The sequence below is a fragment of the Rhinopithecus roxellana genome, chromosome 7, assembly GCF_007565055.1.
Source record: "Rhinopithecus roxellana isolate Shanxi Qingling chromosome 7, ASM756505v1, whole genome shotgun sequence".
Taxonomy (NCBI): Eukaryota; Metazoa; Chordata; class Mammalia; order Primates; family Cercopithecidae; genus Rhinopithecus; species Rhinopithecus roxellana.
The window spans coordinates 59956595-60098888 of NC_044555.1; the positions used below are offsets into that span (position 1 = coordinate 59956595).

Consider the following 142294-nt stretch of genomic DNA (forward strand, 5'->3'; position numbering starts at 1 on the left):
GAGTGGTGGTGGGCACCTGTAATCTCAGATACTCGGGAGGCTGAGGCACGAGAATTGCTTGAAATTGGGAGGCGGAGGTTGCAGTCAGCCGAGATGGCGCCACTGCACTCCAGCCTGGGCCACGGAGTGACACTCAGTCTCAAAAATAAATAAAAATAAATAAATAAATAAATAAATAATTTCCAGGTTACTTATAATGCCTAATAAAGTGTAAATGCTATGTATATAGTTGTTATACTGTATTCTTTAGGGGAATAATGTCAAGAAAAAAGTATGTACATGTTCAGTGCAGATACAATTTTTTTCCTGAATATTTTCCATCTGAGGTTGGTTGAATTCACGGATGTGGACCGCCCCCCCTTGGGAGAGCTAATTATATTTTACTGTTGTTTGTCGCAGTATTCTATGCAGATGTTAGGATACTTTTTTTAAATGCAGAGTTTTAAGGCTATACTCACTGAGTCCTCTGCCCCAGGGCCTGGAATCTGTATCTGTAATAAGTTCCCCACATATTTCCTCCGCAGTACCCACGGATCCGGAAACCATGGCCCCACACGTCCTTCAGGTCTGGTGTCCTTTGATTGAAGTGAGTGACTCTGGTGGTGTCATTGATCGCTCTGACAGATTTTTCTTTTGCTCTAGTCTTGCTGCCAGGTCTGCGGAAAAGAGAATCCTGTGTTCTCAGGCTCGGCTGGCGTCTCATTCTGCCTGGGCCGAGCTACAGAGGGATTGGGCCGTCGGGACGTCACGTGGACCGGGGCCGGATAATGGCGGGCGCTGCAGAAGATGCGCGAGCTCTTTTCCGGGCTGGGGTCTGCGCGGCCCTGGAGGCCTGGCCGGCCTTGCAGGTCAGTGGGGCCGGGGCAAGGTCAAGGTTAGGGCCAGGGGCAGAACAGGAGTTGGTTGGGCTAGGTGCCTGAGGCTTGGCTAGGCGGCGTAAGAGGAGTTGGCTGGGCGGCGTAAGCGGCCTCCAGGCAACTCCAAGTCTGCTCCCAAGTTGACGTGATGGGCTTGGACCTGTGTTTACAGATCGCTGTGGAGAATGGCTTCGGGGGTGTGCACAGCCAGGAGAAGGCGAAGTGGCTGGGGGGTGCAGTGGAGGATTACTTCATGCGCAATGGTGAGTGAATGTGAGGCGCTGCGACCCGCCTGTGTGGGGGTGTGGAGAGGAGCCCCATCCCGCAGAGCCTGCATTTCCTCTCAAGCAGTTGTACATTGGTACCTAAAGGCGAGGTGGAATGAATTCAGTTTTTGGAGTCAGAATCCTGGATTCCAGTGCTTTACGGGCTGTGCCACTGACTCGTGGGATTACTCTGGACAAGGCAATTTACCTCCCTGAGACTCAGTTTCCTAGTTCCTAAAATGCGTATAAAAGTATCCACCACAGCGCTGTACAGTAGAAATATTATGCTAGTCACGTGTAATTTAAATTTTTTAGTAGCCACTTTAATAAAGCAAAAAGCAGATGAAATCAATGTTAGTAAACTCATTGTATACGAAATATTTCAACATGTAATCAGTATAAAACATTGAGATATTTTACATTTTTTAGTATTAAGTTTTCAAAATCTGGTATTTTACAGTTTTAGCACATTTCGATTTGGCCTAGCCATATTTCAAGCCCTCAGTAACCACCTGTGGCTGTTTGGACAGCAAAGATCTTCACTGTAGGCTTGTCTTGAGGGATATACAAGAACAAGAGGCCCAGTAGAGGGCCTGTTACATAGTATGGTTTTAAAAAAAGCCTTCATTCAATTTCTAGCTTTGGAGATGACATTAGGCACAGTCATCTCTCTCAAGAAAGTATACTATCCAGTGAGGATCCACATACGTAAATAGTTACAACATTGATAGATTTTCTGATAAAGAGGAGCTCAGTGTGCATGGGGTAACAGGCTGGGGAGACAGGTTCTCAGTGGAGGTGGTGAATTGGGCTGGGTCTTAATGAGAAGGAGTTAACTAGGTGGGGGAAGCAGAGAGACAGCAATACTCAAGTTCTGTGGCATGAGGGTATAATGTGTTATATTTGGAAAGTAGCAGGGAGCTCAGTATTGGAGTATGGGTGTGTGTGCATGGGGGGGTGTGTGGAGGAGTGGTAGAGAATGAAGCTGGGGTATGGGAAGCCCCCCTGAAAAGCATAAGACCTGGAAGCCCTTATGTGCCTTTGATTTTATCATTTAGGCCAGTGTTTGCCAAAATTCATGCTAACTAGTCCTGTTAGATGTTCAGTGAAGAAGCTTCTCCAGTCACATTATGTAAGAAAAACTCTTTTCTTCTGCTCACTGAAAAGTCTCAACACTCATGAACATATTAAAAGCTTGGGTAAGAATAAGAACCACTAAAAAACCTGTTTGCTTTTGTTTCTCATTAGCTTTCTATGGATAGTGTCCCTTAAGACCCAGCAGAACAGATATTTCTCAAAGGCAAACTATGAAACACTGCAGTAGGTGGTAAAAATTCGTGGGCAGGTTCTAAGGTGAGAAATAGGATGGGATTTGCTGGCTAGAAAGTTCAGGAAGTAATCAGTATGAAGCATAGCCTGGAGAGGGAAAGACTGATGAGAATGCTGTTTTTGTCTAGACACTGATGAGGCCTGAAGTAGGACAGTGGCAACAGGCATGGAAAAGAAAGGGTGGAATAGGGCCTTGGAGATTGGTTGGCTGTAGACAGGGAGGGAAAAAGAGGCAAGTTCCTGGTTTGAGTTGATGGGTGGATTAGGTGTCTTTTCACGGAGTAGAGGAACCCTGGAGGATGCGAAGCAGGTTCAAAGAGTAAGGTGATGAGTCTGGCTTTGGATATGGAGGATTTGTGGCATCTGTGAAATGTCCAGGCACAGAGTAGTCTCAGTTGGAGATAAATTTGGGGGATATTAAGTTTGAGTGGTAGGCAAAACCAAGAGTGTGGATGAGCTCTCCCAGGGAAAACACATAGAGGGGAGAGGGCTAGGAGCTTTGTGGAAGACTTTCTTGAGATACTCTCTAATTCAGAAAAAGTAGAGCATAGGCCCATAGGTAACTGAAGCCCAGAGAGGAAGGTGGCTCGGTCAGAGTCACACAGTAGGATGTCAATGTCAAGGCTATGATGATTTCATCATTGGAATTACTATGTCCATTTCTTCTTAACTATCCCATTGGTCTGTGGCTTCTTTTATCAGTGGAACCACAGTTGTGAAGGTTCTCTACACTTCAAAAACTTCAGCTTTTACATGATAGAAATTAACATGGATTATGGATCTTCACTGTGCTAGGCATTGTGTTGGATGGTTCCTCCTAACAGACCTTTGAGGAGGCCACCATTAGCCCCACTTTACAGATGAGAAAACTGAGGCTCAGAAGGAAGTAGCTTGCTCAAGGTCTCATAGAGGGGAGGCTAGTTAGAATAGGCCAGATGAAAGAGGGTGAGTGTAGGGCTAGGAGTTGTGGGAAGAGGCCTTGGTAGGAAGAGATGGGAAATGAGGTATTAATATTTAGTGGTTCTTTAAAAAATTATGTTAAAACTTGGAATGCAGAACACTTTAGCAGATAAAAGGCTTACTGTGCCTTTACCCACCCAGTTGCAGATCCACCAAGTAGATATTGAAGAGCAGTGGGCAGGGGTGATGAAGTTCGCTGGTCTTTGACCCAAGGGCCCTGTCCTTTTCTACTTAGCTGACTTGGAGCTAGATGAGGTGGAAGACTTCCTTGGAGAGCTGTTGACCAATGAGTTTGATACAGTCGTGGAAGATGGGAGTCTGCCGCAGGTGAGCTTACCATGGGCACAACTGCAGTCTCCCTACCTGCAGTCTTTCTTCTCCCCAACTGTCTGTTTTGGGCCAAAACTCTTGACTGTGACTCTCTGTTGCCTAGAGGAACAAGTGTGGCCTTTCCAAACCCTACCTTCTTTTCTTTCTTTCTATACATCATTCCCATCCAGGCCTGTTCCTCACCCCCATCCCAAGGGCAAGTCAGGCCAGTCCAGATCCATTTTGGCTCCCCAATAAGATTACCTGCCCTTTTACATCTTCTTTCTTTCAAAGCCCAGTTCTAGAGCCTTCCCTGCTAGTTAAGCCCTCTTTTGCTGCTTTAGGCCCTCATGTCATGCGTTAGGCCCTCATTTGAGCCCTTCATATGTGGTTGCTTCATTGGTTAATTCCTTGGGGAGGAAACAGCCCTCTTCTCTTCTGGAAATATCCAACCTACTCCCGACTGTTGCCTCAAAATGGGCTGTTTGTATAGTAGATTCTCTGGAAAACCCAAACTGGTTGAATATTTTCTTGGTAGGTGAGCCAGCAACTGCAGACCATGTTCCACCACTTCCAGAGGGGTGACGGGGCTGCTCTGAGGGAGATGGCCTCTCGCATCACTCAAAGAAAATGCAAGGTCACAGCCACTGCACTTAAGACAGCTAAAGAGACTGATGAGGATGAAGATGATGTGGACAGTGTGGAAGAGATGGAGGTGAAGTGGGTGCCCCCTGGGTTGGGGGATACAGATGTTTTCAATTTTCTGGGAGAGCAGCTAGATTCACAGAGAAGTGATAAGGGGATGGTGGTGGTTGGTGATAGTAGTGGTATCCAAAGAGGGCAGGGAAGATTCCTAAAGTTACACAGCCAATCCTGGAAAAACTGGAGCAGAGCCTGGGTCTCCAGTGGTCAGTATATTCAGCTCTCTTTTAAATCTCCCCTCCAGGTCACAGCTACGAATGATGGGGCTGCTACAGATGGGGTCTGCTCCCAGCCTGAACCCTCTGATCCAGACGCTCAGACTATTAAGGAAGAGGATATAGTGGAAGATGGCTGGACCATTGTCCGGAGAAAAAAATGAGTGGGGATGGTTGGAAATGGCTTTGGGCCCTTATTTGCTAGTTCTGAGAGTTGTCTGTAGGGTTTTTTTTTTTTTTTTTGAGGATTGTAGACCTGTGGACTGGTTACCCCATCTCTACCCTCTCCCCTGTTCCCCTGTCTAGCTCCCTCCAGGGCAAGGAAACGCTAGGGTCCTTGGTCTTGGGGGTGGGGGGACCTTGTCCAGCACATTCCCTTGGGCCTTTAGTTAACATCTGAATGACGAAGCCGGGTTCCCCAGTACAGTGTCTTTTGGGTGCAGTCATTGTGAGGAAGGGGATGAGTGAGTGTGGGTGTGGCTGGAGGAGGATCTAGATGCCAGTGGACAGTGGGCACGTGGATTTGGGGAGGAGAGGACCAGCAGCAGCAGCAGTACTCAGTGATAGGGGGCTGGCTGGGTCAGGAATGGTGAGATGAACATGCAAGTGGAAGGGAGAATAGGTGAAGATGTGAACGAAAGTAGCTCTGGAGCCTTTCCCTTACCCCACCCCCCACACATGCAACAGCTCTGTACCCCTGCCCAGAACTTGGAACCTCCCAGGAATGCTGCCTTCCTGCAGCCCAGCCTCCAGCCCTGGGTTCCCTCAGGAATTCGAAGACCTTGGCTAGGTGGTGAGCTTGGAAGAGTTGGGCTTTGTTTTCTGTCTCCTGTAACCTCTTTCCTTGCTCCTTATCCCATCCCATTTGAGTTCAGGGGTGAGGCTTAAGATCTTAATAAATAATACCTTACTGCTTAACCTGTGGCTTGACCTGTGAGGAGTAGCCTTCGAATCCGCCTTCTGGGAGCTGAGCTTCAGAGTTTACAAGGGAGTGGTTTTCTGAGCCCACCCTAGCAGCCTGGTACTTTGGACAACCAAACAGACGGACGAACGGAGCACAGCAGTGCTATGAAAGTTACTGTAAGCCTGAAATAAACTGTATTTTTCTTTAAAAAAAAACAAACAAAAAAAAACGAGTATCCATTGTCTTCCCCCCGTTCCCCTGTCCTGCCCGGTGGCCCTGCCATGGGTCTGGACGATAAAATACTGGGTAGCCTTGGGGCCGGGTAGAAGCTGTAAGCCATGGGAGAGGCAGGAGAGGTCTAGTTGCCACCCCACGTGGAGTTGTACATGTGAAGACACTGGCTGAGGAGGCAGGGGTGGGTCGGGGCCCCAGGGTCAGTGGCAGAGCTGGTAGTTGAATCCAGGTCTCCTACCTCTGGTGCTTTGTGGGGAATTGGGTGGAGGCAGGATCTGTGGTAGGGTATTGAGGGATGAGGGAGAAAAACGACCTAATTCAGGTGGGTCTAGCAATGGCTCCCACCCTCTCTGGGGACAGGGATTAATAAAAATTAACATCACTGTAGGAATATATTTTTTAAAAGCCCACGTTTTGTGAAAAGATGAATTAAAAAACCCAAGACCCAGCATTCGGGATTGAAAGTGCCCGTGATGGGAGTTCAAGTATTGACTGAGCTGGGAGGGAAGGGGCTAGAGCCCCCAATCAGACATGGGCAGCTAGAGTGTGGGGTGGGGGCTCCCAGTTTGCCCCAAACCCTCTAGGTCTTGTCTCGGGTCTGGGGGGATTCGGGGGGTTCAGCAGTGGCTCCTAAAGCAGCCACCGGTGCCTCCTCCATCTCCCTGTCCTCAGACAGTGTGGGCCCCGGGCAGAACGTGTCCCCTCGGCCCGCCCGGCCAAGCACAGCCATCCAGCGTCGCTGTAGTTCCTCTGTCTCAGGGCTGAAGTACCAGCTGAGGTGGCTCTGGGTAATCTTGAAGACATGCCTTCTGTCAGGCCGTTCCCCTGCCTCGGGTGGTCCCACCTCGAAGCCAATGAGAGGCAGGCTGCGCTGGGCTTTCACATCCTGGGGGGAGGAGGGACAGAGTTGGGGCCACCTTTGGGTTAGACCTTTCCCCCTGGCCCAGCTTCTAACTGGTTTTGCATATGCTCTTGTCTTCTTCCCCTACTCAGGAACCTTCCGTGGCTCCAGTGTTATCAACAGGAACATGTCAGAACGGGCTAAAATGCAGGCTGGTTTAAATACCTGTCTCCCCCCGCCCCTGCCTCTTCCCACAAAACTGCTGGGCTAATCTCTTTAGCATACCAAATAATGTTTTCAGGCCTTTGTCTATGCTATTGCCCCTATCTGCATACTTTTTATTTTTACTTTTTTGAGACTCTTGCCCTGTTGCATAGGCTGGAGTGCAGTGGCATGAACTTGGCTCACTGCAACCTCCACCTCCCGGGTTCGAGCAATTCTCCTGCCTCAGTTTCCTGAGTAGCTGGGACTACAGGCACACGTCACCATGCCAGGCTAAGTTTTGTATTTTTAGTACATTTCACCATGTTGGCCAGGCTGTTCTTGAACTCCTGATCCCAGGTGATCCACCTGCCTCAGCCTCTCACAGTGCTGGGATTATAGGCGTGAGCCACCGCGCTTGGCCCCATCTGCATACTCTTACCCACTCCAAATTGGACCTAGCAGTTTCCCATCTCTACTCCTTCCAGGAAGCCAGGCCCACAACTCAACCTGTTTTTCCCTACATACCACAACCACTCTTTGTCTCTAGCCAGTCATTGTCTCTCAAGGGTTGGGGTTCTGATTTCCTCTTAGAGATAGTCTCACCTTATCTTCCAAAGCCAAGGAGAGGTCAATGACTGGAGGTAAGGGGGTATCCTGGCTTTGCCAGGAGGCTGAAAGGACCCAAAGGAGTAGGATGCATACCTGAGGGGCTCCATAGATATACAGCACCAAAGGTTCATTTTCAGGGACCACGAACCATGCCTTGTGCCATCCTTTGCCACCCTTCTCCATGTAGTGCAGGAAGCTGCAGATGACGCTGTTCTCCGCAGCCACCGAGGCCTGTTTCTGTGGTCAGAGACACGGGACATCAATGTTGACAGAAGGCCTAGCCTGGCTCCTCCTGGCTTTAACGCCTCCTCAGTGTAGGGACTGCTATTCCCATCTCAGATGAAGACGCTCAAGCTCAGGTGGCAGGAGTGATTTGTCCAGTGCCACCCAGTGAATCAGCTAGAGCTAAGATTCAAAGCTAGGTTTGTCTGCCTCATTTGGGCAACGGCTGGTGCCTCTACTGGCCAGTGGAAGGAGTGTGTAGATCTCAGTCAGGCATTCTTTCTTCAGTCAGGGCATTCATTCCTCAAGCCATTCACACATTTAGGCCTCACGTTTTCTTCTTTCATCACTCATCCATTTTCTACACTCAGTGAGAGGTAATCTAGCATTGTGGTTTTAAGGGGGTATGTGGGTGGTTAATGAAGTCTGGCTTAGAATCCCAGCTCTAGATGAAAATGTATTGACTTGGAAGGAGAGCAAAGAGGGCTGATGTGAGAATTAAATGAATTAATATATGCAAAGTGCTTAGAATAGTTCCTGGCACAGGGTAAGTACTCTTATAAGTGTTAAATAAATACCTAGATTTATTTTTAAAAAACCTCCAAAATGTGTATTTGTGCATATATGCCTAGAAAGATAGGATAAGCCCTAAGAGTGGTTAACTTTTGGGTAGAAGGGATATGGTATTTTATTATTTTTTGTTTATATTGTTTTACTTATCCTACTTTGTAGTAACAGAAGACAATTTTTAATTTCTTTTTTTTTTTTTTTTTTTTTTGAGACGGAGTTTCGCTCTTGTTGCCCAGGCTGGAGTACAATGGCGCGATCTTGGCTCACTGCAACCTCCGCTTCCCAGGTTCAAGTGATTCGCCTGCCTCAGCCTTCCCGAGTAGCTGGGATTACAGGCATGTGCCACCTTGCCTGGCTAGTTTTGTGTTTTTAGTAGAGACGGGGTTTCTCCATGTTGGTCAGGCTGTTCCTGGACTCCCAACCTCAGATGATCCGCCTGCCTCAGCCTCCCAAAGTTCTGGGATTACAGGCATGAGCCACCGCGCCTGGCCAATTTTTTAATTAAAAAAAAACATCCAGTGCTGCCACTTATTTGCTGTGTAATTTGGGCAAATGCCCCCTCTGGGCCTCAGTTTCCTCGTTTATAAAAGAGAACAATAGCATGGGCAGATTAGTTACTGTGGGGATTAAATGTCTTAGTGCTTAAAGATGACTGTCTTTCATTCGCTCTTGTCCTCATTTTACTCACTCCAAGCCTGGGTCCCTTGATCACTACTGTTTCCCAGCTACTCGGACCTCCTCAGTCTCACTGGGTAGAGTTGGAGCCCATTTGCCCACTGTGGGAGACTTAGTCAGGGGCCTGGCTCTTACCTCCAGGATGGACCTCCGGCGCTGGGGTGTATGCTGGCTGCAGGCTGGACTGCTCCCAGGCACCCCGTGCAAGGCCACATAGCAATCAGTGCACACACGGTTGGAGCGGTTGTTGTCATAGACGAGGCGGGCCCGGAACTCGGAGCACTTCCCACAAACCACCTGGGGTGGCAAGTGGGCAAGAGCAGCCTGATTCCAGCGGGTCTTCCCTTCAGCATACCAACTCCCACAGCAGACTTGCGGCCTCCCACCACTTGGCGAGTACCCACTCTGCAGTGGGCCTTTGGGCTGCCAGGCTGTCCCCTCCCTAGCTCTGCCCACCTCCCAACACTCACATGCCCACAGGCCTTGCAGTGGTGCCTGCGTTTGGTGATAGAATTGAAGGGCTCCTGGCAGCGCATGCACATGGTGACTTCCTTTTCCCGGATGGGTGTAGGTGCCCGCTTCCCAAGATCCACGTTCTGTGGGGAGGGCCAGGTCTCAGGTCAGAGACAGCTACTCCCCAACCCAGTCCAGCCAGCCTTTGTTCCTCCTCCAAGGCTTGGATTATCATGGGGTGGGGATGGGCTGGGGGTAGGGGGAGCAGCCACATTCAGAAGACCTGCCTTTAAGTCCTGGCTCTGCTCCTAGCTACTGTGCTACTGAAGACAAGTCATTTCTATTATACTTTCTGGGCCTCAGTTTCCCCAATGATTTCTCTGTGGCCCTACCAATGGAAGACTGCTTCTGAGGTCATGCATTGCCTCTCTGGTCATTACCCTCTGGGAAGGGGAGAGGTCTAAAGGTCAGGTGGGGATTTGAAAGTCTAGAAGGGGTCCCAGTGCAGGGGAAAGAGGGCAGGGACTCTTACTGGAGAGTTGGGCGGGGTGTCTTCATCTTCCCTGTTTGTTGAGTTCAACAGTTTGAAGGTCTCCAGCGTCTGTTCATGCTTCAGGAGGGTGGAGTTGATAGCCTGGGGAGGAGGTTTAAGAAATGAGAAGTCAGATCACCCCACAAACCACCCATTTCTACCTTCACCTTACCTTCCTATACCCTAGCCTGAACTTAGAAAAGCTGGGTTTCAGACCCAGCTCTGTTGCTGGTAGGTGGATGACTGAACAAATCCCCTCCCAAATCCAGGTCTCAGTGTTACAAGTGTAAAATGGGGGAGGGGGAGTGGTGGCTGAAAAACCTCAGGTGGTTTTCTTGGCCACCTTCTGGGCTTAAGAGTTTACAGAGCTTGACACCCTCACCTTACACACCCTCAGAGAAATCAGCTTCCTAAAAGAAGAGTTTGTGAGTTTCTGCTCAACCTCTGCACCTCAGTTTGCTTATCTGTAAAATGGGGATAGTAAAGTTTGTTGAAAGACAGATGTCTGGGACCATTCTGGTTAGATGTGAGTTTTGAGGGAGAATCCATCAACCCCTAGGAGATTGTTAATAGTCTTCTAGCCCCCTACCACAGAGCCTTGGATGTTACCTGGACCCAGTCTTTCTTCTCCTCCTCAGTCCTTGGGGTGGGGAATAAAAAAGAAAGATGTTTGGTTAGGCAGGCCCACAAAAAGCAATTGGAGTGGAAGAGCAGGTGTTTTGGAGTCAGAAAGACCTGGGTTTGACCCTCCTCTTCTTCACCTATTACTTATATGACCTTGGGCAAGTCACATAATCTGCCTGGGTTTATTTATTCAACGATTAGTAATACTTTCCAGACCCTGTGCTAAGAACTTGAGCTTCAGAGAGGACTCTGCCCTCAAGGAGCTCATGGTCCAGTAGAGGAAATAGACAGGGACAATACAGGGAGATGATGGTGAAAATAAGGCCAAGAGCCCAGAGGAGGGGACATGCCCCAGTCTGAAGTTTGGGTGAGGACTTTTCAAGTAGGTGCCAGGCCTCAGGTAGAGGGGTAAGGGTGAAATGTATGGGAGAGAATATAGAACATAAAAGAAACCATGTCAATAATTATCAGTTGGCCAGGTGTGGGTGGCTCACGCCTGTAATCCCAGCACTTTGGGAGGTCAAGGCGGGTGGATCACTTGAGGTCAGGAGTTGGAGACCAGCCTGGCGAAATTCTGTCTCTACTAAAAATATAGAAATTAGCTGGGCAGGTTGGGCACGGTGGCTCAAGCCTGTAATCCCAGCACTTTGGGAGGCCGAGACGGGCGGATCACAAGGTCAGGAGATCGAGACCATCCTGGCTAACACGGTGAAACCCCGTCTCTACTAAAAAATACAAAAAACTAGCCGGGCGAGGTGGCGGGCGCCTGTAGTCCCAGCTACTCGGGAGGCTGAGGCAGGAGAATGGCGTAAACCCGGGAGGCGGAGCTTGCAGTGAGCTGAGATCCGGCCACTGCACTCCAGCCCTGGCGACAGAGTGAGACTCCGTCTCAAAAAAAAAAAAAAAAAAAAAAGAAATTAGCTGGGCATGATGGCTCATGCCTGTAGTCCCAGCTACTTGGGAGGCTGAGGCAGGAGAATCGCTTGAGCCCAGGAGGCGGAGGTTGCAGTGAGCGGAGATCGTCCCACTGCACTCCAGCCTGGGCGACAGAGTGAGACTGTCTCAAAAAAGAAAAAAAATTATCTGTTGCTGGGATGTCAAGTTTGAGAAAAGAGGGTAGTTTTTTTTTTTTTCATTTGTAAAATGGAGATAATGATTATCACTCTCTGGGTTCTGAGCAGTAACTGAGGTAACGTGTACAGTGCTCAGCACAATGTCTGGCACATTCGATGCTCAATCAGTGTGAGTTCCCCTTCCCTTTGTCTTCCTTCCCTGACTCTTCTATCTGCTCTGCACTGCACTGCAATCACCTTATTCTGATTGTATTCTTTTTTTTTTTTTTTTTGAGACGGAGTCTCGCTCTGTCACTCAGGCTGGAGTGCGGTGGCACGATCTCGGCTCACTGCAACCTCTGCCTTCCAGATTCAAGCCATTCTCTGGCCTCAGTCTCCCAAGTAGCTGGGATTACAGGTGTGCGCCACCACGCCTGGCTAATTTTTGTATTTTCAGTAGAGACGGGGTTTTGCCATGTTGGCCAGGCTTGTCTTGAAACTCCTGACCTCAGGCGATCCTCTCTCCTCAGCCTCCCAAAGTGTAGGGATTATAGGCATGAGCTACCGTGCCTGCCCTATTCTGATCGTATTCTTTTAAAAAATCATTTTATTGGCCAGGTGCGGTGGCTTACGCCTATAATCCCAGCACTTTGGGAGGCCGAGGCAGGTGGATCACCTGAGGTCAGCCTAGCCAACATGACATGGCGAAACCCCGTCTCTACTGAAGATACAAAAATTGGCTGGGTGTGGTGGCGAGAGCCTATAATCCCAGTTACTTGGGAGGCTGAGGCAAGAGAATCACTTGAACCTGGGAGGCAGAGCTTGCAGTGAGCCAAGATGGCGCTACTGCTGCCACTCCAGCCTGGGCAACGAGAGAGAAACTGTGACTCAAATAAAAATTTTATTTATCTGTATTTTCTAATTTATAATTGCTTAGAAATGAACAAGTGTTGCTTTTTATTTTTAAGAGCACAATAGGCCAGGAGTGGTGGCTCATACCTGTTGTCTCAGCACTTTGGAAGGCTGAAGCGGGAGGATCGCTTGAGGCCAGGAGTTCAAGAACAGCCTGGGCAACATAGTGAGACCTCATCTCTACAAAAAATACAAAAATTAGCTGGGCATGGTGGCATATGCTTGCATTCCCAGCTACTTGGGAGGCTGAGGCAGGAGGATCACTTGAACCCAGGAGTTTGAGGCTGCAGGAAGCCATGATCATGCCACTGCACTCTAGCCTGGATGACAGGGAGAGACCCTATCTCAAAAAAAAAAAAAAAAGAACTACAGTAGTGTTTTTTTTGGCTATTCATGCTGAAGTGTATAGGGGTGAAGTGTCCTAATATTTGTAATTTACTTTAAAATGGTTCAGCAAAAGACATTTAATGTCAATAGTTGTTGACTCTTAAATAAGTGGTTGTACACCCTGATACACACATTAATATCATCTGGGGACCAGGTGTGGCGGCTCATGCCTGTAATCCCAGCACTTTGGGAGGCCGAGCCGGGCAGATCACGAGGTCAGGAGTTCGAGACCAGCCTGGTCAACATGGCGAAACCCTGTCTCTACTGAAAATACAAAAAGTAGCCGGGTGCGGTGGCATGCACCTGTAGTCCCAGCTACTCAGGAGGCTAAGGCAGGAGAATCGCTTGAACCCGGGAGGCGGAGGTTGCAGTGAGCCGAGATCGCACCACTGCACTCTGGCCTGGGTGACAGAGCGAGACTCCATCTCAAAAATAAATAAATAAAAATTAAAAACTAAAATAAAATCAACTGGGGAGCTTTTAGAGCTCTCCATGTTCAGGCTATCCCCCAAGCCAATTAAATCAGAATCTCCGCAGATGGGTCCCAGGCATCCGTAATTTTTAAAAGCTCCCCAGCTGATTCTAATGGTTGCCAAAGTTGAGAAGCAGCTGTCTAAGTTGTGGGCATCTGGGTGCTTGTACTTATATTTTTCTGGATATTTGAAAATTTACATTAAATTTCTTTTTTCTTTTAAGGGCAGTAAAAGTGACTGCAAAGCAAAGCAAACCCTCCATGCCTTCCTGCTGCCACTAGGAGGAAATCCTACACTGCTTGGCTGCCCCTTCTGGACCCAGTGTCCCACTGCAGTCCCTTTCCTCTCTGCAGATGATGAGTACCTGTCACGTGGCTTGTCACTCCCCTGGATGTGCAGGGCATGTGCTTTGCTCTCACTTTCCCTGCTGCAGGCCTCCTTGAGGCTCTCAATCTCCCCAAGCTTCAAGACTCACTTCATCCCCCAGGAGGACACCCTCTATCTCACATTCATCTCTCTCTCCCACCTCCTCACAGTCACAGCCAGTCATTTCTCACTCTCACAGCCTGTCAGAAACAGGCCATCTACTGACATGAATCCATCCTCTGGCCCTCACCATGACCCTGATACCCTTTCACCTGGGCCCTCAGAAAGCAGCATAGACACTGGTTAGGAACGTGGACTCCAGGGCTGGATGACCTGAGCTCCAGTCTCAGCTCTGCTCCTTTCTTGCTCTGGGATCTTGGGCAAGTACATAAATATTCTTTTTCTTTCTTTCTTTCTTCTTTCTTTCTTTTTTTTTTTTTTTTAAGAGGCGAGGTCTCGTTATGTTGCTCAGGCTGGTCTCAAACTCCTGGCCTCAAGTGATCCTCCTACCTTGGCCTCCCAAAGTGCTGGGATTACAGGTGTGAGCCAGTGTGCCCTGCATGCAGAACTGTCCTACACCTAAGCTTCCCCATTTGTAAAGTAGATTTATGGTAACAGTAGCTACTTCTAGGGCTCTTGTAAGCTTTTGACTAGTCAACTTAGACTTAAAATTTTAAGTTAACATTCACTCAAAACAGTACCTGGCAAAAAACTAAGTCTTCAGGAAATATGAGCTATGATTATAATCATCCAAGTAGAAAATGGATATGAAAGGCCCCTCTGTTAAATGGCTGGCCATTATCCCATGCTATTATTTAAAAATGTTTGTTATAAAAAACTTCAAGCATACAAAAAAGTAAACAGGATAGCACAATACATATCTATATACCCTCTATAGAGATGCAAAATTTTTTTTATATTTTGCCATATTTACTTCATATATATGTACATACAGTCACACGTCACTTAACCACGGGGATGTGTTCTGAGAAAGGTGTCATTAGACCATTTCATTGTTGTGCGAATATCAGAGAGTGTACTGACACTAGTTCACTAGATGGTCTAGCCTATGACACACCTAGGCTATAAGGTACAGCCTATGGCTCTTAGGCTACAAACCTGTAAAGCATGTTACAGTTGTACTGAATATTGTAGCAATTTATAGCACACTAATTATTTGGGTATGTAAACATATCTAAACCTAGAAAAGGTATAGTAAAGCCAGGCGCGGTGACTCATGCCTGTAATCTCAGCACTTTGGGAGGCCACGGCAGGCAGATCACTCGAGATCAGGAATTTGAGACCAGCCCGGACAACATGGCGAAACCCTGTCTCTATTAAAAATACAAAAATTAGATGGGCGTGGTGGCATGCACCTGTAATCCCACTTACTCAGGAGGCTGAGGCAGGAGAATTGCTTGAACCTGGGAGGCGGAGGTTGCAGTGAGCTGAGATCACGCCACCGCACTCCTGGGTGACAGAGTGAGACTTTGTCTCAAAAAAAGAAAAGAAAAGAAAAGGTATAGTAAAATATAGTACTTTAATCTTATGGGGCCACTGTGTATATATGCTCTGTCATTGACCAAAATGTTGTTATACGGTGCATGACTGTGTATGTGTATGTATGTATATGTGTGCAAATGTGTATGTATGGTTACATATGTACTTTTTGGGTGCTGAACCATTTTTAAGTAATTAACAGACACTGTGATACTAAGCCCTCAGCATGCACTGCTGCAAAACAAGGCCATTCTCCTGCATAACCACCATACCATTATTACACCTAAGACAGCAATAATTTCTCAATATCTAACGTTCACTTTACATCCAAATTTTCTCTTATTGTCCCACAAATGTCTTTTAGGGCTCTTTTTCCCAAACCAGTCTTCTGTCATGGACCAAGTACTGCATTTGATTGTTATGTCTCTTAGATCTCTGAATCTACAATAAACTGTTTGTGGTGGTATTATTCATGTTGGGTTTCGCATCCCATTCTTCTCTCTCCTCTAACAAAATCCACCAGAAGAAATTCTTGCTTTAATTAGGGAGAGCTTATTCATTTTCCAAAAGGTTCCCCTGGCAGGAGTGCCACATTTCCCCACATCGTGAAGTACTCACCCTGAATCTAAATGGCGTCTAACCCTTAGGGATCACCCCCACCGCTGAAGAGCAAGCCTGCATCTTTGGGGAAAGGTGCCCATTCTGTCTCTGGAACAATCTCTGGGCCTGGAATGCCTCAGCATATCTGAAGAAAAGGGAGGTAGGCGCTGGAGGAAAGGCATAGGCAAGGACAAGTACCTGGCCTGGAGCTCCAGGGAGCGCTGCTTTCCTGACACCAGGAAGGTTCGAGGCAGATTGAGGTTGGAGCTCTCCTTTAGCTGAATGGAGGGAGAAAGGGGCATGGTGAGGCCACTGAACTCCACAGGGCCCTAGCCCTCTGCACACATACACACACAGACTCGGGGTCAAAGCCAGTATCTTTGTTCCTCCCAACACCAATGCCCCACTCCAGGTTCCCATTTCCCACCTCCTGGATGCTCACCTCCATGCCATCTACATCGATGCGTGCCCGCACGCTAAACTTCTGGCCAAGGAGCCGCAGCCTGGGCACGCAGTAAAGGAGGCGGTCGTTGAACTAGGAAGGAAAAAGTTTGGGATGTATGTGTGGAGGGCCTAGTGGGGATGTGGCCCAGCTCCTTGCCCTGAAGCTTTACTGCTGAGGATTGTAGGCAATAGATGGAGAAAAGACAGCCCAAATTGGGCACATGGGTCACAAGGAAAGAGCCTAGGCGTGGAAGACACTCCCTAGTGGGGAACCTCGGGCAAGTCACTTCTCTGCAAAGCTTAGTTACTTCATCTGTAAAGTGGAGAAAAAAAAATCCTAGCTAGGTAGTGAAAATACAATTCATTACTAGAGGAGAGAATGGCTAGCAGGAGGTCTAGTCTTTGTTTTTCATTATTTTCCTCTTTCAGGAATGAAAGGAGGTATAGTCTTGAGTGAGTACCAGGTCACTATGTGTGTGTGTGTGTGTGTTGGGAGGGGCATGACCCACCCACAATTCCGTGCCTGGCACTTACTAGTATGAGGTATCGGTCTTGAGTGGTCCCATTCTTTGCTGACAGCTTAAGGATGTGGCCTTCTTTTATGAGCTCTTTGGTGGGGCTGACAATGTCCTCCTCGCCCCCTAACAGCTCATATACCTTCAGCAGCTTATGCATTCGCTCCTGGCAGAAGACAGGGAACAAAAGGCACGGTTGGGGTGCCAGCCTCCTGTCAGATGCTCACAAGTCATGACACCCCCACCCCAGGATGGAGATACCACAGGTGGGTGGCCAAGGAAGGGCAGGGGCTAGAAGGGCCACTCACCATTTTGCGGATGGCAGCATTCGAGTGCTCTGCTGCTGTGGCTATCAGCTCCAGAGACTCTACAGGCATAGAGAGGTGAGGTCAGATGGGGGACTAGCAGAGAAGAGCCTTTCCGGGGCTCCTTTTTTTTTTTTCTTTTGAGACGGAGTCTCGCTCTGTTGCCTAGGCTGGATTGCAGTGGCATGATCTCGGCTCACCACAACCTCTGCCTCCTGGGTTCAAGCGATTCTCCTGCCTCAGCCTCCCAAGTAGCTGGGACTACAGGCGTGTGCCACCATGCCCGGCTAATTTTTTATTTTTAGTAGAAATGGGGGTTTCACTATGTTGGCCAGGCTGGTCTCAAACTCCTGACCTTGTGATCTGCCCAACGCAGCCTCCCAAAGTGCTGGGATGACAGGCGTGAACCACCGCACCCGGCCTCGGGGTTTCTTTCCTCCCTGAATACCTCCTCCTGGCTTGATCACACCCTCCTATCTCAGAAAGCTTCACCCTCAAAGAGGTCCACAGCAACATCATTTAAAATCAGAAGTTCAATGTCACAATGCCAGAATCACAATAGATGGAATAGTTGGCAGCCAATAAAAAAATGCAAGCTTGCCAAGATTATTATTACTATTAATAATAACAATAAGAGCTACATATGTAACCAGAAGGAAGCATACCCATGTTGTCTCTGGACGGTGGGACTATGGGTGGTTTTTATTATCTTCTTTAGGTTTTTCTGTATTTTCCATATTTTTGACAAAGAACATGTATTACTTTTATAATCAGAAAAAGCCATATAAAGAAACAATGAGATGATCCTGTTCTTTGTCTCAATGATTCTGATTCTGGGTATCTATGCTAGGAAAATACACATTCTATACACAAACACACTTTCATCATATTGTTATTTACAACAGTTCCAAGTGGGAAACAAAAATGTCCATCTGTGGGGGAGCACACCCACCTGTACCTCTTCCCTGCCAAAAAAAAAAAAAAAAAAAAAAAAAGAGGCCGTGCCTCTTCCCTGCCAAAACAAATGGCCACCTGTAGGGGTTCAGTTAAATACATTATGCCGGCCGGGCGCGGTGGCTCAAGCCTGTAATCCCAGCACTTTGGGAGGCCGAGGCGGGTGGATCACGAGGTCAGGAGATCGAGACCCTCCTGGCTAACACGGTGAAACCCCGTCTCTACTAAAAATACAAAAAACTAGCCGGGCGCGGTGGCGGGCGCCTGTAGTCCCAGCTACTCGGAGGCTGAGGCGGGAGAATGGCGGGAACCCGGGAGGCGGAGCTTGCAGTGAGCCGAGATCGCGCCACTGCACTCCAGCCTGGGCGACACAGCGAGACTCTGTCTCAAAAAAATAAATAAATAAATAAATAAATAAAATTAAAAAAATAAAAAAAATACATTATGCCGTCTTCATATAATGGAATATTAAACAACCTTTACAAATGATCCTCATGTAGGGCTTTTAATAATCTGGGAAATGCTCAGGGTGTTTTAAAAAAAGGATACAAACATGTTTATATAGAATGATCTCACTTTTACAAGTATACATGTCTAAAAAACACCAGGAAGAATTTATGTCACAATGTTCATTGTGCTTATTCTCTGGGGGCTCAGATCACAGGTGATTTTTTCCCTATTTCATCTTTTCCTGTAATTTCCATATTTCCTATAGTGACCAGGTACTGTCAGAAAAAAAAAAAAAAAAAAAAAAAAGCTGAAATGAGTCCCTGTACATCTCCACCCACTAATAAATCCCACCCATGCTTAAGGCCTGGCCACAGTCTCCGTGTACCCCGTTCTGTATGTGCTGGATCTCCCCACTCAGATCAGCCTGTGCTGGAGGAGCAGAGGTGCTTCTGAAGAAGGTCCATATGGCTGGCCAACCAAGTCTTGTTTTCCTAAGAGGCTCTCTCTTCATGACCAAGTTTTGGTGCTCAAGGAGATCTATGGCCCCTGTCCCAGCTCAGGCGTCCACATGCCTTTCAGGGGCCGGGGTCTAATCTTCAACCCTTCTTCCATCCTGGCTGCCAGAAGGAACTTTCTCACACAGTTTACTGTCACTCTTCTGCTCAAATCTGTCAGTGGCTCCCCTGTGCCTGCAGGGTAAAGACCTAGCCCTTTAGCCTGACATTCAAAGCCCTTGGTGAGGCCGGGCGTGGTGGCTTACGCCTGTAATCCCAATACTTTAGGAGGCCGAGGGGGGCAGATCACCTGACTTCAAGACCAGCCTAGCCAACATGGCAAAACCCCGTCTCTACTAAAATTACAAAACTTCGCCAGGCATGGTGGCACGTGCCCATAATCCCAGCTACTTGGGAGGCTGAGGCAGGACAATCACTTGAACCCTGGAGGTGGAGCTTGCAGTGAGCTGAGATCATGCCACTGCACTCCAGCTTGGGCGACAGAGCGAGACTCCGTCTCAAAAAAAAAAAAAAAAAAAAAAGAAAGACTCAAAGCCCTTGGTGATGTGGCTTCTGCTGACCACTCCAGCTTCCTGCACCTCCCTAAACATGTCCCGTCTTACTTCATCTGGCCAACTGTCACTCTGTCTTCTGGATCCAGCTCACCTCCTCCAGTGAGCCTGCCCAGAGTTGCCGGGCTGGGTTAGGACCCTGTCTGGGTTCTCATATTCTCCTTTGCTCCCTTCTGTCCCACTAGTCACAGTGCTCATCGTGTATTTATACATCTGCATCCATATTCCTCAGTAGACTAGGAGCTCCCTAGGACAGGGCCAAGGTCCCAATGGCCTCTCCAGGCAGGTGCTTTGGATAAATTAGCTCCTTCAACCCTCACAACAACCCTGTAACATAGGTGATTGTGCCCCATTTATCTAATGAGGAAATCAAGACCCAGGAAGAAGAAGGTGGCCACCCTAGGTTGCCTACCTGGGTGGCAGAGTTGGCATCAGAGCTGGGAATGATCTCCCAGCTGCCTCTTTTCCTACACATCCTACATCTCCCCCACCCCAGGACGGGGGCAGGCTGAGTGGTAGAGGTAGGAGGCACCCAGGGAAGGGGATAGGAAGAAGACTCTGGCAAGTTGTGGGCACACAAGCTCAGGCCTGTGTAGGCTGATGGGCTCTGACTGGAGGCTTTGTTACAACGAGCTCTGTCTGGAGATGTCTCATGTGCAGTACAGACCGGCATTTCCAAGGATCCAGGGTGTACAGTCCTTATCTGGGGCCTTAGTGTGGGGATTTCAGTCTAGAATTTCACTTAGGGGTTCAGGCTAGGGACTGCAATCTGGGGGGCCTGATGTAGGGGCTTGGTTTGGAAGCTTTAGTGGGGCCTGGTCTGGGCTTGGCAGTCTAGGATCTTGGTTTGGAGTTTAGTCTTGGGCCCAGTGTAGGCAACAGAGGCCAGGAGTTCCAGATGGCCTGGTATGGGGAGATTGGTCTAGGGTCCAGGCTCTAGAGTGCAGTCTGGAAAGTAGAAAGTGGGCAAGTCAGTTTGGGGAACCAGACATATGATTCTGTGAGGCTCAGCCTGGGGAATTTAGTCTGAGGGGTAAAAATTTGGGAGCTCAGCTTAGGATCTTGGGCTGAGACTCTTAGTATGCATATCTCAGGTGGGCTCTCATTCAGAGATTCTCATTCTGAACAGCTCAGAAAACCAGAAAACCAGACCGGGAAATTGTTTCCGGGGACAAAGTTTCATCTCTGGACTTGATGTGGGGAGTTCAATCTGGGAGGCTCCATTAGGGAAGATCAGATGGCCAAGCTCAAGCTCTGAGGTTCATGCTGGGGCCTCAGATAGGGTTGGGATTGATACAAAACAGGAAACTCAATTTCTTCAACTCAGGCTGCTCTGCCTATGGAGTAGGCATTCTTTATTTCTTTACTTCTTAATAAACTTGCTTTCACTTAAAATAACAATAATAATAATAATAAAAGGCCGGGCGCGGTGGCTCACGCCTGTAATCCCAGCACTTTGGGAGGCCGAGGTGGGCAGATCATGAGGTCAGGAGATCGAGACCATGCTGGCCAACATGGTGAAACCCCATCTCTACTAAAATACAAAACTTAGCCAGGCGCAGTGGTGCGTGCCTGTAGTCCCAGCTACTCGGGAGGCTGAGGCAGGGGAATTGCTTGAACCCAGGAGGCAGAGATAGAAGTGAGCCGAGATTGTGCCATTGCACTCCAGCCTGGCAAAAGAGAGAGACTCAGTCTCAAATAAAATAAAAATAAAAATAGGCTGGGTGTGGTGGCACATGGCTGTAATCGCAGCACTTTGGGAGACCAAGGTGGGCAGATCACGAGGTCAAGAGATCAAGACCATCCTGGCCAACATGGTGAAACCCTGTCTCTACCCAAAATACAAAATTTAGCCAGGCGTGGTGGTGGGCGCCTGTAATCCCAGCTACTTGGGAGGCTGAGGCAGGAGAATTGCTTGAACTTGGGAGGCGGAGGTTGCAATGAGCCAAGATTGTACCACTGCACTCCAGCCTGGGTGACAGAGTGAGACTCCCTCTCAAATAAATAAATAAATAAATAAAATAATAAATAAATAAAAATAAATAAAAAATAAATTTCTCATATTCAACCTGGGGCCAATTTTAGAGGGATGGGCATTAGCCAGCGCATTTAGTAATAAAAGCAGCTAACATATATTGAGCCTTTACCATGTACCAGGCATTGTGCTAGGAGCTTTACCCAGGTTATCTCATTACTTCTCAAAACAACCATATGAGGTAGGTATCACTGTCATCCCCATTCTACATGTGAGAAAACTTAGGCTGAGAGGCTGAGCAGCTTGCCCAAGGATACACAGTTGAGAAAATGGACTCTATCTGGAGCCCACTCTAGGTCGTTTTCATTGGTGGCTCACTTTGGGTCTAGTGCAGGGAGCTTATTTGGAGAATTTTCACCTGGGGATGTGCTGGGGATCCAGTGTGAAAATAAAATTGCAGAACTGAGTCCTGGGAGCTCAATGTGGGCCTGGGACTAGGCACTTAGCCTGAGTGGCTTAATTTGGGGGACAGTCTCATAATCTAGGTCGTTAGTCCTGGAGCTCATCATGGGACTCTCCATCTGGTAAATGAAAAATAGGGGTCGTTGGCCGGGCATGGTGGCTCATGCCTGTAATCCCAGCACTTCTGGAGGCCGAGGCAGGTGGATCACGAGGTCAGGAGTTCGAGACCAGCTTGGCCAAGATGGTGAAACCCCGTCTCTACTAAAAATACAAAAATTAGCCGGGCGCAGTGGTGGGTGCCTGTAATCCCAGCTACTCGGGAGGCTGAGGCTGCAGAATCGCTAGAACCAGGAAGGCAGAGGTTGCAGTGAGCCGAGATCACGCCACTGCACTCTAGCCTGGGCAATGGAGCAAGACTCTGTCTCAAAAAAAAAAAAAAAAAAAAAAAGAAAAGAAAAGAAAAAGAAAAAAGAAAAATAGGGGTCATCAGTCTAGGGGACTTGGGCTGGGGAGAACACAGCCTGGAATCTCTGTCTGGAGCTCAGTCTGGGCTGCTGAATTTCAGGGTTCCCTCTGGGGGACTCAAGGAATCCAGTCTGGGGGCACAGTGGGGCTTCAGTCTGTAGGACAGACCTGGAGAGTCAGTCTTTTAAGTTCAGGCTGAAAGTTTCAGTCTGAGGGATATGAAATAGGAGAATTAATCTAGGGTGCTCAGTTGGCAATACTTGTCTATAGAATGGTGGCCAAGGAGATCAGACTGGGAAGCTCTTTTGGGGACTTCAGGCTGAAGGCTCTCACTGGGACCCCACTCTCAGGACTCAGGGTGGGAAGAGTATTCCAGGTGGGAAGAGGCCCAGTCTGGGGATCTTAGTTTGAGAAACCAGTGTTGGGATCTATAACTGGGACCTCAGACTGGGCTTAGTATGAAGGTTCAGTTTGGAGATGTCAGTCCATGGGGCCCATCCCAGGGAATCAGTCTGGAAGGCCCTTTCTAGAAGTTCAGGCTGGCACATCAGTGAGGGTTCTTTTTCAGCAGGAGGAATGAGGTACTTACTTATGCTGCAGATATCTGCTTGTAGAGCTTAGCTATTAAACTTTCTAGAGGCCTAGTTCTTTCTAGGGGTCCAGGCTTGTTAGTGAAGTGCCCCATCTGGCGGGGTAGAGGAGGCTTAGTATGGGAAGCGGACACAGCAGTGGACACAACTGTCCACTCCCCATTCTTTTTTTTTTTGAGATGGGAGTCTCACTCTGCGGCCCAGTTGGAGTGCAGTGGCACGATCTTGGCTCACTGCAGCCTCAGCCTCCCAGGTTCCAGTGATTCTCTTGCCTCAGCCTCCAGGGTAGCTGGGATTATAGGCACGGCCACCACGCCTGGCTAATTTTTGTATTTCTAGTAGAGACGGGGTTTCACCATCTTGGCCAAACTCCGGACCTCCTTTTTATTCAGGCTGGTCTCAAACTCCAGACCTCAGGTGATCTGCCTGCCTCGGCCTCCCAAATTGCTAGGATTACAGGTGTGACCCACCACACCCGGCCTCAACCCCCATTCTTACGGCTTTTAGGACCCCACGCTTTCTTTGTTTTCTTCCTACCTTTAGGGCTCCTCCTTTTTTTTTTTTTTTTTTTTTTTTGAGATGGGGTCTCACTCTGTCACCCAGGTTGGAGTGCAGTGGCGCCACCTCGGCTCACTGCAACTTCTGCCTCCCGGGTTCAAGTGGTTCTACTGCCTCAGCCTCCTGACTAGCTGGGATTACAGGCGTGCACCACCATACCTGGCTAATTTTTGAATTTTCAGTACAGACGGGGTTTCACCATGTTGGCCAGGCTGGTCTCAAACTCCTGACTTCGTGATCCACCTGCCTCGGCCTCCAAAAGTGCTGGGATTACAAGTGTGAGCCACCGCACCCAACCTAGGACTGCTCCTTCTAAGTCTCCTTTGCTGATTCCACTTCCCTGAGGTTTGTCCTTGGCCCTCTTTCCCCTCCTTTTACACTCACTCCCTTTGGTGATCTCGGCTAGCCCTATGGCTTTGGAATACTATCTATGTGCAAATGACATCCAAATCTCTCCCTGGAATTCTAGATTCATCTAACTGCCCGACTAGCAGCTCACTTTGAACATGTCCAAAAACAGACTCCTAAGATCATCTTAGAAACCATCACCACCAGCCAAAAACCTACAAGTCATTCCTGACTCTTTCTCTCAAGCCCTGCATCCACTCCACCCTAGTCCTCTCAGTGCTGCTTCTGAAAAGAATATATCCTGAATCCAACCATTTCTCACCGATTCTACTGCTACTGTCCTCATTCAAGCCAACTTTTCTCACTTGGATTATTGCAAAAGCCTTCTAACTGATCTCTCAGCTCTCTCTTTTGCTCCCCAAGTGATCAACATCGAAACCTTCCCATGGCTACCCACCACACTCAGAATAAAATCCATCTCCTTATCTTGGCCTTCAGTCTTTGCTCCTCTCTCCAACCCCATTTCTACCATTCTACTCTCACTTGTCACGTTCAGAGATATGCAACCTGTCCAGCACCCCACCTCCTCTAATATCTCCCCTTGCCTTGGACACTATACTTGCTGTTGCCTCTGCCTGGAACATGTTCCACTCCAACAGGCATGTGCTTACCTTCTTTTTATTCAGGTTTTGACTCACTGTCTTCTAGTCAGACAGGCCACCCAATCTCAAGTAGGCTCTCCAGCCACTGTCATGCCACCCTCTTCTAATTCTCAGAATTACACTCAGCACCTATCTAATATTCTACTGTGTATTTATTTACTTATTTGTTTATTCTTGAGATGGAGTCTCACTCTATCACCCAGGCTGGAGTGCAGTGGCTCGATCACAGCTCAACGCAACCTCTGCCTCCTGAGTTCGAGTGATTCTCCTGCACCGGCATCCCGAGTAGCTGGAATTACAGGCACCCACCACCACACCCAGCTATCTTTTTTTTTTTTTTGAAATGGAGTCTTGGTCTGTTGCCCAGGCTGAAGTGTAGTGACGCAATCTCGGCTCACTGCAACTTCTGCCTCCTGGGTTCAAGCAATTCTCCTGCCTCAGCCTCCCGAATAGCTGGGATTACAGGTGCCCGCCACTACACCCAGCTAATGTTTGTATTTTTAGTAGAGACAGGGTTTCACCATGTTGGCCAGGCTGGTCTCAAACTTCTGACCTCAGGCGATCCCCTGGTCTCAGCCTCTCAAAGTGCTGGGATTACAGGTGTGAGCCACTGCGCCTGGCCTCTACTTTGTGTTTATTATTTTTGTTTACTGTGTCTCTTGCTGACTAGAATATATGCCCCCTGAGATCAAGGACCTTGTCTGTTTTGTTCACCTCTATATCCCCAGTACCTAGAACAATGCACAAAAACATGGAGGTGCTCAGTAAGTAGCTGTTAAGTGAATGAATGAATGAATGAATGAATGAAAATAACAATCTGGGGAAGAGAAAGTGAGGTAGGCTGTGGGGAGCTCTATCTGGGGTATGGGGTTCAGGCTGATACTGGAGGAATCAGGATAGAAGACTTTTCTAGTGGTTCAAGGATTTTCTAGTGGTTAAGGATTCAGTCTGGGGAGGAGGTATCTCAGCCTAGAGATCCAAATTTGAGAGGTGGAAAATTTGGGGTCCAGTCTAGGGTACTCAATTTGGAGGTTCTTTTGGGAGGTTCATTCTGGGTAGTGGCTGATGGACACGGAGGAAAGCTCTAAATCTGGAGGATGGAAAATTGATGAGCCACGGCTCTCTCTGGGGAGCTCAGCTGTGGAGATTCTGTGATGTGGGTTTGGCCTGAGGGGTCAGTCTGGCCTCTCAGCATGGTGGCTCAGTCCCTGAAGTTTCAGGCTCAGTTTCCTTTCTCATTTGGTAAAATTTCATTTGAGGGTGAGTCTAGGGGTCAGCCTTGGGGTCTCGATCTAGGAAATGGATGAGTTCCTTTAGGGGATCATAATAGGCATGCTCTGGGCTTCCAGTTGGGAAGTTCAGGTTGGGGGTCTCCTTCTGAATGTTCTCTTCAGGTATTCAGGCAGGGGTCTCAACTTGGAGGGCCCTGCCTGAATACCCAAAGAGAACATTCAGAAGGAGGATCTCATCCTGGGGTCTCACTTCAGAACCTCAACGTGGGCCTTTCAGTTTGGAGATCCTCCTCTGGGATCTCAATCATGAGGCAATGGAAGGCTGACCCTGTGAATTAAGTCTTGGGGTCCTGCCTCAGAGGTCTGGCCTAGAGCTATTAGTGTGGAGGAGTAGGAAGGGGCCTGGGTGCACACACTCACTTTGGGCATCCTTGCTGTCCGGGGAGCCATGGGGCAGCTTTAACAGATAGTCCTTGAGAAGAAGCTCATAGCGGGGGATGCGCTGCACAGGCTCTAGCATGTGGTGCTGCAATGTCAGGTTGCCACAGGCTTCCTCCTTCTGTGACAGGCAGAAGCAGAGGGGTTCAGATCTGGCTGCAGATCCCCGACCACGTCCCTGCAGACCTCTCCTCCCCCAGTCTGCTCCCTCCAGCTTGACCACTTACCTGCACCTCATGGACGATGACTTTAAACTGGGTGGAACGCTCTGTCCAGGTGTTGACCAGCTCCACAGCCCGGTCAAAGTTCTTCACATACTCACCATACATCTTGAGGAAGGGGGCCAGTTTCTGCAGGATGTCTCCAATGCGTGGGTAGCGGTCCCTGGGGTGGAATTAGGGGCTGATGTGGTCCTGCTGCTCTTTGCCCCTCAGAATCTTCCCCCACAGGTCTCCAGATACCTTTCATCTCAGTTCTAGAAACCTACTTCTCAGCTAGTCTGCTCCTTCAGAAATGCTGCTTACATTACAGGCCAATGAGGCCAAGAGGCTCGGCTTGACTTCAGACCACAGCCTGGGATGCCACCTGCCTCAATTCTGCCCTGCCCGAGTGCTGGTTGGAGTACCCACCCTGAGACCTTACTGCCAGGACCACTTCATATACTGATTATCATTTGTGTGCTGGGTGATGCTGGGGACACAGAAATGAGTCACACCCATTTGAGCCCTGAGAGGGTCACCATCTGGTAGGTAAGACAAAGAGACCAGGCCTGGTCCTACTCCTCATTGGTCAGTCTGGTGCAGGAGCAAAGCAAACCAGACCTGGTCCCAGCCCTCAGGGTTCACAGACTCGTGGGGAAATATAGGAACCAGGCTTTATGCTGGCCCTCTGTGGTCACAGTCTGGTGAGGGGGACACACTTGACTCTGTAGGTGTGGAGAATCTGTAGGTATGGGGAATGTGGACATGATTTTAAGCAGGGAGAGACACGGTCTGACTGTTGTTTAGAAAGACCATTCTGGCAAATGGTGTGGACTCTAAAGGCTGGATTGGAAGAAGGCCTGGAGCCTGGGAGGCTGCCTGTAAATCTTGCCCTTCTACCTGAGGACTCAGCTTAGGCATCACCTTCTCCCTGAATCCTTCTGTAATCTCCAAGCTAGGCTTGGTCCATTTGTCTGGCTTCCCACAGCCTCCCATTCTCTGCTCTATCATAGCACTGTAAAAATAAAAAAGGCTCACGTCCATTGAGCACTTATTGTATACACCTGGTACTGTTTTTTTGTTTGTTTGCTTTCTGTTTTTTGTTTTTTGTTTTTTTTTTTTGAGACGGAGTCTTGCTCTGTTGCCCAGGCTGGAGTGCAGTGGCATGATCTCAGCTCACTGCAAGCTCCACCTCCCGGGTTCACACCATTCTCCTGCCTCAGCCTCCCCAGTAGCTGGGACTACAGGCGCCTGCCACCACGCCCGGCTAATTTTTTGTATTTTTAGTAGAGACTGGGTTTCACCGTGTTAGCCAGGATGGTCTCGATCTCTTGACCTCGTGATCCGCCTGCCTCGGCCTCCCAAAGTGCTGGGATTACAGGCATGAGCCACCATGCCTGGCCTATACTGGTACTGTTCTAAGGTCTTTTACGTATTAAGTTATTTAATCCTTAAAACAACCCTACAAGGTAGGCCGTTATTATTTTCCCCCATTTTATAGATGAGGAAACTGAGGCACAGCAACTTAAGAAACTTGCTCAAAGTTAGCAAGTGGCACAGCTGGAATTTGAACTCAGTCAATTTGGCTCCTAACCTGATACTCCTATAGGCTATGCTATTCTGTTGTAATTTTCTGAGTTCTGGTCTCTGTTCCACATCAGACTGGGAAGTCCTGGAAGGCAGAGTTTGGGCCTGATTCTTTTTTCTTTTTCTTTTTTTTTTTTTAAGAGTCTAGCTCTATCACCTAGGCTGGAGTGCAATGGTGCAATTTTGGGTCACCACACCTCTGCCTCCCGGGTTCAAGTGATTCTTGTGCCTCAGCCTCCCGAGTAGCTGGGACTACAGGCACGTGCCATCACGCCAGGGTAATTTTTAATATTTTTAGTAGAGACAGGGTTTTGCCATGTTGGCCAGGCTGTTCTCGAACTCCTGACCTCAGGTGATTCACCTGCCTCAGCTTCCCAAAGTGCTGGGATGACACCGTGCCCGGCTCTGATTCTTTTTTCAAAAGTCACTAAGAGGAAGAGCAAGCAGAAATGAAGTCTTGTGTACACTTCTGGGTCTGGGCTCAGCAGGCAGGTGGACAGGGGAGTGGGCAGTCTAGGTCTAGGGCCCCTCACCATTCCTCCATGCGCTTCTCTAGCTCAGGTAGCAGGAACTGCTGGTGGAAGCAATAGATGGAGCAGATGTTAGAGAAGATGCCGTGGACAACGTCGGCCGGGAAGGAACTGCGGTTCCGAGCTTCTTCCAGCAGCCGGGCACAGAACACCTGTGGGGCAGGGCAGAAGCACTCAGCCCAGCTGGGCCTGGGGCTTGGCTGGTGAAGGGGCAGCTTATGGGTGAGGGCAGTATTTGTGGGGAGGCTTGTGGAGCTTTGGGATCAGCATTGGTCTTGAGACTGAGGAGACAGAGAATGGGGTTAGGGTTATATATTGGGGAGATGGATTTCAGGTTATTCCAGCAGTCCCTGGCTTTGGTCCCCACACTTGTGCTTGATCCTGGCAGAGCAAGTATTCTGGCTGAGATCTAACTCAAGTGCGAGGGTGCCTTCTGAAGAAATGTCAGGCTGCCCAGGCACAGAAAGGGGTCCCTGCTGCCAAGAGTTAGGCTTTGGAACAATTAGAAGTCAGGATCAAGGTCAGGCTTAGAATTAGATTCAGGGTCAGAGAGAAAGTTGGAATTAGATCCGTTTATTTAATGAATATTTTTGAGTGTCTGCTGTGTGCGAGGCACTGTCATAGAGGGTAAGATAGAGCAGTGAACAAAGATAAAAATCTCTACTCTCAGGGATTCTAGTGGATTTGGGATCTGGAATAGGGCTAGGGTTAGAATGAAGTTCACAGCTAGGGATAAATTCAGGATCTGGGTCCGAGTCAGTACTAGTGTCAGGTCGCAGTCAGGGCTGGTATACCTGCCCAGCATTAGGAGTGAGGGTTGGTATCAGGATCAAGCTTGGGGCATAATCAGAGTTGGCTTCAGGGACAAGTTGACTTCAAGGTCAGAGAGGAGTCTTACCGCCTCTAAATTCTGGCCACAATGGTGGGATTGAACTCAGGCCCTATCACTTCCTCCTTGAAATGCACCTACAAGGTCCTGGGGCCCTGGTACCTGCAAGGGGTCACTCACCTGATCCAGGAGATGAAGCCTGGAAACGTAGGCCTTCTCAGTTTGCAGGAGCTCATTGGCAATGTGAAACACCTTTTGCTGCACAGTCAACTGGAAAGGAGAAACAGTAACCCCTGATCCATCATCCTCTATCCTAACCCTCACCCAAGCCCCCAGAATTCTTAAAACAGTTCCCATGCCACTCTAAGCCTAATACCACCCTAAGATAACCTTGACCCCCATATCCAGATCTGTAAGTCCTTCAGCTTCATCCCTGACTCCCCAGTCTACCATAAAGCCTACCCCTCCATTCTGATGACATGCAATCCCTCACTCAACGACTCATTCACCCACTCTCTCTATTCTGACTCAGCAGAGTGTAGTGGTTAAGCATGTGGGATGGTAAGTCAGACTTCCTGGGTTCAAATCCTAAGCTCTGCCATTCACTAGCTTGCATAAGTTCTTTAACAGCACTGTATTTAGGACGCCTCACCCATAAATACAGATAATAATAGGATCTATTTAACATAGAGGCTGGCGAGAAACAGAAACAAAATAATAATAGGACCGAAGTCTATTGATAATGGAGACAATTAGATAATTTAATATAAATAAAACACAGCAGACTACAGATTAAATGGTGTATAAATGTTAATTAATCATTTATTCACCTATGCAGTACACTATCAGCAAGGGCTTGCTGAGTACCTGGGGTGTGAGAAAAGCACAAAAGTATAAGAACGTATAAAACTCATTGCTTGTTGGCCCAGTTGCCTATTCGTTAGATATATTTGTTGACTACCTGCCATGCTGGCAGTCCCTGGCTTTGGCCCCCACACTTCAGCTTGGTCCTAGCAGAGCAAGTATTCTGGCTGAGATCTAACTCAAGTGCAAGGGTGCTTTCTGAAGAAATGTTAGGCTGCCCAGGCACAGAAAGGGGTCCTTGCTGCCAAGAGCCTTCATCTGCACAGCCTCAGGCCCCTGCAGGGCTCTAGCTCTTGTGCCCCTCCTCCAGCTGTTGAAAAGTCTCTATGGATGTAAGAGACTTTCCGTTTTACAAATAAGGAAACTGAGGCTTATGGTAGGGGAGCGGAGGGGGAAAAGACTTGCCCAGTGTCACAGAGCTTGGAAACAAGGTCTTATTTCAAGAAATACTGAGCTAGGGGAAGAATCAAGCATAAAAGGCTCCCAGGTTCTCCACATGGTCCTGCCTCTCAGTGAACACAGGTCAGTACCTCCACAGACTCCTGTCTCTCCATCAGGGGCACTGGGATTTCTCTGTCCTTCTCTTCCTCCTCCTCCTCGTCGTCCTCCTCCTCCAGGTCACTGTCAACCTCTTGGGAGCCAGGCCGGTGGGGGTCGGCCAAGGCAACAGGCACACTAGCCAGGGCAGCAGGCCCAGGGCAGAGGCTGTGGCTGGGGGGCCCGTCATCACTGACGAAGCAGGTCTCCTCGCTGTTGGATGGCGAGCTGATGCTATCAATGCCGCTGTCCCGGTTGGGCACCTTCTCGCCGTCCCGGGGCCCAGGAGCCAGCAGGAACAGGCAGCGGGAGGCCTCACCCTCCAGGAGCTGGGGCACTGGTGGCTGCGAGGGTGGCTGTGGCAACATGGCTGGCTCTGGGGGACCTGGGCTGGGGCCAGGGGCTGGCCTATCCAAGGCGACAATCACAGGCTCTCTGAGGTGGGTGGTGGACACACACGGAGGCAGGGTATGAGCTTGACTGAGAGGCCTCTCCTGACTATACTTTCCTGTCCCAGGCTCCCCGTTTCTCCTAGAGGGTGCCCTAGGGACCAGACTCACCTTTCAAACTTCTCAATCAGTGAGGATACTGCTGCAGAACTGGGGCTGGCCTCTGCTCTGGGGGCCAGGCCTTTGGCCACTCGGGGGTCGGCAGGCAGTGGGCGTGATGGTGGAGGGGGGATGGGCTCCAGTGGGGGTGGCATCCGGGGCATCTGCAGGTAGCTGGGCTTTGGGGGCACTGGAGAGATGAATGGGAAAGAGAGAAGGGAGACATCAGTGAGCTGGATTTGAGCCTGGCTAACATGGTGAAACCCCATCTCTACTAAAAATACAAAAATTAGCTGGGCATGGTGGCGCGTGCCTATAGTCCCAGCTACTTGGGAGGCTGAGGCAGGAGAATTGCTTGAACTCAGGAGGCAGAGGCTGCAGTGAGCCAAGATCATGCCACTGCACTCCAGCCTGGGTGACAGAGTGAGATTCTGTCTCAAAAAAAAAAAAGCTGGATTTGGAGGTGGCTGGCTGTCATGGCCAGGCCACAACCCCCTCCACAAACCACAATCTGCTCCTTTGTCTGAGGTAGACACAAAGGGGCTGAGGTGAGATCACAGTATGCACACATTAGCCTCAGGCCACAGCCCTCTGTGCACTAGGTAGGTAGCACTGCCCCCGGAGCACGGTGCCTCCCTATCCTTCTAACAAACCCTCTTCTCTGCCACTGGCTAACTTCTCCCCTCCTCTGTCCCCTCCCCTGGGCCACTTCTCTGCTCTTTTCCGGGACCACTTACCCTGTGGCTTTGGGCCCGGTGCCCGCTTCAGTGGTGAAGGACGCTGGCTAGGGGTTTCGGTGGGGGGGCCTGGGTCTGAGCGAAGCCTCTGGGGACCTTCTGGATGAGGCTCTAGGCTCTGGCCAGGGTCAAGGGACAAACTTTTAACCAGGATCCGGTTTCCCTGGTGCAGCCCTGCAGGAAGAGAGAAAATGGGTGTGAAGTAACTGACTGTAACCCAAAGGGGAATGGGGTTAAAGTTAAGACTGGCATGTCTTAGCAGCTATCTGGGGTATTGGGTTTCTCTGAGCCCCTTTCCTGGCCACAGTGTTTTTCTGGGAAGCCCCTATCCTAGCCCTCAGATGGAGAGCCAGACCCAGGGCTGGGGCTGGCTGTTTTCATCAACAGATAAGAATTCTTTGTGACTAGTGCATTGATTCCATGTATGTCAGCAGGCAGTATTACTAGTGAGTTTAACCAGGCTGGGGGTGGCTGTGAGCACCCTGAACTTTATATATGCGTTTGCGGCCCTTGTTTATACAGCCACATAGGTATGCTGAGTATAAACCATTCTTCAACATTTTTGTTAAGGCTCTGACAATATCTAGACTTTCTTGTTTACAATTTTGTGCAGCTAAGTATGCTTAAAAATGATGAAATTGTGTTTCATGAGCAAGTTTTGCTTCTTGAAATCCCAACTTCTGGCTGGGCACAGTGGCTCATGCCTGTAATCCCAGCACTTTGGGAAGCCAAGAAGGGAGGATTGCTTGAGCTCAGGAATTTGAGATGAGTTTGGGCAACAAAGTGAGACTCTGTCTCTACAAAAAATATAGAAGTTAGCTGGGCATGGTGGTGTGCACCTGTATTCCCAGCTACTTGGGAGGCTGAGGTGGGAGGATCAGTTGAGCCTGGGAGGTGGAGGTTCCAGGGAGCTGAGATCACCCCACTGCACTCCAGCCTGGACAAAAGAGCAAGATGCCACCTCAAGAAAAAAAAAAAAAAAAAAGAAGAAGAAGAAGAAGAAAAATGAAAACAAAATCCCAACTTCTCAGCAATCTGTATTACCCTCCTCAACTTCCACACCTACACAGACCCACACACATCTTCCACCCCTGCCACACACACACGTGCAGCATCCAGAGTTCAGATCACAGAAATAACTTTAAATCAAGCAGCCAGTTCGGAAAAAGGGGAGGCCTTTTTGTACTGTCCCTCTTCCCTCATTGTATGTCCCCTAAAGCCACCTCTATCTTTGGCTCTAGAGGAGATGATGGTCATGCTTAGGAGAGAGGATTTGGTCTGGGAGGCAGTGAGGGATCCCCCACCCCAGGGATGGCATGCCCCAAAGAAAGGAATGTGGGGCTCATGTGATCCTGGCTGGGCGGGGGGCTGTGGGAGTGCCTCAAATGATAGAGAAGTCAGGTGGGGTCAGAGAGGAGTGGGAAAGGCCTTTGATGCTAGGCTGACATCCATCCTGTAGCAGAAGGGAGCCACAAAAACCCCTTACAGAGGGAGAGATGGAGGCAAACAGGTGTGAGGACAAGAGAGTAGTAGTCAAGAGCTCCCGGAGGTACCACCATCACATGGTGTAGGTTATGCTGCGTCACAGCCACATGGCCTCCCACTCACAGCCACAGAGGGTCTGTTAGCCTATATCACACACAATCTCATAAATGACTAGTCACAAATGGGCCCACTCAGTCACAGAAACACTTGGTGTTATTTACACCATTTCACCCAACTGTAGGTGATCGCCCTCCTGAAAGCCTAGTTACACACAGTCACAAAGACCTGCGGTCACAACCTCACATACGATCACACAGCCTCGCAGCATCACATACACCTGCAAACATGGTCATGCAATCACAAAGACACACAGTCACACAATGGCAATTCGACCATCTCACACACAGCCTCATACAACTGCCCAACCACATACAATCATATACCCAGCTAGACATTCTTCAAACATGGTTTCACTGAGTCACAAAGATGTACATTGTCATTTACACTGTGTCTCACAATTGCAGGGCCATGGAGTGTCATACACACCATAATGTCACACCTGCAAACATGGTTACACACAAACACTATAGGCACACAGAGTCAATTATACCATGTCAGACACAATCACATACAGTGGCAAAACAGCATAAAGTCACATGATACCACACACTCAGAATCACAAACTCACAATCACAGACATGTGGCATACAGGTGGCCCTCCATATCCATTGGTTTTGCATCCTCGGCCTCTGCATGGAGGCTGATTGATCGAAAATGTTTGGGAAAAAAAACAAAAAATAGCAATACAACAATAAAAATTATATAAATAAAACCCAATACAGTATAGCAACTATTTACATGGCATTTACATTGTATTAGGTATTCTAATTAATCTGGCGATGATTTAAAGTATACAGGAAGGGTCAGGTGCGGTGGCTCATACCTGTAATCCCAGCACTTTGGGAGGCCGAGGCGGGCGGTTCACTTGAGGTCAGGAGTTCAAGACCAGCCTGACCAACATGGCAAAACTCTGTCTCTACAAAAATACAAAAATTAGCTGGGCGTGGTGGTGGATGCCTGTAATCCCAGCTACTCGGGAGGCTGAGGCAGGAGAATCGCTAGAACCAGGGAGGTGGAGGTTGCAGTGAGCCGAGATCACGCCACTGCACTCCAGCCTGGGTGATAGAGACTCCATCTCAAAAAAAGAAAAAAAAAAGTATACAGGAAGATACACAGTTTATATGCAAATAACATGCCATTTTATATAAGGGACTTGAGTGTTGGTGACTTTGGTATCTTCAGGCCGTCCTGGAACCAATTCCCCATGGAGACCAAGGGACAAATGTCATTTACTATGTCATACTCATGTAACAAACACATCCACAGTGTCCTTGGGTCTTAGCCTTCCTTAGGCCCAGGAATACACACACCTGTGGGACACTTGCCACCTCCTAAACAGTCACTATGTCACATGCAAACTCTGTTGTGAACACACACACACACACACACACACACACACACACACACAAAGACCTCTGCACCCTCCCTTCCAGGGTCACACAGGCAGAAAGAGTCACAGGGGATTTTAGGTCTCCCAGTCCCGGAGGGAAGAAATAGCCCAACCCACAGGGTTCCTTCCAGCAGCTTCCCTAGGCCCCTGACCTTACCCCTGGCTACATCCCAGCCAGGTCCACCCCAGGGGATTCAGATCAGGGTCCTTTCCCAGCACTGAGGAAACAGGGTGCCCCAGGCCCCAGGCCGAGCGCCCCTCCCCAACTCTGTACCTTGCTTTGGGTGTCGTTCCTCACTTCCTTCCCCACCTAAGCTGGCAGGGCCTGGCCAGAATGGAGGAGGCGCTCCTCTCCGCTCAGCTGTGCCGCTTACCCTGCCCTGCTCAGCACATCCTGGCCTGGTCTTGCCCTGCCCTCCCCCTAGGCGTGGGGGTGAGGAAGATGAATCACCTGGAGGGTGGCACAGGCAGAGACGTGGTTAGAGAGACACATGGCCAGAGCAAGGGAGAGAGATAGAGAGAAGCTGACAGGGCCAGAGATGCAGTGAGTAAAGCCAGGTACCCTGCCATGCAGAGACCCCTCCTCAGACATATACACATATAGGTGCCAGGGTCCCTGGTGGCCCTTGTCTGCCTCCTTGGGCCTGGAGGAGCCCACCTGTCTCCACACCTCAACGCAGGCAGGCCTCTCTGGGCAAGCCCTCCTACCCTATCTGTAGCAAAGCAGCAGGGCCCCTGGATAAGGCTGCTCTCCTCCTGCTCCAGTGCTGGTCCTCGGGATGGAGTAACCATACATGCCACTCTCCATGGCCCTGCCCTAGCCCACCCACTGCTCCCTCCTCACCCATCTCACCTGAGAGCCCACAGACTGGCCTGCCTCTCCATTCTCTCTGCCTCCTTGCAGGCAGCCCTGCAGGAAGAGGAGGCCAAATGAAATGCAAAGATTCCCTGGAGTCCCAGGTGAGAGGAACAGAGATTGTCAGTCCAGTTTTTAGTAAGGAGATGGGGTCAGAGAGAGAGGCAGTGACTTGCCCAAGGTTGCAGAGCAAATCAATGAATGGCACACTTTCTGGCAGACTGGTCGTGGACTGGATTCCTTCTTATTAACCCCACTCTCCAAGGTGAAGCTGGAAAAGAGGGGAACCAGGAGGGGCAGGGTGGACCCAAGGGCTTCAGAAAGTCACAAGCTGCAGTGTAGCTAGTGAGAGGGACACCCCTCAACCCTGTCCACAGGGAATTGAACAGGGGTCCAGTTTAGGAGCCTAGGCCTGACCAAGAACCAGGCTAGGTTTCACTGAGCGGGGGAAGGTTCAAGATCCCTTCCTCTTGTTTCAGAACTCCCTCTCCCTTGTCTCTCTGCCTACATTTCCCTGTCTCCTGTTTTCCCTCAGTGGCCTCCTTGGCTCCAAGTCTTGCTCCCTCCAGGTGGCTGAATGAACTTTCTTACAGTCCAGCTCAGATCATGCCACTTACCTGCACAAGAACCTTCTGTAACTCTCCACTGTCCATGGGAAAATAGAAACTTCTCAGCTAGGCCGGGCGCGGTGGCTCATGCCTTTATTCCAACACTTTGGGAAGCTGAGGTGGGTGGATCACCTGAGGTCGGGAGTTCGAGACCAGCCTGACCAACATGGAGAAATCCAATCTCTACTAAAAATACAAAATTAGCTGGGCGTGGTGGCGCATGCCTGTAATACCAGCTACTCAGGAGGCTGAGGCAGGAGAATTGCTTGAACCTGGGAGGCAGAGATTGTGGTGAGCTGAGATCACACCATTGCACTCCAGCCTGGGCAACAAGAGCGAAACTCTGCCTCAAAAAAAAAAAAAAAAAAACTTCTCAGCTAGCCCTCAGTGGCCCCTCATGACCATGCTGAACTCTATGGCTTTCCTTGGCTGAGTTTGGTCTCCAGAATATTTTTGAACCTAGCAGACCCTGTGCTTGGGGATGAGAAAATCCCATCCCTGCCCTTGGGGAGCTCCCAGGGTAGGCCCCCCTCTTCCTTCCTAGAAACCACAGCCCTTCACACTGCCCCATCCTGTCCCTACCCAGCAAGGTCCTGGATTCATTTTCTCCAGCCCATTTTTTTTTTTTTTTTTTTTGTTACAGGGTATCTCTCTGTTGCTTAGGGTTAAGTACGGTAGTGTGATCAGGTCACTGTAACCTCAAATTCCTGGGCTCAAGTGATCCTCCCATCTCAGCGTCCCAAGTGGCTGGGACTCCAGGTACTCACCACCATGCCTGGCTATTTTTTTTTTTTTTTTTTTTTTGGTAGAGATGGGGACCTTCTTTGTTGCTCAGGCTGGTCTCAAACTCCTGGCTTCAAGAGATCCTCTTGCCTCTGCCTCCAAAAGTGCTGAGATTACAGGCATGAGCCAGTATGTGCCTGATTCCTGCCTATTTTTCTTGTGGTTGATAATCCACAACATTATCACACCTACACCCACACCTCCACACCTGACAAGATCCTCCACCAGCACTGCCCCTTCCATCAATGGATTTACAATTCCCCAGTGCCCAGTAGAGCAGAGATCACCAAAGAGCCCCCCTCACACACATTTGGTCACACCACCAAATCTTTTTTATTTTTTACTTTTGAGGTGAGGTCTTACTATGTTGCCCAGGCTGGTCTCGAATTCCTGGGCTCGAGCAATCCTCCTGTCTCAGCCTCCCAAGTAGCTGGGACTACAGGTATGTACCACCACACCCAGCCACCACCAAATCTGGTAACACTTTGTGGAAATGTACTCAGCCACACACCAACTGGGCACATCCCTCAAAGACCCAGAGAGAGAACCACAGAGCTACTTGTGTCTGTGCACCGTGCTCGGCACAACTGCACACACACAGCCACCACTGCCACTCGGACATCTCTTGTCACCTACGGAAAGCATACTCTAGGCACCCCAGGAGTGCCACTGCACTGTGCCAGCTCCGCTATGGGGATGGGGGTGAGGTGTGCACCCTTCCTCCCCCACTCTCAAACCCCTGTCCCCCAGGCATTCATCAGGCCAGAAGGGCAATCTTGACCCTTACCCTCAGGGAGCTCCCAATCTCAAAGACAAAAGACTCTAACTCAGGAAAGGTAAGGAGGGTCAGCCTGTAGGGACTGGGGAAGCTCAGGGGAGGGGAACGGATAGGGTGGCCAGACAAACTACAGGACACTCACTCAGTTAATTTTTTGTTTTGTTTTGAGACGGAGTTTCGCTCTTGTTACCCAGGCTGGAGTGCAATGGCGCGACCTCGGCTCACTGCAACCTCCGACTCCGGGGTTCAAGCGATTCTCCTGCCTCAGCTTCCCCAGTAGCTGGGATTACAGGTGCCTGCCACCACACCTAGTTAATTTTTGTATTTTTGTAGAGATGGGGTTTCACCATGTTGGCCAGGCTGGTCTCGATCTCCTGACCTCAGGTGATCCACCTGCCTCAGCCTCCCAAGGTGCTGTGATTACAGGCGTGAGCCACCACACCTGGTCACTCAGTTAAATTTGAATTTCAGATAAACAAGGAATGTTTTAGTATAATATGTCTCATGAATACTTATACTAAAAATTTCTTAAGCTATACTTAAAAAATGACTTGTTGGGGTGGGCGTGGTGCCTTATGCCTGTAATCCCAGCACTTTAGGAGGCTGAGGCAGGTAGATCACGAGATCAGGAGTTCAAGACCAGCCTGGCCAACATGGCGAAACCCCGTCTCTACTAAAAATACAAAAATTAGCTGGGCGTGGTGGCAGGCGCCTGTAATCCCAGCTACTCGGGATGCTGAGGCAGGAGAATGGCTTGAACCCGAGAGGCGGAGGCTGCAGTGAGCCGAGATCACGCCACTGCACTCCAGCCTGGGTGACAGAGTGACACCCTGTCTAAAAAAAAAAAAAAATGACTTATTGTATATCTGAAATTCAAATCTAATTGTATTAAATAGTTTTTGAAGGCTAATTCTGGCAACCCTAGTCAGGGAAAGCTTCCAAATAAATGTGGCAGAGCCAGGCCTTCAAGACAGCATCTGGTAGCCAGAGTTTCCCCGGACTCTTGTCCACTTAAGCCTCAAGCAGGCTAGGGACTCTACCCAATTTTTTCTGCAATGGGCATCTGAATGCTCACGACAGTGCCGTTATTTCAGGGATGGCCTTGAATCTGGTCTTTTTATTTTTTAAGTCACTAATTTAAAAAGCCATGATACTTGACTATTCCCAACAAGGGTGGTGTCATCATGGTCACTGCCTGGACTGCATGGATTGAACACTGCTGCAGCACTTGTATTAGGAACAGCTAGCTTAGGACTTGCACAGACCTCAGTTTAGATTCCAACACTACCTTTTACTAGCTGTGTGGCCCTGGGCAAGTCTCCCCATCTACCTGAGCCTCAGTTTCTTTATCTGGAAAAAAGGACTATAATAGCAGTTCCTTGGTTTGGGGGAGCCTATGGGACAACGAAGGGAAAGAGCACAGTGACCCACCCCGCCACACACACACACAGAGCGATATGGGTTAAACTTGAAAACCAACAGAATCACACATCACAAAGCCACAAAACTACACACATAGATACATAAGCCCACGGGCTGTCGGCTGCAACCCAACGTAAAACTGTGGATACACTGAGAAACACAAGCAAACTCAGCCAGAGATAGACACAGAACCCAGCTCCGCTCACCAGGACAGCTCTGCAGATCAGGGCAGGATTCCTATGAGAGGTGGTAGGGCAGTGAAGACGATGGTGCCCTGTCCTCCCCATTCAAATTCAATTCAAAATACAAACCAGAAAAAAAATTGTAAAATAAGTGTCAAGAAGTGTAGCTGAGGTTTGAATTTTCCCATGACAACTTATTGTTGTTGAAATAGGAAAATCCTTCCAAAAATTGTTTCTGGTTGCTGCATGCCCCTGCGTGGCAGGTGTCCTGAGCACATGCTTCTGGGTTTACTGGCAGATAAAGTCCAGCATCTAGCTAAGTTTGAGGACAAGGGCTCCTTTTGCCCATTCCCACTGGAACTGGACCCTGCATCTCCCTCAGCCCTTCCTGGGAATTTCAGCTGCCAACTTTCCCCCTCCTCAGCTAGTAGCAATCCCTCTCGCTTCTCCCAGCTACTGTAGCGTTGGCTTACTCTCAAGACAGCTATTAGGGCCCCTGTCTGGACCCTGGTCATTAACTCCCTGGTGTCCTGGGGCAAGTGGTTTCAAAGCTCTGGGCCCCAATTTCCCCATTTGGGGCCCAGAGCTATGAAGGATAGCTCTGCAGAGATGCTAAAATGGGGAGAAATGTGTTCTGCTTGTTGTGAACAATCGGCGACGAGATCCTAGGGTAAGCAGAAGCTGGCCCCTAGCACACAGGCCTCCTGACAGCCCAGGCAAACTTCTCCCTACAGCCCTCAAATCTCTTCCTTTCCAGGCTGAGAGGTAGGCTCCAGGGACAGCTGGAATTCCTGGGGGTGGGGTGGGGAAAGGGAACAGAGGGAGTGGAGAACAGCAGAAAGGAAAATGCCTTTTGGGAAGCCAATTCTGTGGGGCGAAGGGGCATCTCTCCGCTTGACAAAAAAAAAAAAAAAAAAAGAAAACCAGCGATAACTGCCCCACCTCTTCCCAACTGCCCCTTGAATGTGAGCTGCAGGCCAGCTGCCCCACTCCAACTTCAAGGCCAGACTGCATCCAGGCCTTGCCTGACCTAGCAGATGTTGTCTCTGAAAGTTCAAACACAAAGCTCGGTCAAGTGTGAAATGTGCAGAAGGAGCTGTTTACAGGAACCCTGTAGGTAGCTCAGGGGTTCCTTCTCTGAAGTCCACTGTTCTTCTGAACATAAGGACTCTGCAGAAAAATGGAGGCACTTTCTATAGCGGGAAGACACTTTCAAGAAGTGGGGGCCATTCTGGCAAGGAGCTTCCTAACTCTTTCGAGTTTCCTAAAGAGCATTCTATCCTTCAAAATGGAGACACTTTCTGTGAAATGGAGGTCTCTTTAATAAACAGAAGGCCCTTCTGTAAAGGGAGGAAGTTTTTCCAAAAAGAGGAGCCTTCTTCAAAGTGGAGGGACATTCTGTAAAGTGAGGAGAGTTCTCTAAAGGCTCTTTTGTAAAATGGATGGCCTGTTTGTAACCAAAGAACTCTTAAGGATCATGACAAAACAGAAGACTGTTAAATAGGGGAACCCCTTTCTGTAAAGTGAGGCCCCTTCTTTAAAGAGAAGGATGTTTCTGTAAAGTGCAGACCCTAGTATAAAGTGAGGAACTTTCTGCAGAGTGGGATTAGTCTAAGGCCATAGGGAATGGTGGGGACTGGGTTAAAATGGAAAGCACATGCCTAACCTGAAGTAGAAACAGCAGCTTCTCCCCTCCACGCAGGTGTCACCTTGCAGTAGTGCGGCCCTGTATTGTCAGGTCTTCCAATATTTCAAGGGAATTCAGAAATCCAGATTTTTCTTCTTCTTCTTCTTTTTTTTTTTTTTAGACAGAGTCTCACTCTGTCACCCAGGTTGGAGTACAGTGGCGCGATCTCGGCTCAGTGCTACCTCTGTCTCCTGGGTTCAAGCGATTCTCCAGCCTCAGCCTCCTGAGTAGTTGGGATTACAGGTGCATGCCACTATATCTGCCTGATTTTTGTATTTTTAGTAGAGACGGGGTTTCACCACGTTGGCTAGGCTGGTCTTGAACTCCTGATCTCAGGTGATTCACCTACCTCGGCCTCCCAAAGTGCTGGGATTACAGGCATGAGCCACTGTGGCCGGCCAGGAAATCCAGGTTTTTCATGTGAAATCCCTTAATTTTAAAAACTGTGGGCAGGCCAAATGAAACTTGTGAGTCAAATTTAACTTGTGGGCCATCACGTTGCACTGTCTGAGTTAGATGATCCTGAAGGCTCATTCTACCCCTGCTGTTTATGCCTTGCCCTATCTCCCATGCTCTTGCCCTTGAGTAGAAGCCTTGCAGGTCCCATCTCCCACTCCCTGGAAGGGCCCAGTCTCCTCTGTGTCTGAGCAGGCTCAGGGAGCTGGCCCATGCATTACTTGTCAGAAGTTCCCTGAACTGGAATCTGCCTTTTGTTCTGTCTGACCCGGTTTACCTTCTGCCCTGTGCAGGATGCCTAAAGAAGAGAGAGCAGGAGATTGTAAGAACATGCAGAAATCTCTGGAACTCAAGCTGTTCACTTTTTAGTAGAGGATATAAGATATGAGGATTCAACTGCTGAACACCTACTCTGGGCCAGATGTTGTGTTGATGCTCTCATATGGCACCCTCCTAATGATCCGGTGAGCTATTACCCATTTTACAGATGAGGAAACTGACGCACAGAGAGGCAAAATAATTTGCCTGAGGACAGCTAAAAGTGGTTGAGCTGGGACCAGATCCCAAGTGTGTCTGTGTCCAGAGTCACAGGGCACATCTTCAGTGACTGCTGAGTTGGGAAAGAAATCACATTTGGAGCGGGGAGAAGAGAAGACTTCCTAAAGGAGGTGGTTTTTAGTTGCGCCATCCAGGCTGGGATGTGTTTTTTTAGGTATAGATGGACTGAGAATGGTTCTGCAGACAAGGGAAGAAGAGTGGGCAAAAGTGTGGATACTGGGTGGGGAGGTAGGAGTGAAGCATATATTTGGAGCACGTAATGTCCTGGGTTTGCAAGAAGTCTCCACAGCAGGAAGAAGGATTAGGAAAGGCCAAAAGATAAAAGCAAGCAGATACCCCCTTCCCTACACCACAACCACCACCATACACCTATGGGGGCATGCAGAGACAGACGCAGGTACGGGAACAGACACAGGTATAGAAACAGACAGACACATCCACAAGATCTAAGGAGACCCACATGCAGAAACATCTAGAAACTCCCACATGCTTAGTGCCAAGGTGACATATAACCAGGCACAGAGGAGCACGTAACACATACAGACCCAGAGACACACATGGATCTATATACAAACACACAGATGGCCATACAGAAACAGAACATTAAGACACACACACAAAATAGAACCACGGGGACAAAGAAGGCCAGGCACATGCACGCGCGCGCGCGCGCGTGTGCACACACACACACACACACACACACACACACAGAAACCAAGCAGCCACATGAGAGCACAAGTAGCCCATCCCTCTTCCAGTTGCTTGATTACTGTGAGGGCCCAGCCACCTCCTCCCTTCTTCTCTAGACTAGAGGCCAGAGAAGGATAGGGGGCGGTAGCTCCACCCCCCACTCCTCCCCACCGGCCCTCGCCCCGGGAGGAGTTGGGGACTTCAGAGGACAGGAACGGAAGGGAGTGGAGCTGCAGCTGGGAGCACTGGGAGCAGTAATTACCCGATGCTGGGGCTGCCACGCTGGCTGAGATTCCCCTTCCCGTGAGGCAAAGCCGCTAGGGGGATGGTCCTCTGACCCTTGCCTCAACCCCAGGGACCCCAACACCCACCCATCTCCCTTCCCATTCACCAGAGGCCTGACCAAATCTGAGAGTTGGAGACACAGACGGATTACGAGGGGAAAAGACAGATGATAAGAGAAAGACACTGGGACAAACACAAGGAGGGAGAGGACAGGAAAACCACAGAGACCCAGAGATGGACATAGAGGGAGATGGACAAAAGGGACAAGTCAGAAGAGAGACAAAAGACAGAAAGGTCCACACAGGGCATGGCAGTCAGCGAGGGATACAGGCCCAGGCAGAGGGGCAGGGACAAAAAGGGCAGGCCAGGGCCATCTGTTGAACATGGTGACAATGTGCCATGCCAAGGGCTGTGGGATAGATCTGTGGCATTGAATCCTTACAACAACCCTAGAAGGTGGGAATGACAACCCCATTTTCCAGTTGAGAAAACCGAGGCTCAGAGGGGTGAGGTGACTTGCCCAAGGTCACATGACACTTTACAAAGTGGCAGACCTGGGTGTGGGGGGCTCTCTCTGCTGCCCGCCCCTGCCAGAGACAGGGAGGCCCAAACAGAGATCCCTGAGGGAATTCTCCAGACAGAGAAGCAGTCATCGAGCCTGGGAGATGCTCCCTAAGAGATGCGGTGAAAGCGACCCCAGCCTTCCCTGCCCCTCCCACACCCGCGCGGTGTCTACACCTGGAATGCATTAGGTAGGGGGGCCCCCGGCCTAGGGGAGCAGGGAATGAGCTGGAGGGGGAGCAGGGAAGGCAAAGGCGAAGGCAAAGGCGAAGGCAAAGGCGGTGGTGTGGGCAGTGGCGGCCCAGGCCTAGCAGGCCCCGGCGGGCGGGCGGAAGGGCTTCTATGCCAGCTGCAGCTCCCAGAGGCCAGCCCTGCCAGTCCCGCCTTTCCCGCTTTCCACAGGCGTCTTCCCTCCACGATTTAACCCTTTCCCTGCAGGAGCCATGGGGAAGCGCCAAGGAGGGCTCTTCCCTCTTAGTCTCAGCTACATAATTGTGCCCCTCACCCACCTGTCCTTACTCTGGGACCCAGATAGGCATGTCTGATGCCAACTGGGTGCTGTCACCTAGATGTCCTGTCTTCAGGCTCCTCAGCCTCAGCACATCGTGAACGACACTCCTACCCCAGCCCCGGTCTGCTTCTCCTCCTGCCTTCCCCATCGCAGGAAGGACAACTCCATCCACCCAGCTGCCCAAGTCCTAGGCTTCTCCCTCTCCCTCAACCCACATGTCCAGCCAGGCCCCAAGTCCTTTAGCTGCACTGTCCTCAGTTGCTCTAGAATCCCTATGCTTCATTCCCCATCCAGCCTCCTAACTGGTTTCCCTCCCATCTTCCGGGCCTCTACAAGGCATTCTCTACACCACTGCCAGCTTTTGGAAAACACAGTCCCCTGCAATCCCTTCAGCCTTGTGAAGGGCTCCCTTTGCCTTCGGGGGTGAGACTCCTGAGCACAGGGACAAGGAAGGCCTAGCTCAGGAACATTTCCCCACCCCGCGCCCCACGCTCCAGCCACAATGGCCGTTTGTCTGTTCCTCGAAAGTGCTCTCTTCCGCCTAGGGCTTTGGCACATGTTGTTCCCATGACCCGAACTGCTAGTCTGCTTCTCCCTACCTCTGGACTCCTATTTATCCTTCAGGTCTCAACTCAAATATCTTCTTTGCCCTGTCCGCCCACTCCCCCCATCCTCATGTGTTCTTGCAGCATCTGCACTTGGAATTGCTTGTAGTGTGTCTTTCCTGCTAGATATCAGCTCCACGAGGACAGGGATAGTGACTGTCTTGTTGCCTACCTGGCACCTAGCACAGGGCCTAGCACATAGTAGGCACTCAACAGGTACATGTTAAATAAAGAAATGCCCCCCTTGCTCCCCTCGTTCACTTTCCCTTCCCCTGTCCCCTGTTTGCTCACCAAGTATTATTTACTGATGCCACAATGAACAGGTCTGGGATATTACAAATAGGGAAACTAAGACCCTGAGAGGGGAAGGGAGGCCTGGAGGAACAGTGAACCAATAGCAGAGCCAGGAGTGCTGAGGCTCCCTCGGCTACTGCCCTGCAGCCTTGTCTCCGGAGCTGTGTGTGTTTTCAGACACTGTTTGGAGGTGTCACACCTTCCAGGTCCAAGGAACTGGGCACCAGAGCCCAGAGAGGCTGGACTCATTGCTCCAAAGATGTTTGCTCTCTCCAGATGAGGGAACTGAACTCCGTGGTGCTAGCCAATGGCAGACTGCATTTCCTGCCCTCATTCCAGACAGGTCCTAGCCCCACCCAGCCAGCGTCTGGCCAGCGCCACATCTGCCTAAGGCATTTAGCTAACTGGCCCCCAGAAGGCCATGGCTTGGGTTTGTCTGGGGCATTGTTAGCTGCCACTCCACTCTCCCTTGAGGAAGCAGGCAGCCCCACCTGGCCCTCCCCCAGGGACCGAGGGGCCTGAAACGGCCAAGAGCGGACTGCCAACCATCTGCAATTTGGAAGCTTCTATTCTTTTAGTCTTGTCTGGAGAAGTCCTTTTCCCAGCTACCCAGAGTCTTTACATTTTGTTGTGTTCGTTTGGAAGGCCCTAGTGGACTAGGAACCAAATCTGGTTATTTCCCCAGACTCTCCCTTGGAATCTCAAACTACTGCTCTCCAAAACTCCCCAGCAGACCCCACTACCTCCTCCTGTCCCAAGCCCTCTCTTCTCCTTTCCATAAGCAAACCCCCTCACTGCCCTCTCAGGATGCCCGCAACAGACAGAACACCGAGGGAAACCACATAAATTTACTTTACCAATGTTTGATTTGCTTTTCAGAAGTACTCCTCCCTCAATACTTTGCAATAGCCAGCTACCCTGGGTACATGAAATGGGTCTCAGCTTCATGCAAATATGCTTATCTATTAATTATTTTTGTCACCCAGTCTGGAGTGCAGTGGCACAGTCATACTCCACTGCAGCCTCGAACTCCTGGGCGCAAGTGATCCTTCCACCTCAGCCTCTCGTGTAGCTGTGACTACAGGCATACACCACCATGCCCTGCTAATTTAAAAATATTTTTTGTACAGATGGGGTCTCACTATGTAGCTCAGGCTGGTCATGAACTCCTGCCCTCAAGCAATCCTCCCCCATTGGCCTCCGAAAGTGCTGGGATTACAGGTGTGAGGCATCATGCCTGGCCTCAAATATGCTTTTTTTTTGAGACGGAGTCTCGCTCTGTTGCCAGGCTGGCGTGCAGTGGCAAGATCTCGGCTCACTGCAACCTCCGCCTCCCAGGTTCAAGCAATTCTCCCGCCTCAGTCTCCTGAGTAGCTGGGACCATGCCAGCTAATTTTTGTATTTTTAGTAGAGACAGGGTTTCACCATGTTGCCAGGATGGTCTCAATCTCTTGACCTCATGATCCACCCACCTCGGCCTCCCAAAGTGCTGGGACTACAGGTGTGAGCCATCGTGCCTGGCAAATATGCTTTATTTTATTTTATTTTTTGTGAGACAGAGTCTCGCTCTGTCACCCAGGCTGGAGTGCAGTGGCACAATCTCGACTCACAGCAACCTCTGCCTCCTGCGTTCAAGCAATTCTCCTGCCTCAGCCTCCTGAGTAGCTGGGATTACAGCCATGTGCCACCATACCTGGATGATTTTTTTTTTTTCTTTGAGACGGAGTCTCGCTCTGTCGCCAGGCTGGAGTGCAGTGGCACGATCTCAGCTCACGGCAACCTCCGCATCCCAGATTAAAGTGATTCTCCTGCCTCAGCCTCCCGAGTAGCTAGCTGGGACTACACCACGCCTGGCTGATTTCTGTATTTTTAGTAGAGAAAACATTATGCCATGTTGGCCACGCTGGTTTCAAACTGCTGGCCTCAAGTGATCCACCCGCCTCGGCCTCCCAAAGTGCTAGGATTACTGGCATGAGCCACCGTGTCCGGTCGATTTTGTTTTTTAAGACACAGTCTTGGCCGGGCACAGTGGCTCATGCCTGTAATCCCAGCACTTTGGGAGGCCAAGGTGGGTGGATCACAAGGTCAGGAGTTCAAGACCAGCCTGGCCAACATGGTGAAACCCTGTCTCTACTAAAAATACAAAAATTAGCTGGGCATGGTGGCTTGTGCCAGTAATCCCAGCTACTGGGGAGGCTGACGCAGGAGAATTGCTTGAACGGGGACCCGGGAGGTGGAGGTTGCAGTGAGACGAGACTGCCACTACACTCCAGCCTGAGCGAGAGAGCAAGACTTTGTCTCAAAAACAACACAACACAAAACAAAACAAAGAAAACAACAACAACAAAAACACAGTCTTGCTCTGTCACCCAGGCTGGAGTGCAGCGGTGTGATCTCGGCTCACTGCAACCTCTGCCTCCCGGGGTCAGGTGATTCTCGTGCCTCAGCCTCCCGAGTAGCTGAGATTACAGGTGTGAGCCACCGTGCCCAGTCCTCAAATATGCTTTAAAAACGGCTGGGTCTCAGCTTCATGAAAATATACTTTAAAAACTGCTTTCCCCCGAAAAAAGGCATTTCTATGGCAAAGTTCCAGCAGGTACTGAATAATTCATCTGAGTGTCACCCTGCCAACCTTACTGTCTGTCTTCAAGGATGGGACTGGCTCCCAGATCTATACATGGTATGCGTTGGTGGTGAAAACTCCCAAACATCACTGGCCCAGGCCTCTTGCCTGAGTTTTCCAATCTTACATCCAAATGTCTGCTTGCGAGATGACACAAACAAATGGGAAAACATTCCATGCTCATGGACTGGAAAAATCAATATTGCTCAAATGGCCATACTGCCCAAAGCAATTTACAGATTCAATGCTATTCCTATCAAACTACCAATGACATTCTTCACAGAATTTTAAAAAACTATTTAAAAATTAATATAGAAACAAAAGTGTCCAAATAGCCAAGGCAATCCGAAATAAAGAGAACAAAGCCAGTTGGGCATGGTGGCTCAAGCTTGTAATCCCAGCACTTTGGGTGGCCAAGGCAGGCGGATCACCTGAGGTCAGGAGTTCAAGACCAGTCTGGCCAACATGGAGAGACCATATCTCTACTAAAAATACAAAAATTAGCCAGGCATGGTGGTGGGCACCTGTAATCCCAGCTACTCAGGAGGCTGAGGCAGGAGAATCACTTGAGTCCCGGAGGCAGAGTTTGCAGTGAGCTGAGATCATGCCACTGCACTCCAGCCTAGGCGACAGAGTGACACTCCATCTAAAAACAAAAACAAAACAAAACAAAAACAAAACAAAAAACCCACGGTGGCTCACACCTGTAATCCCCAGCACTTTGGGAGGCCGAGGCAGGCAGATCACGAGGTCAGGAGTTCAAGACCAGCCTGGCCAACGTGGCGAAATCCCGTCTCTACTAAAAATACAAAAATTAGCTGGGCGTGGTGGTGTGTGCCTGTAATCCCAGCTACTTGGGAGGCTGAGGCAGGAGAACTGCTTGAACTGGGACCCGGGAGGAGGAGGTTGCAGTGAGCTGAGATCACGCCACTGCACTTCAGCCTGGGTTACGGAGTGAGACTCAGTCTCAAAAAAAAGAAAAAAAAAAAAGTCTGGGCGCTGTGGCTCACGCCTGTAATCCCAGCACTTTGGACAAAGGCCAAGGCAGGTGGATCACGAGGTCAGGAGATTAAGACCATCCTGGCTAACACGGTGAAACCTGTCTCAACTAAAAATACAAAAAATTAGCTGGGCGTGGTGGTGGGCACCTGTAGTCCCAGCTACTCGGGAGGCTGAGGCAGGAGAATGGCGTGAACCTGGGAGGCGGAGCTTGTAGTGAGCTGAGATCGCACCACTGCACTCCAGCCTGGGCGACAGAGCGAGACTCTGTCTCGACAGCAAGAACAAAACAACAACAACAACAAAAAACAACCAGAGGCATCACACTACCGACTTTATATTTACAGGGCTACAGTAACCAAAACAGCATGGTACTGGACAAAAACAGATACACAGACCAACGGAACAGAATAGAGAGCCCAGAAATAAGGCCACACACCTACAACCATCTAACCTTTGACAGAATTGACAAAAGCAGCAATGGGGAAAGGACTCCCTAGTCAATAAATGGTGCTAGGATAACTGGCTAGCCACATGCAGAAGACTGAAACTGGATCCCTTCCTTACACCATATACTAAAATCAACTCAAGATGGATTAAAGACTTAAATGTAAAACCTAAAACTATAAAAACCCTGGAAGACAACCTAGGAAATACCATTTTGGACACAGGACCTGGCAAATATTTCATAATGAAGGCACTAAAAGCAATTGCAACAAAAACAAAAATTGACAAATGGGACCTGATTAAATGAAAGAGCTTCTGCACAGCAAAAGAAACTATCAACAGAGTAAACAACCTACAGAAATGGGAGAAAATATTTGCAAACTATGCATCTGACAAAGGTCCAATATCCAGAATCCGTAAGGAACTTAAATCAACAAGCAATAAACAACCCCATTAAAAAGTGGGCAAAGGACATGAACAGATACTTTTCAAAAGAACACATACATGTGGCCAATAAGCATATGAAAAAAATGTTCAACATCGGCCGGGCGTGGTGGCTCGCCTGTAATCCTAGCACTTTGGGAGGCCAAGGCGGTTGGATCACGTGAGGTCAGGAGTTCGGGACCAGCCTGGCCAACATGGCGAAACCCCGTCTCTACTAAAAATACAAAAATTAGCTGGGTGTGGTGCCAAGCACCTGTAATCTCGCTACTTGGGAGGCTGAGGTGGGAGAATTGCTTCAACCTGGGAGGCGGAGGTTGAAGTGAGCTGAGACAGAGCCACTGCACTCCAGCCTGAGTGACAGAGAAAAAAAAAAAAAGAAAAAATGCTCAACATCACTAATCATTAGAGAAATGCAAATTAAAACTACAATGAGATACCATTTCACACCAGTCGGAATGGCTATTACTAAAAAGTCAAAAAATAACATGCCAGGTTGTAGAGAAAAGGAAATGCTTATACACTGCTGGTGGGAATGTAAATTAGTTCAGTCATTATGGAAAGCAGTTTGGTGATTTCTCAAATAACTCAAGCAGAATTACCATTCAACTCAGTAATCTCACTATTGGGTATATACTCAAAGGAGTATAAATCGTTCTACCATAAAGACACATGCATATGTATGTTCATCACAGTGCTATTCACAATAGCAAAGACATGGAATTAACCCAAATGCCCATCAATAGTGGACTGGATAAAGAAAATGTGTTATGTATACACCATGGAATACTATGCAGCCATAAAAAAGAATGAGATCATGTCCTTTGTAGGAACATAGATGGAGCTAGAGGCCATTATCCTTAGCAAACTAAGGCAGGAACAGAAAACCAAATACCGCATGTTCTCACTTATAAATGGGAGCTAAACATTGAGTACATATGGACACAAAGAAACAAAAAGCAGACACCGGGGCCTATTTGAGGGTGGAGGGAAGGAGGAGGGTAAGGACTGAAAAACTACCTATCAGGTACCATGCTTATTACCTGGGTGATGAAATAATCTGTATACCAAATCCCCCTGACATGCAGTTTACCCGTATAACAAACTTGCACATGTACCCCTGAACCTAAAATAAAAGTTTAAAAAAAGATTATGGTAAATTCATACAATGGCATATTATTATGCAGTCATTAAAACGTTCAAAAAAAGTTCATGAAGAGTTTTTAATGATGTTGGAAAAATACATTAAATGAAAAAGCATGATATAAAATTGAACATATAGTATGATTTCAATTATGTAAAATACACATCAATATGTAGAAAAAGATCTAGCAGAAAACAGACCACAATATTAAAAGTGATCATCCTGGGTAGTAAAAAACAAAAATGAACCAAACCCACAAATGCCTGCTGGCCATCTTCACCTGCATGTACCCGCAGGCGTTTCAAATTCAACTTGTCTCAAACACAATTTACTATCTTCCCTCAAACCTCCTCCCTCTCTTGTATATAGATGGCCCCACCAACATCCACCAGGTCACTGCAGTTGGTTTCAGAAAACAACATGGAGCAATCTGGACTTTGCCTTTTGTCTCAGCCTCTACATCCAAGCTACTACCAAGGCCTGTCCATGCTAGCATCTAAATATCTCTCAGATCTTACCCTCCTTACCTGCCATCACTCTAACCCAAGCTACTATCACCTCTCTCTGGGAAGACTGCAACACTCACCTGCCTGTCTCCCTGCTTCCACTCTTGCACCCCTTCCATCCATTCTCCCCATGCAGCTAGGGAGAGCTTCCAAACACTCCCATCTGAGCACATCATTCCTGTTAATAAACCCTTTGATGGTTTCTCTTCGTCCTCAGAAGAAAGTTCCTTCTCAGCCTTGTCACTCCACTCCTCCCAATACTAGCCCTATTCCCCAGTGCCCCATGTCTCGCTGCCTTTGCTCCCACTGAATCTCTTACCTGAATTGTCCTCCATGTTCTTCTCTAGCTCTACAACCCTTTCTTGACACCCCTCTAGAGCCCTTCCTTAGGGCCAGACCCTGCACTGAGCACTGATGATGCCAGGGTTTCCTCTGCCTAGAGTCCCAGAATGGCAACTGCCTTCCAATTTGAACTGCCAAAAGGCAGCCATTCACAAGAGCTGAGAATAAGGGGTAAACTGAGGCAGCCAGTGTTTGTGTGTATGAGGGTGAGAGGTTGACTCTCCCTTTGTATTTAATCCCGTGCCTCTGTTTGGGGTTAGGAGTGAGTTAACAGAAGCCCACATGGGTCCCTGGGGAAAGGGCCTTAGAGGGGTAGGCCGATGTATTCTCCTGGCCCTAATGATGCTGACTCACTGTAGGACCATGGCTAAAAAAAATCACTACCTCTCTGAGCCTCCACTGCCCCATCTGGAAAACGGACTTAACTAGTGGTTCCCACTTTAGGCTGTGCATCACAATCACCTAAGGAGCTTTTGAAAATAGATTCCTTGGTTGTCAACCCCAAGATTCTGGAGCGCTGAGGTGGAGTGTGAAATCACATTTCTTTTTAAGGTCAACAAGAGATTCTGATGCTCACTCAGTTCGGGAAACCCAGAATGAGACAGTATCTAGGGTCTTTTCTAACTCCAATTTTTACTCTTGGAGACTCTGAAGATGCCTCAGGATCCAAATGAGAGTTAGCCCCTCCTCTTGCCCCCCTCAACTGGCTCAGTTCCCCCATTACCCACAAAACGGCTCTAACATCAGGTACAACTCCTTTGACTTAGCTAGGGTCAGACACCAATATCTCCACAATGCCCGCATCTGGAAGGACATTCTAGGCCTCAACCCTGAGGAACAGAACCGCCATCTCTGCAAACCCCTGCAAGCAAACCACTTTCTGACTCTCTCAAACCCCTCTCTGGCATTTCACCGGGTTTTCCCAGTGACCCTTCGGTTTAATCAACCTGGAAAATGGGCATAGTAACAACTGTCCCTTTCCCCACCAAGAAGCAGACAGGATCACTAAAAGAGAAAGCACTTTGAAGCAATTCAAGGCTGTTCACATGGATAAGATACAATTATTATTTTTAAAAGCCTCCCCCCACCCCCAGGATGAGCCACTGAGCCCTGAAGATGGTGATTCAATAAAGGTCTCAGCAGTGTTAGGGAGGAAGTCAGTAGGCACACGGAAATCTTAACATGTGGACCAGAATGTTTCAACCCTTTAATTGAAGTTCAGGAAACTCTCTCTCTCTCTCTCTCTCTCATACACACACACCCTACAACCACTAACCCTGCCCTCTTAGAGCCAATTATAGGCGAGTCCCGTGGAGAGAGAAGTCAAGTCTCTTGTGCCTATCCCTGGGCCAGCTGGGCAGTGGGGGAGGCAGGCCTCTCACAACCCATGCTGCAGTGAATCACATGGCCCGGGGCCCACCTAGTCAGGGCCTGAGTAATTCCTCCGCCTCTTCTTCAGAAGGTTTTTCTCTTATTTTTTTAACTTAATTTTATTTTTTTTAAACTCCTGGTTGCTGAGGATTTATACCATGCTGCAGGCTTTATAACCATTAACTCATAGACTCCTCATTGCATTCTCTAGATGAAGAAACTGAGGTTCAGAGAAGGGAAGTCACCCATCCAGGGTCACAAAGTGAATTAGTTAGAATAGGAGGCCAGGTCCTTCCCTGACACTTGTCTTATTCGCAATCCCCATCTTGAATTTAAAAAAAAAAAAAAAAAAAAAAAAAAAGACACCCACTACGCAATTACAGAGGCAGGGACTTTGTTGGGGAAAAGGATCCTGGGAACTCTGTGTTGCCTTTTTGGGGAGGAGGAGAGTGGTTTAGGAAGGGTATTATGATTTGTGATTTGAATGAATTGGTGGATTGGGAAGGCATACTCAGAATCATCACCATGTATTGATTACAGAGGCCAGAGACTAGGGGTCTAGACATTGCCCAGCTACTGACTTTCAGATCAAGAGTATCCAGAGGGCAGGAATTTGGTGTCCTTTTTTTTTTTTTTTTTTTTTTTTTTTTGAGACGGAGTCTCGCTCTGTCTCCTAGGCTGGAGTGCAGTGGCACAATTTTGGCTCACTGCAAGCTCCACCTCCCGGGTTCACGCCATTCTCCTGCCTCAGTCTCCTGAGTAGCTGGGACTACAGGCGTCCACCACCATGCCCGGCTAATTTTTTTGTATTTTTAGTAGAGAGGGGTTTCACTGTGTTAGCCAGGATGATCTTGAACTCCTGACCTCGTGATCCACCCGCCTTGGCCTTCCAAAGTGCTGGGATTACAGGCGTGAGCCACCGCGCCTGGCCTGGTGTCCTTCTTTCAGACAGTAGTTACTGCGGGGCCTACTATGTGCTTCTTTAGTATCTGTTTAGGCATTTATTTAATGAGGATTTATTGAGCAACTACTGTGTGTTAGGCACTGTGCTAGTTGCTGGGGATACAACAGTGAGCAAAAGAGATATAGTCGCCTTGCCCCCATGGAGCTCACATTCTAGTGAAGGAAGACAGGCAATAAACGAGTACACACATACAATAAGATAATTTCAGATTGTACTAAGCGCAAGGATGGAAGCACACTCACAGTCTCTGATGGAGGCTCACAAGTGGCCCTACCTAAAGTGGTCAGGGATGGTCTCTTGGAAGAGGTGACATTTGACCTGAGACATGCAAGACGACGAGCAAGCCAGGTAGAGAGGGCTAGGGGAAGAGCTTCCAGCCAGAAGGAAAACCCAATGCAAAGTCCTGGGGCGGGAGTGCTTATGGCCTGTTTTGGCATCTGAAAAAAGGCACTGACTTTACACAGTGTCAAGGGGAGTTTGGAAAGCCAGCAGAAGTAACATGCAGGCCAGGGCGTTAAGGGCCTGTTGCCAGTTGGTTATCTTCAGCCCACACGGAAGGAGTCCCCTGAAATCTCCCAGAGGTTCCATGACTAGCCCAAGGTCATGACGGCAGCAAAAGGTACATCCTGCCCATGCTTTATACTTCACTACTGCTACCTGGTGCAAGGCCATGGTCCCAGAGATCTGTGGAACCTGAGGTGTGAACCCGGGAGCCCCCAAAGGCTTAACAACTCCTTCAGTCCCAGTGGAAGGCAGGGCAGATGTGCTGTGCTCTTCTGTGGCTCCTGGGCTCAGGCCCATATGAGAATGTCCCCATATGGGGGAGGTCCTGCTGGGCTCCTCAGACACTTAGGCCTGTGTAGCACAAAGGCAGTGGTCTGTGGCCTCGGCCTGACCTAGAGCTGCTCCACCTTTTCGAACCCGAGAAACCATCCTGATTTCACATCACAACCAACCTCGTGGCCCTGCAGCTCTCCAGCTCCTGCTACAACTGGCTTCTGCCTCTGTTGGCTTTTCTGCTGTCTCCCTACCTATCAGCCCCTCCAGCCTTCTCCTCTAGCCTGACTCCCAAGCCCCACCTCTTCCACCTTTCTCTCTCATCAGCACCGTCTATTCCTTCCTTCCCTTGCTCTCCCGCCACACACACCTGGCAAAATCCCAACCTTGGATCAATCCACCATCCTTCTTTTTTTTTTTTCTGCTCATACTCCAGGGCTGCTGAATAGTACAGGAGAAAATCACATAAGCAGAAGGCTTGGCATTACTTTCATGGTCTCCAGCCTCAGTTTGGGGAAGCAGAAAGACCACAGACTTTGGACACAAATAGATCTGGTTCAAATCTTGGCTCCCTACTAGCTGTGTGACCTTGGGCAAGTAGCTTAACTTCTCTGAGCTTCAGTTTCCTTCCCTACAAAATGGGACTAATAGTATCTACTTCATGAGGGTTCCTGAAGCTGAAATGAAAATCTATGTAAAGCACCCAGTCCAGTGCCTGGTACAATGTAGGCGCTTGGCAAATGGAAGACTCCTTTTTTTTCTTCTGTTCTCCAAACTAAACCCTGGTTTCCCCAACCAAATATCCGTTGCTGCCTTGCAATCCTCCCTCTTTTTCTCGCGAGTGCTCCCTCTCCCATTAGCCTCAGCGGACAGACAAGAAGGGGGTTGGAGTGGTTGCGGGGCACAAGGGACAGAGAGAGGAGATGGGAACAGAGGTTGAAAGGACTGGACACAAGGCCAAGGGACGTGGGGAGGGGGAGGGGGTTGAGGGGACCCAAAGGGCCGAGGTAGGGGAGCCTGTCCCGAGGTAAGGGAGCCTGTCCCGAGGTGGGGCTTAGAGGACTCGAGAACAAGAATCCGCTCCCAGTACCAGGCCCGTGGCCCGGGCTCCCATGCTCTCTCGGTCACTCACTCACCAGGCCGAGGCTGCGAGCCCTCCAGGTGGTAAGAGAAGCGCAGGGCCCGGTGGTGCTGTGGACTGGGACCGCAGGGCAAGACCCGGTGGCCTGGAGCAGTGCCCAGGCTGGTGTCCGAGGGTCCGACAAACTGGGGATCCAGTGGGCCGCCAAGAGCCGAACCTGAGCCCCTGAGCGCCAGCAGTCCGGGTTCCGAGGCTCCAGGGTCCGAGTCGGCACAGGCCGGCGGAGCGGCGCCCGGCGGGTTCGCTGCCGGGTGTTCGGGATCCGAAGGCCCGGCGCCCCCCGGGGCTCGGTGGCCATGCATGGTCCGGGCCTGGGCGCGGGGCCCGAGCTCCCCGCTTGGCTCCAGCTCCTGGGGCGGAGGCGCGGGCGGAGGAGGCCCGGCGCCCGGCAGAGCAGCGGCCTCAGGATCGGGGGGCGGGGCTGCGGGCTCAGCCCCACTGCGGAGACTCAAGCCCCCAGCCCGGGCCCGGGCCAGCAGCCGTGGCAGCGGTGGCAGTAGCAGGAACAGCCGCGGCCACCGCCGCTGCCGTGCCAGGCATCGCCGGCCCCGGCCCCGGCCCCGCGCGGGGAGTGGGCTCGACGGGGCCGGGGGCCCGCTGGGGAGCGCTGTCTATGCGGCTGCGGTTGGGCGAGGGTTGAAGGGCTACGCTCGGCGGGGACTCTCTCGTGGACTGCGAGCCACTTCCGTGGCCCCGGGCCGAGAAGTCGGTCGGATCCAAGTGCGGGGTCTCTTCTTTCTCCCCGTATGGGAATAGATCTGGGCTCTCCTGGCTGGTTGGAAAGCGTTCTTCCTCCCGCCGCAGCCGAGGCCGGGGGCGGAGGAGAGGGGAGGGGAGAAGAGGGGAGGGAAGAGAACGGCGGTGTCCGGGGGCGCGCGTGTGCGCCGCGCTTAGGCTGCGGGGCTCGCCTTCAGCCAGTCGTCCCAGACGATGCTCCAGCCCCTGGGGCAGGAGAACTGCCTGGGCCGGGCTCCAGTGTCCTCCCCAGCTTCAGCCTGGGGCTCGGCGGCGGCGGGCGGGAAGGAGCCCTGGGAAAGGGGGTGGGGAGGCGGGAGCCTAGCAGAGGCAGCCGCAGCCACAGCGGCGCTGGGACCCAGTTACCGGGGCCCCGCCCCCTCGCCCGGGATTTGCGCCTGACCACGCCCCCTCGCTCGGGTCCGCCTCACTTCTCGCTGCGACCGCTTTCAAGGCCCTCCTGCCCCTTAAAAAATTTCCCCTCAGCCTGCTTTCCCCACAGGCAAGTCTCCGGGCTCAACCCCCCTTCCCCCATATCTGCCCTTCCATCCCATCTCAGGTCTTCCCCCCTCTGCTTGCCTTTCACTCTCTTTTCCAAAAGCCTTTCCGCATGTTCCCGAGTGTTCCTAGGGCTGAGCTCATAGAGGACCTGTCTCTGATTCTCCTTCACTCTGCTCAGACCAGATATCATGGTCCCTTACTTAGTCACTTTCTTAAATACCCTCAGTTCCCTGATTTGTCTCATCCGTCTGGCAACATCCCAATCTTGAATCAGTCCAACTGTCCGCCTTTTTCGTGCCTGCGCCCAGGCAGCTAAACATTGCTGGAGAAAACTATTCAACTTCACAGATTTGTGCCACTATAAACCCATGGTTCCCAGCTTCTACCAGGCCCTCAGTTTTGACCCACAACCCTACTAGTCAGCTCTCCCTCCCGTTCTCCACAGTGGCCATTTCAAACCTTCTCCTTTCCCCTCAAACTCCCAACTTCTCCATCTGCCCCGTAACCCTCAGCAAATAACCTGACCTACTGCAGAGAGTAAACAGAAGCCACCGTAGAGGAAGCTCTTGACTTTTTGCTACAAAGCCTAGGAATTTGTCCTTGTTCCTTCCCAACAGCATCTAAACATACTCAGGCCTCTTCCATCTAAAAACAAATAAACAATTACCAAGAATTCTCCCTCTCCAACCACCTCCTTCTCTTCTCTTCCACAAACTTCTCAAAAGAGTTGCCTACACCCAACTGTCTTCATTTTCCCACCTCCCACTTATCTTTCAACCCACTCCAATCTGCCTCCACTACTTGCTTGAAACTGCTCTCTCTCATCAGGGTCTGCCATGAAGCATCTCACTAAATCCCATAGAATCTTTTCTTTTCTTTTTCTTTTTCTTTTTTTTTTTTTTTTTTTTTTTGAGACAGAGTCTCACTCTGTCACCCAGGCTGGAATGCAGTGGCACGATCTCGGCTCACTACAATCTCCGCTTCCTAGGTTCAAGCGATTCTCCTGCCTCAGCCTCCCGAGTTGCTGGGATTACAGGCGCCTGCCACTCCGCCCAGCTAATTTTTTGTATTTTTAGTAGAGATGAGGTTTCACCATATTGGCCAGGCTTGTCTCGAACTCCTAACTTTGTGATTCGCCCGCCCTATTATAGGCGTGAGTCACCGCGCCCAGCCCCCACAGAATCTTTTCAGAGGTTATCCTATTTGGTTTCTTGATAGCATTTGGCACTGTTGACCACTCCTTCCTCCTCAAACCACTTCCATGACACTGCACTTTCCTTGTTTTTCTTCTGCTTTCTTAGTAATTCTTTTTTTACTTTCCAGGCTCCTCTTTGTCCAACGCTTTATGCTGGTGCTCTTTAGGGCTTTGGCCTGAGCTCTCTCATCCTCTCTCTATATATGCTTTTTTTTTTTTCTTTCTTTCTTTCTGAGACAGAGTCTTGCTCTGTCGCCCAGGCTGGAGTGCAGTGGCGCAATCTAGGCTCACTGCAACTTCTGCCTCCCGGGTTCAAGCTATTCTCCTGCCTCAGCCTCCCAAGTAGCTGGTATTACAGGCACGAGCCACCACGCCCGAATAACTTTTGTATTTTTAGTAGAGACGGGGTTTCGCCATGTTGGCCAGGCAGGTCTCCAACTACTGACCTCAAGTGATCCACCTGAGGAAACAGCAGCCTCGGATTGCAGGCCGCTCTTTTCTTTATCTCATTTGCTCCCATGGCTTCAATGATCATATCTTTGCTGATGACTCCCAAATTGATACCTCAAAACCAGATATTTCTCCTGACCCATGCATTCAACTCGTTATTAGGCAGCTCTACCTGAATATACCAGAGACACCTAAAACCTCTGCTTCTTCCCAACTCAAGGCATCCTCCTTCCAACCTGTTTGTCCTTCTTTGTGTCTTACCTTAGTGAATGACACCAGTCAAAGCAGAAACCTGGGTTACACCCTTAATTCTTTTTTCTCCTCCATCCCCCATTCAGTCACCAAGTCCCATCATTTTGACCTCCTACCAAATCTATTTATGTAATCTCTACATTTCTGCTGCCACTACCCTGGTTTAGACCAGAACCATTTCTAACTTGCAATACTGTCACAGCCTCCCTATTTCAGTCTTGTTCTCTGGATTCTATTCTGTACACTATAGGCAGTGTATATATTTTGAAAACATAAATAAGGCCAGGTGCAGTGGCTCACGCCTGTAATCCCAGCACTTTGGGAGGCCAAGGCGGGCGGATCACTTTAGGTCAGGAGTTCGAGATCAGCCTGGCCAAGATGGCGAAACCCTACTTCTACTAAAAATACAAAAATTAGCCGGGCGTGGGGGCGGATGCCTGTAATCCCAGCTACTCGGGAGGCTGAGGCAGAGAATTGCTTGAACCCGGGAGGTGGTGGTTATAGTGAGCCAAGATCGTGCCGCTGCACTCCAGCCTGGGTGACAGAGCAAGACGTGTCTCAAAAAAATAATAATAATAAATATAAATAAATTAATTAAATAAAAGTTAAATCAAATTATATCACTCCCATGTTTAAGACGCTTCATTGAGGGTCTCTACTGGCTCAAAAGGAAACCCACCTTCCTTAACAGGAAAGGTTAAGCTGGACCCTTCATGATCTGTGCCCCTGCCAGCCTTTCCATGCTGAAATTCTTAAACTATTCCTTAGTCTCTCAAGCCTCCAAGTTTTTTGCATATGCTGTTCTCCCTGAGTGAAACGTTCTCCACATCTCCCCAATTCCACTTCATTTGTTCTTCAGATCTCAGCTCATTCAATGAATATCTTTTGAACACAAACTATGGGCCAGGCACCATGTGATGCACTAGCTGTGCAGCAGTGAATAAGACAGACATGAACAAGACAATGGTGAAAAAACTGTCCTCAGAGTTCACTGGCTGGTACTGGAGAGGATGTGAAATAAACACATAATTACAACACATAAACACACATAATTACAAATTGTGATAAGGCTATAAAGGGACAGAACAGGGTGATAGGAAAGAGAATAACGGGTAAGTGTGTGCAGGGGGAGTGATTTAGCCTGAGGGGTCAGGCGAGGGCTGCTATCTAAGCTGACCCCTGAAGGAGTGGGAGTTGGCAGATGAGGAATAGAGACAAAAGTGCTCCAGGCAAAAGATACAGCAAGTGGGAAGGCCCTGGGGGGAAGATAAATGGCCTATTTAGGAGCTAGAGAAGGCTAATATGGCTAAAGCACAGTGTTTGGAAGGCAAGAGGGGTGGGATATGAGATCCAAAAGGTAGGCAGGAGCTAGATTATGCAGTGCTTTTTAGGCCATGTTAAGAATAATGGGTTTTATTCTACAAGCAATGAAAAGGTATTGAAGCAGTGCTTTCAAATGTGGGTCAAACTGGAGAAGGTAATGAAATCAATTTAAGAATAGAAAATATAAGAATGGGCTGGGCGTGGTGGCTCACGCCTGCAATCCAAGTACTTTGGGAGGTCGAGGTGGGTGGATCACCTGAGGTCAGGAGTCTGAGGCCAGCCTGACCAATATGGTGAAATCCCGTCTACTAAAAACACAAAAATTAGCCGGGTGAGGTGGAGCGTGCCTGTAATCCCAGCTACTAAGGTGGCTGAGGCAGGAGAATGGCTTGAACCCAGGAGACGGAGGTTGCAGTGAGGCGAGATCGCGCTACTGCACTCCAGCCTGGGCAACAAAGAGACTCCGTCTCACATACACACACACACAAAATTAATTAATTAATTAATAAAAAGAGTGTATCATAGGATCATGTAGGAAGGATAAGTATGTTTCATGAAACGCTTCAGTTTGTATCATATGTGAACTGGATCCGGAGGAAATAGTATCTGTTTTGCAGATACCTCACATCCCCAAAATGCTGAAATACACATTGAAAGGTTTTAAGCTTGAGGTTCACAGGGTATATTTAACATTTTACGAAGATGACTTTGGTTGCTCTAGATTGAATTGCAGGTGGACAAGATTAGAACCTACTGCAGCCAGAGATGATGGTGAGCTGACTAAGGAGGTGGCAGTGCAGATGGAGAGAGGCAGACCGATTTGAGAGAGATTTAGAATTGAGAAGGCTTGGTGTGAAGGCTTGGGAGAGGGAGGGGGAAGGGAGAATCAAGGATGACTCCAAGGGATCTGGTAATGGTAGGCCAGTCACTCATTGAGATGAAGAAGACAGAAAGAGGAACAGATTTTCAGGGGAAGATCAAGAGTTCAGTTTTGGATATGCTAAACTGGACATGCCCTTGAGATATCCAAGTGGAGAAGTCAAGTAGATAGTGGTATATACATCCCAGGGGAGAAGTCTGTTTCAGATATAAGTGAGAGTTGTCAGCATAAAGATGGCGTTAAAAGCCAACAGTAGAAAAAATCACCCTGAAACAGTAAAGACTGAGAAAGGAAGAGGATCCATGACTGAGCTTTGAGGAACTTCAACTTTACAGGTTGAGTGAAGGAGCAGGAGTTGGCAGAGACTGAAAAAGAAGTAAAGAGCTCTGGGAGCCGTGGCTCACGCCTGTAATCCTAGCACTTTGGGAGGCCGAGGCAGGCGGGTCACAAGGTCAGGAGATCGAGACCATCCTGGCTAACACGGTGAAACCCTGTCTCAACTAAAAATACAAAAAATTAGCTGGGCATGGTGGTGGGTGCCTGTAGTCCCAGCTACTCAGGAGGCTGAGGCAGGAGAATGGCATGAATGCAGGAGGCGGAGCTTGCAGTGAGCCGAGATGGCACCACTGCAGTCCAGCCTGGATGACAGAGCGAGACTCCGTCTCAAAAGAAATCTTAAAAACAACAACAACAGAAAGAGGCAGGGACATAACCAGGAGTGTGTCAAGGATGTTCCAAGAGTGCTGAGAAGATGAGGATTTAAAAGGGTCCATTGGCTATGGCAACATTGATATCATTCATGACCTTGGTAATAGTGGTTTTGGAAGAGTGGGGGTGAACACCAGAATGGATGAAGAGTGAATGGATACCATTGGTGGGAGAGTAAATTGATACAACCATTCTAGAAAAACTTGGGCATTTTCTACTAAAGCTGAATGATGCACATACTCTGTGACCTGGCAATTCTAAGTTTATACCCCAGAGCAGCAGTTCTCACAGTGTGATCTGGGGATCCTGTGGAGGAGGGTAGTGGGGAGAACCAAAACCATAATATAGTAAGATGTTACTTGCTTTTTCACTCTCATTCTCTCAAGAATATAGAGTGGAGTTTTCCAGAGGCTACATGACATGTGATATCACAACAGATTGAATGCAGAGGCAGATATGAGAATCCAGCTGTCTTCTATTAAGCCATAAAGAGATTTACAAAAATGTAAAACAATGCCACTCCTCACTAAATTCTTTTTGTGTTGAAAAATAGTCATTTTTCATAAAAATATATTGTGTTAATATAATTGGTTTATTGTTATTTTAATGTATTTAAACTTTTTCAGCTTTAATTTCGAATACAGCAAATATCAATTGATATAAACCACATAAATCAAAGCTCTTTGGGGTCTGCAATGCTTTTTAAGAATATAAAGGGGTCCTGAGACCAAAAAGTTTGAGAACTGCTCCTTAAAGCAACCCTTGCAACTGTATGTGTATTGGGAGTCATGTACAAGAATGTTTACGAGTCTGTTTGTAACAGCAAGAAACTGGAAACAAGAGTATAGGATAAATACACTCATACTTTTTTTTCTTTTTTGAGATGGAGTTTCACTCTTGCTGCCCAGGCTGGAGTGCAAGGGCGCGATCTTGGCTCACTGCTACCTCCGCCTCCTGGGTTCAAGCATTTCTCTGCCTCAGCCTCCCGAGTAGATGGGATTACAGGCATCTGCCACCACGCCTGGCTAACTTTTTGTATTTTTAGTAGAGACGGGGTTTCAACATGTTGGTCAGGCTGGTCTCCAACTCCTGACCTCAGGTGATCCACCCGCCTCTGCCTCTCAAAGTGCTGGGATTATAGGCGTGAACCACCACGCCCAGCCCACTCATTTACACAACAGAATACTATAAGGAAATTTAAAAAATGAATGAACTGTAGCTACATGTATCCACATGGATGAGACTCAGGAGACCTAATACTGATTTTAAAAAGTCACAGAAGAATATGTTTACATAAAGCTGAAAACCATGCAGAATTAAACAGTATGTGGATGCAGTCATATATTACAAAACAAGAAAAGCAAGGAGTGAAAAATGAAAAATTCAGGACAGCAGTTACCTGTCACAGAGGTGAAGGAGATGTGACTGGGGAGGGTCATACAAGGAGTTTTGTCATTAGTAAATGATCTCTTATTGAAGTTAGGTGATAGGGACATAGATTTTTAAAATTGTTTATTCAAATTGTACAGATACGTATATTATAAAATTTCTAATGTATATCATGATAAACAAATATATTAATAATTAATTTTAAAAAACACGACTAATTGCCTAGAGGGCTGGAGGGAGTGTAGATTGTTATAGGATCCTCACTGAGGTTAGAGGGAACACTTCCTCCCACCCCAGTGAAGTGGGGTTACGTGTGTATGCAGTTCCCTTGAGAAACATGGCTGTGAAGGGAAATAGATCCTAGGGAGATACCATGATCATAGGAAGAGGGTCAAATAATGATTTTTTTTTAAGATGAGAGATGCTGGACTATGTTTGCTTCTGGGAATGATCCAGTAGAGAGAGAGAGAGAGAGAGAGAGAGAGAGAGAGAGAGAGAGAGAGAGAGAGAGAGAGAAAGGCACTAACACAAGGGAAATGAAAGGTTGGTACCGAGCCTCAGAGGGTTCCTGGACCCTTAATTGTAACAGGAAGGAATGAGAAAAAGACAAATGCAAATACAGGTAACTTTACAGATTGAGTGGAGGGAAGATAAAGGCCCTGTAAAAAATTCTAGATGTTTGATGGCTTCTATTTTGTCACTGATGCATGAAGTAAGGTCATTTGCCATAGAGATAATAGAGGGCCAGGCGCGATGGCTAATGCCTGTAATCCCAGTACTTTGGGAGGCTGAGGCGGGAGAATGGCTGAGCCCAGGAGTTGGAGACCAACCTGGGCAACATAGTGAGACCCGTCTCTACAAAAAATTAAAAAATTAGCCAGGCATGGTGGTGCCTGCCTATAATTCCAGCTACTTAGGAGGCTGAGGCAAGAGGATCCCTTGAGCCCAGGAGGTTGAGGCTGCAGTGAGCCATGATTGTGCCACTGCACTGCAGCCTGGGTGATAGAGCAAGACCCAGTCTCAAAAAAAAAAGAAAAAATTAGTCTTTCTTATTAGCATGGTTGATAGAAATTTGTTTTTTACTATTGACAGTTTAGCAAAGTTTCATATTATGATAATATTTTATACATGTTTAGGACTGCTATCAAATTTGGGAAAACCTTTGTCTAGTTTCTTTCATGTATGAGTTATAAGATTTCAGGGCATTTTAATTTTTTTGTAGAATGACAAATCTCCAGTACTGTGATTGTTCACTGTTCTTTAAACAGGGCCTTGGAAGAGACCTGTGCAAAGGAGGGGCCCTGAAGCTTAAGCTTCATTGACTTCTATGTAAATCTACTTCTGGCCTCTTTAAATTACCTCCTCCTCCAGGAAGCTTTCTCTGATTTTCCCAGGCGGTTTTTCCCACAGGGCTTTATTTCTGCCGTTTCCCCAGTTTTTCTGAGCTTTCCCAGTCTCTCTAAGCTAGGTAGGTCTGCCTCCTCTACTAGAAGGAAGGCGCTCCAGAGGACAAGGAGTCAGGACACCCTTACCCTAGAGACCGCAGTCTTCCATTAGTCTGTCAGCAAACCTTCAGTTGAAGCAGTATGGCATGGTAGTCAAACATGTAGTCCTTGGAAGCAGGCAGACTGGAATTTGGCTTTTTATATCTTCAGTGCATGGAAAAGGATTCATCCCAATCCTTGGTTCATGATATACTCTCACCATTGGTTTGAACTGGAGCTTCACTCACTCCTAGCTCCTCTGTGTGATGTTGGGCAAGTTGTTCATTGTTTGGAGTCTCAGTTTCCCCATGTGTAAACTGTGGATGATAATAACACCTTCTACTTCAGAGCTGTGAGGTTCTGATGACATAATCCACGAAAAGGCACGCACAGGACATCGTGCCTAATGTTTAATAAATGGAGCTCTCCATGTGACTGGCACTCTATCATGAGTGTAGGATACAGTAAGGAATAACAAAGGCCTGGGCCTTGCCTTTCTGAACTCATAGTCTAGTGGGCCCCATACGGCCCAGTGCTCACCCTGATACAGCCAAGAGACTTGTGAATGATTGTCGGATCAGAAAGATTTAATCCTTTTGTCTCTATTTCTCTCTCTCTCTTTTTTTTTTTTTTTTTTTTTTTTTGAGACAGAGTCTCACTCTGTCGCCCAGGCTGGAATGCAATGGCACAGTCTCAGCTCACTGCAACCTCTGCCTCCTGGGTTCAAACAGTTCTCCTGCCTCAGCCTCCCGAGTAGCTGGGATTACAGGTGCCCACCGCCACACTTGGCTAATTTTTGTATTTTTAGTAGAGACAGGGTTTCACCATGTTGGCCAAGCTGGTCTTGAACTCCTGACCTCAGGTGATCCACCCGCCTCGGTCTTCCAAAGTGCTGGGATTACAGGCATGAGTCACCGTGCCCAGCCACTATTTCTTTCGTGTTTTTGTCTCTCTTCCTCCCGGTTAGCCATCACTGTCACCATCTCTCAGACATCCACTATCTCTATCTCTATTTTGCTTTTTCTTGTCTGTTTACAATTGTCTGGCTGTTTCTTTTTCCTGTCTCTCCTATTCTCTCTCTCAAACTCTCTCCCCTCTCACTCTTTTTCTCTCATTCTATTAGTTATGTTGCCGGCTACCCTGCCATCCTGAGTCTAACTCATGATCCTCATCTTGGTCCATGTCTCTGTCCTTATATATATGACCACATTGTTCTCCCTCATCTGTTTTTTTTTTCTGAGATGGAGTCTCACTCTGTCACCCAGGCTGGAGTGTGGTGGTGTGATCTCAGCTCACTGCAACCTCTGCCTCCCAGGTTCAAGTGATCTTCCTGCCTCAGCCTCCTGAGTAGCTGGGATCACAGGCATGCACCACCACACCCAGCTAATTTTTGTACTTTTAGTAGAGATGAGGTTTCACCATGTTGGCCAGGATGGTGTCGAACTCCTGACCTCAAGTGATCTGCCTGCCTCAGCCTACAAAAGTGCTGGGATTACAGGCATGAGGCACCGCACCCTGCCTGTTTCTAAATTTCTATGCATTCCAGAATTTCTGTCCTTTCTGTTTTCCTTTTAATTTCCATTGGTTCCTTGGCCTCTTTTATGTCTTTTCAGAAATCTCCATCACTCTGTCCCAATTTATCCTACCTCTGGCTGTCTCTCTCAGTCCTCATCTCTGTGTTGCTGCATTCATCTGTCTCTGCTCCCTGCTACCACTGTCTTTCTCTATTCTTACCTTTCTGTTCTGATCTCTGTATCTCTGTCTTCATTTTTTCCCTCTTAACATTTACATTCTTGTTTCTGTCTTTCTCTCTCTCACACACACCCCTATGTTGGTCTTCTTGCCTCCTTCTCCCTGATTCTCTCTCATCACTCTATATCCAATTTTTACCTCTATTTCTCTGTCACCATCTCTGTTGTTGGGCTGTTTTCCTCATGTGTCTGACTCTTGTCCCCATCTCTCTGTCACTAGGTGTGCTTCATCTGCTATCTTGTCCCCAGCTCCATGTCCTTCTGTCTCTACCTGTGTCACTGACAAAGTAGTCAAGAGTATGGTCTCTGGTATCTGACTATTTGGATTCCAGTCCTAGATGTGCCATTGACTTGCTGTGCCTCAGTGTCCTTATCTGTAAAATAGGGCTGATAATAGTACCTGTGCTTCATAGCCTTACTGTGAGGATAAAATGAGTTAATACACGTACACCTCTTAGAAGATGTTTCAGACAGAACAAATGCTCAAAGATGTAGACTGACATCATTGACATTTTCCTCCCCATTGTCACCACCATCTCTGTTTCCATCTTTGTTTATCTAATCCTAGTCATTTCCCCTCCATCTACCTGGCTATTACTATTGCTTTGTTTTTCTCTCTGCCCACAATTGTTTTGTTTATAATTAATTTTATTTATTTATTTATATATTTATTTATTTCTTTAGAGACGGAGCCTCATTCTATTGCCCAGGCTGGAGTGCAGTGATGCGAGCTTGGTTCATTGCAACCTCTGCCTCCTGCATTCAAGTGATTCCCCTGCCTCAGCCTCCCGGGTAGCTGGGGTTACAGACACACACCACTACGCCAGGCTAATTTTTTTTTTTTTTTTTAGTAGAGACAGGGTTTCACCATGTTGGCCAGGCTGGTCTCGAACACCTGACCTTACGCGATTTGCCCGCCTCAGCCTCCCGAAGTGCTGGGATTACAGGCGTGAGCGAAAGCACCCAGCCTAATTAATTTTATTTTAAAACAATTTTTAATTGAGGCATAACACATGTACATATTTTGGGGATACATATGATTTTTCTTTTTGAGACGGAGTTTCGATCTGTCCCCCAGGCTGGAGTGCAGTGGTGTGTTCTCCACTCACTGCAACCTCTGCCTCCCAGGTTCAAGCGATTCTCATGCCTCAGCCTCCAGAGCAGCTGGGATTACAAGCATGTCACCATGTCTGGCTAATTATGTTTTTTTTTTTGAGAGTCTTGCTCTATCACCCAGGCTGGAGTATAGTGGCACAATCTCGGCTCACTGAAACTTCTGCCTCCCTGGTTTAAGCAATTCTACTGCCTCAGCCTCCCAAGATGCTGGGATTACAGGTGACCGCCAGCACGCCCAGTGACTTTTTATATTTTTAGTAGAGACAGGGTTTTACCATGTTGGCCAGGCTGGTCTCAAACTCCTGACCTCGGTGATCCACTTGCCTCAGCTCCCAAAGTACAAGGATTACAGGCGTGAGAGCCATTGCACCCAGGCTAATTTTTTAACTGTTAGTAGAGATGGTGTTTCACCATGCTGGGCAGGCTGGTCTCGAACTCCTGACCTCAGGTGATCCATCCACCTCAGTCTCCCAAAGTGCTGGGATTACAGGTGTGAGCCACCGTGCCTGGCTGGGGTACATATGATTTTTAACATTGTTTATTATTATTATCTTTTCAGATAGGGTCTCACTCTTTTGCCCAGGCTGGAGTGTGGTGGTGTGATCTTGGCTCCTAAAGCCTCTACCTCCTAGGCTCAAACCTTCCTCCCACCTCAGTCTACCGAGTAGCTGGGACTAGAGGTAGGCACTACCATGTGGGGCTAATTTTTTGTTATTTATTGTGGAGATGGGGTCTTGCTATGTTGCCCTGGCTGGACTCCAGCAATCTACCCACCTTGGCTTCGACCTTCCAAAGTAGTGGGATTAAAGGCATGAGCCACTGTGCCCATCCACATATGATATTTTAATACATTTATATAATTTGTAAAAATCAAATCAGTGTGATTGGGACATCCATCACCTTAAATATTTGTCTTTATGCTAGAAACATTTGAATTATTCTCTTCTAGCTATTTTGAAATGTGTAATAGGTTACTGTAAACTATAGTTACCCTACTGATCTATCGAACACTAGGTCTTATTTCTTCTATCAAATAGTATATTTGCCCATTAATCTCTCCCTCATTTTTAATGTAGCTGCTTCTCTGACCCCAATCTCTGTCTCTGTCCCCATCCCTTTATCTCTCTCCCTACATTCCTGCCTCATTTCAGTCAGTTCCTCGTTCTCCACTTTGCTCACTCCATCTTTCTGTATATCTATCTCCATCCTTCTGTTTCTTCATATTTATATAAAGAAATATTTGAGACAGGGTCTTACTCTGTTGCTCAGGTGGGAGTGCAGTGGCACAATCTTGACTGACTGCAGCCTCAACCTGTCAGACTCAAGCGATCTTCCTACATCAACCTCACAAGTAGCTGGGGCTACAGGCATGTGCCACCACACCCAACTAATTTTTTCTTTATTTTTGTAGAGACCAGGTCTCACTATGTTGCCCAGGCTAGTCTTGAACTCCTGGGATCAAGTGATCTTCCCGCCTTGGCCTCCCAAAGTGCTGGGATTACAGGCGTGAGCCACTGCGCCTGGCTTATTATTATTATTATTATTTTTTGAGACGGAGTCTCGCTCTGTAGCCCAAACTGGAGTGCAGTGGCCGGATCTCAGCTCACTGCAAGCTCCGCCTTTCGGGTTCACGCCATTCTCCTGCCTCAGCCTCCCGAGTAGCTGGGACTATAGGCGCCCGCCACCTCCCCCGGCTAGTTTTTTGTATTTTTTTAGTAGAGACGGGGTTTCACTGGGTTAGCCAGGATGGTCTCGATCTCCTGACCTCGTGATCCGCCCGTCTCGGCCTCCCAGAGTGCTGGGATTACAGGCTTGAGCCACCGCGCCCGGGGAGCCTGCCTTATTTTTAAATTTTTTTTTTTTTTTTTTTTTTTTTTTTTTTAAGAAATGTGGTCTCATTATGTTGCCCAGCTTGTTCTCAAACTCTGGGCTCAAGAGATTCTCCCACCTCAGCCTTCAGCCTCCCAAAGTGCTGGGATTACAAGTGTGAGTTACAGCACCCAGCCTCCTTTTTTTTTTTTTTTTGACACAAGGTCTAACTTTGTCACCCAGGCTGGAGTGCAGTGGCGTGGTCGTGGCTCACTGCAGCCTCGACCTCCTGGGCTCAAGTGATCCTCCTGCCTCAGCCCCCTAAGTAGCTGGGACTACAGGTACACACAAACATGCCCAGCTAATTTTTTGTATTTTGTAGAAATGGCGTTTCGCCATGTTGCTGAGGCTGGTCTCGAACTCCTGGGTTCAAGTGATCTGCTCACCTTGGCTTCCCAAAATGTTGGGATTACAGGCATGAGCTACTGCACCTGGCCCTCCTTCTGTTTCTTTATCTCCATTTTTTACTGTCTGTTCTCACCCTTCAAACCCTATTTCTTGGTCTCTGTTTGTCTTTCTGTCCCTATATCTATCTTTATTTATTTACTTAATCTTATACTGTTTCTTTGTCCTCATCTCCTTGTGTTTTCCTCTGGTTGCTCTGGACAATTTAGATTGGAATTGTTCTGGTAGATAATGTGGAGCTATGAAAGGGTTCAAGAGGAAGAAGTAGGCCTGGCAAGAGGTGAGTGGCAGGGTGTGGAATTTCATGGGTCTGCCGAATCCTCCTGAAAGACGTGGCCTCTGAGGTCAAGGTTAGCATAAACCCCCTCAACTCAGTCTCTTGAAAGACAAAGAATGCTGCATTTATTGGGAGGACCAGGAAGGGGTACTTCTCTGAGTGAAATTCCATCCGGAAGCTGGAATCCAGAGCATTTCCTGTTGTAATGTTTCTTCCAGACTTGGAGAGTCTGAACTTACCACGTAGCATGTGCACTCCATGCATATGCTTCTACAGTGGAAGACAGAGATGCATACAGAATCCTCCACCCTTACAGACCCAGATGTGTGCAGAGACACAGAGACACACATAGAATCACAGACTCTCACAGATGCAGATACTCAGAGACATGGAAAAGCACACAGAATGAATCACCCACTAACAGAGATGCAGATGTACATAGGGACATTGAATGAGAGACCCATGGAATTACCCCCTCTCAGCTCAGGGACCTCTGTGAACAGATACAGAAGAATAGCTACATGGAGGATAATTTAACCAACTTCCTTTTGAAAAATTGTTCTTGCCGGGTGTGGTGGCTCACTCCTGCAATCCCAGCAGTTTGAGAGGCAGGGGTGGGCAGATCACCCAAAGTCAGGAGTTCGAGACCAGACTGACCAACATGGTGAAACCCTGTCTCTACGAAAAATAGAAAGTTAGCCGGACGTGGTGGCGCATGCCTGTAATCCCACCTATTCGGGAGGCTGAGGCAGGAGAATCTCTTGAACCCAGGAGGCAGAGGTTGCAGTGAGCCAAGATCGTGCCATTGCACTCCAGCCTGGGCAACAAGAGCAAAACTCTGTCTCAAAAAAAAAAAAAAGTTCTCTTTCAGTCTTATATTTTCATATAAACAGAAGCACAGTAGAGCATCATGTATAAACATACACATTCTAGAAGTATGCACAATCACGTACAGTCACAAATATCCAAAGTCACAGAGAATCCCATTCCTTTGCTGGAAGTGCAAGGGTAAGCAAACTCCCTCCGTTCCCCAAATGACAGGCACGCTGCTCCTCTGCTGCCCTCCTCTCTGTGAAGCCACCATCAGGCACTCAAGTCAGAAACTTGACCATTAGGAACTAGACAGGCTGGGCATGGTGTTTCATGCCTGTAATCCTAGCACTTTGGGAGGCCGAGGAGGTGGGGGGATCACTTAAGGTCAGGAGTTCAAGACCAGCCTGGCCAACACCGTGAAATCCCGTCTCTACTAAAAATACAAAAATTAGCTGGCGTGGTGGTACATGCCTGTAGTCCCAGCTACTTGGGAGGCTGAGGCAGGAGAATCGCTTGAACCCGGGAGGCGGAGGTTGCATTGAGCCGAGACTGCACCACTGCACTCCAGCCTGGGTGACAGAGCGAGACTATGTCTGAGAAAAAAAAAGAAAGAGAAAAATGTAAAATAAGAAAAATGATATCTGAAGAAATAGAGAATTTGAATAGACCACTAAGTACTAATGAAATTAAAATTGGCCAGGCATGGTGGGTCACACCTGTAATCACAGCATTTTGGGAGGCCGAGGCAGGTGGATCACCTCAGGTCAGGAGTTCGCCTGGCCAATATGACGAAACCCCATCTTTACTAAAATTACAGAAAATTAGCTGGGCGTGGTGGTGCTTGCCTGTAGTCCGAGATACTTCAGAGGCTGAGGCAGGAGAATTGCTTGAACCCGGGAGGCGGAGGCTGCAGTGAGCCGAGATTGCACCATTGCACTCCAGTCTCTGTGACAGAGCGAGACTCCCTTTCGGAAAAAAAAAAAAAAAAAAAAAAAAGAAAAGAAAAGAAATTAACATGGTAGTCAAGGATGTCCCCCCAAATTCAGGCCCAAATGGTTTACAGGTGTATTGTGCCAGATTCTCAAGAGAACCATTAATTCTCTTCTTGCAGAAATTATTCCAGAAAATAGAAAAGGAGAGAAAGCTTCCTGGCTCACTTTATTAGTCTAGTACAATCTTGAAATCTTGATTCTAAAACCCGATAAGGACGACAGAAGAAAATAAAATTTTACGCTCATTTCACCTATAAATATAGATGCACAACCCTTTTGTTTTTTTTCCCCCGATACGGAGTCTCGCTGTGTTGCCCAGGCTGGAGTGCAGTGGCGCCGTCTTGGCTCACTGCAAGCTCCGCCTCCCGGGTTCACGCCATTCTCCTGCCTCAGCCTCCCCACCAGCTGGGACTACAGACGCCCACCACCACGCCTGGCTAATTTTTGTATTTTTAGTAGAGACGAGGTTGCACCCTATTAGCCAGGATGGTCTCGATCTCCTGACCTTGTGATCCATCCGCCTTGGCCTCCTGAAGTAATGGGATTACAGGCGTGAGCCACCATGCCCGGCCAGATGCACATCTCTTAACTGCCTGGGCAACATGGTGAAACCCCACCTCTACAAAAAAAATAATAATAAGGTCAGGTACAGTGGCTCATGCCTGTAATCCCAGCACTTTGGGAGGCTGAGGCGGGCAGATCACTTGAGGTCAGGAGTTTGAGACCAGTCTGGACAACATGGTGAAACCCCATCCCTACTAAAAATATAAAAATTCTCTGGGTGTGGTAGTGGGCACTTGTAATCCCAGCTACTCAGGAGGCTGAGGCAGGAGAATCGCTTGAACCTGGGAAGCAAAGGTTTCATTGAGTTGAGATTGTGCCACTGCACTCTAGCCTGGGCAACTAAGCAAGACTCTGTCTTAAAATAATAATAATAAAATTAGCCAGGCATGGTGGTGTGTGTCTACAGTCCCAGCTACTCAGGAGGCTGAGGAGGGAGGATCATTTAAGCCCAGGAGGTCAAGGCTGCAGTGAGCCGAGGTGATGCCACTGTACTCCAACCTGGGAGACAGAGTGAGACCCTGTCTCAAAAAACAAAACAAAACCAAAAACAAACAAAAAAGAAAATACAGGCCAGGCACAGTGGCTAATGTCTGTAATCTCAGCACTTTGGGAGGCTGAAGCAGGAGGATCACTTGAGCCCACGAGTTCAAGAGCAGCCTGGGCAACAAAGTGAGACTCTGTCTCCACAGAAAAAACAAACAAACAAACAAACAAAAAAAAATTAGCTGGGCCCCTGTAGTCCCAGCTACTCTAGAGGCTGAAGTGGGAAGATTCCTTGAGCCCAGGAGGTCAAGGTTGCAGTGATTTGTGATCATGCCACTGCACTCTAGCCTGGGTGAAACCTTGTCTCAAAAAAATAAAAAAGAAAAAGGTCATTAAAAAAAGATACTTAAAATTAATCAGCAGACCAAAATACAAGCTCTTCTAAATGTCAGGATAATTACAAAAACAAGCAAACAAAACAGACTATATAGTGAAATGCTTTTAATATATAAACATAACTATGACAGGCCGGGTACAGTGGCTCACGCCTGTAATCCCAGCACTTTGGAAGGCTGAGGCGGGCAGATCACGAGGTCAGGAGTTTGAGACCAGCCTGGCCAACATGGTGCAACCCCATCTCTATTAAAAATACAAAAATTAGCGAGCTGTGGTGGCAGGCACCTGTAATCCCAGTTACTCAGGAGGCTGAGGCAGGAGAATTGCTTGAACCAGGGAGGCGGAGGTTGCAGTGAGCCAAGATCGTGCCACTGCACTCCAGCTTGTGTGAAAGAGCAAGACTCTGTCTCGAAAAAAATAAAATAAAATAAAATAATATGGCAATACTACCACTAAACATCTTTCATATATATGAATACAAATTGTCTTAGCTCAAGTGTTTAAGGAAAAATATGTTTCTATTGGATCACTGAGCAAAACTCAACTGCTATATTCAAGAGAGTCAACTAAAACAAACTGACTCAGAAAGGCTAAAAATACAAGAAAGGGCAAAGGCATACCAATAAAAGGCAAATAAAAAAAGCAAAAATGTTGCATCTTAATTTCCCATAAGTTAGGAACTCATAACAAAAAGCACTGACAAGGTCATGAGAAACAAGGGAAGACTGGGAAACTGTCACAGATTGGAGGAGATATGGTGACTAAATGCAATGTCACATCTGAATTGAAGCCTAGGATAGACAAAGGATATCTAGGTGAAAACTAGTGAAATATGAATAAAGTTTGGATTTTAGTTAATAGTAACATAACAATGTTAATCTCTCAGCTCAGATGAATGTAGTCATACAAGATGTTAATATGAGGGGCAACTAGGTAATGGTTGTATGGAAACCCTGTACTATCTTTGCAACCTTTCTGTAAATCCAAAATTAATCAAAAATAAAGTTTATTACAAAGAAGCATTAATTGAGACAAAAAGGGCCACTGATATGGTTTGGCTGTGTCCCCACCCAAATCTCAACTTAAATTGTATCTCCCAGAATACCCATGTGTTGTGGCTGGGACCCAGGGGGAGGTAATTGAATCAAGGGGGCCGGTAGTTCCAGTGCTATTCTTGTGATAGTGAATAAGTCTCACGAGATCTGATGGGTTTATCAGGGGTTTCCACTTTTCCTTCTTCCTCATTTTCTCTTGCCGCCGCCATGTAAGAAGTGCCTTTTGCCTCCTGCCGTGATTCTGAGGCCTCCCCAGCCATGTGCAACTGTAAGTCCAATTAAACCTCTTTTTCTTCCCAGTCTCAGGTATGTCTTTATCAGCAGCATGAAAATGGACTAATACAGCCACAATTCACAATGAAGATATAAAGTTACTAATATTTTTGTACCACATGAAATAGCAATTTTCACAAAGCTGAAATGATGAGATACATGGAGAAATAGATTATAAATTGAAATACACTAAGAACAGGAGAAATTAAACTTACCTTTCTCATTCCAAAACAGAGCAAAGGATCAAAAAATCTAGTAAGAACCATAAAACCTAAACAGCAAACTCAATATTAGGACAAGAAGAAAATCTCAATAAATTCCAAAAAGTAAAACTAATATAGACAATGTTCTCTGATCACAACTGGATAAAACTAGAGATCAGTGTAAAATGGATCTGAATACGTGAAAACTCTCAAACAACTCTTGGGTCAAGGGGAAACTCGAACTGGTTTCAGTGGCTCATGCCTGTAGTCCCAGCACTTTGGGAGGCTGAGATGGGGGGATCACTTGAGGCCAGGAGTTTGAGACCTGGGCAACACAGTGAGATCCCTGTCTACATAAAAAATAAAAAAGTAGCTGGGTGTCGTGATGCATGCCTTAGTCCCAGCTACTTGGGAAGTTGAGGTAGGAGGATCCCTTGAACCCAGGAGTTTGAGGCTGCAATGAGCTACAATTGCACCACTGCACTCTAGCTAGGGCAATAGAACAAGACCCTGTCTCAAAACAAACAAATCAACAAACAAAAAACAAACCAAAATTGCTGAATTTCTAGGCAATAATAGCAATAAAAACATTCCGTACCAGAATCTATGGATATAGCTAAAGCAGTGGTCAGCGGAAAGTTCATAGCCTTAAAATACTTACATTACAAACAAAAAAGCTAAATGAATAAGCATCAGATTGAAAAAGTTAGAGAAAGACAAAACAAATACAGGGAAGCAGAAGGAATGAATTAACAAAAATAAAAGTTAAAATAAAGGAGTTAGAAAATAGATAACAGTAGGACCAATAAATGAGTGGGTTGATTCTGTAAAAAAGAATTATATAAGTTATTAGATAACATAATCAGGAAAAGAAAAGGAGAAAGCACAAATATACAAAACAAATGAAAAGTTGCACATAACCAGAGTAAGAAGACACTTTAAATATCACAAAATACAACTCTATAGAAATCGTTTAAAGAACTGGAAGAAATGAATAATGTCCTAGGAAAATAAAATTTACCAAACTGACCCTAAAAGAAAAGTCCATGTAGATCAATTTTCTTTTCTTTTTTTTTCTGAGATGGCATTTCGCTCTTGTTGCCCAGGCTGGAGTGCAATGGCACGATCTCGGCTCACAGCAAACTCTGCCTCCCAGATTCAAGCGATTCTCCTGCCTCAGCTTCCCGAGCAGCTGGGATTACAGGGATGCGCCACCAGGCCTGGATAATTTTGTATTTTTCATAGAGACGGGGTTTCTCCATGTTGGTCAGGCTGGTCTCGAACTCCCGACCTCAGGTGATCCGCCCGCCTCAGCCTCCCAAAGTTTTGGGATTACAGGCATGAGCCACCGTGCCTGGCCTTGTAGATCAATTTTCACAGAAATAGAGAAAGCTATAAAGAGCCCCCCCAATTCCTCAAAGCACCAGATAGACCAAGGTCCTTTCACAAGGGGAAGTCTTTTCACACTGAAAAGCAGGTAATTCAAATACTATTCTTATTTTCCTGAGCCCAAGGAAGGAACACTTTAACAATGATTTTATCAAGTGAATAATAACACTGATACCAAGATCTGACAAAGACTCCACAAGAAAAACAAAACCATATAGACTAATTCTCACTTATGAATATCGACACAATATCCTAAATATTTACAAATAGAATCCATGACTGTGTGGGTTTTATTGCAGGAATGCAAGAATTGTTCAATATTAGGAAATCCATTAATATAATCTAACCTATTATTAGATCTAAGTAAAAAAATCCTATCATTTTATTCAGAGATACCAGAGTTGTTTGACAAAACTCAACACTCATTCTTTTATTTTTCTTCTCCTTCAGTAACTTTGGTATCAATATCCATTCTTTATAAAAACATTCAATAAAAGAGGAACATGTGGTTCCTTCCCTGATATATTTTTTATCTCATTCTCTATAGATAGATAGATCCCCCAAATCCAGCATTTCACTTAACCAGGAAATACCACCAATATTTATATGCTAAAATCAGAAACCAACTAAGGGTACCTACTCTCTCCACTACAATTTAGCATTGTATTAGAGGTTGTCTGGGCACTGTGGCTCACACCTGTAGTCCTAGCACTTTGGCAGGCCAAGGCGGGTGGACTGCTTGACGCCAGGAGTTTGAGACCAGCCTGGCCAACATGGTAAAACCCCATCTCTACTAAAGTTCCAAAAATTAGCTGGGTGTGGTAGTGCACACCTGTAATCCCAGCTACTCAGGAGGCTGGGGCATGAGAATCACTTGAGCCTGGGAAGCGGAGGTTGCAGTGAGCCAAGATCGTGCCACTGCCCTGTAGCCTGGGTGAGAGAGAGAGAGAGAGACTCTGTCTTAAAAACAAAAAACAAAAAAAAATTGTATTGGAGGTAGTAATCATTACAATTAGAAAAGAGAAATAAACTAAGTATACAATTGAAATGGAAGAAGTAAAGCTATCACCATATATAGATGATCAGATTGTATAGCCACAAAACCCAAACACACCAATAGAGAAACTACTACAAACAAGAGAATGCTGTAAGGTAGCAGGATATAAAACTAGTATATAGAAATCATTCAATTAGAAGATATGTGGAAGAGAAGGCTCCATTTATTAGAGCAACAAAAAAGATAAAATGCCCACAAACAATCTTAACAAGAAATGTTCAAAACTTTAAAGAGAAACATTCATAACACTCTGAAGGACCTAATGGAAAGGCATGCCATGTTCTCAGATGAGAAGACTTAAAATCATAAAGATGTCAAACTAATTTATACATTTAGTATAAGCCCATTATCATTTTTTGGCCGGGCATGGTGGCTCATGCCTGTAATTCCAGCACTTTAGGAGGCCGAGGTGGGCAGATCACCAGGTAAGGAGTTCGAGACCAGCCTAGCCAATATGGTGAAACCCCGTGTGTACTAAAAATACAAAAAGTAGCCGGGCATGGTGGTGGGCACCCGTAATCCCAGCTACTCGGGAGGCTGAGGCAGAAGAATCGCTTGATGCCGGCAGGCAGAGGTTGCAGCAAGCCGAGATCACGCCACTGCACTCCAGCCTGGGCGACAGAGTGAGACTCTGTTTCAAAAAAAAGCATTATCATTTTTTTCTTTTTCTGAAACTAGACAAGCTGATTCTAAGTTCATATGGAAAAATAACAAGCAAGCATAGCCAGCATATCTCAGAAAAGAAAGAATGATGATGGGGGAATATTGCCACAATAATGCTCTGTTGTAAACCAAAGTGAATAATTATGTACCAAAACTTAGACAGAGTCTATGGGTCAGCTGGGAGGTTCTATGATCTGGACTAGGCTGTGTTAATCTCAGCTGGGTTAGCTTATGTGTCTGCACCCAGTTGGTGGCTTGGCTGGAGGATGGTGGGCTGCTATAGGACACATTGGCTGGGATGACCAAGCTCATTTCTACTTGTCTCTCACATCTCTTCAGGAGGCTAATCTGAGTATGTTCTCACAGCTGTAAGAGGTGTCTAAGAGAGGAAGCAGAATATGCAAGAGCTTTTTCAAGTCTCTGCTTATATCAAGTTTGTTACTATCCCATTGATTAAAGCAAGTTGTATGGCCAAACTCAAGAGTCAGTGTGGAAAGGCACTACCTTTACCAAAGTTAGATAAAGAGACACATGAAAAACTGGGGTCATTAATGCAATCTATCACAAAACTATGACTCAGTATCTAGAATCCATGAAAGAAAACATAAATTTATTTATATAAATATAAAATTTGCAGCTGGGTGCGGTGGCTCACGCCTGCAAATTCCAGCACTTTGGGAGGCTGAGGTGGGCAGATCACCTGAGGTCAGGAGTTCGAGACCAGCCTGGCCAACATGACGAAACCCCGTCTCTACTAAAAATACAGAGGCCAGATGTGGTGGCTCACGCCTGTAACCCCTGCACTTTGGGAGGCAGAGGCGGGCGGATTGCCTGAGGTCAGGAGTTCCAGACCAGCCTGGCCAATATAGTGAAGCTCCGTCTCTACTGAAAATATAAAAAATTAGCCAGGCATGGAGGCAGGCATCTGTAATCCTAGCTACTCGGGAGGCTGAGGCAGGAGAATCGCTTGAACCCGGGAGGCGGAGGTTGCAGTGAGCCAAGACCATGCCACTGCACTCCGGCCTGGGCAAGAGAGCAAGACTCCATCTCAAAAAAAAAAAAAAAAAAAAACAGAAATTAGCTGGGCGTGGTGACAGGCACCTGAGGCACCTGTAATCCCAGCTACTCGGGAGGCTGAGGCAGGATAATCACTAGAACCCAAGAGGCAGAGGTTGCAGTGAGTTGAGATTGCACCACTGCACTCCAGCCTGGGCGACAGAGCGAGACTCCATGTCAAAAAAATAATAAAATAAAATAAAATTTGCTTTGGAAAAAAGTCCATTAGCAAAGTCTGAAGAATGATGAACTGGGAAAAAAATTGACAGCTGAGATCACTGACAAAGGTCTATCTCTCTATTTATTTAACTTTTTTTTTTTGAGACGGAGTCTTGCTCTGTCACACAGGCTGGAGTGCAGTGGCGCGATCTCGGCTCACTGCAAGCTCCGCCTCCCGGGTTCATGCCATTCTTCTGCCTCAGCCTCCCCAGTAGCTGGGATGACAGGCGCCCGCCACCACGCCTGGCTAATTTTTTATATTTGTAGTAGAGACGGGGTTTCACTGTGTTAGCCAGGATGGTCTCGATCTCCTGACCTCGTGATCTGCCCGCCTCTGCCTCCCAAAGTGCTGGGATTACAGGCATGAGCCACTGTGCCTGGCCTATTTATTTAATTTTAAGAATTTTTATTTAAAGGAGTAGAGTTTATGATCTCTCTAATTATATAACAAAGTTCTAGAAATGAATGAAAGGCCAGAGACCAAACAGAAAAAGGGACAGAGAATATAAATAGATAATTAATAGAAAAACACATAAAAAGTCCCTTAAACCTATGAAAAAATTATCATCACTCATAATAAATGAAAATCAAAACTACACTGACATACCATTTTTTTTCTTTTTTTTCCTTTTTTTTTTTGAGATGGTGCTTTACTCTTGTTTCCCAGGGTGGAGTGTAGTGGCTCTATCTCGGCTCACTGCAACTTCCGCTTCCTGGTTCAAGCAATTCTCCTGCCTCAGCCTCCCAAGTAGCTGAGATTACAGGCGTTTGCCACCACGCCCAGCTAATTTCGTATTTTTAGTAGAGACGGGGTTTTGCCATGTTGGCCAGGCTGGACTTGAACTCCCGACCTCAGGTGATCTGCCCACCTCGGCCTCCCAAAGTGCAGGGATTGTAGGCGTGAGCCACTGTACCTTGCCTGATATACCATTTCTATCCTATCACATTGTCGAAAATCCAAAAGTCTCACAATACACTCTGTTGCTTGTGAGGCTGTGGTGAAACAGATACAATCACATTTGGCTGGTAGAAATGCAAAATGATACAACACCTGTGGAGGGCAATTTTGGCAATATTCCCAAAGTTACAAATGTAATTCTTGGAATTTATCCTACAGAAATATCTGCATATGTATGAATTATCTATCCTTTGTGGCACAGTCATTAAATAAATGTGCACATAATGTATATTCACATTATCTAACACTTTGAGGTAGTAGTCCTATGTGCTTTCATACAGTGGCTTTCTACTTACCAGAAACTCTCTAATGCTCTGATAGGGAAAGACCTCCAGGATGTATTATTTAATTAATTAATTAATTTATTTATTTTGAGACGGATTCTAGCTCTGTCACCCAGGCTAGAGTGCAGTGGCGCAAACTCGGCTCACTGCAACCTCTGTCTACTGCATTAAAGTGATTCTCCTGCCTCAGCCTCCCGAGTAGCTGGGATTACAGGCATGTGCCACTCTGCCCAGCTAATTTTTGTATTTTTAGTAGAGTCTGGGTTTCACCATGTTGGCCAGGCTGGTCTCGAACTCTTGACCTCAGGTGATCCGCCCACCTTGGCCTCCCAAAGTGCTGAAATTACAGGCGTCAGCCACTGCATCTGGCCTCCAGGATGTATTACTAAGTGAAAAAAGCAATATGTGTAACAACATACATAGTATGGCACCTTCTGTGTAAGGTGGAAGGTGGAATAGGCTATACATTTATATTTGTTTGCATCTGTATAAAGAAATACTAGAAGACAAAATAAACTAACAAAACTGATACCTGTGCGGGTGCAGGGGAACTGGGTGGACTAGATGGGGATAAGAAATCTCAAAGTATAATTTTTAAATAGTTTCGGTATTCAAAATGTGTGTTTTATCTATTACAAATGACATATTCAGGCTGGGTGCGGTGGCTCATGCCTGTAACTCCAGCACTTTGGGAGGCTGAGGAGGGTGGATCACTTGAGGCCTGGAGTTCAAAACCAGACTGGCCAACATGGCGAAACCCATCTCTACTAAAAATACAAAAATCAGCTGTGCATGGTGGCACACAGCTGTAATTCCAGCTACTCAGGAGGCTGAGGCAGGAGAATCACTTCACCCCAGGAGGCAGAGGCTGCAGTGAGCTGACATTGCCTCACTGCACTCCAGCCTGTGTGACAGAGCGAGACTTGATCTAAAAAAAAAAAAAGTTCACAAAGTAACAAAACTCTAAAGCAATTAGAAATTTAAGAAATATACGATTCTTTTTAAAAACTTATTTGTTAATGTATTTTAATGCATAAGTAATGCCTGAATCCATCTGAAGGATGTTTTTGTGTGTGTTTTTTTGAGATGAAGTCTTGCTCTGTTGCCCAGGCTGAAGTACAATGACGCCATCTTGGCTCACTGCAACCTCCACCTCCTGGGTTCAAGTGATCCTCCTGCCTCAGCCTTCTGAGTAGCTGGGATTACAGGCGCCTGCCACCACGCCCAGGTAATTTTTGTATTTTTAGTAGAGATAGGGTTTCACTATGTTCGTCAGGCTGGTCTTGAACTCCTGACCTCAGATGATCCCCCCGCCTCTGCCTTCCAAAGTGCTGGGATTATAGGCATGAGCTACCACGCCCAGCCCTGGAGTATTTTATAGCAAATTCCAGACCTGAGGTAATCTCACGCATAAAAACCATGTTTCTCTAACATACTTTTTTTTTTTTAAAAAAAGCATAATTACAATAATGTTGACATACCCAACATTTTGTGTGTGTGTGTGTGAGACATTGTCTAGCTCTGTCACCCAGGCTTGAGTGCAGTGGAAAGATCTTAGCTCACTGTAAGCTCCACACCCCACCCCCCCGCGGTTCACGCCATTCTTCCGCCTCAGCCTCCCGAGTAGCTGGGACTACAGGCGCCCGCCACCTTGCCCGGCTAGTTTTTTGTATTTTTTTTTTTAGTAGAGACGGGGTTTCACCGTGTTAGCCAGGATGGTCTCGATCTCCTGACCTCGCGATCCACCCGTCTCGGCCTCCCAAAGTGCTGGGATTACAGACTTGAGCCACCGCGCCCGGCCAAAAAATATTTTTATACTTCGTTGGAATCTGGTTGTTAACAAGACCCACACATTGCATTTGTTTGCTTTATCTCTGAAATTTCCTTTCCTTTTTACTTCTTTTTAATCTTTTTTTTTTTTTTTTTGAGACGAGGTCTCGCTCTGTCCCTCAGGCTGGAGAGCAGTGGTGCGATCTCGGCTCACTGCAAACTCCACCTTCTGGGTTCAAGTGATTCTCCTGCCTCAGCCTCCCCAGTAGCTGGGATTACAGGCATGTGCCATGATGCCCGGCTAATTTTTGTATTTTTAGTAGAGATGGGGTTTCACCATGTTGGCCAGGCTGCTCGTGAACTCCTGACCTCAAGTGATCCACCCGCCTTGGCCTCCCAAAGTGCAGGGATTACAGGCATGAGCCACCACACCCAGCCTTATTTTCTTTCTAGTCTGTAATTTTCCCTCTCTTTTCTTCTTTCCACTTATTTGTTGAATATACTGGCTCATTTGTCCTGTAAAATTTCCCAAGTTCTTGCTTTGGTGTATTGTTTCTCCTGGTATCATTTAACATGTTTCTCTTCCTATATTCCCTGAATTTTTTGTAAATGAAGTTAAATAGAGATGCTTGATTAAATTGTTTCTTTTTTCCTTCTTGTTTAAAAGTATACTTCATGAATAGTACTGTATACTTCTTTTTTTTATTTATTTATTTATTTTTTTTTATTTTTTTTATTTTTATTTTTATTTTTTTATTATACTTTAAGTTCTAGGGTACATGTGCATAACGGGCAGGTTTGTTACATATGTATACTTATGCCATGTTGGTGTGCTGCACCCATCAACTCGTCAGCACCCATCAATTCATCATTTATATCTTGTATAACTCCCCAATGCAAGCCCTCCCTCCTCTCCCCTCCCCCCTCCCCATGATAGGCCCCAGTGCGTGATGTTCCCCTTCCCGAGTCCAAGTGATCTCATTGTTCAGTTCCCACCTATGAGTGAGAACATGCGGTGTTTGGTTTTCTGTTCTTGTGATAGTTTGCTAAGAATGATGGTTTCCAGCTGCATCCATGTCCCTACAAAGGACGCAAACTCATCCTTTTTTATGGCTGCATAGTATTCCATGGTGTATATGTGCCACATTTTCTTAATCCAGTCTGTCACAGATGGACATTTGGGTTGATTCCAAGTCTTTGCTATTGTGAATAGTGCCGCAATAAACATACGTGTACATGTGTGGGACAGTACTGTATACTTCTTATTGCACAACATAAGAAGGCGCATATATCTTGTTTTCTGTCTTGGATGATAAGTTTGATGAGTAGGGTCAGATGGTATCAGCCTAATTCCTCTGTTATAATTCCCCAAATGTTTTTCACCTAATGGTTTTAGCAGCTATATTTTTTCTTAAATCCATTATCTCATTAGGGTTTGAATTGTAACACTGCCATTTCTCTTGCGTTTATAAGTTGTGAGTCTTCCATAAAGAAGCTCTTTCCATAATTATGTATTTGATTAACCTGCAATATGATTCATGCGGGAAGGCAGGAATAATGCCAGATTTTTTCCATTTGTTGATTAATTATCAGCAGAATAAGCTGATGCCTTAGCAACATCCAAGGTAACCAATTCATTTTTATTTTTATTTTTATTTTTATTTTGAGACAGAGTCTCGCTGTGTCACCCAGGCTGGAGTGCAGTAGCGCAGTCGGCTCACTGCAACTTCCACATCCCGGGTTCAAGTGATTCTCCTGCCTCAGCCTCCCAAGTAGCTGGGACTACAGGAGCCCACCACCACGCCCAGCTAATTTTTGTATTTTAGTAGAGACGGGGTTTCACTATGTTGGCCAGGCTGGTCTTGAACTTCTGACCTCGTGATCCGCCCACCTCGGCCTCCAAAAGTGCTGGGATTACAGGCGTGAGCCACTGTGCCTGACCTCATTTTAATTTTTTTTTTTTCTGAGACGGAGCTCGTTCTGCAAGCTCCGCCTCCTGGGTTCACGCCATTCTCCTGCCTCAGCCTCCCAAGTAGCTGGGACTACAGGCGCCTGGCACCACGCCTAGCTAATTTTTTTGCATTTTTAGTAGAGATGGGGTTTCACCGTGTTAGCCAGGATGGTCTCGATCTCCTGACCTTGTGATCCGCCCGCCTCAGCCTCCCAAAGTGCTGGAATTACAGGTGTGAGCCACCGCGCCCGGCTCATTTTAATTTTTTTAAATGTACAATTCTTAAGAGAAAACTTTAAATTCTAACAAAGAACACAGATAGAAGAAGGTGAACTGAAGACATGAGGGTATATTCCATGTTGTTGGATGGAATGAGTAATTATTACAATGATGGCAGTTCCTCCAAATTAATCTATAAATTTAGTGTGATCCCAATCAAAATTCCAGTTGGATTTTTGAAGACCTTGATAGACTCATTTTAAAATTTATGTGGCAATAGATCTAAGATACCTAAAAAGAAGACTAAAGAGGAGGAAATGCTCCATGTGATATTTAGATACATTACAAAATACTAAAACCAAGGTGGTATTAGCCCAAGGACAGAAAAAGACGTATGTGTGTATGCATAATAACGTATGATAATGGTGGCATGGCAAATCAATGGGAAAAGGAGGAATTGTTCAGTATTTGATGGTGGGAAATCTGGCTCACCGTGTGGAGAATAATAAAACTACGTCCCCAAGTTATTACCACATATGAGGGTGGAATCTAGATGGATTAAAACCTATTCCACCTATTAGACTAGCAAAAATTAGCAAGCTTGGCCAGGCGCAGTGACTCAAGCCAGTAATCCCAGCACTTTGGGAGTCTGAGGTGGGTGGACTGCTTGAGGTCAGGAGTTTGAGACCAGCCTGGCCAACATGGTGAAATCCCGTCTCTACTAAAATACAAAAATTAGCAGGGCATGGTGGTGGGCGCCTGTAATCCCAGTTACTAGGGAGGCTGAGGCAGCAGAATTGCTTGAACCTGGGAGGTGGAAGTAGCAGTGAGCCAAGATCGCACTACTGCATTAAGACTGTCTTAATATATGTGCTGCCGAGGAGAGCACAAGAGAGACTCTGCCTTTAAGAAAAAAAAAAAAGATAGCAAGCTAGAAAATGTCAAGTGTTAGTGAAGATGTGGGGATACAGAAATCCTCACACATGGTGAAAGTGTGAACTGGTACTGCCATCCCAGAGAACCATCTACAAGTATTGGTGTTCTTAGTCAAACTAAGTATATGCACACTTTAGAATGTAATCATGTGGCTCTTGAGTGTATGTTCCAAAAGAAATCCTCACACAGATCAATAAGGGAATATGTACAAGGATGTTCACTGAAGTATTATTGAAGAGCTGGAGGCAATCTATGCAGTGAAGGTGCAGTATGGTTACCATGAGCAGATAGAAGCAATGGAGTAGGTTAGGTTGGGTGCAGTGGCTCACGCCTGTAATCCCAACACTTTGGGAAGCCGAGGTGGGTGGATCACCTGAGGCCAGGAGTTGAAGACCAGCCTGGTCAATATGGCAAAACCCCATCTCTATTAAAAATACACAGGCATGGTGGTGGGTGCTTGTAATTCCAGCTACTTGGGAGGCCGAGGCAGGAACCTGGGGGGCAGAAGTTGCAGTAAGCCCAGATAGTGCTACTGCACTCCAGCCTGGGCAACAGAGTGAGACTCTGTGTCAAAAAAAAAAAAAAAAAAAAAAAAGAAGCAATAGATTAGATGTACACACAGCAATATGGACAGACCTTAGAAACACTAGGCTGAATGAAAAACAGAATGAGGTTTTTTTTTTTTTTTTTTGAGACAGAGTCTCACTCCATCGCCCAGGCTGGAGTGCAGTGGTGTGATCTCAGCTCACTGCAACCTCTGCCTCCCGGGTTCAAGCGATTCTCGTGCCTCAGCCTCCCCAGTAGCTGGGATTACAGGTGTGCGGCACCACACCGAGCTAATTTTTGCATTTTTAGTAGAGACAGGGTTTTGCCATGTTGGCCAGGCTGGTCTTGAACTCCTGGCCTCAAGCAATCTGCCTGCTTCGGCCTCCCAAAGTGCTGGGATTACAGGCATGAGCCACCACACCTGGCCAGAATGAGATATTTATGTAAAAGAAAAACAACAAGTACAAAGTATGCTCAATAGTGAGATAATCTGATATCATGTGCCTCTTGAGGTCGAGTCAAAACAAAATAAAGGATATCCCCTACGTACTGTTCTTGCTAAAAATATTTATTCTGAATCTATTCATGTGAAAAGAACAAATGAACACAGAATATGGGACATATTACAAGACAATTGGTCTGGACTCTTCAAAAACATAAATGTCATTTGAAACACAAAAAATATAGGGGTATTATTCTAGATTAAAAGAGGTTAAAGGGATATAACAACAAAATGTAACATATAAATGTCAGGCGTGGTGGCTCATGCCTGTAATCCCCGAACTTCGGGAGGCCAAGGTGGCTGGATCACTTAAGGTCAGGAGTTTGAGACCAGCCTGGCCAACGTGCAGAAACCCTGTCTCTACTAAAAATACAAAAATTAGCCGGGCATGATGGCAGGCGCCTGTAGTCCCAGCTACTCGGGAGGTGGAGACAGGAGAATTGCTTGAACCCAGGAGGTAGAGGTTGCAGTGAGCCGAGATCACACCATTGCACTCTATCCTGGGCAACAGAGCGAGACTCCATCTCAAAAAAAAAAAAAAAAAAAAGAAATGTAATACATAAAACTTGATTAGATCGTGGGATCAAAAAATGAAAGCTGCATTTTGGGGATAACTGGGGGGAAATGTGAATATGGGTTATACATGATGGCATTATTGAATTATAGTTAAATCTTCTTAGGTGTGATAATGGTATTGTGGTTATGTAGGATGATATTTGGTGAAGTATAAGGGTATATGGCTTTCATTATACCACTCTTTCAACTGCTCTGAATTTGGAAACAATATAGAATAAACATTTGGCTGGGTGCAGTGACTCACACCCATAATCCCATCACTTTAGGGAGCAGAGGCAAGCAGAGTGCTTGAGCCCCAGGAGTTCGAGACCAGTAAAAAATCTTTTTTTTTTCATGCTTAAAAGCCTTTTTAATTTATTTTTTATTTTATTTTTTTACAGGTAAAAATGTACCTTTTTAAACCCCTGTAGTGTCTCATTCTCTCACCTTAGAAACAATAATTATCATGAATTTAGAGTGTACTCTACTGATTCAGTTTTTTTTTTTATTATACTTTAAGTTCTAGGGTACGTGTGCACAACGTGCAGGTTTGTTACATATGTATACATGTGCCATGTTGGTGTGCTGCACCCATTAACTCGTCAAAAAAATCTCTTTTTTTGAGAGAAGTCTCACGCTTGTCCCCCAGGTTTGAGTGCAATGGCTTGATCTCGGCTCACTGCAACCTCTGCCTCCCAGGTTCAAACGATTCTCCTGCCTCTGCCTCTCAAGTAGCTGGGATTAAGGCACCTGCCACCACGCCCAGCTAATTTTTTGTATTTTTTTTTTTTTTTTAGTAGAAATGGGGTTTTACCATGTTGGCCAGACTGGTCTCGAACTCCTGACCTCAGGTGATCTGCCCGCCTCGGCCTCCCAAAGTGCTGGGATTACAGGTGTGAGCCACTGTGCCCGGCCGAGACCAGTAAAAACATCTTTAAAAATTAGCTGGGCAGGCCGGGCACGGTGGCTCAAGCCTGTAATCCCAGCACTTTGGGAGGCTGAGACGGGTGGATCACGAGGTCAGGAGATTCAGACCATCCTGGCTAACACGGTGAAACCCCATCTCTACTAAAAAATACAAAAAAAACTAGCCGGGCGAGGTGGTCGGCGCCTGTAGTCCCAGCTACTTGGGAGGCTGAGGCAGGAGAATGGCGTAAACCCGGGAGGCGGAGCTTGCAGTGAGCTGAGATCCGGCCACTGCACTCCAGCCTGGACAACAGAGTGAGACTCTGTCTCACAAAAAAAAAAAAAAAAAATTAGCTGGGCATGGTGATATGCACCTGTAGTCCCCTAGCTACTCGGGAGGGTGAGGTAGGAGGATCCCTTGACCCCAGGAGGCGGAGGTTGCAGTGAGTGGAGGTCATGACACTGTACTCCAGCCTGGGGGACAGAGCAAGACACTGGCTTTAAAAGAAAAGAAAAGAAAAGAAAAGAAAAGGAGGAAATACACACAAAGCAATAATACATATTTTGCAAGAATGCATATATGCAAAAAAATGCATAAAACACCTTAGAATGGCTGCCTATAGGAGGGAAATGAAAGTGGGAAGTAGAGATGAAAGAGATTTTAAAAAATAACACAATCTCTCACTAAAGTAATAAATATTCATCAAATACATGGAAAACACAGAAAAGTACAAGGAAGAAAATTAAATTCACTGATAATATCACTTTGACTTGTTAGAAATGCAAATCCGCAGCCCTAAACCAGACTTACTGAATCAAAACTCCGGGCATGAGGCCCAGTAATTGGTGTTCTAACAAGCCCTCCCAGTGATTCTGATGCTGGGGAAAGTTAGAGAACCACTAATCTAGATTTAACTATTATTAACATTTTGTTTCAGATCCTTGTAGTCTTTTAAAAAATATGAAATATTTCTGACATACGAATAAGTATAGAGAATATAACAAAAACCCACGTACCTACCACTTAGCTTAGAAAGCAAAATATTAGACAAACAGTTGAAGTTCCCTGTGTATCTCTCTCTCATTCTGTTCTTTTGTTTTCTTCCCCAGAGGTAATCAGTATTCTGGATTTGGTATTTCTCCTTAAAAATTATTGTTGGCTGGGGGCGGTGGCTCACACCTGTAATCCCAGCACCTTGGGAGGCCAAGATGTGGTTGGGTCACTTGAGCTCAGGAATTTGAGATTAGCCTGGGCAACGTGGCGAAACCCTGTCTCTACAAAAAATACAAAAATTAGCCAGGTGTGGTGGTACAAGCCTGTAGTCCCAGGTACTCAGGAGGCTGAGGTGGGAGGATGGCTTGAGTCAGGGAGGTGGAGGCTGCAGTGAGAGGAAATCAAGCCAGTATTGCAGCCTGGACGACAGAGCAAGACCTGGTCTCAAAAAAAAATTGTTTATATATCTATTTAATCTATAAGCAACATTGTTTGCTGTTTTCTAGATTTTAGAACTTTATATAAATGGTTTCACACTTTATGTATCCTTCTGCAATTTGTATTTTATCTCAGTATTGTGTTTTTGAAATTTAGCCGGGTCAATGCAATGCATTTCTCATTGTAGTATTCTGCATAGTATTCTGTCATATGGCTATACCATAATTTACTTATTCATTCTCCTGTTGGTGGAATTTTGGGTTGTTCACATTTTTTTCTCTATTACAAACAGTTCTGCAATGAACATTCTCTCACATACTCATTGAGCAAATGTATAAGAATTTCTCTAGGAGTTAAAGTTTAGGGGTGATCTCCATCTATCTATCTACCTATCTATTATTCAATCATCTCCAATACTAGAATTGCTGGGTCCCAGGGTCATCTTCAGCTATTCTGGATACTTCCTAATTGTTTTCCAAAGTCATAATAGTTTCCACAAGATTTCATTGTATTTTTTCCCTTATATCTTGTGCATTTGGGATTTTAAAAAGTCCTTCCCCAGTCAACAAATCACAAAGATATTCTCCTGCATATATTAACTTCATAGTTTTACCTTTCACATTCACAGTTTACCCTCTTAGGTGGAAAAATAGGGATCCAGTTTTAAATTTCTTTTCCTGGAGAGCCAAATTTCCCAATGCCATCTGCTAAACAGCCCATTTCCCATTGGTTTGTGGTGCAGGCCTGTAAACTCACCCATTTAACAAACATTTGTTGAAGCCTGCCTCGTACGTTTTGTGCTGGGTGTTGTTGAAGGCTTGAAGTTACACGGCCCCTGCTCTCAGGGAGTTCACCCTCCTGTGGAGACACAGCCACATAAACAACTACAATATTGTGGTAAGTGCTAGCTTAGCTGTACAGGTAAGGTGCTCTGGGTTTCTGACTCATCTGGGAAAGTCAGGGAAGGTTTCATCGAAGTGACAAGTTAGGTCTTAGAGAAACAGAAAAAAATTGCAAATGCAGGGGGAAAGGTGCAAGTGATCAGGGCTGGTTTGGGGTCCAGAGGAATTTCATGTGTCTCTAGGATGAGTGGTTAGAAGCCCTCCAACAAAGTAGAGAGATAGTGAGTCCTGTTTATGCAAGGGGAAAAGGGACAGAGGGAGTCATTTTCAGCCCATCTGTGCTTGAAGTGGAGAAACAAACCCACCCTCGGAGGCACAAAGTCCCACCTACTCTGTGCCCTACTCCAGGGTTTAGGCTTGAGGAAAAGGAGGGGCTGGAATTAAACCATCAGGAAGAAAACATTTTCAGACTAATATTTACTATTTTGTGGGGGTAGACTTCACTTCCCAGCCAGCTCCTTGAGATGGCTTCAGAAACCCCTACTTGCCCCACTCCAGAGAGATAAATTCATTCCCTTCTGTAGAAGCTGCTCTGGGATTGAGGGAAGGATGGAGTAGGAGGGGAAGAAGGCAAAAGGGTGGGAGAGGCTTCTAGTTGTTCTGGTTTCTGCTCCAGCTCGGGTTGGGTCTGACCATAGATCTGAACGTATGCAGAGAGAGCTGGGAGTGCTCAGGGATTGTCTGGGGCCCAAGGACCCGGGAAGGTGGTTGGGAACAGCTAACCAATTCACTTCAGGTGGGGAATACTCGGCCAGACATGTGACCTAGGCGGCCATTTTCTCACACCCTGCTGTCGCCATCTTCCATGCAGACAAAGAGACCATCCCCCACCCTTGTCTGATTCGGGCGTGGTGACTGCGTGGTTACTGAGATTTGGAAGCACGCATATTTAACCCCAGACAGATGCCCGCAGACAACATTTTGGCTTGCAAGTAGGGTATGTAGCCGCACCAGTCAACCCGCCGCTTCTTCCCGGTCACTTGGCCGTCCTCCTTCTCCCTCCTCCGCTATTTCCTTACCTACGGGGCAGCCAGGAGGCGGGGCCAGCGTGGTCGCGAGGAAGGGACGGGCGGGCGCGAGCTGTCAGTCAGAAGCCCCGCCCCTCGCGGAGAACGCACAGTGGGCGGAGTCGGGCGCCGCCGGCCTGGGATCCGGAAGTCGGAGCCTAGCTGCGCGAGAGCATCTGCTCGCCCAACCGACTTGTCGTGTTGCCCTCGCTTCTCAGATCTCCGCCGGAAGTGTAGGTAAGAAACCACTCTCCTCTTTTCTTACCTAGACGGCCGGGCAGTTAGGATCGTGTATTGGATGTGAAACCGAAGATGCCCGCCAGCCTGGAATAGAGAGGTAAACAGCCGGATCCCTTCCAGGGTAGAAGGACCCGGAAGAGGGGCAGGGTTCGTGGCACACGTGGAAACGCGCCTAATTGCCTTTTCGCCGAGTGGAGTTTGCCGGGAGAGGGGCATTGCCCCATCCCAGCTAGAAAGGTGTAGACCCGGGACACACGGTGTAGAGAGGCACAAACTTCACTTGTGTGGTGAAGCGTTGATCGTCCTCAAGATAGTGAGGCTCCATTCTGCATTCACCCTGTATAGACAGGAGTCGACCCACCGAAGGAATGGGGGACATCAACCCCAACCGTGTAGAGACATCTCCCTCAACCCAGCTGAGCATCGCAGACTTCTCCCGACTTAAGGCACTTCCTTGGCTTGGCTCTAGACAGCCGCCTCGAGGCACCTCCTCAGGACAGACAGAGGCTTTGATGTATCTGCCCCCATACCAGTATAGAGGAGCTTAGAAACATTTAATATACAGAGGGAGGGCACCTCCTCCCCATTCACATACATAGACTTAGAGCCCTCAGTGTCCCTCCCCAACTCACCCGTTCCCAAAGTGGTTGCAGATATAGGCCTCATCCTATAGACAACTAAGCCGATTGCCCCCTCCTCCTAGGTTAGATTGAGTCCCCATTGTGGAGAATCAGACCTGATCCCTACTTCCGTAGCCCCCGTTTTACCGAATGTGTAATTTTTCGAAGCACCCAAACAGAAACAGACCTTAATCCATGAAGAGACAGGTCTGCCCCTTGAGGGGCCATGGGGGTAGAGGGGCTCAGATGTGTTCCTCTCCTTTTGAGGTAGACACAGATCATCCCCCTACCTCCCCTACCTCCCCCAAAGATTTAGAATCACTAAATGTAGCAAGGGAGATACCCCACAGGAGCAGATATGCAGATCTCCCTCCCTGTAATGTTGAGAGGGAGTGACATCGTTGATTACTCGGCAGTGCAGTGCCTACGGTCTCTCCCCTTTACCCAAGGTGGTGGAGCTCAGATCTGTTTCTCTCCACCCAGGGTAGAATCACAGACGCCCCCACCCCCAAGTATTAGGGCTGATCTCTTAATTTATAACTGCATTGCCTGCCCCTTCCACACACCACCCATGCAGAGAACCAGAGCCCCTATTTCTTTCAGTGTTAGTGTGCTGCTGACTTCAACCAGCATAAAAGATGAAAGTTGTCACAGTCCACCTCCCATAGAAGGGTCCAGAATAGCTCACTGCAGGTAAGGTGCAGACCTGCTTATTCAAAGCTGCATAGTTGCGGAATCAGGCATGTTGATCCCGCACCTCAGCCCTCTCCAGGGTAAAGAGATGCAGGACCCATTCCCACAATCTAGAGATAAACAGATCTGTGGTTCTTTTCCCATGCAGCAGAGATGCACACAGCCACTTTGTGGGTTTCCCCAGTTTCTCTGCACCCCAGAGTAGGGGGACAGATGGCAATCCTCCCAACCCAAATCACCAAGGTATAGACCCCAGGCATAGGCACAGATTTTTACCCCTTCCAAGATTTTGGACTTATCTCAGTCCATATAGACACTCAGGTAAGAATCCCTGTTCTGTGGCCGGGCACGGTGGCTCAAGCCTGTAATCCCAGCACTTTGGGAGGCCGAGGCGGGCGGATCACGAGGTCAGGAGATCGAGACCATCCTGGCTAACACGGTGAAACCCCGTGTCTACTAACAAAATACAGAAAACTAGCCGGGCGCGGTGGTGGGCGCCTGTAGTCCCAGCTACTGGGGAGGCTGAGGCAGGAGAATGGCGTAAACCCGGGAGGCGGAGCTTGCAGTGAGCTGAGATCCGGCCACTGCACTCCAGCCCGGGCCACAGAGTGAGACTCCGTCTCAAAAAAAAAAACAAAAAACAACAACAAAAAAGAATCTCTGTTCTCAGGCCCCTTTTCCCCAGGGTAGACTCCTGGGCTCTATTTACGCCCTTTCCCACCACCTCTCCAGAGGGTAGATGAGATATAGAATCCCCTACTTGGGAAAAGAGGCACTATTATCACCCCATATAGAAGTAGACCATCCTTGCGTGCCCCTTTCCCCTCAGTGTGGAGGTGTTTAGCACTAGTCTTCTACCTAGAATATAACACTACAGTGTGGAGGAGTAAGAACCAAAGACCTCATCTGATGATTTGAGCCACTGACTCCACCCGGGATGAGGTTGAGACCTATTCCTCCCTTTGGGTAATATGACACTTCCTTCTCTGTGTGGACTCAGCCATATGAGGCTCTAGCTTCAGCTTCTCCCAGTTTTCCTAATTATTACGGCTTCCTCATAATGTTCTTTAACATTTTACTTTTAGGGGACTTAGGAGGGGGCTTGTGGCATTGTGGTTCCCAGCTGTCTTCAAATTGCTTCTTCTCCCATTCTTACAGGAAGAGAACAATCAGATTTGAATCTATCTGCTTTCAAGCTGGTCATCGCGATGAAACTTAGACACAGTGAGTTTCCTTTACCACCCCTCCCAATCCTGTGCTTGTAATGAATATTCATAGAATTTCACTGCAACTTTTTGTTGTTTTGGGTTTGGTTTTTTTTTTTTTTGAGACGGAGTCTTGCTCTGTCGCCCAGGCTGGAGTGCAGTGGCCGGATCTCAGCTCACTGCAAGCTCCGCCTCCCGGGTTTACGCCATTCTCCTGCCTCAGCCTCCTGAGTAGCTGGGACTACAGGCGCCCGCCACCTCGCCCGGCTAGTTTTTTGCATTTTTTAGTAGAGACGGGGTTTCACCGTATTAGCCAGGATGGTCTCGATCTCCTGACCTTGTGATCCGCCCGTCTCGGCCTCCCAAAGTGCTGGGATTACAGGCTTGAGCCACTGCGCCCGGCTTGGGTTTTGTTTTGAGATGGAGTCTCGCTCTGTCACCCAGGCTGGAGTGCAGTGGTGCAATCTCAGTGCACTGTAACCTCCGCCTCCCGGGTTCAAGCATTTCCTGCCTCAGCCTACCGAGTAGCTGGGATTATTGATGTGTGCCACCATGCCAGGCTACTTTTTGTATTTTTAGTAGAGACGGAGTTTCACCATGTTGGCCAGGCTGGTCTCGAACTCCTGACCGCAAGTGATCTGCCCCTATTGGCCTCCCAAAGTGCTGGGATTACAGGCGTGAGCCACTGCGCCCGGCCTTCACAGCAGCTTTTAAAAACTGCTGAATATGTTTCAGATCACTCAGTCTGGGTCTTTTTCATATGGTATCATTGCTGTCTTCCTGACTTCCTTGTGAGAGAATGTTTCCCTTATGCCCCATTCTCAATTTATAGATGAGGAAACTGAGGCTTAGCAAGGTTAAGTGATTTGATCTGAGGTGAATTGCGATAAATAACATATCACACTGCCTATAACCCCAACATGTCCTAACATTTTTCTCTATCAGTTGGTACCATAAGTTGTACTAGTGGTTAAGAGCGTGCTTGTAATCCCAGCTGCTTGGGAGGCTGAGGCAGAGGAGAATTGCTTGAGCCTGGGAAGCAGAGGTTGTGGTGAGCCAAGATCATGCCACTGCACTCCAGTATGGGCAACAGACTGAGACGCTATCTCAAAAAAAAAAAAAAAAAAAAAAAGAAAGAAAAAAACAAAACAAAAAAAGAAAAGAAAATGATAACATTTGGATAGTACACTGGCACTGGGTAGGCTGGATGAGGATTGTGCAACCCAGTGGCTCTGTTTTCTGTGTAAGTGCTGGCCCTGCCAGTGGACAGCCTGGTGGGAAAAAACTTAATACATTTTTTATATAATCATAAAAATGTCATCAAGAATCATACTGTTAATACCAAAAGCAAATAATCATACTTTTTTAAAATTTTAATTTTCATGTTTTTTGGAGATGGAGTCTTGCTTTGTCACCCAGGCCAGAGAGCAGTGGTGCCATCTCAGCTCACTGCAACCTCCACCTCCTGGGCTCAAGCGATTCTCCTGCCTCAGCCTCTGGAGTAGCTGGGATTACAGGTGCCTGGCACTGCGCCTGGCTAATTTTTGTATTTTTAGTAGAGACGGGGTTTTGCCATGTTGGCCAGGTTGGTCTTGAACTCCTGACCTCAAGTGATCCGCCTGCCTTGGCCTCCCAAAGTGCTGGAATTGCAGGCGTGAACCACCATGCCTGACCAAATAATCATATTTATAAGTAACACAAGAAAGGTGGTAATTATACTTTATTTAGGAACATCTAATACTAGATGATAAAAATATTGATAGTGATGGAAAAGACAAAAATTACCTGGTTAAATAAAGTAGGATATATGCATACTTAAGAATTCTGGCTGTTTAAAAAATAAAGAAGTATTGTATAGAAAGATTGTATGTAAAAACTGTATTGTGTGGAAAGACTATTAGATGGAAAGATGTTCAGATTTGCTAACTGAAAGAAGTTGGCCCACAGGACTACAGTATGTTATCTTTTATGGAAGAAAATGGAAGGAAATAAGTATATTGGTATTTACATAAAGAAAATGATGCACAATAAACTAATAAAGTGCTTTCTTGTGGCAGTGAGGGGACTGCAATGGATAGGGACAAGCATGGGAGGGAGACCTCAAAATAACACCTTTTTTTTTTTTTTTGAGACGGAGTCTCGCTCTGCCGCCCAGGCTGGAGTGCAGTGGCCGGATCTCAGCTCACTGCAAGCTCCGCCTCCTGGGTTTACGCCATTCTCCTGCCTCAGTCTCCCGAGTAGCTGGGACTACAGGCGCCCGCCACCTCGCCCGGCTAGTTTTTTGTATTTTTTTAGTAGAGACGGGGTTTCACCTTGTTAGTAGCCAGGATGGTCTCGATCTCCTGACCTCGTGATCCGCCCGCCTCGGCCTCCCAAAGTGCTGGGATTACAGGCTTGAGCCACCGCGCCCGGCCAAAATAACACCTTTTTATTTTGGAATCATATGACTATTACCTGTTAAAAATATAGAATAATTCTACACATCTACATTAGTGAGGAAAATGGTGAAAATTTAATAGAAAAACTTCCTATTTGCACACAAAACCAAGACCTTCACTGGTAAATTGCAATTAATGATCAGACTAACTGGGGTGATTGCTGGGAAAGATGGGGGGAGGTACCATGTGGTGCAGCTGTCTGCACTCTGGCCTGGGGATATCTTGGACCCAAATGATGATGATCAAGTCTGGGAATGTTTTTGAGGAGTGCTGAAGAGTGTTCAAATGCAGTTTTACCTGTTGTGCATTCTTTTAAATTTTTTATTTTTTTTGAGACAGAGTCTCGCTCTGTCTGCCCAGGCTGGAGTACAGTGGTGTGATCTCAGCTCACTGCAACCTCCGCCTCCTGGGCTCAAGCGATTTTCCAGCCTCAGCCACCCGAGTAGCTGGGATTACAGGTGCCTGCCACCACACTTGTCTAATTTTTAAATTTTTCGTAGAGATGGGATTTCATCGTGTTGGCCAGACTGGTTTTGAACTCCTGACCTCAGATGATTATCCCGCCTTGCCTCCTAAAGTGCTGGGATTACAGGCATGAGCCACTGGGACCAGCCTATTTTTTATTTTTTATTTTTACATTAAAAAAATTTTTTTTGAGATGAAGTTTTGCTCTGTCCCCCAGGCTAGAGTATAGTGGCAGGATCGTGGCTCACTGCAAGATCTTGGCTCACTGCAACCTCCGCCTCCCGGTTCAAGCAGTTCTCCTGCCTCAGCCTCCCGAGTAGCTGGGATTATAGGCGCCTGCCACCACACCCAGCTAATTTTTATATTTTTAGTAGAGATGGGGTTTCACCATGTTGGCCAGGCTGGTCTTGAACTTGTGGTCTCAAGTGATCTGCCCACCTTGGCCTCCCAAAGTGCTGTGTTTATACGTGTGAGCCACCATGCTTGGCTTATTTTTTATTTTTTTGAGATGGAGTCTCGCTCTGTTGCCCGGGCTGGAGTACAATGGCATGGTCTCGGCTCACTGCAACCTCTGCCTCCTGGTCTCAAGCGATTTTTCTGCCTCAGCCTCCTGAGTAGCTGGGATTACAGGTGCGTACCACCACGCCCGGTTATTTTTTTTTGTATTTTTAGTAGAGATGGGGTTTCGCCATGTTGGCTAGGCTGGTCTCCAACTCTTGACCTCAAGGGATCCACCCGCCTCGGCCTCCCAAAGTGCTGGGATTACAGGCGTGAGCTACGGCGCCTGGCCACTGTTCATGTTTGAGTGGTTATTTTTTAAGGGGGGAGTGTTCTACCACTTAAAAAGTTTACAACTGGCAGGGCAAGATGGCTCACGCCTGTAATCTCAGCACTTTGGGAGGCCAAGGTGGGCAGATCACGAGGTCAGGAGTTCGAGACCAGTCTGGCCAACATAGTGAAACCACATCTCTACTAAAAATACAAAAAATTAGCCGAGTGTGGTAGTGTGTGCCTGTAATCCCAGCTACTTGGGAGGCTGAGGCAGGAGAATCACATGAACCCGGGAGGCGGAGGTTGTAGTAAGCTGAGATCGCGCCATTGAACTCCAGCCTGGGTGACAGTGCGCGACTTCATCTCAAAAAAAAAAAAAAAAATGTTTACAACTATTGGTGTTGGTGGCACAGGTGTATAATCCATGGAACTTGCCTACTTGCCTGCCTTGTCTGCCTGCTGGTTGGTTACCAAACACTGATAAAGATGTCATAGTAGGACAATGGAGGGGCAAAGGAATTGCGACTTTGTGCAGAAGTGCGATTGTAATAGACTGTGGGATGCTAGCTGGTCAGGAAGGGAAGAAGGATGGCTGACAAATAAGGAACTGAGTAGAACGTTCAGGTCTCCAAGAGGTTGTACAAATGGTCTTGAAGATAGGACAGAGGGGTGTCTGAGACTGCTTTCAGAAGTTCAAGCAGTTACAGGTGGTTCCCCCATAGGTGTAACCATAGGAATGGGTGGGTGAGTGGCTATGATTGAGTGGAGATCCTTGGAGGTGAAGATGTCAAGGAAGTGGGAAATCTAGATTGTTGGAAGGGTTGCCTGGCGATCTCCAAAGTCACCCAGGTTGTTGGTGGCAGGAGTTGGGTCAAAAGAAAAGCAATGAACCAGGTGCTTCAATAGATGAGGAAAAGTAAGTCATAGATGACAGGCATAGCAGCCTAGTTGGGGCCTCAAAAAGAGCAGGGTTTTTATCCTATCCCTCTCCACACATTTTTTGAGATGGTGTCTCACTCTGTCACCCAGGCTGGAGTGTAGTGGCGCTGTCATAGCTCATTGCAGCCTCAGCCTCCTGGGCTCAAGCGATCCTCCTGCCTCAGCCTTCTGAGTAGCTGGGACTACAGGCATTTGCCACTATGCCCCACTAATTTTTTTTTTTTTCAGTAGAGATGAGGGTTTTTCTGTGTTGTCCAGGCTGGTCTTGAACTACTGAGCTCAAACAATCCTCCCACCTTGGCTTCCCAAAGTGCTAGGATTACAGGTGTGAGCTACCACACCTGGTTTTTCTTTCTTTTTTTTTTTTTTTCTTTCTAACAAGAGGGAAAAATAGTCTCAGCTTGGCACTAGTGAGTCTGGAGGACTACGTTCTCTACCTACTGACCCCAGGATAAACATGTGCCAGTGAAAACAACCACCACCTTTTGAGAGGCCTGCAAGTGAAACATTGTCCTTGGGAGAGCCAAGTCTCAAGGCAGGAGCTTGGGGAATTGATCCCAGGGAGAGGTTGTTAGGGGAGTGTTGATCACCCAGGTGGGAGTTTCAGAGAATGTTGTGGGGAGTTTGATGCTATGGCAGAGGAAGGATGAGAGGAATGAAGTCAGTGGGTGTACAGGGACATCTGTGGGTGACAGTATGGGAGATATGGGATTAACGAATACAGAGATCTGCTTTTGAGTACTGATAAATTGGTGATTTTAGGCCTAGATGATGTTGGTGGATGCATTGAGGCTCAGAGAGGTGTTAAAAAGTTCTTCAAGGTCATATAGCTAGGTAGTTGTTGAGCCAGAGTAAGAATGTCTGCTGGTTATAAAATGGGTGGCTGTTTTCTCTCTGGAGTTGTTGAAAAATCTATGAGCAGAGGCTCCTGAGTGCTGGGAGGGATGACTGACTGTACCCCCTTCTCCTTTTTTCCTCCCCGCTTCTCTTCTCCCCTCTGAAGCACATTCTTTTTCTCTCCAAGTGATGTATTTTCTTTCATTGTGTGCTTGTATCCATTGCAGGCACTCAGTTTCCAGGGAAGTTAGGCTGATGGAAATTGTTGAGTAAAATGTCCAGACCTGGTTCATTCCAAACCTCACATTTTTTTTGTTGTTGTTGTTGTTGCAACATGAGTACTTCAGAAGAAAGGAGACTGGAGGTCTGTTTTGTGTTTATTTATACTGGTTATTTAAATTTGACCCATTCATATTTGTTATGAGACGTTTATGTCTGGTCAGATTTCTACCGTCTTATTTTTTATTTATTTATTTTTTTGAGAGGCAGTCTCGCCCTGTCACCCAGGCTGGAGTGCAATGGTGCGATCTCAGCTCACTGCAACCTCCGCCTCCTGGGTTCAAGCGATTCTCCTGCCTCAGCCTCCTGAGTAGCTGGGATTACAGGTGCCTGCCACGATATCCAGTTAATTTTTGTATTTTTAGTGCAGACAGGGTTTCACCATGTTGGCCAGGCTGGTCTCGAACTCCTGATCTCGTGACGCGCCCACCTCAGCCTTCCAAACTGCTGGGATTACAGGTGTGAGCCACCATGCATGGCCCTCTGCCATCTTATTTTATATTTATTGTTTATTTTGTTTCCTCTTATTCCCTTATTTATGCTTTGCTAACTTGATGAAGTTTTTAAACAATCCTCCATCAGTAATTAAAGTTATGTTGGTAATTGTATTCATATTTATATCAAACATAATTAATTCTGTATTTCTCTCTCACTTTACTAAAGTTGAATAATGACTATTTTGTAACCTACCCTTTCAAAACGAAACCTTTAGCATGCTTTCATGCTTTTGCTTTTCCAACCCCCATTACTTGATTTCTGGATTTTGTTGAAATCATTTGATATTTCAGTTCTGAGCTATTTCCTTATGATATGCTTCTTGGATTTTAAGAATCCTTTTTTTGTTTGTTTGGTTTTTTGAGACAGGGTCTCACTCTGTCGGCCAGGCTAGAGTGCAGTGGTGTGATCATGGCTCACTGCAACCTCTGCCTCCTGGGCTCAAGTGATCTTCCTGCCTCATCCTCCTGAGTAGCTGGGACAACAGGCATGTGCCATCACACCTGGATAATTTTTTTTTGAGACAGAGTCTTGCTCTGTCGCCCAGGCTGGAGTACAGTAGTGCGATCTTGGCTCATCGCAACCTCCACCTCCTGGGTTCACACAATTCTCCTGCCTCAGCCTCTCGAGTAGCTGGGATTACAGGCGCGTGCCAACATACCCAGCTAATTTTTGTATTTTTAGTAGAGACGAGGTTTCACCACGTTGGGCAGGCTGGTCTCAAACTCCTGACCTCAAGTGATCCATCCACCTTGGTCTCCCAAAGTGCTGGGATTACAGGCGCGAGTCACCGCGCCTGGCCCCCAGCTGATTTTTGCATTTTTTTGTAGAGACAGGGTTTCACCATGTTGCCCAGGCTGGTCTTGAACTACTGAGCTTAAATGATCCACCTACCTCGGCCTCCCAAAGTGCTGGGATTATAGGCGTGAGCCGCTGCGGCTGGCCCTTAGAATCCTTTCTTAATATATCTTCCAGTTCTTAGCCACATGAGAGCTTGGTTGTTTAGATTCAGTGATTTTCTTTTCTTTCTTTCTTTCTTTCTTTCTTTCTTTCTTTCTTTCTTTCTTTCTTTCTTTCTTTCTTTCTTTCTTTCTTTCTTTCTTTCTTTCTTTCTTTCTTTCTTTCTTTCTTTCTTTCTTTCTTTCTTTCTTTCTTTCTTTCTTCTTTCTTTCTTTCTTTCTTTCTTTCTTCTTTCTTTCTTTCTTTCTTTCTTTTCTTTCTTTCTTTCTTTCTTTCTTTCTTTCTTTCTTTCTTTCTTTCTTTCTTTCTTTCTTTCTTTCTTTCTTTCTTTCTTTCTTTCTTTCTTTCTTTCTTTCTTTCTTTCTTTCTTTCTTTCTTTCTTTCTTTCTTTCTTTTTCTTTTTTTTTTTTTTTTTTTTTTGAGGTGGAGTCTCACTGTGCTGCCCAGACTGGAGTGCAGTGACACCATCTCGGCTCATTGCAGCCTCCACCTCCCGGGTTCAAGAGATTCTCCTGCCTCAGTCTCCTGAGTCGCTGGGATTACAGGTGTGTGCCATCACGCCTGGCTAATTTTTGTATTTTTCGTAGAGATGGGTTTCACCATGTTGGCCAGACTGGTCTTGAACTTCTGACCTCAAGTGATCTACCCGCCTTGGCCTCCCAAAGTGCAGGGATTGTAGCTGTGAGCCATCACTCCTGGCCTCAGTGATAAGTTTTACTAGATTTCCTGCCCACCACTATTTGTTTCCTTTTGCTTGGGATCTTTATTCTGATTTAATTTTTATTTTGCCAGTAGTTTTATCCAAAGGGAAACACAGGGCCAGGCGTGGTGGCTCATGCCTGTAATCCGAGCACTTTGGGAGGCTGAGGCGAGCCAATGACTTGAGGCCAGGAGTTTGAGACCAGCCTGGCCAACATGGCAAAACGCCGTCTTTTGTAAAAGTACAAAAATTAGCCAGGCACAGTGGTGCACGCCTGTAATCCCAGCTACTCCGGAGGCTGAGGCAGGAGATTTCCTTGAACCCAGGAGGTGGAGGTTGTAGTGAGCTGAGGTGGCACCACTGCACTCCAGCCTGGGTGACAGAGCGAGACTCTGTCTCAAAAAAAAAAAAAAAAAAAAAAAAAAGAAAAGAAAAAAGACAGGTGGTAATCTTTGCTCACCTGAAAATGTCTTTTTGTTACCTTCACATAATAAGAGTGATCTATTGGTTAGAATTTTATCTCTTTATCTTTGGAATTCAGAAATTTCATCAGGATATGTCCAGGGTATGTCTTTTTGGTTGTTAATCTTTTTTTTTTCTGTTTTCCTTTTCTTTTTTTTTTTTGAGGCAGGGTCTCTGTTGTCCAGGCTGGAGTGCAGTGGTGCCATCGTAGCTCACTGTAACTTTGAACTCCTGGGATCAACCAGTCCTCCTGCCTCAGCTTCCTGAGAGCTAGGACTACAGGCACGTGCCACCACACTGGGCTAATTAAAAATTTTTTTTTGTATAGATGAGGTCTCACTATGTTGCCTGGATTAGTCTCAAACTCCTGGTGTCAAGCGATCCTCCCACCTCAGCCTCCCAAAATGCTGGGATGACAGGGTGAGCCATGGTGCCCAGCCTTGGTTGTTAATCTTGTTGCTGCCTGTTTCTTTCCAATCTGAAACCTCAAGCCTATGTTCAACTTAAGGAACTTTTGTCTGTTATTTCAGAAAATTATTGCTTCTCCATTTGTACCCTTTTCTCTTTCAGGAACTCCTGTTGTTTAGATTTTAGCTTTCTTGGCTCTATTGTCCATTTTTTCTTTTATATTTTTGCTCATCATTTCCATTTCTTTGAATTTTTGCTCTAAGTGAGCTCCCTCCTTTGGTCTTCTAGCGTATTAATTTGATTGTTAGTGATGTCTTTTTTGTTTTTCACTATTTCTATTGAATTTTTTTAAGAGACAGAGTCTCACTATGTTGCCTAGGCTGTTCTCGAACTCCTAGGGTCAAGTGATCCTCTTGCCTCAGCCTCCCAGCTAGCAACAGGCAGGTGCCACTGTGCCCAGCTTCAGTTTTGACTGTTAGAGCAGTCTGTGTTTGTGTATTTTTTTTGAGAAATGGGGTTTAGCTATGTTGCCCAGGCTGGATTAGAACTCCTGGGCTCAAGGGATCCTCCTACCTTAACCTCCCATGTAGCTGGGACTACAAGTATGTGCCACTGCACCCGGCTTTTGAATTTTTATTCAGTGTCAAGTTTTGGGAAATCTTTTTTTCTCACACAGTTCCTTTGAAGTATCTTCTTGATTCTCCTTAAGAATTTGCAGTAGCTCAAGACTAGCCTGGCTAACACGGCGAAACCCCGTCTCTACTAAAAATATAAAAATTCGTGTTTTTGTATATGAATTTGGGAGGCTGAGGCAGGAGAGTCGCTTGAACCTGGGAGACAGAGGTTGCAGTGAGCCCAGATCACACCACTGCACTCCATCCTGGGCAATAGAGCAAGGGTCGGTCTCAAAAAAAAAAAAAAAAAAAAAAAAGAATTTGCAGTAGAATTTAAGTTCTGTTTCCTACATTAACTCTGCAGTGGGAGTCAACTGATGTGATTGTGGAGCCTGTTCTCTGTGTGGTATTCTTGAGCTGCTCATATAATATATTTGTTTGTATATATCCTGACCTTCCAGAAACTCCTGTCTCTCTAGGAATTCCTTGAGCCCCTATGAAGGTGGTAAGAATTAAAGGGAGCCATTCTTTCCAATAGGCCAGCTGTGAACGGAATGAGAGATGGGACTTCTGATTGAAGAACGGGAGAGGCCTCATAAGTTCCTGAGCTTTGCTAAGTCATGATTGGAGAAGTGGTAGATCTCTCCTTTTTGTATCTGAGGGAGGCGGCAGCATTTTGGCTGAGTAGGTCAAGTCCCTTTGGAGGCAATGGCCTGAGCAGGGTCAGCAGGAAGGGACAGTTGTTTCCCCACATACTGAGGGCATCTGCCCAGGCTTAGTGGGCTGGGACTCCTTAGATTACCTTCTCATGGTGCCAACTCCCTCACCTCAGCCTGGCACTTAAATTGTTGAGTTGCCCCCAGTAGGAAGTTCTGGGGGAAAGAGGAGTCACAAGCACACATTCAGGTTACTCTCTGTACAGAATTCCTCTCAGAATTATTTGAGTTTGCAGTGAAATAATGTTGCAAACATTATATCCAGTACTTCCTCCGATACTATTGCTGCCATCCGCATCTCTTGTCTTGTGCTGAATCTATACAGACATGGTATCTGAGGCTTCCTAGCTAGGTTCCCAGTGTGGCCTGGCCTTGATTCAGATGTCAACAAATATCGAGTAGGTAGATGATGGCTCTTTTCTTTCTCTTTTTTCTTTTGTAGAAAATAAAAAGCCAGGTGAAGGTACCAGGGGCCACAGGAAGATAAGTTGGCTCTGCCCTCAGGTAAGGTATGCCTGTTGTTGATGGGAAGGTCAAGAGCAGGTTGCTTGTCCCAGGAGAGGCCCACTAAACCCAGTAAATATTGGGTGACTCTGGACAGAGTGCCACATTGGAGTCAGTGGATCTGGCTTTCCCTCCCTCTCTAGGTGGCCGCAGCAGAGAATCAGCAGCATTTTTCCCAAGCCATATGCAGCTTTGTGCTTGATTTACCTTGGTAGGGATTATCATTATCCCCATGTTTTAGTTGAGAAAACTGTCAGTGAGAAAGTTCCTAGGTTCAAGGTAACACAACTGGGATTTGAGACTGTCTGATTCTCAAGTCCCTGTTTCTTATGGAGAAGAGGGAGGCCAAAACATCATCTTTGGTTCCTGGATCTCCTGGTCCTGCTGGGAAAGGTGTGGGTAAGTAAGGCTTGGGAAAGAGCAATGAGAAGAAGGTATAGGCCAGAGAATGCTTGGCTTCTCACAGTTTAGCGTGGGTGAAGCTCTCAAACTTTAACCAGTCCTCTAGAATCACCTGGAGGATGGGGGAAAACATCGATTGCTGGGCCCCACCTCAGAGTTTCTGATTCAGTAGGTCTGACATGGCATCCGATGATTTGTATTTCTAGCAAGCTCCCAGGTGCTGCTGCTACTGCTGGTCTGAGGACCACTCTTTTGAGAGTCACTTGTCTGGAAAGGTTTTCCCTGGGCCTTGGGAAACCTTCCCAGCTGCCCTTCCCCTCTGAAAGGTCTCTTTGTCAGTCCCTGCCTGGCTATGGGAGAGACGAGCTCTACCAGCCAGACGGGCAGATCTTTGGGGATGGAACCCTTTTTGCCTACCTCTCCTTTCTTTGTCCCCACAACTACACTTCTCTGAGAAGCTTTAACTCCTGCTGCTCACCTTGGGAGTGGGAGGAGAGGATTGAGAGATAGAAGGGGCATTTATGAGGGGATATTGTCTTCCTTCTAGGGCTTCTTGCTGCCTTTTTGAGGTGATTTCCATGGGTTCATTACCTCTGGTTTTTTTTCTCTTATGTGGTGGCCAGACTGCAAAGCAAAATGGGAAGAAAGCAACCTCCAAAGTGCCCTCTGTACCTCATTTTGTGCATCCCAATGATCATGCCAATCGAGAGACTGAATTAAAGAAGAAGAGGGTAAGCTTTTTGCCTTGGTGGGGAGAGAGAGGGCCTGCCTTGAATGCCAGGTCTGCAGAAGTGTTGAATGGAAGGGCAAAGGCAAGAGTTGTTAGGGTTGTTGAGGCTATTTGTGGAAGCCGGGAGAGAGGGAGGTTACCATGATACTGGATTTATGTCTCCATTTGCTCACCACCCAGTCCATTGCCGTCTGGCTTATGTTTCCACTGCTCTGCTGACACTACCCCTGCTGGCCTCATCAGCGCCTTCCCTGACATCACATTCATGGATATTGTTCTTCCCTCATCTTATCAGAATGCTCAGCATTTGAGGCCATGCTTTCTCTGAAGCACGTGGACTTTCTTGTCATCTCACTCTCCTGGATGTCTTTCTTCTTCTTTGACTAGCCACTGACAGTCTCTTTTGCCACTTTTTCCTCTTTCTTATCTTTTTTTTTTGAGATAGAGTTTCACTTTGTTGCGCCGGCTGGAGTGCAATGGTGTGATCTCAGCTCACTGCAACCTCTACCACCTGGGTTCAAGCGATTCTCCTGCCTCAGCCTCCTGAGTAGCTGGGATTACTGGTGTACACCACCATGCCCGGCTAATTTTGTATTTTTAGTAGAGATGGGGTTTCACCATGTTGGTCAGGCTGGTCTTGAACTCTTGACTTCAGGTGATCCACCTGCCTCGGCCTCCCAAAGTGCTGAGATTACGGGCGTGAGCCACCCTGCCCGGCCTTCTTCCTTATCTTTAAATGATGAAGCGTCCCAAGACCTTGACTTCTTTCCATCTCTGGTCTTAAGTGGTTCCACCTGCCTAGGATACATTCTCTCTCTGCTTTTTATACTCTCTTTTTATTTTTCTCTGCCACTCTTCCCTTCATCTCTCTTTTTCTTCTTCTCAAACCCTCATCTCCTGCTGTTATATCTTCCCTCTCCCTGGACCCTGCTCCTCCCACCTCTGCCTTGTCGTGCCATTTCCTCTGTCTGTCACCCATCCGTCCCTTAGGCTGCAGACCCAGTCAGCTCCAGCCCCAATGTGTTTTCACTTGTTAGGTTGAGGAGATGAGGGAGAAGCAGCAAGCTGCCCGGGAACATGAAAGACAAAAACGCAGGACCATCGAGAGCTACTGTCAGGATGTCCTAAGACGCCAGGAGGAGTTTGAGCGTAAGGTAAGAGTGGAGTCCTTGCCCCTGGGTAGGTTTGCTCAAAGCATCTTTTGCCGTTTTTCTGTGAAAGGGAAGAAGGAAGGGTGTGAAGTTGTTGGAGGGGAACAAGGGAATCAGTGTAGAGACGATGGAAAACCGTGGGGAGGGTCAAAGGGAGGAAAGGAGGGATAGAGGGAGATAAAGGGCCATTTTGAGCCTTACCCGTGACTGGACACCCCTGGAGAGCTCCTCTCTCCCAAGGTTGAGCCTAAAGACTGGGGCTAGTGGTGGGATCGGGGGCTGGGAGAGTTACATGTGACCAGGGGATGGGGTTGGGGCAGAGGGAGCGAGAGTATGAGGAGAGGATTGAGAGACAGAGAGGAGCATATGTGAGGGAATGTTGTTTCCTTCTGGGGCTTCTTGCTGCCTTTTTGGCAGATGTTCTTGTCTCACACACAGAATACACGCTTGCCAGCTCATACTCCCTTTTCTGACATGCAGTGTGTATGCCTCCCCCATCCTATGTCCCTCATAGATTGTTTTTTTCACACCTTCCTCTTTCATCCCTCCCTTTCACACCCATGTGCACACTCAGGTCTCCACCTGGTGCTCAAGCACAGGCATACACATAGTCACACACATGAACCATGGGGTTCTGTCCATTTTTCTTCCAGTTCCCAGCTTTATTGGTTGGTCAAAGCTACTTTTTGGTGGCCTGAGACTCCCATGATTTTCTTTTTTAATTATTATTTTACTTTAAGTTCTAGGGTACATGTGCACAACATGCAGGTTTGTTAACGTATGTATCCACGTGCCGTGTTAGTGTGCTGTACCCATTAACTCGTCATTCAGGTATATCTCCTGATGCTATCCCTCCCCCCCCACCCACCCCACGACAGGCCCCAGTGTGTGATGTTCCCCTTCCTGTGTCCAAGTGTTCTCATTGTTCAATTCCCACCTATGAGTGAGAACATGCGGTGTTTGGTTTTCTGTCCTTGCGATAGTTTGCTGAGAATGATGGTTTCCAGCTTCATCCATGTCCCTACAAAGGACATGAACTCACCCTTTTTTATGGCTGCATAGTATTCCATGGTATATATGTGCCACATTTTCTTAATCCAGTCTATCATTGATGGACATTTGGGTTGGTTCCAAGTCTTTGCTATTGTGAATAGTGCTGCTGTAAACATAGGTGTGCCTGTGTCTTTATAGTAACATTATTTATAATCCTTTGGATATATACCCAGTAATGGGATGGCTGGGTCAAATGGTATTTCTAGATCTAGATCCTTGAGGAATCGCCACCCTGTCTTCCACAGTGGTTGAACTAGTTTCCAGTCCCACCAACAGTGTAAAAGTATTCCTGTTTCTCCACATCCTCTCCAGCACCTGTTGTTTCCTGACTCTTTAATGATTGCCATTCTAACTGATATGAGATGGTATCTCATTGAGGTTTTGATTTGCATTTCTCTGATGGCCAGGACTCACATGATTTTTTAAGCCTCCTATAGTTTCCAAAGCCCTGCTTCTCTTTCTCTCTCTCTCCCCCTCCTCCCCTGGACCCTTCTCTTTTTTTTCTCCTTTAGGAGGAAGTTTTGCAGGAATTAAATATGTTTCCTCAGCTGGATGACGAGGCCACAAGGAAGGCTTATTACAAGGAGTTTCGTAAGGTACAGGGTTCCATTTCTTCAGGCTTTCGGGGGAGGGTTCCAGTCCAGCCTCATTTCCTCTCCATTTCTGTTTTTTCCTGACTGAGATGGAGACTTTTTGTTTCACGGGACTGCGTCACTGCTACCATATCCTTTCCCTGCCCTTATCCCCTGGTCCTCTGCCCTGCAGGTGGTGGAATACTCTGATGTGATTCTGGAAGTCCTGGATGCCAGAGACCCATTAGGCTGCCGCTGCTTCCAAATGGAGGAGGCTGTCCTGCGAGCACAAGGCAACAAGAAGCTGGTCCTGGTCTTGAACAAGATTGGTGGGTGTTAGGCAGGATTGGGTGTGACAGGGAAGGTGGGCAGGCCATCTTTAACGTCTAGCTTGGACCAGACACTGAACCCAGCAACTCAGTGATACTCATAATAGTCATTTAAAGTAGAAATTTTTGTTCTGATTTTCAAAGCCTGTATCACAGAGTATAGTACAAGTTAGGTGTGGAGTCCAAGCCTGTCTGCCTTTCAGTCTCCTGTTCTTGCCATTTCGAGCCTTCTCTGTGATTGGACAACCTTGGAGAGTTCCTCCTCTCTCAAACTGGAACTCACAGACGGGTGGAGGAGCACATGGGCTCAGGAGTCACTCAGGTCTGGGGCTCGGCCCCTCACCTGTCCTGATTCTTTTCTCTGAGACACTAAATAAGTCATGCCACCTCCAAGAGCTCCCGTTTCTCTAGCTGTAAAATGGGCCATGAGTATCCCAACCTCACAGATTCGTTGTAAGAAGTAATGATAAAATGCTTGGTACATGGTGGTCAGTACTTCACACATGATAGCCATTCTTGTTAGGGTTATCTTTGACGTTTGGCCCAACCTAGAATGATCCAGAGAGGGGATAGGAAACAATATTTGGGAGGCCTCTGATGCTCCTGGCGCTGTTTTGGAAAGAGAACATTTGGAACCAGACAGCTAGTTTGTCCATTCCCTGAGGGAACAGAGGCCCCCTCAGGGAGGGTTAACACACCCCATAGACCAGACTGTTCTTTCTAACTCCAACCTCCGGACTGGATGGGAATGACAGGGCCAGTCGAGAGACCTGTTGATGGTAGGTGGGCCTAGCTTTGGGTATGGGTGGAGGTGTCTTTGGAGGGAACCATGGAGGTGTTGTTCTGCTTACCAGCCCCATCTGTTCCTATATTTACCCCAGACCTGGTCCCCAAGGAGGTTGTGGAGAAATGGCTGGATTACCTTCGGAATGAGTTGCCAACCGTGGCTTTCAAGGCCAGTACCCAGCATCAGGTCAAAAACCTGGTAAGCCTGGGGCTAGGGTCATCTAGCCGCTTTCAGGGTAGTTTGGGGCCAGAGTTGGAGTCGTGACTTGGACTGGAACCTCCAGCCCTTTAGTATTAGAACTGGGCCTTCAACTTTGAGCTTTTTGCTCCACCGAGAGACTTTTTTTTTTTTTTTTTTGAGACAGAGTTTCACTCTTGTTGCCCAGGTTGGAGTGCAATGGCGCGATCTTGGCTCACTGCAACCTCCACCTCGTGGGTTCAAATGATTCTCCTGCCTCAGCCTCCCAAGTAGCTGGGATTTTTTTTTTTTTTTTTTTTTTTTTGAGACGGAGTCTCGCTCTGTCGCCCAGGCTGGAGTGCAGTGGCCGGATCTCAGCTCACTGCAAGCTCCGCCTCCCGGGTTTACGCCATTCTCCTGCCTCAGCCTCCCGAGACTGGGACTACAGGCACCCGCCACCTCGCCCGGCTAGTTTTTTGTATTTTTTATTAGAGACGGGGTTTCACCTTGTTAGCCAGGATGGTCTTGATCTCCTGACCTCGTGATCTGCCCGTCTCGGCCTCCCAAAGTGCTGGGATTACAGGCTTGAGCCACCGTGCCCGGCAAGTAGCTGGGATTATAAGCGCACATCACCATGCCTTGCTAATTTTTTTATTTTTAGTAGAGAAGGGGTTTCGCCATGTTGACCAGGCTTGTCTTGAACTCCTGACTTCAGGTGATCCACCTGCCTCGGCCTCCCAATGTGCTGGGATTACAGGCATGAGCCACCATGCCTGGCTGGTGATTTCTTAATAGTAGTTTCACTTCACTTCTTCCTATATTATCACTCTTCAGGAAACATTTCTTTTTTTTCAGTTGTAAGGATAAAACATAATGTCTATGGGGAATTTGTAAAATACAGTTAACTACTTGTTTATTTATTTATTTATTTGAGACAGAGTCTCACTCTGTCACCGAGGCTGGAGTGCAATGGCGTGATCTTGGCTCACCGCAACCGCTGCCCCCACCAGGTTCAAGCAATTCTCCTGCCTTAGCCTCCCGAGTAGCTGGGACTACAGGTGTGTGCCACCATGCCCGGCTAATCTTTGTATTTTTTGTAGAGATGGGGTTTTGCCATGTTGGCCAGGCTGGTCTCAAGCTCCTGACCTCAGGTGATCCACCAGCCTTGGCCTCCCAAAGTGCTGGGCTTACAGGCATGAGCCACTGCTCCCAGTCTAACTTTATTTTTTATTTTTTGAAACAAAGTCTCACTTTGTCACCCAGGCTGGAGTGCAGTGGCGCTATCTCGGCTCACTGCAGTCTGTGCTTCCTGGGTTCAAGTGATTCTTGTGCCTCAGTCTCCAGAGTAGCTAGGATTGTGGCTAAGTTTTGTATTTTTTTTTTAGTAGAGATGGGGTTTCACCATGTTGGCCAGGCTGGTCTCGAACTCCTGACCTCAGGTGATCCACCAGCCTTGGCCTCCCAACATGCTAGGATTATAGGTGTGAGCCACTGTGCACAACCAACTACTTGTTAACTTTAAAAAATACATATACCTCCAATCATTTTTCTCTTTGAAACAAATCACAGTTCTTCCCAATTATATCATTAATAGAGAAATATGTATTCATTGCAAAATATTAATACAGAAACTGATTGCTTCTGGGAGAGAAATTGGATACTAAGGGACATTTTTTTCAATTTTGCATTGGATGTTAAACTTATTAAAAAATAAAGTAGAAAAAATAAAATTAACTACAGATAAAGCTTAAATACCTTTTCACCAGTCTCGCTAATTTTAGTCTGTTTATTCATGCCCAGAGGTAACTACCATTGACAGTTTGGTGTGTATTCTTCCAGACTTTATTTTAGATACAGGGTCTCAATTGGTCATCCAGGCCTCAGTGCAGTGGTGTGATGATAGCTCATTGAAGCCTCAAACTCCTGGACTCAAGACATCCTCCTGCCTCAGCCTCCTGAGTACCTTGGACTATAGGTGCATGCCACCATGCCAGGCTAATTTTTATCTTTTATATTTTTGTAGAGATGGGGGTCTTGCTTTGTTGACCACTCTGGTCTCAAACTCCTGGCCTCAAGTGACCCTCCCATCTCAGCCTTCCAAAGTGCAGAGATTACATGCGTTAAGCCACTGCACTCAGCCTTCTTCCAAATGTTATTCTGTGCTTTGGATATACATAGAAGTGTATATATAAAGAGGGAATACTGGTTGGAAGTATTATGTATATCATTCTGTGGCTTAGTTTTTTTTTCTCTTGGACATCTTTCTATAGACATGTGCCTTTTTGATGCTGAATACAATTAGTTTGCAGTTTTTTATCGTTATAACCTGGGCTTCCACAAATACCCTTGCACGTGTCTCCCTGGCATATGGGCAGGTGTGTGTTTGTAGGTAAGGTAGAGAAAGGGAGTGGCTGGGTCATAGCCTTTCTGCATTTTACCTTTACCTATACACTGAGGAATTGCCCTCCATGATAGCTGTACCAATTTATACTCCCACCAGTGGGGTAGATTTGCACATGTCTCCTCGTCACATGGGCAAGTGTGTGTTTGTAGGTGAGGTAGAGAAAGGGAGTGGCTGAGTCATAGCCTTTCTGCATTTTACCTTTACCTAGACACTGATGAATCGCCCTCCATCATGGCTGTACCAATTTATGCTCCCACCAGTGGGGTAGATGAATGCGTGAGAGGGCCTCTTTTCCTGCACCCTTGGCAACATCTGATAGCATTAATCTGTTAAACTTTTCAGAAACATGATACCTTATTTACATTTTCTTGGCCTTTTTAAAATTTTCACTTTAATTTTTTTTGAGATGGAGTTTCGCTCTTGTCGCCCAGGCCGGAGTGGGATGGCACGATCTCGGCTCACTGCAACTTCTGCCTCCCAGGTTCAAGCGATTCTCTTCCCTCAGCCTCCCGAGTAGCTGGGATGATAGGCATGCGCCACCACGCCTGGCTAATTTTGTATTTTTAGTAGAGACAGGGTTTCACCATGTTGGTCAGGCTGATCTTGAACTCCTGACCTCAAGTGATCCACCTGCTTCAGCTTCCCAAAGTGCTGGGATTACAGGTGTGAGCCACCATGCCCAGCTTCTTGGCCTTTTTGATGGCAAAAATAGAAGCTGTCTTTTCTTTTCTTTCTCTTTTTTTTTCTTTTTTCTTTTTTGAGGTGACATCTCACTCTATCACCCAGGCTGGTGTGCACTGGTGCAGTCTTGGGTCACTGCAACCTCTGCCTCCTGGGTTCAAGCGATTTTCCTGCCTCAGCCTCCCAAGTAGCTGGGATTACAGGCGCATGCCACCATGCCCAGCTAATTTTTGTATTTTTAGAGACGTGGTTTTGCCATGTTGGCCAGGCTGGTCTTAAACTTGTGACCTCAAGTGATCCATCTGCCTTGGCCTCCCAAAGTGCTGGATTACAGGCATGAGCCACAGCACCCGGCCAGAAGCCACCTTTTCTAACAGCTGTATTTCATTTGTATTCCACTTTTAGGATATAGCTTTTTAACCTATTTCTTATTGGTGGATATATAGGCTAATTCCAATTTTGTGATGTTGGAAACAATTCTGTGGCTGGGCGCGGTGCCTCACGCCTGTAATCCCAGCACTTTGGGAGGCCAAGGTGGGCAGACTGCTTGATACCAGGAGTTTGAGACCAGCCTGACCAACATGGCGAAACCCTGTCTCTACTAAAAATACAAAAATTAGCCAGGTGTGGTGGTGCATGCCTGTAGTCCCAGCTACTTGGGAGGTTAAGGCATGAGAATCGTTTGAACCCAGGAGGTGGACGTTGCAGTGAGCCAAGATTGCACCCCACACTCCTGCCTGGGTGACAAGAGTAAGACTCTGTCTCAAAGAAAAAAAGTAAGGGAAGAGGAGGGGGGGAATTCTGGGCAGAGGAGGTGACATCAGGAGTAAAGAGGTGGCATCAGGAGTAAAGGTTGGGATGGCCTTGTCCTGTGTGAGGAATTGAGGGAGGGTAGGCTGTGGGCCAGGCTCCCTCTCATCCCTGCGCAGGCAGGGAGGGTGGGCATCCCTGTTGTGCACACAGGGCACTGAAGCCTGGAGAAGGGAAGCAGGCTTTGCTGGACATAGGCCTGTGAGAAGTAGACCTGGAGCTCAGACCTGCCCTATCTAGAGCCAGGATGCCATCCGGCCACTGCCAAGGGAAGCAAGTGACATGGGTCGAGGCAGAGCAGGGGCAGAGAAGACTGGAGACACAAAGACAGTTGAGGGGAATGGGGAAGTGACACGTGTTCAAGATCTGTGTGAGAAGCCTTCTGTTTCAGGCTGAGGAGCTCAGTGATCATAGGGAGGCCCTGAAAGTTAAATCTGGGCTCAGACCTCATCTGCCATCTGATGTCTCTTTAATATTCATTTTTTTTTTTCCAGAATCGTTGCAGCGTACCAGTAGATCAGGCCTCTGAGTCACTGCTGAAAAGCAAAGCTTGCTTTGGAGCTGAAAACCTCATGAGGGTTCTGGGGAACTATTGCCGCCTTGGTGAAGTGCGCACCCACATTCGTGTGGGTGTTGTGGGTAAGACCTGCTGAGTGGTCATGGGTCCCAGGCTTCTTTCTTGGGCGGACACTTCACTGGGGGAAAGGATCCTGGGAGCTTCGTTGTCTTTTAGGGGAAGAGAGGAGTGGTTCAGGAAGGGTTTTGTGACTTGTAACTTGGATGGGTGGGCATCACTGTGTATTGAGTATTAAATCCATGGAGCAAATGCAGGGTGCCAGGCTTGGAGTTGGCACCATCTCATCCTATCAGAGCTGTGGGAGGGTGGGGTGACCATCTACCTTTTACAGATGAGAATTCTGAGTAAGGCCCAGAGAAGGACAAAGGGACTTTTGGAGCCCAGCCTTGTGCAAGACAAGGCAGAGCTGAGGATCAAACCTAGGCCTTTCTGGAACATAGGTTTCCTGGGGGTGTGGGTGCGAGTAGGGTTGAGAGCGAGGAATCGATCCCGGAGAGATTTGCCGTGAGCCCGACACGTGGGGCGCCTGCCACTGGAGGGTATAGGTATGCATACTGGGATAGATTAAGAAGAAGACACAGAGAACGCACTGGGAAGCCAGATGGCAGGGTTGGTGGGGAATGGAAAGAGGAGACAAATTTACATAATGGAGGCATGCAAAGAGGGAGATACAATCAGAAGCACCAAAAGGGACATAGAGACAGATATGCATACAGAGATCTGCTGAGGGAGACATAGGAAGGGCAGAGATAACCCATGTATGTAGAGAGGCAGACGTATTCCTAAAGAAAGAATGAGAGAGACAAACACACTACAGGGATAGAGACAGATTCAGAGAGAGAGATACATGGAAGCAGACTGGACAAGGCTGTAGATAGAGAGGAACACATACCCATGGCTCTTAAGTACACATACAGATCCACAAACACATACACAGACCCACGCTACAGACCCAGAGATCCAGAGGAGGCACATTTAGAGAGACAGAGCCAGAGTCAAAATGCATGCAGACCAAGCCCTTCCCCCACACACCCACCCCAGTGCTGCTCCCTCAACGCACATAGAACTACAAGGAGGGCTGGATGTGGCAGCTCATTCATGCCTGTAGCCCCAGCACTCTGGGAGGCTGAGGTGCACAGATCACTTGAGGTCAGGAGTTTGAGACCAGCATGGCCAACATGGCAAAACCCCATGTCTACTAAAAACACAAACAATTACGTGGGTGTGGTGGCGGGGCATCTGTAATATCTCATGGTACTTGGGAGGCGAGGCAGAGAAAATAGTTGGTACTGGGAGTGGAGGTTACAGTGAGTTGAGATCATGCCACTGTTGAGATCCAGCCTGGGCAACAGAACAAGACTCTGTCTCAAAGGAAAGAAGACATACATGTGCCCACATATACTTTGACCCTTGAAAATAATCACGTACCCAGAGTCACAGAGGGACACAAATACACAGACACGTCACGATGAGGCAGGTATGTGTACCTGTACAGAGAGAAATAGAGACATACAGAGAGGAGGTTAAGGAGGCGCAGACAGGGAGAGAGTAGAAGAGACACTGTGAGACACATACAGAGAGGCACCCACGAAGTGACCAGCCCACAGAGACAAGGAGCGTGGACAGAGGCTGACAGGAGTTGGCATGGAGGGAATTACAAATAGAGGCAGAATTGGTGGGGTGGAGAGAATCAGAAAAGAACAATGACCAGAATGAGAGACAGACAAATTGGCAGAGAAGAGGTACTTAGATACAGAGGCACAAGAGAAACAAAGATAAGATAGAGAAAGAGACTGAGAGGGAGAGACAAGAAAAGGAAAAGTGGTGATACTGAGAATGGGAATGACCAGAGAGAGAGAGAGACCAGAGAGAGAGAGAGAGAGAGTAGATAGAGAGAGAGAAGACACACCAGAGAGCAGAGACAACAGCGAGAGAGAGAGAGAGAGAGAGAGACACACACAGAGAGAGAGACACAGAGAGAGAGAGAGGACACAGAGAGAGAGAGACACACAGAGAGAGAGACAGAGAGAGAGAGACAGAAGAGAGAGAGAGAGAGACAGAGAGAGAAGAGAAGAAGAGATGGAGAAGTAACAGAGAGAGAGAGAGAGACAGACAGAGAGAGAGAGAGGCAGAGACTTCCATGCATGGCGATATTTAGAATGAGAATGACCTAGAGAGAGGGAGGGGGAGAGAGGTGTGCAGAGTCTTCATGCACGAGAGGTATACTTAGACATATACTTTTTTTTTCTTTAGGCAGTCAGCTTTCTCGGGTTGAAACAAGTATATGCTTGAGACAATAGTACACATGTACATTGAGCACATACAGAAAGTGGTGAGAATGAGGCCCAGTGAGGGGAAACAAAGACATCCACAGGCTGAGAATGGCTGACAGATGCCCAAACAGCAAAATACACACCTCAGGTAGACAGCTGCACAGAGAGACTGGCATCTGGAGATGACCTCCATCCCCATCCATGGAATGATACACCCAGACAGGTTGTTCTCTGTTTCTTAGACATTTCTTGATGTCCACCTTCTGTTGGATTGTGCCACTGAGGCCTTGCATTAAGGACCTCTGCCTGGCTGATTGCGGGTGGGAGGTTGGTGTCACATCTAGAGAGAGGGACATACCTATCTAGCATGCTCACAAATGGAGGGGAGAGGTAGAAAGGCCCTGTAGGGGCTTTGTCAGGGCCTGGGGTGGGAAGGGAGGAGGCCAGGCTCAATTTTTTGGTTTCCCCATGGCCTGGTTACTGCCCCTGGCTGGGCCTCCCTCACACAGGCTGGCCTGAGTGTTCCTGAGGGCCTCTTCTGCCCTGAGCCATCTGCTGCTACTTTGTAGGTCTTCCCAATGTTGGAAAGAGCAGCCTGATCAATAGCCTGAAGCGCAGCCGCGCATGCAGCGTGGGAGCTGTTCCTGGAATTACCAAGTAAGCACCTGCCTGCTCCTCCACTCCACAATTCCTTGACCCTACCATTTCCCCCCAACTGCCATGCCTTCAGCCCCTGTCCCTTTCCTTATTGTGGACCATCCCCTGATGCTTTCCCCAGGCATGGGAGTCTCATAGCCCTCATTTTCCTGACACACCCTAGGTGTGTAGGCAGGTCCCCAGATGGGTAGTTCCGATTAGCGCCTTGAAGCTTCTGAATAACCATGCAAGATTGGGCTACTAATGGGAGCTCTGTTGACTGGATGAAGCAGCTGAGGCTTGGAGAGTCAAGCTTGCCCAAGGGTCCTGCAGCTCAGTCCCCAGTGGCAGATGCTAGATTAGAAATAGCCTCAAGTCTGTAGAGCCCCAGTCACCCCTCCTCCAGCTCTATATCTCTCCACCTTCATCTCTAATAACACCTTCCCCTCACTCCTTTACACCCCCACATCCCAGACCCACCTTCGTGATTGGGGCCTCAACGATGCCAGCCACATCCAGTCTTTCTTCTTCCCTGCCCCCAGATTCATGCAGGAGGTCTACCTGGACAAGTTCATCCGCCTGCTGGATGCTCCAGGCATTGTCCCAGGGCCCAACTCAGAGGTGGGCACCATCCTGCGTAACTGCGTCCACGTGCAGAAGCTGGCAGACCCTGTGACCCCAGTGGAGACCATCCTGCAGCGCTGCAACCTGGAGGAGGTCTGCAGCAGAGCCCTGGCCGATGCCCTGCCCTACTCCAAGGGCCCTTCATTCTTCCTCATGACTTCTCTCCTTCCTCCCGTCACCAGATTTCCAACTATTATGGCGTCTCTGGGTTCCAGACTACTGAGCACTTTCTTACGGCAGTGGCCCACCGTTTGGGGAAGAAGAAGAAGGGAGGCTTATACAGTCAGGAACAGGCGGCCAAAGCTGTCCTAGCTGACTGGGTGAGGTGAGGAGGAGGTTAGGGGTAAGGGTGAGGCCCACTGGGAGCCTGGCTCCACAAAGGCTCATCTGTGCTCATTGCCGTTGGGGCAGCTTGACTTCCTGGGTCTTGGGGCAGAGGATGGCCAAGGTGCCAGGTCATGTCCTGCTCGAGACTTTATGCCCAGTGATTATCCAGCAACTCAACTCCTTGTTCAGAAGCCACTGTCTGGGTTTTCTTGTTCCCTTGCTGTTTCTGGCCTGCAAACTCATCGTCTCTTGGATTGTCATTGGTTCTCTCAGTGACAGCACCACTAATCTCCCCTATTTCCCAATGCAGCGGGAAGATTAGCTTCTATATACCACCACCACCCACTCACACTCTGCCCACCCATCTCAGTGCTGAGATTGTTAAGGAAATGACCGAGGTCTTTGATATCGAGGATACTGAGCAGGCCAATGAAGACACCATGGAATGTAAGTGTGGGCAGGGTGGGTCCACTTGGTCTTGCACTAGTGGGGCCACGCAGACCTGACAGCAAATCCCACATTTGACCTCTCGCTTCCTTGGCCCTACTTGGGCTTTGGGCAAGTTGCTTAAGCAGCTCGAGGCCTAATATCTTTTCCTGCAAGGTGGGGAATTCTAATCTGGCCCTGGCAGGGAGGGTGGGGGTAGTGGGAGGGTGGTTGCGAGCTTTTGGTAAATATGAAAGAAGGTACCTGGTACCCATTGAGGTGCTCTGGAAATGTGAGGCTCCATTCCTGTCTCTTGGGACCTGGAATGGACTGAGACGTTCTCTCAAAAACTCTAATGTTGCCTTAGGCTTTTTCACAACCATTTCAGGTCCATTTCTAGATTTTCCTTCTTACTCCCATTGGTGAATAAGGTACCCAAGTCACAGAAAGCTGATATTTGCCAAAGGATGTCAGCAGAGGTGCGTTTGACTCGGTTCTCCTGCCCTGTTGAAGACTCTTCCAGCTCAGAGGAGCTGGGTGTCTAAAAGTATAGACTGCCTGGATTCAAATCCGAGCTTTGTTTCCTTTTTACTGTGTGATGCTAAACAAATTACTTCGCTTCTTTGTCTCAATGATGTTATCTGTAAAATGGGGACAATAAGTCCACCCGGTAAGGTAGTTATGAGGATTTATTTAATATGTAAAAGACATTTAGAACAACAGTGCCTGGCATTTAGTAAATAGATGCTCAGTAAATATTAATTTTTATTAAGATGCTTATTTGCTGGGGAGCAGAGATGTGACTCTCAGAAACTCCTGAGAATGTTTGCTCTCCTCAGATATTACTCTCTGCAGCCCTGGCTTGTGGTTCCCTGCTTCATTCTCTACATTGCCTAAGGAAGGTATCCAGTGCCCTCTGGGCTTGTCTATAGACATTATGGGGTAGTTGAGGAAGCCTTGGCTAGCCTGGCTTCTAGATACTCTATTTTTTTCTCTTGAGGTCCAGTAGTTTTCCTTCTCTGATCTTGTTTGTGTCCTCTTTGTATTACCACGAGGTTTAAGATGGACTTGCCTCTTTCCTATTTATACCCATTTGGACTGTGGCAGTCATCCCCCTGTCTGAATTTGTTTCTTCTTTTTTTTTTTCTTTTTTTTTTTTTGGAGAGCTGCTTTGTTGCCCAGGCTGGAGTGCAGTGGTATGATCTGGGCTTACTGCAATCTCTGCCTCCTGGGGTCAAGTGATTCTTGTGCCTCAGCTGCCTGAGTAGCTGGGACTAGAGGTGTGCACCACCACGCCTGGCTACTTTTTAAATTTTTAGTAGAGATGGGGTTTTGCCATGTTGGCCAGGCTGGTCTTGAACTCCTGGCTTCAAGCAATCCACCTGCCTTGGCCTCCCAAAGTGCTGGGATTACAGGCATGAGCCACTGCACCTGGCCTTAGTTTCCTCCTCTGTTAAGTAGGGCAGTTGAGAAGGGTTTGAGCTTATGTTCTTATGATGATGCTTGACTCTGGCTGGATGTGAGTGCAAGAGGTGCTCCATCACTGAGAATGCATTTTGGCAAAAGATTGAGGTCTGAGAAATTGAGAAGACAGTGAGGAACAGGTTAGTGGTGAGCGTTTTCTGAAGGAGGTGGCCCTAGTGCTGGATCTTGAAGGGTGAGTAGGGATTAGAAGGCTAAGTGTAGGGAATGGGGCAAAATTATACAAGCAGGCATAAGGGTAGTGGGGCACAGGGCAGTGGGCACATCTGAGGGTTGCAGTAGAGGCCAGCTCCAGGCAAGGGACCAGAGAGAGGAGGAGAAAGTCTGGTCCTGGGGAGGGAATCCCAGTGCCTGCCATTTACAGAGCAGCATCTTGGGCCAGAGCATTACAGACATCTGCCATGTCTCACAGCAGCCCAGTGTGAAGAGGGCTTGTGGAATTCCCATTTTCCAAATGAGGAAGCTGAAGTTCTGAGTCCAGCTCCCAGCAAGTGAATGTCCTACTGCAAAACCCATGCATTTAATTCTTAGTCATGTGGCCTCTCAGCAGGAGTGAAAAGTTCCTGCACCTGACTTCCCTGGGAAGCATCTGTGTATCCTTTTCACTGAGGCCTGACCAGGGAGTCTGGCAACAGAGGGGAGCCAGGGCCCTGACAGTGGTGTTGGTTGTGTTAAAGGCTTGGCCGCTGGAGAATCTGATGAGCTGTTGGGTGACACGGACCCACTTGAAATGGAGATCAAGTTGCTCCATTCTCCGATGACGAAAATAGCAGATGCCATTGAAAATAAAACGACCGTGTATAAGGTACCTGTCATCTTTGTTCATGGCAACCCTCTTCTCTCCCCAGGGCTCTGGGAAGTGGTCAGTCCCTTTTACCTGCCTTTCGTGTGGTGAGATGTGGGTGGTTCACTTGCTCCCAGTGGGCTTCTGGATGCCTGGCCTAGTGCATCCTTTACCAAGCAATGACAGGTCCAGGAAGCAGGCATGCTCTGTAAGGCAGCTTTCCCAGCCCTGGTTCTAGCCCATAGAGTAGGTATCACTATCTAGCCACCCAGTTGTCCAACTTGCAAATGACTCTTTCTTCTCCCTAACTAGTACCAGGATTTTTTTTTTTTTTTTTTTTGAGACAGAGTCTTACTCTGTCACCCAGACTGCAGTGCAGTGCCGTGATCTCGGCTCATTGCAACCTCCTCCTCCCAGGTTCATGTGATTCTCCTGCCTGAGCCTCCCAATTAGCTGGGATTACAGGCATGCGCCACGATGCCCGGCTAATTTTTGTATTTTTAGTAGAGACAGGATTCTGCTATGTTGGCCAGGCTGGTCTCGAACCTCTGACCTCGGGTGATCTGCCTGCCTTGGCCTTCCAAAGTGCTAGGATTGCAGGCATGAGCCACCACACCTGGCCTGGGATCTTATACTCTGTCAGTCACCAAGACCTATGTCTTCTCCCTCCTAAATCTTTTGACAAGCTTTTCATCCTTTTCATCCGTACCATTCCTGTAACCCTAAACTAAACTTCCAGCCCTCACTTACTTGGACATATGTCCCAAGGTTTTTTTCTTTTCTTTTCTTTTCTTTTCTTTTCTTTCTTTCTTTTTCTTCCTCCTTCCTTCCTTCCTTCCTTCTTCCTTCCTTTTTCCTTCCTATCCTTCCTTCCTTCCTTCCTTCCTTCCTTCCTTCCTCCCTTCTTTTCTTTCTTTTTTCTTCCTTTCTTCCTCTCTTTCTTCCTTTCTTCTTTTCTTCCTTTCTCTCCTTCCTTCTTCCTTTCTTCTTTCTTCTTCCTCCTTTCTTTCTCTTTCTTTCTTCTTCTTTGCCTTGTTTCTTTCTTTCTTTCTTTCCTTTCTTTTCTTCTTTTTTTTCTTTTGTTTTTCTCTTTTTCTTTTTTTTTCTTTTTTTTTTTTTTTTTTTATTTTTTTTTTTTTTCTTTTTTTTTTTTTTTTTTTCTTAATTTTTTTCGTTTTTGTTTTTTATATTTTGGTTTTTTTGTTCTTTTTTTTTTCTTTTTATTTTATTTTTTTATTTTTTTTTGTGTTTTTTGTTTTTTTTTTTTTTTTTTTTTTTTCTTTTTTGTTTTTTTTTTTGACCCCCCCGTTTTTGTGTTTTTTTATTTTTTTTTTTTTTTTTGTTTTTTTTTTTTTATTATTTTTTTATTCTTTTTTCTTTTCTTTTTTTTCTTTTTTCTTTTTCTTTTTCTTTCTCTTTGCTTCTTCCTTTTCTTTCTTTTTCTTTCTTTCTCTTTATCTTCTTTTCTATTCTTTTCTCCTTTTCTTTTCATTTTCTTTTTTTTATCCTCTTTTTTTTTCTTTTTCTTTCTTTTTCTTCTTCTTCTTTTTCTTTCTTTTTCTTCTTTCCTTTTCCTTTCCTTTTTTTTTCTTTCCTTTCTTCTGTTTGGCTGGTGGGGTCCTGCTTTTGCGTTTTTCCTGCTTTCTGCTTCTTCGTTTCTCCCTTCCCCTTTCCCAGTCTCTCTTCTGCCCCCTCCCTCCGTCCTTTTCCTTTCCTTCTTCTTTTCTTTCCTCTTGTTCTTTCACATTCTTTTTCTTATTCTTTCTTTCCCTCCCTCTCCTCCCTCCCTGCCCTCCCGTCCCTCACTCCCTCCTTTACCTTCCCCCCTCCCCACCCCCCCCCCCTCCATCTCCCTTCCTTTCCTTCCTTTCCTTCGATCCTTTGTCCTTCCTCCTTCCCCTCCTTGCCCCCTTTTTTCCTAATTCCTTTCACCCTCCTGTTCCTTCTCCTCTTCCTCCAGCTTCCCTCCATTTCCTTCCATCCATCTGTCTTGATGGAAACTCGCTCTGCCGCCTAGGCTGAACTGCAGTGGCGTGATCTTAGCTCACTGCAACCTCCACCTCCTGGGTTCAAGCAATTCTCCTGCCTCAGCCTCCCGAGCAGCTGGGACTACAGGTGCCCGCCACCATGTCTGGCTAATTTTTTTTTTTTTTGGTAGAGATGGGGTTTCACTATGTTGGCCAGGCTGGTCTTGAACTCCTGACCTCAGGTGATCCACCCGCCTTGGACTCCCAAAGTGCTGGGATTACAGGCATGAGCCACTGCACCTGGTCGTGTCCCATGATTTCTAATGGCCCAATCTGACCATGTCACCTCCCCTGCTTAAACTCATTTCATGGCTCTCCAACACCTACATGATCAAGTCCATATGCCTGTGACCTGCTGTTCAAGATCTACAGGGCATGATATGATGACTCCTAGAAGTTTTTTCAGCCTCGTCTTCTGCCCGTCCATCCCCCATCTCTGCCCTTGAGGAGTTCATATTTTAGTGGGTTTCAGACACAGACATCTGCACTGTGATGGAGACTCATAGGGTGTGGATAGGGGTCGAAGTTGGGACAGCATGGATCCAAGGACCCTAACCTGTACTACCTGTGGGTCAAGGAAGTCTTGCTCGAGTCAAGTATTAGTCCATTTTCATACTGCTGTAAAGAACTGCCCAAGACTGGGTACTTTATAAAGGAAAGAGGTTTAATTGACTCAGTTCAGCACAGCTGGGGAGGCCTCAGGAAACTTACAATCATGGCAGAAGGTGAAGGGGAAGCAAAGCATCTTCTTTACAAGGTGGCAGGAAGGAGAATGAACACAGGAGGAACTACCAAACACATAAAACCATCAGATCTCATGAGAACCCACTATCACGATAAGAGCATGGGGGAAACCACCCCCATGATTCAATTGCCTCCAGCTGGTCTCTCCCTTGACACATAGGGATTATGGGAATTATGGGGTTTACAATTCAAGATTAGATTTTTGGGTGGGGACACAGCCAAACCCTATCAAGCCATGTCTTGAAAGCTGAGGAGTTCTCTGGGCAAGGGGGGTCAGCAGCATGTGGTCCAGGACCCAGCCATGTCGACCAGGCTGGTCTTGAACTCCTGACCCCAAGTGATCCGCCCTCCTTGGCCTCCCAAAGTGTTTGGATTACAGGTGTGACCCACTGCGCCTGGCCAGAGACAGACACCGTTTTTGGTACTCAGGTGTGCTCTATGTTTTTCTAGTGTTCAGTCAGGAATGACCCCTCCCCATCAGTAGTATGTTGACCACCACTATCATCCCTAACCTCAGTCACTCATCCTTCATGTTTCTAATGAGCAGTTACCATACTCTGATTAGTGGTATAGATTGCTGTACCTTCTTTAGCCTGGTTGTTTCCTGAAGATGGAACTGAGGCTGGGCGTGGTGGCTCATGCCTGTAATCCCAGCACTTTGGGAAGCCAAGGCGGGTGGATCACCTGAGGTCAGGAGTTCGAGGCCAGCCTGGCCAACATGGTGAAACTCCATCTCTACTAAAAATAAAAAAAATTAGGTCAGGCACGGTGGCTCAAGCCTGTAATCCCAGCACTTTGGGAGGCCGAGACGGGCGGATCACGAGGTCAGGAGATCGAGACCATCCTGGCTAACACAGTGAAACCCCGTCTCTACTAAAAAAAAATACAAAAAAACTAGGTGGGTGAGGTGGTGGGCGCCTGTAGTCCCAGCTACTCGGGAGGCTGAGGCAGGAGAATGGCGTAAACCCGGGAGGCGGAGCTTGCAGTGAGCCGAGATCTGGCCACTGCACTCCAGCCTGGGCAACAGAGAGAGACTCCATCTCAAAAAAAAAAAAAAAAAAATTAGCCAGGTGTGGTGATGCGCACCTACAATCCCAGCTACTTGGGAGGCTGAGGCAGGAGGATTGCTTGAACCCAGGAGGCATAGGCTACAGTGAGCCAAGATCATGCCACTGCACTCCAGCCTGGGCGACAGAGTGAAACTCTGTCTCAAAAAAAAAAAAAAAAAAAAGATGGGACGGAGTCACTCATTTCTCTGTTCCCAGCATTGCCCCACACAGAGCTGGACACAAAGTAGGTCTCAAAAAAAATTTTTTTTTTTTTAGACAGGGTCTTGCTCTGGCACCCAGGCTGGAGTGCAGTGGTGTGATCTTGGCTCACTGCAGCCTTGAACTCCTGGGCTCAAGCAATCCCCCCACCTCAGCCTCCTAAGTGCCTGGGATTACAGATGCAAGCCACCATGCCCAGCTAATTTTATTTTTATTTTTGAGACAGGGTCTTGCTCTGTTGCCCAGGCTGGAGTGCAGTGGTGCAGTCTTGGCTCACTGCAACCTGTACCTCCTGGGTTCAAGTGATTCTCCTGCCTTAGCCTCCCAAGTAGCTGGGATTATAGGCACTCCCCACCATGCCTGGCTAATTTTTGTATTTTCATTCGAGAAAGGGTTTCACCATGTTGGCCAGGCTGGTCTAGAACCCTGACCTCAAGTGATCTGCCTGCCTCAGCCTCCCAAGGTGCTAGGATTACAGGCTTGAGCCACCACACCCAGCCTCCCAGCTAATTTTTAACAGAATTATTTGTAGAGACGAGGGTCTCATTTTGATGCTTAGGCTGGTCTCAAACTCCTAGGCTCAAGTGATCCTCCTGCCTTGGCCTCCCAAAGTGCTAGGATTACAGGCCTAATCCTAGTGAACCACTGTGCCCACCAGAATTTTTTTTTTTTTTTTTTTGAGACAGAGTCTGTTACCAGGCTGGAGTGCAGTGGTGCGATCTTGGCTCATTGCAACCTCCGCCACCCAGGTTCAAGCGATTCTCTTGCCTCAGCGTCCCGAGTAGCTGGGACTACAGGTGTGTGCCACCACACCCAGCTAATTTTTGTATTTTTAGTAGAGACGGGGTTTCATCATGTTGGCCAGGATGGTCTCGATCTCTTGACTTCGTGATCTGCCTGTCTCGGCCTCCCAAAGTGCTGGGATTATAGGCATGAGCCACCGCGCCCGGCCTACCTTTTCGTTTTATTCTTGTAAAGGCCATGCAAACTACCCCTTATCCATCTCCTATTTGACAGATGAGGAAACTGAGGCTGAGAGTTAACTAAGCACTTGCTGGAGTGTGGTGGGGCCAGAATTGGAGCCTAGTTCCACATGGCTCCAGGGTCCTGTTCTTACCCAAGCCTGTGTTCCTACCTTTTCTGCAGAAGTCTTTGGAGGTTCTCTGGGGGTCAAGACCTCATCGTTATGTTTTCTGTCTCTCCCTAGATTGGGGATCTCACTGGGTATTGCACCAATCCGAACCGTCATCAGATGGGGTGGGCTAAACGCAATGTGGACCACTGCCCCAAGAGCAACAATATGGTGGATGTCTGCTCAGTGGACCGCCGCCCAGTGCTGCAGAGGATCATGGAGACGGACCCGCTGCAACAGGGCCAGGCTCTGGCATCTGCCCTGAAAAATAAGAAGAAGATGCAGAAACGTGCAGGTGGGAGCCTGTGACCACCCCTGTGCTCTAAAGAGGGCCCACATGGGATCTGTTTTTGTTTTTTTGTGGCTTACTGCAGCCTCTGTCCCTGGGTTCAAGCGATTCTCCTGCCTCAGCTTCCTGAGTAGCTGGGATTACAGGCACCAGCCACCATGTCTGGCTCATTTTTGTATTTTTAGTAGAGATGATGTTTTGCCATGTTGGCGAGGCTGGTCTGGAACTCCTGACCTCAGGTGATCCACCTGCCTCGGCCTTCCAAAGTGCTAGGATTACAGACGTGAGCCACCGCATGTGGCCCCACCTGGGATCTTGATTGAGGCTCCTGAATGAGTATCTCTCTGTGTTCAGCCCCAGTCTAGGGTTGGGGGCAGGGATGAGCTAGGAGGCTCAACTACTAGCACAGTGGTTCTCAAACTTCAGCTCGCATCAGGATTCCCTGGAGGGTTTGTTAAAATGCAGATTTCTGGGCCCCTCCCTCATAGTTTCTAATTGAGTAGGTCTTCTGTGGGGCCTTTTAGAATTTGTATTTCTAACAGATTCCCAGCTGATGCTATTTCTCTGGGGATCACATTGGGAGAACCACTGGCCTGCCTAGTCTATGTTTCAAATAACCATCATTTATTTATCAGGTACTCTCTATTTGTTAGGTAGCTTGCAGGCTATATATAATTTTTACTTTATCAGCAGGCACTACACTCAAAATCCTACAGGTACAAGAGGATATACAGTAAAATCTCTCCCATCCCTTAGTCATCCAGACCGCCCCCTCGTCAGCTAGTTAGTTTCTTGTGTCTTTCCCGAGATAGACACACAAGCAAATATCTATATATTCTTTGTTCTCTTTTTCCACACAGATGCCAATCTACTGGACACATGGTTTTGCCCTATCATTTTTCCACTCAGTATATCTTAGGGATATGTCTACGTTAATACACAAAAGAACTTCTTCCCCTTGTTTTAATGGTGGTACATTGTGTAGCTTGCCCATTTGAGTTTCCATGCTGTACTTATTTTCACTAACTCATTGCAAAAGTCTTACCCTTATTTGGTAAGTGAGAAAACTGAAATCCAGAGACATTAAGTGACGCACTGAAGGTAAGACAACTAGTAGTTGATGGAGCCAAAATACAGACTTCGGGTTGATTGACCACATTAGCCCTATTCTTCAAACTAGATTGTGTTCTGTAACCAAACATACACAATCAGACATTCACTCTTGGCCTGGCTCCACACTGAGTCCTGGGAATTCAGATGAATTGCCCTTGAACTCCTAGTCTTATTAGGGAGTGAGGAGGAGACAAGAAAACAGACCTTGGCAGCACGAGCACATAGTAATCACATTGAAGACCCAGCAAGCACAGTGAGAGAACCTAACCCAGCCTGGGGATGGTGGTTGGATAGGGGTGATCAGAGAAGGCCTCCTGGAGGAGGTGAAGTCTGGGGGGCATCCTGAGAAACAACAGGGTATGTCTGGGGGATAGGTGTGCGTGGTGAACATTCAGGCTTAGAGCCCCTACGGCCATGTTGCCTTTTGCTGTGAGAGCCTTCTTGTTTTGAGGGTAATGGTAGAGCGCTAAGTTTGACACAGTAAAGGAAAATTATTGCTTTGGTATTTGGACAAAAATACTTGGAGCCCAGTGAGTCTGAAACCCTGAGATAGAAGCTATGTTGGGATGATCATTTCACAGATAGAAAAATGTGTTGTCTACCTGTGAAGCTGAGCAGTGGCTTCCAGCACTCACCAGTTTTGTGGTAGTGTTTGGGGGTAAGTGAGCCAGTTCAGGAGCTTGGTGCAGACCAAGGTAGATGTAGGCCAGCATCAGCAGGCCTCCTGGTGGCAAGCCAGCCACCAAAATATTGCCTATATTTCTCCATTTGCAGGTAAAATCGCCAGCAAGCTGTCTGATTCCATGATGTCTGCTCTCGACCTCTCTGGCAATGCTGATGATGGTGTTGGTGACTAATCGACTGATCTCACTTCCCTTCCACTCCAAGCACCAGTTCCGGTGGTACGGGGGAATACCAGTGAAATAGTTTGGTTCTCCCTGAAGCATCTGCATACTGAAAGAACGCTTTCCCCACTATGTGTCTTCTCCCTTTCCTCCAGTAAAAACAGTCCCGGCTAGGTGCCGTGACTCATGCCTGTAATCCCAGCATTTTGGGAGGCCGAGGTGGGTGGATCACCTGAGGTCAGGAGTTCGAGACCAGCCTGGCCAACATGGTGAAACCTCATCTCTCCTAAAAATACAAAAAAAATTAGCCAGGCGTAGTGACAGGCGCCTGTAATCCCAGCTACTTGGGAGGCTGAGGCAGGAGAATCGCCTGAACCTGGGAGGCGGAGGTTGCAGTGAGCCTAGATGGCACCATTGCACTCCAGCCTGGGCAACAACACGAAAATCCGTCTTAAAAAAAAAAAAAAAAAAAAAGGCCGGGCGTGGTGGGTCGAGCCTGTAATCCCAGCACTTTGGGAGGCCGAGACGGGTGGATCACAAGGTCAGGAGATTGAGACCATCCTGGCTAACACGGTGAAACCCCGTCCCTACTAAAAAATACAAAAAACTAGCTGGGCGAGGTGGTGGGCGCCTGTAGTCCCAGCTACTCGGGAGACTGAGGCAGGAGAATGGCGTAAACCCGGGAGGCGGAACTTGTGGTGAGCTGAGATTCGGCCACTGCACTCCAACCTGGGCGATAGAGTGAGACTCCGTCTCAAAAAAAAAAAAAAAGTCCCAGGGGCTGCAGCTGCCAAATCCAATATCCTCTATTTAACCCCTACTGTGTTTTAGAAGAGAAATAAAAGAAGTATCAGCAGAGCTCAGGTGCTAACATCTGTTGAGGGCTGACCTCCTACAAAACTGTCTACAAAACTCTCTTAGATAGGTGAATATGCCACTAGAGGTTAGGCTGCTGGTAGACCTGGGAGTCCCTGCGGGAGGGTGAGGGTTTCTTTACCACCCCGCAGGAGATTTCAGTGGCAAGGCATGCCTGCTGTGGGCTTTGGGCCATGCATCTTCTAAGTCCATAGGTCTTCACCTGGGTGGCAGTGAGAGAAAGTAGAAAGTAATGAGCCTCCTGTGTCTCTGGAAGGTTCTAGCGATAGGGTAGAGGGAAGAAAAGAACAAACAAGCCTGGCTTGTGCTGAAGTGTGGTAGGCATACCCTGTTTGTGTGAAGAGAAAACAAAGCACCTGTTAGTAGGGAGACTTTGGGGGAAGCCCCGTCTTGGGGGCATTTCTGGGCAGATTGTGAATTGGAGGAATCTCTTTAACTGAAGTATGCTGGCTGGACCCTGCCCTTGTGTGACCATGTCTCCTATTGCACTAGCATTTGAATTCCATGGCTCAAGAGGGTTCTGCTACCATTTATTCACAGATTGTATCCTCGAGAGAGCTGCTATATATGGGAGTGTACTAGCCAACTCCTTTTCCAGTGTCTGTAAGTCACCTCATTAAAGTATAATTAGCCACCTCCTCTGGGAGATCCCACCCCATCAGACAAGGGCAGTGAGCCCAAGCAGTGCCAGAGGCCCTCAGAAAGGGACTAGGGTAGATGATTGCAGCTGAAACACAATCTTTCTTTGCCAGGGTATTTTGGGGGTTTTGCCAATGACTTCAGTTCCCAGCAATTTACTTGAGTTGACACATTTGAAGTGGGTGGGTATAGCATTACTGCAGTCTTGGATGTCTACCCCAAACTTCCACACCATCCTTCGACCCACAGCTGCGCCTTTATTCATTTATTTTGCTCTGTTGCCCAGGCTGGAGTGCAATGGCATGATCTCGGCTCACTGCAACCTCTGCCTCCCGAGTTCAAGTGATCCTCCTGCCTTAGCCTCCCGCGTAGCTGGGATTATAGGTGCCTGCTACCACGCCCGGCTAATTTTTGTATTTTTAGTTAGAGACAATGTTTCATCATGTTGGCCAGGCTGGTTTCGAACTCTTGACCTCTAGTGATCCACTCGCTTCGGCCTCCCAAAGTGCTGGGATTACAGGCGTGAGCCACTGCACCCAGCCCCACAGCTGCATCTTAAACCTTGCCTTTGCCTCTGCCTTTCAAGCTGGTACCTCCTAATTTACATCCTAAGAGTGGAACCATGTGACAAAGACTGGAGCGCCATTGGCTGTGGGCTGTTCAGGCAGGGAGGTACAGACCACTCTTGTATTCAGGGGCAACCAAAGGAGAGAATTATGTACTTGTTGAGTATAAACTGCACCAGGCCCTGGAGACCCATTACCACTTTTAACCCTCAATACAGCTCTGCTAGTAAGGGATACGTCTCCCCATATGAAAAAAAGGAGTAATCTCAGAATGTTGGCGGAGCATGGTGGCTCACATCTGTAATCCCAGTTATGCAGGAGGCTGAGGCAGGAGAATCACTTGAACTCAGGAGATGGAGGTTGCAGTGAGTCAACATCACATCACTGCACTCCAGCCTAAGGGACAGAGTGAGACTTCGTCTCAAAAAAAAAAAAAAAAGTTGACAGGATGGCCAGACCCAAGTGGGCATATTAAGTGGTGGTGCTAGGATTGGAACCCAAGCATGATTAAAACCCTATGCAGGCACTTTCCTCTATATTGTACTCCCTCCTTAACAAAGGAAGATTGATTAAGCCCCTACTTTGTGCCAGTCTCTGTTACCAAGTCCGTTAAATGCATTTTTTCTTTTTTGGTTTAAAAAACTCTTTAGTTTCTTAAACTACTAGTTTTTAGTGTCTTGCTAAAACTACACTCAGTCCTCTTGAATAGGCTACAACTTATTTCACATGATCTCACTGAACTCTCCTGGTATGTAATAGTGTTATAATGAAAAATTGCTTACCAGGACAGCTAAGTCTATTTTGCAACTATACAGCGTTTCGTAATTTAGCATTTGAAATATAGACAGTCCTTGACTTTTGGTGGTTTGATGTGGGATTTTTGGTGGAAAAGCAGTATACATTCAGAATGCACCTCTACTTATGATGGGGCTACTTCCTGGTAAACCCGTTGTAATTTTCAAATTACGGGTTTATCAGGAGGTGGCACCATCAGTAATGGAGAAGTGCTGGGAGGTAAATATTAGAAATGGAAGTATCTAAATGAGTAAGAAACAGCATGGGAGCATAATTTGGCCAAAATCAAACAAAACTAAAGTAGTCATATCGGTAAGAATTTGGGACTGCAGGCCAGGTACAATGGCTCTCAACTGTAATCCCAGCACTTTGGGAGGCCAAGGCAGGCAGATCACTTGAGGTCAGGAGTTCAAGACCAGCCTAAACAATATGGCGAAAGCTCATCTCTATCAAAAAAATACAAAAATTAGCTGAGCATGGTGTCTCATGCCTGTAGTCCCAGCTACCTGCGGGGCTGAGTCAGGAGGATCTCTTGAGCCCAGGAGGTTGATGCTGCATTGAGCTGAGATTGTGCCACTGCACTCCAACGTGGGCAACAGTGAGACTGTCTCAGGGAAAAAAAAAAAAAAAGAAAAAGAAAAAAGACGTTGGGACTGCAGTTTCTCTACCTACAGCATATCTCAAAGGTTTTTTAATCTTAACTTTTTACCTTCATTTTTCAAAACAATTAGGGTACAATTTACATATAGTAAAGTTCACTTACTCTTTATAGTTTTAGTTATGTGAGTTTGTACAAACATATACAGGAGTGAACCACCACCACAATCAAAATATAGTTGCATCACCCCCCCAAAACTCTCCAGGCCCTTTTGTAGTCAACTCCTACCCCCCAACTCTCAGATTCTGCCAACCACTGATTTGTTTTCTGCCCCTATAGTTTTGCTTTAGCATGACTGTCATATCAATAGAATCATACAATGAGTAGGCTTATTTTATGCCTTCAGGTTTTAAAAATTATAAACATTTACATTACAGTAAAATTCACTCTGCTGTACAGTTCTATAAAGCTCTGATAAATGTGTAGAATTGTGTAACCGCCAGTGCAATCAAGGTACAGAACAGTCCTCTTAGCCTCTCCCTACCAAATTCATGCCTGCTACTTTGTAGTTTTTCAAAACCAGTCCCCTACACCCAAACCCTGGCAGTCACTGGTTTTTTTCTTTGTTCTTTTTTTTTTCTTTTGAGACAGAGTCTAGCTCTGTTGTCTAGGCTGGAGTGCAGTGGCGTGATCTCGGCTCACTACAACCTCCGCCTCCAGGGTTCAAACGGTTCTCCTGCCTCAGCCTCTGGAGTAGCTGGGATTACAGCACCACGCCTAATTTTTGTATTTTTTTTTTTTTTAAGATGGAGTCTCACTTTGTTGCCCAGGCTGGAGCGCAGTGGCGTGATCTGGGCTCACTGCAAGCTCTGCCTCCCAGGTTCACGCCATTCTCCTGCCTCAGCCTCCTGAGTAGCTGGGACTACAGGTGCCCGCCACCACGCCCAGCTAATTTTTTTGTATTTTTAGTAGAGACGGGGTTTCACCATGGTCTCGATCTCCTGACCTCATGATCTGCCTGCCTCGGCCTCCCAAAGTGCTGGGATTACAGGCGTGAGCCACCACGTGCGGCCAATTTTTGTATTTTTACTAGAGATGGCCTCACTGTGTTGGCCAGGCTGGTCTCAAACTGCTGACCTTATGATACGCCTGCCTCGGCCTACCAAAGTGCTGGGATTACAAGAGTGAGCCACTGCGCCTGGCTTTTTTCTTTGTTCTTATATTTTTGTCTTTTTTTTTTTTTTTTTTTGAGACAGAGTCTCACTCTTTCACTGAGGCTGGAGTGCAGTGGCGTGATCTTGACTCACTGCAACCTCCACCTCCCGGGTTCAAGCGATTCTCCTGCCTTAGCCTCCCAAGTAGTAGGGACTACAGGTGCCCACCACCATGCTGGGCTAATTTTTGTATTTTTAGTAGAGGTGAGGTTTCACCACATTGGCCAGGCTGGTCTTGAACTTCTGACCTCAAATGATCCACCCACCTCAGCTTCCCAAAGTGCTGGCGTGAGCCACCGTGTCCGGCCATGTATTTTTGTCTTTTGAAGAATGTTATATAAGTGAAATTATATGGTATGTAGCATTTTGAGAGTGACGTCGTTTGCTATGAGTAATGCATTTGAGATTCATCCATGTTCCTCAGTATATTAATAGTTCTTATTTCTGAGTCACTCCATTGTGTGGATTTACTACTGTTTTTTCCCAGTTGAAGGATGTTTAGGATCTTTGCAGTTTTGGACAATTACAAGTAAAGCTGCTATAAGCATTCATATGCAACTTTTTGTGTTTTCATTTATCTATAGTAACTACCTAGAGTTGGATTGCTGGGATATATGGTAAGCATATGTTTGACATTTTAAGAAACTTCTAAACTGTTTTTCAAAGTGGCTCTACTATTTCACGTTCCCATCAGTATGAAAGTTTCAGTTCCACATCCTCTCTAGTACTTGGGGGTATCAATTTATTTTTTTAATTTTTTAATTTTTAAATTATTTTTTATAACATTTAAATAGAGATGGGGTCTCACTGTGTTGACCAGGATGGTCTCGAACTGCTGGCCTCAAGTGATCCTCCCATCTCGGTCTCCCAAAGTGCTAGGATTACAGGTATGAGCCACCATGCCCGGCCAGGTTTTTTGACATTAGGTATGTAGTGGTATTTCATCGTTTTTATTTGTATCTTCTAATGATTTGAGCATATTTTATATGCTTATATGCTATCTACATATCTTCTTTGGCAGGGTGTTCACATCTCTTGCATATTTTGGGCTGTTTTATTATTTTTGAATTTTGAGGATTTTATGCTGGATACAAGGGTGTTTTTTTTTTTGGAAACAGTCCACCCAGGTTGGAGTTGCAGGTTGGTGCAATCTCGGCTCACTGCAACCTCCGCCTCCTGGGTTCAAGCAATTCTCATGCCTCAGTCTCGTGAGTAGCTGGAATGACAGGCGCACGCCACCACGCCTGGCTAACTTTTGTATTTTTACTGGAGATGAGGTTTCACCATGTTGGCCAGGCTGGTCTTGAACTCCTGACCTCAAGTGATCCACCCACCTTAGCCTCCCAAAGTTCTGGGATTACAGGCATGAGCCATTGTGCCTGGCCAGTATCTTGTCTTCTCATTCTGTGGACAGTGTCTTTTTTTCATTATGGGAAAGCTTTATTGACACATTTGTTTTTATTTTTAAAAGTTAAGGTTAGCCGGGCACGGTGGCTCAAGCCTGTAATCCCAGCACTTTGAGAGGCTGAGACGGGTGGATCACGAGGTCAGGAGATTGAGACCATCCTGGCTAACACGGTGAAACTCCGTCTCTACTAAAAATACAAAAAACTAGCCGGGCGAGGTGGTGGGCGCCTGTAGTCCCAGCTACGCAGGAGACTGAGGCAGGAGAATGGTGTAAACCCGGGAGGCGGAGCTTGCAGTGAGCTGAGATCCGGCCACTGCACTCCAGCCTGGGTGGTAGAGCGAGACTCCGTCTCAAAAAAAAAAAAAAAAAAAAAAGTTAAGGTAAAATATACAGAACATAAACGTTACCATCTGATATGGTTTGACTGTGTCCACACCCAAATCTCGAATTGTAGCTCCCATAATCCCCACACATATGTACCACATTTTCTTTATCCAGTCTGTTGTTGATAGACATTTAGGTCTATTCCATGTCTTTGGTATTGTGAATAGTGCTGCAGTGAACATATGTGTGCATGTGTCTTTATGGCAGAATGATTTATATCGTGCATAACCAAAACTTTACTTATTAAGCAATAACCTCCCAACCCCTTCTCCCCACAACCTCTGGCGGCTGCCATGCTACTTTCTGTCTCTGAATTTGAATACCCTGGTAGTCACATAGTGGAATCATTAATATTTATCTTTTTGTGACTGGCTTATTTCACTTTGCATAATGTATTCAAGGTTAATATATGTTGCAGCCTGTGTCAGAATTTCTTTTCTTTTTAATGCTGAGTATTATTCTGTTATATGTGTATACCATATTTTATTTATCCATTCATTCACTGATGGACATGTGCATTGCTTCCACCTTTTGGCTATTGTGAAAAATGCTGTTATGAAGATGGGTATGGAGATCTCTGCCCTTTTTTTGAGACAGGATCTCACTCTGTTACCCAGGCTGGGGTGCAGTGGTGTGATCATAGCTCACTGTAGCCTCGACACCTGGGCTCAAGTGAACCTCCCACCTCAGCCTCCTGAGTAGCTGGGACCACAGGCATGTGCCACCATGGCTGGCAAGTTTATCAATTTGTTCTTCTATGGATCATGCTTTTTGTGTTACATCAGAGGAGTCTTTGCTTAACATGAGATCACAAAGGTTTTCTCCCATGTTTCCTCCTAAAAGTTACAGTTTTAGGTTTTACATTTAGGTCTATGATCCATTTTAAGTCAATTTTTGTATATGGTACAAGGTATGAATCTATGCTTTTTAAAAAAATACAGTTACCCAATTTTTCTAGCAGCATGTGCTAAAACTTTGCTAAAGTCACTTAGTTCTAGTAGCTTTTTTTTTGCAGATTTCACCAGACTTTCTACATAGATAATCATATCTTCTGTGAATAAACATGGTTTTATTTCTTCATTTCTAATATTTATGTCTGCATTTTTTTTTTTTTGTCTTATTTTAGTCACTGGGACTTCCAGTACTACATTGATTAAGAGTGGTGGCTGGGTGCAGTGGCTCATGCCTGTAATCCCAGCACTTTGGGAGGCTGAGATGGGCTGATCACCTGAGGTCGGGAGTTTGAGACCAGTCTGACCAACATGGAGAAACCCCGTCTCTACTAAAAATATAAAATTAGCCGGGTGTGGTGGCACATGCCTGTAATCCTGGCAACTCAGGAGGCTGAGGCAGGAGAATCACTTGAACCCAGAAGGCAGAGGTTGCAGTGAGCCGAGATCGCGCCATTGTACTCTAGCCTGGGCAACAAGAGCAAAATTCCATCTCAAAAAAAAAAAAAAAAAAGGAATGGTAAGCACAGGCATCCCTGTCTTGTTTCTGACTTTGGGGGAAAGTATTCTTTCTGCCTTTAACCATTAAGTATGTTAGATTTTTGTATTGCCCTGTACTAGTATGAGGTGCTAAGGGTTTGTTTTAGGAATGGATGTTAGATTTTCTTAAATGTTTTTATGCATCTATTGAGATGATTACTTGGTTTTTCTTTTGTGGTTTGTTTTTAACGTAGTTTTAATAAATTATATTGATTGATTTTCTTATGATAAACCAATCCTGCATTCCTGTGATAAACCTCACTTTGTCATGATGTATTCTTTTTTTTTTTTTTCTTTTTTGTGAGATGGAGTCTCACTCTGTCACCCAGGCTGGAGTGCGGTGGCGTGGTCTTGGCTCACTGCAACCTCTGCCTCCTGGGTTCAAGTGATTCTCCTGCCTCAGCCTCCCGAGTAGCTGGGACTACAGGTGAGTGTCGCCACACCCGGCTAATTTTGTATTTTTAGTAGAGACGGGGTTTCACCATGTTGGCTAGGCTGGTCTCGAACTCCTGACCTTGTGATCCACCCTCCTTGGGCTCCCAAAGTGCTGGGATTACAGGCGTGAGCCATTGCACCCGGCCTATTCTTTTAATATACTGTTGGAAGCTATATTAGTTTCTATTGCTGGTGTAAAAACTTAGCACAGACTTCGTGGCTTAAAACAACACAAATCTATTATACTACACTTCTAGAGGTGAGAGGTCCCAAATGCGTTTCACTGGGCCAAAATTGGTGTTGTCAGGGTTACACTCTCTCCAGAGACTCTAGGGGAGAATCCATTTCCTTGCCTTTTTCAGCTTCTAGAGGCTGCTTAGATTCCTAGAATAATGGCTTCTTTCCTCATCTTCAAAATAACAATGTAGTATCCTTTTTTTTTTTTTTTTTTTTTTTTTTTTTTTTTTTTTTTTTTTTTTTTTTTTTTTTGAGACGGAGTCTCACACTGTTGCCCAGGCTGGAGTGCAGTGGCGTGATCTCCGCTCACTGCAACCTCTGCCTCCTGGGTTCTAGCAATTCTCCTGCCTCGGCCTCCCAAGTAGCTGGGATTGGAGGCATGCACCACCATGCCCGGCTAATTTTTTGTATTTTTGGTAGAGACTGGGTTTCACCATGTTGGCCAGGCTTGTCTCGAATTCCTGACCTCGTGATCCGCCTGCCTCAGCCTCCCAAAGTGCTGGGATTATAGGCGTGAGCCACCACGCCCGGCCAACAGTATAGTATCTTTACTCTTTTCTGAACCTCTCTTCCAATCCTTATATCTTCTCTGACTTTGATCTTCTGCCTCTCACTTATAAGGACTCTCGTGATTACTTTGGATGTGTTGGTATCATCTAGGATAATCTCCACATCTCAATATCCTTAAGTTAATCACATCTGGAAAGTTCCTTTAACCGTGTAAAGTAACATATTCAAAAGTTTTGGAGATTAGGACCTGTAGATCTTTGAGGATGGGAGGCATTATTCAGCCTACCGCAGATGTAATTTGATAAATTTTTGCTTAGAATTTTTGCATCTACATAAGGATATTGGTCTGAAGTTTTTTTTTGTTTAATGTCTTTATCTTTGGTATCGGGGTAATGCTGACCTCATAGAATGGGTTGAGAAGTGTTTCCTATTTTTGGAAGAGTCTGTGTACAATTGGTATCATTTCTTAAATTTTAGAATTTACCAGTAAGTTTTATTTGTGGGAAGGTTTAAGACTACAGTTTCAATTTTTAAAATATATATAGGGCTATTCATATTATATTTCTTCTTGTGTGAGGATTGGTAATTAGTATTTTAAAGAAAGTTCTTCATTTCATGTAATTTGTCAAATTAATTTTTGTAAGGTTGTTAATATCCTCTTATCATTTTGTATAAATTGTTGATTCTAAAATAAGGAAATGCATAGTAGTCAGAATGTAGTCAAAGCAACTCTGAAAAAGGAACCAAGTTGGAAGACTAACACAATATGATACTACTTTTGTCATTCCTGATATTAATAGTTTGTGCCTTTTTCCCCTTGATCATCTGGCTAAAGATTTATCAATTGTATTGATCATCTCAAAGAACCACATTTTGGTTTAATTGATTTTCTCTATTTTCTGTTTTCTAATTCATTGGTTTCTGCTTTATCTTTATTGTTTCCTTTTGCTTATTATCCAAAAAAGTTTGTGATTTTTGTGTTACTTAGAACTGTGTTATTTAAATTCCACATATTTGGACATTTCCCAGAGATCTTTCTGCTATTGACTTCTATTTTAATTACATTATGGTAAAGGAATGTTCTTTGTATGACTTGAATATGTTAAAATACATCAAAACTTGTTTCATGGTCCAGAATATGGTCTGTATTGGTAATATGTTTCATGTGCACTTGAGAAGAATAAGTTTTGCTGTTGTTGAGTACAGTCTGCTATAAATGTCAACCAAGTTAAGTTGGTTGATAGTGTTGTTCATGTCTACTATATCCAGGCTGACTTTATGCCTACTTGTTCTATCAATTATTAAGACAGGACTATTGGAGTCCCCAATGATAATTGTGGGTTTGTCTTTTATTTCTTGTAGTTCTATCAGTTTTTATTTAATTGATTTTGAACCTTTCATGCTAGGTGCATAGACCTTTAGGATTGTCATGTCCTCTTCATTAACGGACCCCACCATCATTATGAAATGAACTTCCTTATATTCTTTGTTCTGAAATGCATTTTGTCTAATATAAATATAGCTACTGCAACTTTTTTGGACTAGTTTATGGTATATCTTTTTCATCCTTTTACTTTTTATGTATTTGTGTGTTTATGTTTAAAGTGCATTTATCATAGGCAGCATATAGTTGGTTCTTGCTTTTTTATCCAATTTGACAGTCTCTACCTTTTAATTGATGTTTGGATCCATTTGCTTTTAATGTTATTATCAGTACGGCTAGGTTTGAGTCTATCATCTTGCTATTTGTTTTGTATTTGTTCCATGTATGCTTTGTTCCCTTTTCTCCCTTTTTCTGCCTTCTTTTGGATTACTGTTTTTTTTTTTAATGATTCCGTTCTTTTTTCTTCCTTGATTTATTAGCTATACCTCATTGTTTTATTATCTTAGTAGTTGCTTTAGAGTTTATAGTATAAATGTTTAACTTCCTCCTCCTGGCTTCATGCTAGTGTCATAAATTTTACTTACAGATTTTATAAACCTTATAATACATTGTTGTTATTTTTGTTTATACTTTAAGTCCTCTTTTAAAGAGATTTAAATAATAGAAAATAATTATATACTCACATAGTTACCATTTCTGGTACTCTTCATTCCTCTGTGTGGCTCCAGACTTCTATAAGGTATCATTTTCTTTCTGCCTGAAGAACTTTCTTTAACATTTTTTGCATTGTGAGTCTATTGGGCAGTTAATTAATTCAGCTTTTGTATGTCTGAATGTATTTTTTTTTTTTTTTGCTGCCATCTTTGAAAGGTATTTTTGCTACATATAGAATTTAAGTTGGTAGGTTTTGTCTTTCAGTACCTCAAAAGCATTGTTTCATGGTCTTCTCAATTATGTTGTTTCTAAGATGTCATTCTATTTTTTTTTTGTTTTTTGTGACAGAGTCTTGCTCTGTTGCCAGGCTGGAGTGCAGTGGTGCGATATCAGCTCACTGCAAGCTCCACCTCCCTGGTTTACGCCATTCTCCTGCCTCAGCCTCCCGAGTAGCTGGGACTGTAGGCGCCTGCCACCATGCCTGGCTAATGTTTTTGTATTTTTTAGTAAAGACGGGGTTTCACCGTGTTAGCCAGGATGGTCTTGATCTCCTGACCTTGTGGTCCGCCCGCCTCAGCCTCCCAAAGTGCTGGGATTACAGGCGTGAGCCTCTCTGCTCCTGGCCATTTCTTTGTTTTTTCTTTTTTTGAGACAGGGTCTTGTTATGTTACTCAGGCTGGTCTCAAATTCCTAGGCTCAAGCAATCCTCCCACCTCAGCCTCCTGAGCAGCTGAGATTATAGGCATGCACTGCTGCACCTGGCTTGAGACATCTGATGTCATCCTAATTTGTTTCTTCTATAGATAATGTGTTTTTTAATCTTTTTTTTTTTTTTTTTTTTTTTTTTTTGAGACGGAGTCTCGCTCTGTCGCCCAAGCTGGAGTGCAGTGGCCGGATCTCAGCTCACTGCAAGCTCCGCCTCCCGGGTTCACACCATTCTCCTGCCTCAGCCTCCCGAGTAGCTGGGACTACAGGCGCCGGCCACCTCGCCCGGCTAGTTTTTTGTACTTTTTAGTAGAGACGGGGTTTCACTGTGTTAGCCAGGATGGTCTCGATCTCCTGACCTTGTGATCCGCCCGTCTCGGCCTCCCAAAGTGCTGGGATTACAGGCTTGAGCCACCGCGCCCGGCCGTGTTTTTTAATCTTTATCACTTTTGAGCAATGTAATTATAATATACCTTGGTGGGTTTTTTTCTTTTATGTTTTTCTGCTTGGAATTTATTGAACTTCTTGGATATTTAGGTTTATAGATTTCATCAAATTTGGAAAGTTTTTGGCCATTAATTTATCAAATATTTTTTCCTCTTCACCTGCTTTCCTCCTTGAGGGACTCCAGTTACCTATTTGAAGCTGCCTGAAGTTGTCCTACGGATCATTGATGTTCTTTGGATTTTCTGGATTTTTTTTTCTCTCTGTGTTTTATTTTGGGTAGTTTCGATTTTATGCCTTCAAGTTTACAAATCTTTTCTTCTGCATTGTCTAGTGTGCTGTTTATCCCTCCAGTGTATTTCTTCAACTCAGACATTATAGTTTTCATCTCTAGAAATTAAATTTGGGTTTTTAAAAATATTTTTTATTTCTCTGTTTACCTGTTTGAACATATGGGGTATAGATAACAAATGTTTAATGTACTTCTCTGCTAATTCTAACATCTTTGGAAATTCTCAGTCAGCTTTGTTTGATTACTCTCATTATGGGTCATATTTTTCTGCCTTTTTTTTTTTTTTTTTTTTTTTGCATAACCAGTAATCTTTGATTTGATGTCAGGCCCTGTGACTTTCGCCTTTTTCATTGTTTGCATATTTTTGTATTCTTACGAACTTTTGAGCTTTGTTCTTTGATGCAGTTAAGTTATTCCGAAACAGTTTGATCCTTCTGGGTCATGCTTTTATAATTTGGTAAGCAGGTTCAGAGCATAAGTTTTTCCAGTTTGGCTGGTAGTAACAGCTACTTTGTGAGCACCAGTTATTGTTTTCTCTTTTGTGATAGTTCTTTTGCCAGCCTTTGTTAGTTTACTCACATGTATAATAGTACTCTGATAAATACTTGAGGGAAGCCTCTGCATATCATTGACATTTTTTCTCTCTGTACCCCTGTTATCTCAGGGACTCATTTTTTTTTTAAGAACTCTTACTGCATTGATCTTCTTGAACTTTGTGATTCATCTCCTAAACTCAGTAAGTCTACCAGACTCTGTTTCAGCTCCCTTTGCATGTGCCATGGACTGGAAACTCTTTCTTTTTTTTTTTTTTTTTTTTTTTTTTTTTTTTTTTTTTATTATACTTTAAGTTCTAGGGTACATGTGCATAACGTGCAGGTTTGTTACATATGTATACTTATGCCATGTTGGTGTGCTGCACCCATCAACTCGTCAGCACCCATCAATTCATCATTTATATCATGTATAACTCCCCAATGCAATCCCTCCCTCCTCCCCCCTCCCCCCTCCCCATGATAGACCCCAGTGCGTGATGTTCCCCTTCCCGAGTCCAAGTGATCTCATTGTTCAGTTCCCACCTATGAGTGAGAAC

At 46.8% G+C, this 142294-nt stretch overlaps 3 protein-coding genes across 5 annotated transcripts; 2 read left to right on the forward strand and 1 right to left on the reverse strand.

The window, feature by feature from the left end:
- The first annotated feature begins 721 nt into the window (after positions 1-721).
- TSR2 (TSR2 ribosome maturation factor) lies at positions 722-8250 on the forward strand. Of its 2 annotated transcripts, XM_010354438.2 has the most exons (5): positions 722-848; positions 1030-1120; positions 3648-3739; positions 4260-4436; positions 4668-8250. In XM_010354438.2, the coding sequence occupies exons 1-5, from the start codon at positions 768-770 to the stop codon at positions 4800-4802; spliced, it is 576 nt and encodes a 191-aa protein (XP_010352740.1). In that variant the 5' UTR covers positions 722-767; the 3' UTR covers positions 4803-8250. The 2 variants fall into 2 exon arrangements, with proteins under 2 accessions (XP_010352740.1, XP_030789663.1); XM_030933803.1 differs by lacking the exons at positions 722-848; positions 1030-1120 and adding an exon at positions 2206-2322 and having other exon boundaries at positions 4668-6227.
- FGD1 (FYVE, RhoGEF and PH domain containing 1) lies at positions 5703-56657 on the reverse strand. Its single transcript, XM_030933802.1, has 18 exons — positions 56114-56657; positions 32093-32266; positions 31368-31545; positions 30801-31242; positions 29587-29676; positions 28581-28729; positions 26488-26644; positions 26243-26381; positions 17064-17122; positions 16775-16921; positions 16239-16331; positions 15995-16074; positions 10492-10522; positions 9883-9984; positions 9368-9493; positions 9033-9194; positions 7524-7667; positions 5703-6662 (listed from the first exon to the last, which is right to left on the reverse strand). The coding sequence occupies exons 1-18, from the start codon at positions 56418-56420 to the stop codon at positions 6357-6359; spliced, it is 2886 nt and encodes a 961-aa protein (XP_030789662.1). The 5' UTR covers positions 56421-56657; the 3' UTR covers positions 5703-6356.
- Positions 56658-91730: 35073 nt separating this feature from the next.
- Positions 91731-128746, forward strand: GNL3L (G protein nucleolar 3 like). 2 transcript variants are annotated; one of them, XM_010354453.2, is made up of 16 exons: positions 91731-91821; positions 94296-94361; positions 104869-104930; positions 105956-106063; positions 107100-107216; positions 108779-108862; positions 109032-109167; positions 110049-110152; positions 114521-114665; positions 117446-117533; positions 118055-118229; positions 118319-118461; positions 118774-118910; positions 121049-121176; positions 126402-126621; positions 128503-128746. In XM_010354453.2, exons 2-16 carry the CDS (start codon positions 94346-94348, stop codon positions 128583-128585), a joined length of 1746 nt encoding a protein of 581 aa, XP_010352755.1. In that variant the 5' UTR covers positions 91731-91821; positions 94296-94345; the 3' UTR covers positions 128586-128746. The 2 variants fall into 2 exon arrangements, with proteins under 2 accessions (XP_010352755.1, XP_030789664.1); XM_030933804.1 differs by having other exon boundaries at positions 91780-91921.
- The last annotated feature ends 13548 nt before the right edge of the window (positions 128747-142294 follow it).

Bases quoted from the DNA above. Each gene is read 5' to 3' on its own strand.
- GNL3L (XM_010354453.2), top strand. The intron at 108,863-109,031 runs GTACAGGGTTCC...TCTGCCCTGCAG, and splicing joins ATTACAAGGAGTTTCGTAAG to GTGGTGGAATACTCTGATGT. The intron at 109,168-110,048 runs GTGGGTGTTAGG...TATTTACCCCAG, and splicing joins CCTGGTCTTGAACAAGATTG to ACCTGGTCCCCAAGGAGGTT.
- TSR2 (XM_010354438.2), top strand. From the start codon at position 768: ATGGCGGGCGCTGCAGAAGATGCGCGAGCTCTTTTCCGGGCTGGGGTC. The intron at 1,121-3,647 runs GTGAGTGAATGT...TTTTCTACTTAG, and splicing joins GGATTACTTCATGCGCAATG to CTGACTTGGAGCTAGATGAG. The intron at 3,740-4,259 runs GTGAGCTTACCA...TTTTCTTGGTAG, and splicing joins AAGATGGGAGTCTGCCGCAG to GTGAGCCAGCAACTGCAGAC.
- FGD1 (XM_030933802.1), bottom strand. From the start codon at position 56,420: ATGCATGGCCACCGAGCCCCGGGGGGCGCCGGGCCTTCGGATCCCGAA. The intron at 17,123-26,242 runs GTGAGTGTGTGC...CTATGCCTGTAG, and splicing joins GGACAGCAAGGATGCCCAAA to AGTCTCTGGAGCTGATAGCC. The intron at 16,075-16,238 runs GTGAGCATCCAG...CCCTCCATTCAG, and splicing joins TCGATGTAGATGGCATGGAG to CTAAAGGAGAGCTCCAACCT.